The sequence below is a fragment of the Schistocerca serialis genome, chromosome 4 (genome assembly GCF_023864345.2).
Source record: "Schistocerca serialis cubense isolate TAMUIC-IGC-003099 chromosome 4, iqSchSeri2.2, whole genome shotgun sequence".
Taxonomy (NCBI): domain Eukaryota; kingdom Metazoa; phylum Arthropoda; class Insecta; order Orthoptera; family Acrididae; genus Schistocerca; species Schistocerca serialis.
In genome coordinates, this window is record NC_064641.1 from 375223559 (window position 1) to 375367737 (window position 144179).

Sequence of the window (144179 nt, forward strand, 5' to 3'; positions counted from 1 at the left end):
GCGAAAGTGAAGAAGAACTATAGGACCTGCTGAATGGAATGAACAGTCTAATGAGTACGGAATATGGACTGAGAGTAAATCTAAGAAAGACGCAAGTAATGGGAAGTAGCAGGAATGAGAACAGCGAAGAACTTAACACCAGGATTGATGATCTCGAAGCACATGAAGTTAATGAATTCTGCTTCTAGGCAGCAAAATAATCCATGAGGGATGGAGCAAGGAGGACATTAAAAGCAGCCTACCACTGAATATAAGGGCATTCCTCACCAAGAGAACTCTACTATTATCAGACATAATCCTTAATCTGTGGAAGAAATTTCTGAGACTGTACTTCTCGAGCACAGATTGTAAGGTAGTAAAACACAGACTGTGGAAAAACCGGAATAGAAGAGAGTCGAAGCATTAGAGATGTGATGCTATAGAAGAAAGTTGAAAACTGGGTGGACTGGTGAGGTAAGAAATAATAAGTTTTCCCACAGAATAGATGAGGAAAGGAACATATGGAAAACACTGAGAAGAAGAACGAACAGGATGATAGGGCATCTTTTAAGACATCAGGGGATAACTTCAATCGTACTAGAGGGAGCGAGGGAGCTGTGAAGCATCAACTGTAGAGGAAGACAGAGATTGAAATACGTCCGACAAATAATTCTGTGCTATCCTCTTCATCTCAGAGGATCTCTAGGCTAATCAGTTAAAGCTCGATGTATTTGTGTCTACGTTTTGTGGAATAGTAGAGGAGAGTGTTGCCACTTGGAAGACTTTTCAGACTTTCGCCTCTAGCCAGCTCTGTAATAGAAGTTCAATATATTTTCTAAACCCGTTGTTAAATGACAGCATTGACTTTCCGTGAGCAGGAGTGTTATTCTTAATTTGCAAGAATAATCCCGGAAAATTTTACCAAATGTGAACAACTCTCCTAAGATACAAATGGTCATGTGCCTGGAAATAAATATTCAATTCAAATTTAAACATGCGACAACCGAGAAAAACTCATAGTCTATGTCTTGTAATACTACTCTACTACAGACCAACAATCCGTAAGTGAATTCAAATTAAGAAAAAGTATTTTCGAAAACCAATCAGAAGTTAAAAACATTCTGAAGTATAATCTATTGACAACTAATACAAATCTCCGTTTTCAAAGGAGGGAAAGCTATTAAGATATTAAAGAAACTTAAATCATTTGCAAATTCAGCTTCTTCGATAGTAGAGGAGCTTTAGTTTCAAAGTACAAGACGGTGGATGATTTAGCCGTCCAGATTTTACGTAACTAGTTAAAATATAACTGACTATTTAACAGTTTCCTCCAAACAGTTTTAATGTATTATGTAACACGTTTAAAAACACTGTAAATAACACTACCTACCGACTAGCAACAACAAGAACTAGAAAAGGCCGGAAAATGCTTATGGTGGTCTCTAGGGTGCGTTCCTTCTTGTCATTCTAAAATCGATCCCAGACTAAAAACACCGACAAAGAAGTATCACGTGTTCCCAGATAAAGTATCCTCCAGGTTCAAAACTCTCTCCTGCGGGTACAATTCTGGACATGGGAGAAATCTTTAGAACTGAACACGCGGGAAGTAAACGTGCACAATACAAATACATCTTTTTTAACGTGGAATGGGACTTCTAATTGCTTTATAATGGGCTGAGAAAATACGAAACCTTTATAGGGCGCACAGATGTTCGCAGAGAACGTGCTGTACTATGTAGTTAAAGCTACTACTTTAACAGGTAGGGAGAGGAACGGCCAGTTGTTAACCAGCGGATACCTTTCATTACGATGGAGAGCATGTTTAACTTCCTATTCTGCATTTACCAGTGCGATACGGCGATCTCGATTTCGTTCAACGAATCAAAGGACAATCCATCAAATACGATGACGCGGAGCTCAGGTCACAACGTTTTTCTGTTACACTGTTATGAAAGACTTCGCTTTATAAATTCTCTGCTGTACTTTTTTAAACAATGTAAATATAGTTAATTCGATCTTTCAATATACACTCCTGGAAATTGAAATAAGAACACCGTGAATTCATTGTCCCAGGAAGGGGAAACTTTATTGACACATTCCTGGGGTCAGATACATCACGTGATCACACTGACAGAACCACAGGCACATAGACACAGGCAACAGAGCATGGACAATGTCGGCACTAGTACAGTGTATATCCACCTTTCGCAGCAATGCAGGCTGCTATTCTCCCATGGAGCCGATCGTAGAGATGCTGGATGTAGTCCTGTGGAACGGCTTGCCATGCCATTTCCACCTGGCGCCTCAGTTGGACCAGCGTTCGTGCTGGACGTGCAGACCGCGTGAGACGACGCTTCATCCAATCCCAAACATGCTCATTGGGGGACAGATCCGGAGATCTTGCTGGCCAGGGTAGTTGACTTACACCTTCTAGAGCACGTTGGGTGGCACGGGATACATGCGGACGTGCATTGTCCTGTTGGAACAGCAAGTTCCCTTGCCGGTCTAGGAATGGTAGAACGATGGGTTCGATGACGGTTTGGATGTACCGTGCACTTTTCAGTGTCCCCTCGACGATCACCAGTGGTGTACGGCCAGTGTAGGAGATCACTCCCCACACCATGATGCCGGGTGTTGGCCCTGTGTGCCTCGGTCGTATGCAGTCCTGATTGTGGCGCTCAGCTGCACGGCGCCAAACACGCATACGACCATCATTGGCACCAAGGCAGAAGCGACTCTCATCGCTGAAGGCGACACGTCTCCATTCGTCCCTCCATTCACGCCTGTCGCGACACCACTGGAGGCGGGCTGCAAGATGTTGGGGCGTGAGCGGAAGACGGCCTAACGGTGTGCGGGACCGTAGCCCAGCTTCATGGAGACGGTTGCGAATGGTCCTCGCCGATACCCCAGGAGCAACAGTGTCCCTAATTTGCTGGGAAGTGGCGGTGCGGTCCCCTACGGCACTGCGTAGGATCCTACGGTCTTGGCGTGCATCCGTGCGTCGATGCGGTCCGGTCTCAGGTCGACGGGCACGTGCACCTTCCGCCGACCACTGGCGACAACATCGATGTACTGTGGAGACCTCACGCCCCACGTGTTGAGCAATTCGGCGGTACGTCCACCCGGCCTCCCGCACGCCCACTATACGCCCTCGCTCAAAGTCCGTCAACTGCACATACGGTTCACGTCCACGCTGTCGCGGCATGCTACCAGTGTTAAAGACTGCGATGGAGCTCCGTATGCCACGGCAAACTGGCTGACACTGACGGCGGCGGTGCACAAATGCTGCGCAGCTAGCGCCATTCGACGGCCAACACCGCGGTTCCTGGTGTGTCCGCTGTGCCGTGCGTGTGATCATTGCTTGTACAGCCCTCTCGCAGTGTCCGGAGCAAGTATGGTGGGTCTGACACACCGGTGTCAATGTGTTCTTTTTTCCATTTCCAGGAGTGTAGATACGTTTATGCTTTTTTGTCTCAAGCAAATTCACTGTAGTCTTGAGAAAAGACGGACCTCCAGCCCCTGAATTAATTTTATGTTCCACGTTTCGTAAGACAGGAATATTGATTTAACAATAATTTATAAATTACGTCGCAGTTGTTTCAGTAATTATCCTAGTCTGAGAGATGAAGAGCGGAACACCGTAGATGTCGTCTATTATACATCTGTTGTCACTGTGTAAATATTTGTATCTCCACCCTAAACGCAGAACCTTTCTACGTTAATTCATTTTTTTGCGGTTTTTCGAGAATGAATTACACTGACCGTAAACTGTTTTAATATAAGTGCTTAGGAACCAACGGAAAGTGTCAATTTGAATAATACCCTTTTGTGGGCTAGGACGCGTCTTTATGAGACCTAAAATAACCATAAAGACGATGCATCGGCGGTCTTTGCAGAGGTCCACTTCAGTACAACTTAACTACTAGTTGCTGTTTAATTAATTTATTCATTTATTTGGCCATCAGCCTTCTGAATTGTTCGATGCGGCGATTTTATGACGTCGAGCGCTTTCCCTAGGTCAACAGTCTTACGTTTGTGTCCTCATTCCATTACTAACACCGTCAGCGTCCGCCCGGTTAGTCGCGCCTTCTAATGCGCTGCTTCCCGAGTGAGAAGGCGTGCCAGTCCCCGGCACGAATCCGCCCAGAGGATTAAATGTCGAAGTCCGGGGTGCCGGCCAGTCTGTTGTTGGTTCTTAAGGCGGTTTTCCATCTGCCTCGGCGAATGCGGGCTGGTTTCCCTTATTTCACCTAAGTTACAATATGTCAGCGATTGCTGCGCTTACGCGTACGCGTACGCCGTAATTACTCTACCACGCAAACGTTTGGGTTGGTTGGTTGTTTTGCGGAAGGAGACAGGACAGCGTGGTCATCGGTCTCATCGGATTAGGGAAGGATGGGGAAGGAAGTCGGCCGTGCCCTTTCAGAGGAACCATCCCGGCATTTGCCTAAACGTTTGGGGTTATACTCGTCTGGTACGAGACGTTCCCTCGGGAGGAGGGGGGGGGGGGCAATCCACTGGGGGCCGAATCGCACAATAACCCCCGGTTTTTAGTGTGGGGTGGCGGGGGGTGGGTGGGTTTAGACTGCTGTTGCCTGTTGTGGGGTTGTAAACCACGGAGGGCTACGGCAGGAACGAAGCCTCTACGTGGTTTCTAGGTCCCCAGTTCAATACACAATACACAACCCCGTCAGGACTCCCTCTTTGTTGCCAGCGGCCGGCCGTGGTGGCCGTGCGGTTCTAGGCGCTGCAGTCCGGAACTGCGGGACTGCTACGGTCGCAGGTTCGAATCCTGCCTCGGGCATGGATGTGTGTGATGTCGTTAGGTTAGTTAAGTTTAAGTAGTTCTAAGTTCTAGGGGACTGATGACCTAAGATGTTAAGTCCCATAGTGCTCAGATCCATTTGAACCATTTTTGTTGTTGCCAGTGCCTATTCTAAAGCCATACATCTCAAAGATATTCGTGAAAAGTACGTTTTCAATAGTTTTCTAAAATATTATTTTCAGCAACTTGGCCGCAAGAGCTGTTAATTTATGTATTCGATAGTCCTCGTACTTTTTTTTTTCCTTGCCGTCTTCTGGACTGCGTGAGTGATATTATCCCGAAAGTGCAATGGTGTATCTGCAGATTCATAGATATAACAAAGAAATTGTAAGAGTTCTTTGGTTGCCATTCCCTTCAATGATTTTCCGAATATCGTGATTTCTGCTTTATTCTGTCGAATTCTAAAAATGAATCCTCTGTGTCTTACAGATCGACTCCAATTTCTTCACGCATCACGTCATTAGACAGTCCCTCCACGTTCATAGAGACCTTCAATATACTTTATCAAGCTATCCGCTCCCCCTATGCGTTTACCAGTGGAATCCCCACTGAACCCTAACTTTTCATTTCACGGAAGGTTGTTTTAACTTTTCTATATCTGAATCAGTATTTTCGACGATCATTTCTTTTTCGGTTTCTTCTCTATTTATTTCGTTCCCAAACCTCTTATATTGCCGGATACCAGCTATTGCTCAAACATTTTTGTATTTCCTTTTTTCGTAGAGCAAATGAAGTACTTCTTCTGTTACTCAACATTTTTTCGCAGTTACCTCCCTTGTCACTACATATATCTGTGGACCTCATTAGAATACAAGTCTATAAAATCTCTGTTAATGGATCCCCATCTGTGATTGCCTTTTTAGAGAACTGAATTACCTATTGTGGTATTTGTGAACGTAGTATCTACAGTCTTAGAAAAATGCAAGCGCACTTAAATATTATTGAATATATATAGGGGTATATTTGCTCCAGGTTACATGCTACAACTCAATGCCTGATTTCAGAATCTCTGTCTCACCACGACGTAATCCAGCTTAAATCTTTCTGTGCCTCCAGGCCTCTTTTCTGATTACAAATCCTCGTACTGATTTGAGCTATGGATTTGCTATAACTAGTTGAAATTTGTTGCAAAGCTCAATTAGTTTTTCTCGTCTCTCAATTCTGCTGCCGAGTCTAAACTCCCTAGCAACTCTGTCTTTTATTACTTCTCCTACTACAGTCATCTCCAGTCACTCATACTATTAGATTTTCATCTTGCTTTAAATACTGAATCACATGTTCAATATCTTCATGCACTTTCTCTATCTGTTCATATTCTGTCCGTGACTATTGCGTGTATAATTGAACTTTTGTTGTTCGCTTTGGTTTGCTGTCGATTCTGATGAGAATAATCCTATCACTGAAGTGTTTACAGTAACCCAATCTTAGCTGTAACCTCCATTTTATAACAAATCCTATTCCAGTTGCAAGACATTCAGCAGCTGTTGACATCATCCTGTTGATTTCTGACTTGAAATCCTTATCATCTTTCCATTTCATGTCACTGACCTTCACTAAATAACTATCAAGCCAATGGGTGTCCCATTTCAGATTTTCTAGCTTCTCCAAGCACATTCAGACTTCTGACATTCCACTTCCAACTCGTAGAATCTTAGTCTTAATTTTGTTGTTCGGTATTTTTTTCATGGTTACCCATCCCTCGGCGATCTATTCAAAGAGATCCCAATGGTGGACAAATCTGGAACTTTTTAACAATGGAGAATGCGCCCTGATACTTTTTCAATAACAAGCAACGTGTCCCGTGGATCTAAATTATATCTTTAATCCAGTGGTTTCCTCCCCACCCCCTCCCCCAACGGCAATTGGGTGCCTCAAACTCTGTCGCCTCCTGCAACCTCTTGGGTAACGCCGTTGCAAGAAGGAGGGTATACTTTTTCAACAGCAAGTCTACGTCTATCATTGCTGAGGATTTTTATTCAAAATTTAAGACCCAAGACGAAGAACGTTTTGATCCTAATCGAAGACTGTAGTGTCAACAAAAAATAAACTAATAATCTGAACATTGCTTAACTGAAGCTATCACCTCATAATTGGCGCCCAACGTAGCACCAGCCAAAATCCAACACTGCACAGCTAATTTAAGTAGTGTTATGCTGCTACAAAGCGTAATTACTTTAGAAATCGGCTGTCACGAGGATTATACAAAATAAATGATATAAAATGTAAATAAAATCGCAATATATAAAACTTGACTTTTGACGTTTGAAAAGTTTTCAAGCTGACCAGAAGCAAACCTGTAAGAAAATCTACAGGGCTCAGAGAAAAAAGTATTCCTTCATCTTAAACTTTTTGTTGTCCTGTCGACCTTAGTAGCATGTAATATTACGGTATGTTTATAATTTTTACTTTTGGACTGTCCAGTTACAAATCAATGACATATAATTTTCACATCATAGGCATTTCACCTTTATTCTATGCAAGGTATCTTCAGTGATGGAATATGTACATATTTTTGTTTAGACTATTTAGTTTACATCTTGGAAAATATATATAAACAGGTCTGGCAGTTTAGTTTCCTGTTATGCAGTAATTATTTGAAGTTCTACGTACAGCTATGTAGAATGTTGTTCTACATGTTATACTTTGTCCAATTTTTAGCGCTGTTCTTCTTCTAATGATAGCCATTTGAAATTTTGTTTTTCGAACTTCACAGCACTAGGAAACTTGTAAGTAGAATTTCAAATTATTACTGCAACATTGAAAAGAAAACTTCCAGAACTGTTTATAATGTATATAGAAGTCGTCCCAGGAGTAAATTAAATAGTATAAACAAAAATACGTACCTTTTACAGGCCACTGAAGATGACTTTCAAAGAATACAGGCCAAAGGTGTACAGCACAAAAACTGTGTTTCGTTCAGTTGTAATCAGACGGTCAGAAAGTAAAAATTATCGACATACCGAAATGACTTATTAGTTAATTTCACCTAAAACACTAGTGTCTTGCAGAGGCATTATAGGGAGAAAAAATAGTTACAGTATGTTCCGTGCTCCTTTCTGTGGTGTGTGTACTATAAGACCTTCAGTACACACACCATCAGATTATTTGACTTGTCGCTCTAACGAAGTAGGCATGTGTCACCAATATGTCTCTTGGTCTTATCGTGGCGTGTTTATCTTCTGCCATTAGGTCAGACGATAGAAATGCCACTTGCACGCTTAGAGTAGCAGATTGATGGTGACCAACTTTAAACAGAACTTGATTAATTTTTACACACATTTATTAAAATAATAACAAGCATAAAAATTACTTAACTTGGTTCTGGATGCTATTTACAATTGACAATCTGAAGTTCCTTTGGTATTGGTACGTTAATCTTATTCTCACATATATTTCTGATACTTGACAAAAGTGTCTATACATTTATCTTCATGGCTATGTACAGGAATATCGTAACCTTATTAGGCGCAGACTGAAACTTGACTATAGACTGGTACAGACAAATGTAGAACTCGTACAGACTGGTACAGACTAATGCAAACTGGTACTGACTGGTGCAGACAAATGCAGACTCACTAATCGGAGGTCTGTACACTCGTTACAATCCCTCGCGTGTTCATGTATCACTGCACAAGTGTGATGCACGAGTGTGATCCGCGAGGAGGAAAGGTTCTACATTAGCAGCGATCTCATTGGCTGTGTACATATTAATACGTGGAAGCAGAATTTGGTCCGTCTCTATGGCAGCGCCATCTCGTAGTGTGGAGACAGACGAGTGCTGCGGCTGCACTGTTGTGCTTAGCGGGGCGCTCTTTAGTGGGAAAGTTGTGTACACACTGACTACGTGGAACTATGTACACAACACTTAACAAGCCCATATTGGCAAAGTAAAATCACTGTGAATGAACGTGTACTGAGTTATAATGACAGTTGCAACGATTTAGATTGCACAGTCCATGGCTGATAGTATTAAGAGTTATTCGCATTATTTTTATTTACTTAGATCAGTCCATCAACTGATGCTTTAAAGCACGTAACTTTCCTAAAATGAATGGGATGCAATTTATTGGTATGTGCTGACTCTCATTTACGTAATCTGTCCCCTCTCAAGACTGTTATTTCAGCCGACTGTTATGGACGTGATTTGTACTCGTTATGTTAGTTATCTAGGGTACTTGTTAGGAGTAAAGATTGACAAAATACTATATCTCATATAACTTCTCAGGCATCTATCTGTATAGCATATGATACTACTTCATTCAGAAACGTTGGTGAATTGTTTTTGTTACATTCATTTATTAGGAAACTGCTCTATCTGAATTTGATATTCTCTAGAATTTTGTGTGTTTTCATTATGGCTGCACGGCAAGAGTATGCTGTCAACAGAGCAGCTAACAGAATCTGCTCATCATTATCCTGTAAATGCTCTTGTGAAATTAGAAATAATGTCAAAGGACTCAACATGACATGACATGGAAGTGTCTGGAGCAGACTGCATTGTCCTTCCGCGTTGTTTAACGTCAGTTTGCTAGAAAACCGGCGACGCCCCTTCGCTGTTGAGTGTCATGCCGGTACAAGGCGGCTAGCGCTTGGTGATTGATGGCTGGGACTGACCGGTTTGTGTCACTATCAACTATGTTTGCTCAGAAAATTAACTGTTCGTCGTCATTACTAAGTCACATGAACAGAAGCGTTGATGTGATCCATCTTTGCATCAAAGGTTAACATCTTTTGCCACACGCTTCACTATCCATATAGTTCCGTCAAATACGTTACACTGATGTAGGTGTAGAGATATTATATCTTATGGATCTGATTCAGTCCTAGTTCATTCTAACTTGCCGTCTCTTCTAACAATAAACGTTAAACTAACTAATTAACTAATACAATGAAACAATATAAGGCAATGTCTTAAAAAAATTTATTATCAAGTGAGAAAAATTAGTTTTTCCTTATCATTCGGAACGATAGATACCGTGAACACAGTTCAGATTTTGAAAGCTGCTGTGCAACAGATTAAATAAGCAAAATACCACACTGCCATAAAATTCTTAGCCCTACAGACTTGCCATTACTGCTTCTACAGAACGAAGCGCGCATCGCAAATATTCCACGGTAAAAATATACAACAGCTACGTAGCAGTAGGTAAATGAGTGTTCTGTATAATAATACACGAAAATATTTGTATTTAGGCCAAATTTACTCTATTTTCAAAATCACACGAAGAATTTCTTCACCTTTCAGTTCACATATAAAATTGTTTTGCTATGCCTTCTCTAGACCAAAAAAAAAAAAAAAAAAAAAAGGGTTTTAACACTATGGGGCTTAATTGCTGAGGTCATCAGTCCCCTAGAACATAGAACTACTTAAGCGTAACTAACCTAAGGATATCACACACATCCATGCCCGAGGCAGGATTCGAACCTGCGACCGTAGCGATCGCGCGGTTCCAGACTGTAGCACCTAGATCCGCTCGGCCACCCAGGCCGGCTTCTCTAGACACATGACGCACAAAAGTATCATTCATGTATTCAGTTTTAAAAATAACGTAGACACATGAGTCATGACTTGTGCTGTGGGGAGCATACTCAAGAACAATCAGCAAACACATTCACGAAAGTGTTGGAGCATTCTTTTAACGAAAACTCCAGCAACTTACGCACAACAAATTATGTCGAGTTTAGAAAGTAGGAGAATGGTTCTGGCTGAATTGAAGCCGTGAGGACGGATCGCGATTAGAATCTGGAGTTTTCCAATCAGTAAGTTGCATTGTTTATGTTTTTGAATTGCATCATTTGTCCCCTGAACTACACTCATTTTCACTGAAAACAGGTCACCTTCAACGACTAGAGATAGGACGTTCATATTCACAGGAGATGTACATTAGTATGTTCTATAGAAATGATTAGAACTTGGAACATGTAGGGCAGCGGGTTCAAAGTCAACATCGATATCGCGGTCTAACAACATCCACCTGTAAAATAGGTCTGCTTGTCTTTTTTTTTTTAATAAACCGAAGGTAATGGATCAGTGTGAGCAGACGTCCAGAGTGCCTCGCAGGCGTAGGCGCGAAGGGTACTGTCGAATCAGTGAGTTTGGAAGAGGGAGCGTTATTGGCATGAGAGAATATGATGCATTCATCCGGAAATTGCCGCTCGTGTAGGACGAAGTGTTTCGGAAGAGCAACGGGTGTGTGCAGAATGGTTCACGGAAGGCCGTAGAACACGACGAAACGAGTCACGTCGCACCACCCAGACGACCACCTCCGAGAAGATCGACATTCATCCAAATAGCATTGCACGACATATCTGCGTCCTCCTCGCCTCTGCCGGAACAGTGGAACACATCGTACACTATCCGAGATGACAGTCTGTCACCGTTTATTGCGGTATGGGTTACTTCTCCGCTTACCTCTGACGAAAATGCAGAAACATGCTAGATGGAATTGGTGTCTGGAATGGCACCACTGGGGACAAGAAATGGCATCATATAGTTTTTCGAACGAATCCATGTTCTGTTTATTTGAAAGTGTTGGTCGCATTTTAGCTCGTTGCAGACAGGTGGAGTGGCATCACAGTGACTACATCCGCGCAAGAGGTACAGCGTACACGCCTTATGGTGTGAGACGCCACTGGATACAATCATAAATCACAGTTGGTGCGTGTCCAAGGCACTGTGAATAGTGAATGACATCACACGACCCGTAGCCTTACCCGTTCTGCACAACACCTCAGACGCCACTTTCCAACAAGATAATACACGAGCACATCTTGCTGTACGTGCACGTGCTTTTTAGGTGTCACAGGATATCAGCTTTTTTCCTTGGGCTACCAGATCAACAGGCTCGTCGCCAACCTAAAATGTGTGGGATATGATGAAAAGACGAGCGCAGCGCTACGAGCCTGTGCCAACCACCGCAGATGAACTTTGGAGCCAAATGAATGCAGCATGGATGGGTGTACTGCAGAATGCCTTTCGCGCCTTATACGGGTCGATGTCATGAAGCATGGAACAAGTGGTTAGGGCCCAGGGCGGACTCTTGTGTCTGCTAGGCAGCGGGACACATGCTGAACCGAGGTGACTGAAACGCTAATCTTTTCTGCAAAGCTTACTACCACACAGGTCCTGTGAATATGAACGTCCTATCTCTAATCGTTCAAGGTGTTATGTTTTTTCTGAACATTATATTACTTTGGCTATCTCATAATGCTTAATACACGCACAGTGGCAACTGGAAGCAGAAGCAACTTTAGAATCAATATTATCGACATGTATGGTATCTAATGATACCTCACATTCATTTCTGTGCGGTATTATGCCTATGACAATTACAAAAGTTGTTCGTAAGTTATTTATATAGCATGTTCCTTAATTTAGCGCATATATGAGCATTTTTAGACGTTTTAAGGAAAAGTAAATCTTTCAGAGCTGTAATGTAGCCGTATTTCATTAGACATATAAATATTTTTATGAATCACATTTATCACTGAAGACGGTATTTCTTAAAATAATTTACGTAAAGCGCCATGAAAAGACATCATGGCTGTTCGGGTATGTAACTTGGTTTTTACCTCAGTCGGTAAAAATGAAACCCTTCTAGGGACACTTAATTGTCCATTCGTCCGTGCATCTGCCTGTCTGTCTGCAAACCCTGTTCTCTCAAAAACTGGTAGACATATCAAATTGAAATTTTTATTTATTTATTTATTTACACCGCAAGTTCCATAGGACAAGATTTAGGAGCAAATCGCAGAGGTCATGGAACGTGTCAGTACATGAAATTACGACATAAGAGTAATAACAGATAAAAGTAAAATGTTTATGCACCCGAGGGAAGTCAATCCTTAAGTTTAAGTAAACGTAATCAACAATACAACAAGAATCAGCTTAATTTTTCAAGGAACTCCTCGACAGAATAGAAGGTGTGACCCACGAGGAAACTCATCATTTTCGATTTAAAAGCGTGTGGATTACTGCTCAGATGTTTGAATTCGAGTAGTAGCTTACTAAAAATGGCTGCAGCAGTATACTGCACACCTTTCTGAAAAAGCGTTAAGGAATTTCGATACAAATGTAGGTTTGATTTCTGCAGAGTATTAACTGAGTGAAATATGCTTCTTCTTGTGAATAAGATGTTAACAAGAAATGATAGTAAGGAATATGCCAACTGGGAGGGCAGTGTCAAAATACCCAGACTCTTGAACACGGCTCGACAAGAGGTTCGTGAACTTAGATCTCTTATAGCCCGAACCACCCGTTTCTGAGCCAAATTTTCCTTTTAGAATGGGAAGAGTTACCTCAAAATATAATACCATACGGCATAATCGAATGAAAATCAGCAAAGTAGACTAATTTTCTTATCGAAAGATCACTCACTTCAGATACAATTCGAATAGTAAAAATGGCAGCATTAAGTCTTCGAACAAGAGCCTGAACGTGGGCTTTCCACGACAGTTTACTATCTATCTGAACACCTAAAAATTTGAACTGCTAAGTTTGTCTAATAACATGCCTATTCTCTGAAATTAAAACGTTAGTTTTTGTTGAATTGTATGTTAAAAACTGTAAAAACTGAGTCGTACTGTGATTTAGCGTTAATTTATTTTCTACAAGCCATGAACTTAGGCCATGTACTGCACTGTTTGAATCTGAGGGAATGTTGCACACAACATCCTTTACTACCAAGCTAGTGTCATCAGCAAACAGAAATATTTTAGAGTTAGCCGTAATACTAGCGGGCATATCATTTATATATATATAAGGAACAGGAGTGGCCCCAACACTCATCCCTGGGGCACCCCTCACTTGACGGTACCCAACTCAGACCCCACATCACAGCCATTGACAACATTGTGAACAATGACCTTTTGCTGCCTGTTGCTAAGGTAAGAGATGAACCAATTGTGAGCTGCGCCCCTTATTCCGTAATGGTCCAACTATGGAGCAGTATTTTGTGATCAACACAATCAAATGCCTTAGGTAAAAAAAATATGCCAAGCACTCTAAACACCATTTTAGCCCATCCAGTACCTCACATAGAAAAGAGAATATAGCATTTTCAGTTGCTAAACGACTTCTAAAGCCGAACTGTACATTTGATAGCAAATCGTGTGATATAAAATGATCAATTATCCTTACATACACAGCCTTTTAAATAACTTTTGCAAACACGGATGGCATATAAATAGGTCTAAAATTATCTACATTATCCCTTTCTCCCTTTTTATAAAGTGGCTTTACTACTGAGTACTTTAATCGCTCAGGAAACTGACCATTCCTAAAGGAAAAATTACATGTGAGGCTAAATACAGGGCTAACATGTGCAGCACAGTACTTTAATATTCTTCTGGACACTCCATCATAACTATGAGAGTCCTTAGTCTTCACTGATTTAATTATTAACTCAATCTCCCTCACGTCTGCATCACAGAGGAGTATTTCAGACATCAATCTCGGAAAGGCATTTGCCAAGAAAGTTATATGATTTCCTGTAGAAACAAAATTTTTATTCAATTCACCGGCAATGCTCAGAAAATGATTGTTAAATACTGTACATATATCTGACTTGCAGGAACAGAAATATTTTTACTGTGAACTGACTTTATACTGTCGACCTTGTGCTGCTGACCAGACACTTCCTTCACAACTGAACATATTTAATTTTATCCTGTGCATTAGCTATTCTATTTGCATACCACATACTCTTTGCCCTCCTAATAACATTTTTCTCTGTCCGGACTTTCCCGTTTTCCCTCGGGCACTACACCCACTACGTAGTCCAGTGTGGCAACCATCCCGATCACAGTGATTTCCGCCAATATAAGGTGAACGTGCATTGCGAAAGGCATAAGATTCTACGCTATCACGCTTTATTTGCGAATATGTTGCCCCTTGTCTTTAATCATCAGGCTATTGAATAGTTTTCGTTTTTTTCTTGTTTCAGAGCCTTCTCTTATTGCGTTTTTCCTATAGAAAAAAATTGTTTTCTTATGAATCCCAGTACTGTGAAATTTCTATCTATCAGATTTCAATTTCTTAAAAAAAATTCCAGTGTCATATGAGCGACCAGAACAGTGACAGCCCCCTCCACCTCCCCTCCACCGACAGGGGAATAGGCGTTGTGGCCAAGCCTCGGAATTCGACTCCCGCAGACCTTGTCTCCACCCAGGTTGAAGCTGACTCTGTGTGTTCTTTCCTACTAGTGCAAGCATATTCTTTTTCATACAACGAAGTTCGATAGAACATGTGTCTGCGAAGGTCGGAAGATCGCGTGTCTGCGGAAGACAAAGACTGCGAGTAAAATGAGGACCAAAGAAGCAGTAAAGAGTCTGGCTAGAAACCGGAACGTAGCAGAATCGAATCCCGGCTGGGTCACTTTTCTTCACTCCGTCTTTCAACCTAGCATTCACCTCTTAATGACATGGGGATTTTGCAGAAACTAAATGTGCCTCGATTCCATATTACACTGTATTTCCCCTTTTCGTGGTTGGATAACTAATAAGGGATGTGCAAGTCGCCCAAATGACATCCAGCTGATTGCAATCGTTTTGGAACAACTACACAGTGAAGAAAAAAATATGCAAATCCAGAATCTGTGGTTTACAGTTCTGTACGTGTAGAGTAAAACGCAGCATAGCTCGCAACTTTGCATCGCTTATATGAGGAAAGTTTTACAGCAGCGCAACATATGACTCAACTTTCAGCTTTCTGCTTTCCTTGAGTCTAGCATCCTTGCGTCTAACATACATGCCAATACGATTCTGTGCATGGTGGGGCAGAAGACATTCAAGTTATACGGAAGACTGGTAAACGAATCTGCACTGACGAGGAGGAGATTTAGGCCTTTTAAATATCACAAAAACACGAGTACGGTCTTCTTGAATGGGATTCAGAAATCTCTTTCGGATGAATACACAACATTTCGAAATATTTCTACAAGTGGTTAATGGATGTATTCCTAAATATCACGACAATTTCAGACTGTCAATTTCTGCTTCTCTCACATTAGCAGTCATAATTCACACTCTCAATTCAGTGCAAATTCTTTCAACACCTGGCGGCGAATCACTGAATTTTGAAGGGTACTAGTAAATGTCGCCAATAATGAAAAGATTACAGCCTCAACATGTGACGTGAGACTTATAATTTGAACTAATCAAATATTTTAAGCAGTAGTTCCCATGGAATAGTTTGAGAATTATGGCATAGCGAAATAACATGTGGATCCAAAACATACTGCGAGCCAAAAAGAACGACCCACCAAGAAGGAAATCGCTAGATGTGGTATACATGTGAAGACAAACAAATGATTACAACAGCAAAAAATGGTTCACATGGCTCTGAGCACTATGGGACTTAACGTCTGAGGTCATCAGTCCCCTTGAACTTAGAACTACTTAAACCTAACTAACCTAAGGACATCACACACATCCATGCCCGAGGAAAATTCCAGACTGAAGCGCCTCCGGCCACTCCGGCCGACAGATGATTACAATTCCTGGAAAATTGTATGATTTATTCAGGAGGAAAGGCTTCACTAATTGAGCAAGTCAGTAACACGTTGGTTCACATCTGGCCGTTATGCAAGCAGTTATTCGACTTGACGGGAAGACAAGGTGTAGGACTGTAGATACTTTCGCTGGGTGCAGGCGGGCATTACATTGATGAAATGTAATCCCAGGAATCCTTGCCATTAAGGGCTACAAAATGAGGCGTACAGTATCGTCGACGTACCGCTGTGCAGTAAGAGTGCCCCGGACGACAACCGAAGGGGTCCTGCTCTGAAACGAAGAGGCACTACAGGCCATCACTCCTGGTTGTCGCGGTACACTCGGGTTGGTACCTCAAGGCTGTCTGGGACGTCTGCAGACACGTCTCGGCTAGTCATTGGGACTCATTTCGAACTGGGACAGTTCTACTCCAGTCAATGGGATTCCAGGCCGAATGCGCCCGATACCATTGTAAACGGGCTTATTGATTAGAGAGGGCGCCGTGACCTCAGACCCCTTTCTGTGAGCCACCTAGTAATGTCCCTTGTGCCAATTAAGCATCAGTTGTACGTCATATCGATGATAATGATGAATCTGCTGATCTGAGCGCCTGTCTGACGATTGTTCGGACCTCCCTTTCTGCCGTCTCTCTAGGTCTCCCGCTCCCTTCTCCACTCTGTGCTCGGCCATGGTTCCCCCATTCATGCCAATATCGTTGAATAGTGGCATCGCTCCTATTCGTATGCCGAACGATTACGAACGATTAGCCGATTGCTCTAATTGGCTTCTTTGAGCCCGACTACACGTCTTCTCTCATATCCTGACAAGTGGGTGTATCGTTCGTAAGCCTGTCTGCGAGACATAGTAACTGTCCATCTGAGTACATGGAAAGCAATTCGCAAAGACTTTGTGCCCTGATATCGACATGTCCCCTGGTTACCATCCTTGTCAGCTGAGGGTAAAATCGAGCTGCAGCGACACACATTCATCCATTGGCCGCCAAAGTTTACTATTTTGCATTTATCGTCGAGGTCTGTATCAATACCATTTTGTGAGCAGTTTGCATAGCTCCTTCGTGGTATGTCGTTCCATTTTTTTTTTTTTTTTTTTTTGTCTTAGAGTGTATGTGGTGTAAATTTTTTGTGCTTCGAGTAAAACATTTTCAGAAAAATTATTTCAGCAAGTTTGCTTCGTTTAATACAGTACGTTATTTCAGCAGCGCAAGGGATAACTCAGGTCTCAGTTTTCTGCTTTTGCTGAATCGAACCTAAATGTGGACGCAATTCTTTGCGTGGCACTGCGGAGAAGTCTGCTATAAAGATTCCAAGATTCTACGGCAGAGAATTGCGGCAATGAGTCTCCAGGAAGTAGCACAGTGCGTAGTAAGCATCACAAGAGGAAGGGGTGTGCTGTGACGAGAGCTATACATGTACATCATGCGTGTTTTTGTATTTTTCTCTTTGATTTACGCAGCATCAGTCAGCACCCGGCACATACTGAATTACTCACATACTCACGGACATCTATGATTCGCATACAGTATTTACGTTGATTGTGAACCAGTTACTTACGCAACTAAGTGATCCTGTCAATGTCTTTGGGACGTCATTTCAAAACCAGTTCTATGTGGAACACATAACATACGCATCCGTACAAGTTTTCTGCTGTGCGTTGCTTACATCGCGAAAGTTGTATAAAAGTGATGACATTCACTTACTTAACGTTGTTCTCTGAATTTTATTCGCCACGCCAGTCATGTCGTCTGGCCACAGTTACTTAATACAACCCGTGCGAAGGCCTTCCTAGTTAGTAATAAAATAAAGAAAAACTTCTGCGAATACTCTGAAGCGAGGGGCGCAACACCTTGAAGTGGTAAGCATTGGTTCATTTCAGTTAGGTCGAAGTTATATATAGCGGGAATAAATGAAATGCGGCAGCAGGAAGAATAGGAATGCTGGTAAGCTACTAAGAACAGACTGATGAAGCAACTGTCGTTGCCAATATACACAAAGGGGACAATATTACAAATTTATTTACCGGCTAATTCCAGAGATCTCCCAGAACTTGAAAAATATGACGAGATACAATAAATTATTAAGATACAAAAGGAGACGAAAACTGATTGTAGACTGAAACTCGGCTGTAGGAAAAGCATGGGAAAGAAGAGGGAAAAGTAGTATGAGAACATGGACTGGGAGAGAGGAAAGAAAGGATGGCCGCCTAGTAGAATTTTGTAAAGAGCACAACATAATGATTACTTACGCCTGGATTAAGAATCATAAAAGACTGTGTACGTGGAAAACAGTGAGACACACCGAGGCGTTTTAGATAGATCACGTAATTGTTTTCTTCTGGGTGGGCACCGCATTCTCAATAAATTTGAAGGAAGGCATTTTTTCCACCACGCTGCATTTCTAATTGCTTTATCGTGCACTACCCGTTTCGGGCATGTCCCACTGACAAGGACATTCACATCTGTTGCTGTAGATGCACATGAGAACGGACCGTGCCTGAAACTGGGGGGTACACAACAAAGCAAATGCAGCCTGGTGGAGCAAATTCCTCGTTCTGATTACGTAACGGTAAAACTATGCTTTCGAAATCAGATATTAAATATAAAATGCATTTCGAGTGTAGATGTAGACTTTGATCGTAACTTATAGCTTATGAAATGCATATTAAACCAGAAGAAATTGTAAAAAGGTAAGAAATTAAGTAGATACGATCTGAACAAATTGAGAGAACCAAAGGTTGCTGAAAATGCAAAAAACAGCATTAACCAATGATAGACTGAAATGAGGTAAAGGAATACATCAGAAGACGAATAGACAGTTCTGAGAGATGAAACAGTGAAGGCAGCAGTGGATTAAAAAGACAAAATGAAAAGACCTAGTAGAAATCCGTCGATAACACAAGAGGCAGTGAACTAAATTGACGTAAACAGGAAGTATATAAGATACAGAAAATGAAGCAGAAAAAATGAAACACAGCTGTCTGAAAAATGGTTGGTTCAAATGGCTCTGAGCCCTATGGGACTTAACATCTGAGGTCATCAGCCCCCTAGAACTTAGAACTACTTAAACCTAACTAACCTAAGGACACACAAACACATCCATGCCCAAGGCAGGATTCGAACCTGCGACCATAGCGGTCGCGCGGTTCCGGACTGAAGCGCGAAGAACCGCTCGGCCACACTGGCCGGCCCTGAAAAATGGGATTGGCAGGAAGTGTAAAAGGCAAAGCAGAGACGACAAAAATCTTTTTATGCTTAGACCGCATTTAATTATCTCATGTAAATGCGGTCATGCATTAAAATATTTTTGTAAAGTTTTCTCTAAATTTTAATAATTTCAACAAGAATGTTATAATTCGTATTCCAATGAACACACCGAGCGAGATGGCGCAGTGATCGGTGCGCTTGACTCGGGAGGACGACGGTTCAAATCTCCGTCCGACCATCCAGATTTAGGTTTTCCGTGATCTCCCTAAATCGCTTGAGGCAGTACTGGGACGGCTCCTAAGAAAAGGACACTGGGAATTTTCTTCTCCTTCCTTCCAAAATCTGAGCAAGTGCTTCGTCTCTACAGACCTCGATGTCGAGGGTACATTAAACTCTAGTCTTCCTTCCTTTCCAAAGAGGGCACGAGCAGACAAATGTGAATATTACATAAGCCTTAGTATAATAATTAATGTTTGCAAAATAGTGTCTCGAGTTACTTGCAGAAGGATGAAAAACTAGTAGAGACTAAATTCGGGGAAGATTAGTTTGGGTTCCAATGAAATGTAGAAGAACACGAGGCAGTGTTGTCCCTAAGAATCATCTTCGAAGGTAGACTGCGGAAATGCAAACCAACATTTGTACAGTTTGTAGATTTAGAGAAAGCTTTCGCCAATATCGACTGGAATGTACTCTTTCAAATTCTGAAAGCAGCAGGGCCAAAATACAGATGGCGTAAATTTATCTACGGCTTGTACGAAACTGGACTGCAGATATAAGATTCGAAGAACATGAAAGGGAAGCTGTAGATGATAAATGAGTTCGACAGTGTTGTAGCCTACCAATCAGTACAATGAGCAAGCAGTAAAGGAAATAAAAGACAATTTTGGAAAGGGGATTGCAGGCCAGGGAGAAGCAATAAAAACGTTTAGGTTTTCCGATGACATCTAATTTTGTAACAGATGGCCAAGAACTTGGAAGAGACGTTGAATGGATTGGATTACGTCCCGAAAATAGCTTATAAGATGAACAACAACAAAAATAAAGAGAGGGTAATGGAATGCAGTACAAATAAATCAGGTGATATTGAGGGAATTAGATTACGATACGAGATACTAAAAGTAGCCGATGAGTTTTGGTATTTTGGGCATCGAGTAGCTGACGATGACCGTGATCCACAAGACGAAAATAGCAGTCAGTAAATAGCAAGTAAAAGGGTTTTATGAAAATTTCGGTTGTAAATTTAAATTTTAGGAAGTCTTTTCTCAAAGAATTTGCCTGGATTGTTTGCGGAAGTAAAACCTGACGATAAACAATTCCGAGAAGAAGAGAATAGAAGGTTCTGAAATGTGGAATTACAAAATAATGCCTAATGCAGAAAACTGTGTCCCTATAAAACATTATGCAGTAAAAACATTCGCATGAAGCTATTTGCTATTGAAAACAAAAGGTTCATTTAGTATTGCACTATTGTTATATCTGGTATCAAAGATGTTTAGATTTGTAAATGTCGAACCCTTCCACTTTTGATTCATTGATAGAGATCAACTGAGAGACACTGACAGATAGTGGGATCATACGGACTATCTCTAATAATTAGTATGAACATGCAAAAATTAATATATTGACACTTAAAATTAAAAATTACGAAAAGCAATTAAGCATAACGTTGACGTGGAAAGACAATGATGTGCTCTTTACATGAGCTGTGGTTGGTTGGTTGGTTGTTTCGGGGAAGGAGACCAGACAGCGAGGTCATCGGTCTCATCGGATTAGGGAAGGACGGGGAAGGAAGTCGGCCGTGCCCTTTGAAAGGAACCATCCCGGCATTTGCCTGGAGCGATTTAGGGAAATCACGGAAAACCTAAATCAGGATGGCCGGACGCGGGATTGAACCGTCGTCCTCCCGAATGCGAATATGAACTGTGTTTTATGACGTAAACAACCTGTGAAGCTACGAAGATCTTACTATCGATTGCATCTGCTCCATTACTCTAGTGTGTAGTGTGCATTACGATTTTACAGAATGAATTCTGTGCTGCAGACGTACGTAGCTTCAGCGCAAGCATCTGAAAAAATCATACTGAATTTTTTGTAACACACAATCGACGTAATAGGGATTATGGTAAAAATATAATTGCCAAAATGTCTCCGAATACTTATTGTTACGCTGAGTACCAATGGGGTCTCTAGTGAACCCACTAGAATCTATTTTTTATTAAGGATAATTTTGATAAGTTTCAAATATTTCACATTCCTCGTATTTTTCCACGTTGTAAAACCGGAAGATAGCGAATGATATGAAAATTCAAAACGAATTTTAATCATTTATTTCAGTAAAAAGTACAAACTATTGTGGTGAAACTACAAGTAATTGTGATCATATTCCAAAGTGACAATTATGAGGCGTCGCATTTCAGCTAAGAAATTGTCGAATGGATTTTGCGCACAGATAATACACAGTTTGAATGCTTATCAGTGCATTTTCTATCCACAGACCTTTCACAAAATAGACACCGTGCTCTTTTTGCGTCTCTGGTGTTGACAAAAGTACTAGGGAACTAAAATCGACTAGTTTTCTATGAATAAGTTACTTTAATCTGTCTGATGAACTCCCAGTTCTTGTGATTAATTCTTTCTGCCCAGGTTGGTGTAAAATGCAGCCATAATATAAATTCATTCTGTGTACTAATATCAACCATGTTGTACAATAATATCACTGATGTTTAGCCTCTACATTGCAGACCTGCCGGAAACACAATCAAGAAAGTTCTGGTATTCTGACGATTGGGCCCTCGCTACAAGATGTAGCACAATGGAAGCATCTGAGGACATCCTAACGAAAGACCTGAAAACAATGGGTGAATATTTCCGTAACTGGAGACTTTAACCAAATACTTCCGAAACAGACGTTAGTTGCTTCCATCTCAACAACAAACTCGCTGGAAAGAAACGCAACATTCGATTTTAAAACACCATTCTCAGGCACAATAAAACTACGAAGTACTTGGGCATGATGCTGGACAGAACACTTTCCTTTAAAGAGCACCTAACAAAGACTGCCGAAAAATTAAAGACAGGAAAGAACATTATTCAAAAGCTCTGTGGTACTACCTGGGGAGCAACGGTCTCCACTGTCCGCACCTCTGCTTTAGCAGTTGTATTCTCGGCTGCTGTACTCCGATTTGGCTAAACAGCCCACATGTAAAAAAGGTGGATGTCCAGGTGCATAGCACACTAAAGATGATTTCTGGAGTAATTAAACCCACTCCAACGCAATGGCTCCCAATATTAAGCCACATCACGCCGCCACACCTGCGACGTGCTGACGCCCTTGTACGTCAATATAAAAACATCGTGGGAAATCGAAGCCTGCCAATCCACCAAGACTTTGAGGCTGCAAACACTAATAGGCTTCCATCTAGGAACCCGAGAACAAGAACAGCAAGGACCTGTGTACAAGACGGTTTCAGTATCACAAATGCGTGGTCTGAAAAATGGGACGCATGGCAAAATCATAACATGAAACTTCCTGGCAGATTAAAAAGGGGCGTGAGTCGTGCTTCGGTAGCTCAGTTGGTAGAGCACTTGCCCGCGGAAGGCAAAGGTCCCGAGTTCGAGTCTCGGTCGGGCACACAGTTTTAATCCGCCAGGAAGTTTCATATCAGCGCACACTCCGCTGCAGAGTGAAAATCTCATTCTGGAAAATCATAACATGCCTTGCATTACACAAAAGCCACCTGGTTTTGACCCACTACGCAAAACGTGGTCCATTCTAAATAGGATTCGAACTCGTCATAGCACATGTGCTTACTCCCTGTATAAATGGGGTAAAATACCATCCCCCGCAGTGTGACTGCGGAGAAAATCTGACAATCAGCCACATTGTTGAAGAGTTTGATGTTTGTTTGTAATCCTTAAACTTTGTTATATTAGTGGTGTTTGTTTGCAATTATTAACGTTTGTTATATTAGTGATTTGTTTGTTTCTTTCTTATGTGTCTGTATTGCCAGACGATAAGTAAATAAATAAATCAATGGCCAACTTCTGCTCGTCCTGTTTGTAGTGTGCTTTATAACCAGCCTGTCCACAGTATCTACTCCTGAGTGTTTTATTACATCCAGAATCATTATTACGATACTGTGTTTAAGAAACACGATGCGATCTTCCTTCGGACATCCATGCATGTCCAAAGGAACAGACGCTGTAATGACTATAACCATTATGAAATACATGAAATGTGTTTGCAGTTACGAGTACGTGCAACCATCAGCTATATGAGGGAATGACGAAAGTGAAAATTTGTGGCAGATTGTAACTCGAACCGGGAGTTCCCACTTTACACAAGTGGTCGCCTTAAACGTTTTAGCTATCCGTGCACAACTCGGGCAGTGAGTCGGGCACGGATAGCCAAAGCGGTTAAGGTTGCGCTCGCATGAAGCGGGAACTCCCGGTTTGAGTCCCCATCAAGCACAAATTATCAGTGTCGTCATTCCCTTATACAGCTGACGGTTGTTCGTATTTGCAACTGCGAATACATTTCATGTGCAGAATCGTTATTGACTTGGATTCTTCACGATTTTCCACTTCCTTCCTTGACGGCATAGTAGGCTATTAAACAAAGTTACAACTATGCCCACTCTTAGATGGCTCGAAACCCAAACATCGATGAATATTGGACTTGACATTAGTCCTGAGTGAAAGCATCCGGTAGTTCTTCATTTTTTGTAATTGTTCCTAAAGGTGTGAGATTTTAAATGTGCTTTTGGCAACCTATGGGTTGGTGAAAAAATTATCAGTTGTCACTTTTCTGACACCTTGTTCTAAGCCTTTCACCACGTCTACAGCAACTCTCTTGCCTTGACCTTCGCGTGATTCGGCCAGTGTAAGCCTGCAGATTGAGAACGTAAATTATTATTGCGGTGTAACATATACACATCAACCAATATTTTCCAGGTTTTGAAGGAATGTATTGCCGAAATGGTCATGTACCACGAAATATAGCAATTTGTTCGTCAGTTGCTATGTTGCTGTGAGGAACATAAATGTTCTGAAATGCCTTTTCCCATATTTCAGATATTTCTCTGGTGGGAGCCAGCTTGTCACGAACACGGCTGCGACGTCTCACGTCGACGTCGTCATACTGGATGCGTCTTGGAATGTGGGTAAAACGATTTCTAACCATTGCTTCACTAAAAATGGATGTACCATGCTCTTTATGCCACAGATGTGTAATTGCTTCATTACAGGCCTTGTCAGCACCTGGTAGGATGAGTGAACGGATAGAGCACTTCAGTGCAGCGGTATATTTTGGTTTCCTGCTACTACTGTAAGCAATAATTCCTCTTCCTTAGTCCACTGTAGCGTTTCATTAATCATATTTTCCCCAAGGAACATTTGAAAAGCGGATTCTATAGAGTTCATGTTTTTTACTGCGAATTTTGTCTCCCTAGCTTTACTAGCATTATATTGGATCTTTCCTCTCTTCCACATGTTCTTCTCAAATGGCGTTTGTGCCCATTTCTTATTAGTTTTTTGACATATACCAAACAGATAAGAAACATATATCGTGGCAACAGACGCTAATGCACATACACTGATGAGCCAAAACACAACGAACGCCTGCTTAATAGCTTGTTTGTCCCTCTTTGGAAGAAATATATCACTGTTTCTGTGTATAAGGGATCCGAAAGTTTGTTGGTAACTTTGTGGAGGTATGTGGCATTAGATGTCTCTCATAGGTCATGTAATTCTCGTAAATAACGGACCGCTGACTTGAGTACGCTGTGATGGTGGCCCATAGCGACCCATATCAGTCCCATAGGGTTTGCATCACGCAAATTTGGTCGCCGAGGAATCAACAGATATTATAGTGAATTCACTGTAATGCTCCTCAAACTACAGTGGCACGCTTCTGGCTCCGAGACATGGGCAATTATACTGCTGAAAGACGACATAGCTGTCGTGGAAGGCATGAATCATGAAGGGATGCAGGTGGTTCGCTGCAGTCAGTGTGTCTTCGGTTAATACCACACATCCCATACAAGGGCAGGAGACTGTCTCCCACAGCTTAATACTGCCCCACCAGCCTGCGTCCATGGTGCGCTGCACGTTTGGAGCCGCTTTCACCTCGATGACGGCGTTTGTGGAGGCGACCGTCGACATAGTGTAATAAAAATGTACTGACACGTTTCCATTGATTGACGGTCGAATCCCGATAGTCCCGTGCCCTCTGCAATCGTAGTTGATGTTGGGTCAGCATGAGAACACGTGGGGGTGGCCTGCTGCTGATTGCCAAGTTCAACAATGTACGATGAACGGTGTTCTCCGAAACAAGTGCGTGCACTAAAACACGCGGGTTGTCATTTTTCGGCAGAGATGCCACAGTTCACCATGTATCCTACCTTACAGACCAGGCAAGCCTCCCAAACCCACATTCTATGAATTCTTGTGGACGTCCAAGCATTTAGCTCCTAATGGTAATATCTGTGTCCTTTTATCTCTTTCCGTAGATGCTCACGACAGATGATGATGATGAGGTCCCATATTCCTAGGAGCGTAGGGGACGATGCGGGAGACCTGCACCACTGTACTAGGCAAGGTCCTAGTGGAGGTGGTTTGCCATTGCCTTCCTCCGACCTTAATGGGTATGAATGATGACGATGATGAAGAGGACACAACACCCAGTCATCTCGAGGCACGAAAAATCCCTGACCCCGCTGGGAATCGAACCCAAGACCTCGTGCGTGGGAAGCGAGAACGATACCACAAGGCCACGAGCTGCGGACTCACGACAGAAGCATGTAACATTCGACCAGCCCGTTTTCGAGATACTCGTTCATAATAATATTAATCTTTCCTTCGTCAAAGTCGCTTACCTCAATGGACTCCCCACTTGTAGCCCATATCTTCGCTTACATACTTTTACCTGCCAGCTAATGCGCTACTTCCTGGACTTGGGTAGGCGCACAGGCACTAGAACGAATCCGCTCAGCGGAATAACGACGAGGGCCGGTGTTCGGCCAGCCTGGATTTGGTTTTAGGCGGCTTTCCACATCCCACTAAGTGAATACTGGGCTGGTCCCCACGTCCAGCGTCAGTTACACGACTCGCAGACATTTGGAACACATTCGCACTATTTAGTGATTTACACTAGACGCAAACAGCTGGGTTACACTCTGTCCTTGGGGGGGGGGGGGGGGTGAGGGGGGGGGGGAAGGGGGCGGGGGGGGGAGGAAGGGCATCCGGCCACCTCTTCAGATTAACCTCGCCAAATCCGATTGTAACCACGCCGATCTTGCGAAAACTGCGGGACGAAGGCGTAAACAAAATAAGAAGAAGAATCTTCACTTACAGATGTATGTAAGTGCCCACAGTGCCACCAGGCGACATCCAGCGTTGCAGTGGTGGGCAGTGGTCGTAATGTTCTCGCTGGTTTGTTTATGTAGTAACTTATAAAACAATAAGTACTTATCTATGAAAATCAGAAGCGTGTGTCACTCCCCCTACGGGCTGGACGTAAGCATGGCCCGAATATTCTGTCAAGCTTTCGTCTGATTCAGGAATACTGTTCTGTTTTCTAAAACGTCTAATTCTCCATCACTGCATGAGACATCAGAGTCTATATCGCTGGTATCAGTATTTGATTCTCTGGAGAGAGAATTATCCTGCAATACTAGTTCGAGAACTTCCTTTGCAGGAAGGTGACGAGCCTTTTACAGCTAAATGGAACCGATACAGATCTGGTCTACAAAGGCACGTAACGATTGCATATGGGAGTCCTGTCAGCAATCTCACCATGCAACAGTATTTCTAAGAATGAAAAAAAGTAGGTGCAGCAACAATTGTAGATAGTAAAACAACGTTAATGTGTAAAAAAACCGCAAGAGAGAAGTGCGGTCTTATATGAACCCAGTAGTATTTAGTGGTTCTATCATAATTTTCTGCAAAACTAAATATATTATAAAAGTTTCTTTAATACATTGAGAAACAAGTACATATTCCAATAAAAATTCCGACTGTTTCATGGTTTTGAGGAATGTAGACAAGGTATACTTTAGAGAAAACTATGTTCTTGGGTCACGGTATTAACAGTTTTAAGTCTCTGTTCTTTATGTCACTATTCGTGACGCATTTTGTGATAGTAAGTGGTGTCCATCACAAGGCAGCTGATAAAAGTGTATTAAAATAATAAAACTAAAACAAAGATATCCATTCGAAATGTGATAAGAAACTAATTAATTCTTATAGATGTCGCTCTTAAAGTGCCGTAGTTAGTAAGGATGGCTCCCCTACGACAATACCAGGGTGTTAATGAGCCCCAGGATTCACGAAATTTGCATTGCTGATACGACTGGCATTTTAACGAGGCTCTGCGGCTTCCCTCCCTCCCTCCCTCCCTCCCTCCCTCCCTCACCGGCTGGCTTGCATACAGAGCAGCTGAAGCGCTCGTCCCACCAGTCAGGCTCAACACCACCTGTGACTGCACAATTGTCACTCCAGATCCCAGCAACAGATGTGAAACCTTCACACGCAACTGGCATTCCATTCGTCCAACATTTATACCAAAGCAAGATAAATAATGGAAGTCTTTAACTTTCTTCCAGCAACAGAGCACTATGACTGGGCTATCAAACTCTCTGCATGGAAAGTTCTAATACCTGACGTCTAGGAATGGTGTTGGGGTATAAACCTACTATTCGTTGTGAAGAAAATTGAGTCTCTGAGGCGCTGAAGGAACAGTTTGTACGGGGATAATTCTAAAGCAAGAGGACTTAGTTTCTTCAGGCATTTTTATCAAATATAACGAAAGAAAACTTACTTTACCTCACATACCTCATATTTTGATATCTCAGCTATTTTTTTACCTATTCGCGCCTCAGATTTAAATATTCGTCGTAGCGCAGCACAAGCTTTCTTATGCATTCTGCATATTCATTTGTTTTGTACAAGTCACTAACGTCATCTTCCAGTTGACTGTCACTTCCATAGTTTTCTCTCCCCAAAAATTCTTCAGTTTCAGGAAAAAGAAAGAGTAATGTGGATGTTCAGAAACTACCCATTTAATTATTCGTCAACGCTGCAGAATGCTGGCGACCGTTACCGTGCAAAAGCACAATATCACTAGACTATAACCCATAAGATTTATTCCGAACGGTGTGGCGTAGACTGTGAAGGATAGTAGGCCATTGCATCTCCTCTAGTCATCAAATCGTTGAACAGGATGCCATTTCGGACTCAAAACCTAGCCATAACCTGTTTGGTGCTCGGAATTTGTTTGGCTGTTTTACTTTTTGTTTTTCCGTTCTGTTGGTGATCGTTCCATTGAGAGTCTCTGTTTCAGGACTTTTACCCGAAAGTCTAGGCCCTTCAGTCTGGAACCGCGCGACCGCCACGGTTGCAGGTTCGAATCCTGCCTCGGGCATGGATGTGTGTGATGTCCTTAGTTTAGTGAGGCTTAAGTAGTTCTAAGTTCTATGGGACTTTTGACCTCAGATGTTAAGTCCCATAGTGCTCAGAGCCATTTGAACCATTTTTGATAGTCGGGTCTCCTCATCAGCAACAATGTGGTTGGGAAACTTCTCACCACCCTGGTCTACCGAATAGTCAGTGCAACACACACTCCTTTTTTTCTTTTTTCTTTTTGTAGTGTTCATTTAGCGAAATTCGTGGAACCTACCTGGCACACATTCTTCTATGGCGCAAATTAGACACAAAACTGATCGTGAAATTTCAGGAAAACGTAAGCTCAACCCAGTAATAGTAAAACGTCTGTCCTCTTGAAATTTTCCTCGATAGGCATGATCGTTCTTCATCACTAATATTCGTTCGTCCGCCATTAAATATGATGCAACATTGTAGACGCGGAGCTTTATTCTTACAACTACATCTACTTCTATACTCTGCAAGCCACCTTTCTGTATACGGCGTAGGATACTTTATGTATGACTATGACATCCCCCTTTTCCAGTGCCAGTCATGAATGGTTCACGTGAAGGACGATTGGTAAGCCTCCATATGGGCTCTGAGTTCTACAGTTTTACCACCACGCTCTCTTCTCGATATGTAAGTAAAAGGAAGCAATCTTATACAGTAACTGGTAGAACAGGGGTTTCGTAAGCTAGCCTTTCCAAGAATTCTTCCGTCGAATCACAATCTGGTATCTGCCTTACGTGCAATCATTTTTATGTGGATCTTCCATCTTGCTACGCAGAGTCCTAGATTTTTTCCTGGGTGTAACTCGTTCCAGCGATTCTTTACAGTCGTGAAGTCATACAGTAATAGGACTTTCTCACCACTGATGCGAAATGCGTTACATTTGTATATGTCGAGGCTCAACTGCCAACTTCTGCATAAAACGTCGGTCCTTTGCGGGTCTTCGTGCATTACGACATAATTCTCTAGCGTTGCGACTTCTCTGTATGCAACAGCATCTTCAGCGAAAAGTCTCATGGAACCTCTGACGTTATCAGTAGGTCATATATATATATATATATATATATATATATATATATATATATATATATATATATATTCCCCAAGAACCATGGACCTTGCCACGCGTGGTTCCTAACGAGGGGCAGCAGCCTTTTCAGTACTTGCAGGGGCAACAGTCTGGATGACTGACTGATCTGGCCTTGTAAAACTAACCAAAATGGCCTTGCTGTGGTGGTACTGAGAACGGCTGAAAGCAAGGGGAAAGCCATAATTTTTCCCGAGGGCATGCAACTTTACTGTGTGGTTAAATGATGATGGCGTCCTCTTGGGTAAAATATTCCGGAGGTAAAATAGTCCCCCATTCGGATATCCGGGCGGGGACTACTCAGGAGCATGTTGTTATCAGGAGAAAGAAAACTGGTGTTCTATAGATCGGAGCGTGGAATGTCAGATCCCTTAATCAGGCAGGTAGGTTACAAAATTTTAAAATGGAAATGGATAGGTTAGATATAGTGGGAACTAGTGAAGTTCGGTGGCAGGAGGAACAAGACTTCCGGTCAGGTGATAATAGGGTTATAAATACAAAATCAAATAGGGGTAATGCAGGAATTGGTTTAATAATAAATAGGAAAATCGGAATGCGGGTAAGCTACTACAAAGAGCATAGTGAACGCATTATTGTGGCCAAGATAGATGTGAAGCCCACACCTACCACAGTAATACAAGTTTATATGCCAACTAGCTCCGCAGCTGACGAAACGATTGATGAAATGTATAATGAGATAAAAGAAATTATCCAGATAGTGAAGGGAGACAAAAATTTAATAGTCATGGGTGACTGGAACTCGATAGTAGGAAAAGGAAGAGAAAGAAACGTCGTAGGTGAATACGGAATGGGAGTAAGGGATGAAAGAGGAAGCCGCCTGGTAGAATTTTGCACAGAGCATAACTTAATCATAGCTAACACTTGGTTCAAGAATCATCAAATAAGGTTGTATACATGGAAGAAGCCTGGAGATACTGGATGGTCTCAGATAGATTATATAATGGTAAGACAGAGATTCAGGAACCAGGTGCAGATGTGAACTCTGACCACAATCTGTTGGTTATGAACTGTAGATTATAACTGAAGAAACTGCAAAAGGTGGAAATTTGAGGAGATGGGACGGTTTATGACATTTCCAGGGGCAGATGTGGACTCTGACCACAATCTATTGGTTATGAACTGTAGATTAAAACAAAAGAAACTGCAAAAAGGTAGGAATTTGAGGAGACGGGACGGGACCTGGATAAAAAGAAAGAACCAGAGGATGTAGAGAGTTTCAGGGAGAGCATTAGGGAACGACTGACAAGAATGGGGGAAAGAAATACAGTAGAAGAAGAATGGTTAGCGTTGAGAGATGAAAAAGTGAAGATATCAGAGGATCAAGAAGGTAAAAAGACGAGGGCTAAGAGAAATCCTTCGGTAACAGAATATATATTGAATGTAATTGATGAAAGGGGAAATATAAAAATGCAGTAAATGAAGCAGGCAAAAAGGAATACAAACGTCTCAAAAATGAGATCGACAGGAAGTGCAAAATGGCTAATTAGGGATGGCTAGAGGAGAAATGCTAAGATTTAGAGGCGCATACCACTAGGGGTACGATAGATACCGTCTACAGGAAAATTAAAGAGACCTTTGGAGAAAAGAGAACCACTACAAGAATATCAAGAGCTCAGAAGGAAACCCAGTTCTAAGTAAAGAAGGGAAAGCAGAATGGTGGAAGGAGTATATAGAGGGTATATATAAGGGCGACGTTCTTTTGGACAATATTATAAAGAGAATGTAGATGAAGATGAAATAGAAGATATGATACTGCGTGAAGAGTTTGACAGAGCACTGAAAGACCTAAGTCGGAACAAGGCCCCGGGAGTAGACAACATTCGATTAGAACTACTGACAGGCTTGGGAGAGCCATGCCTAATAAAACTCTACCATCTAGTGAGCAAGATGTATGAGACAGGCGAAATACCCTCAAACGTCAAGAAGAATGTAATAATTCCAATCCCAAGGAAAGCAGGTGTTGACAGATGTGAAAATTACCGAACTATCCGTTTAATAAACCACGGCTGCAAAATACTAACACTAATTCTTTACAGACAAATGGAAAAACTGGTAGAAGCCGACCTCGGGGAAGATCAGTTTGGATTCCGTAGAAATGTTGGAACACTTGAGGCAATACTGACTCTACGACTTATCTCAGAAAATAGATTAAGGAATGGCAAACCTACATTTCTAGCATTTGTAGACTTAGAGAAAGCTTTTGACAATGTTGACTGGAATACTCTCTTTCAAATTATGAAGGTGACAGGGGTCAAATACAAGCAGCGAAAAGCTATTTACAATTTGTACAGAAACCAGATGTCAATTATAAGAGTCGAGGGGCATGAAAGAGAAGCGGTGGTCGGGAAGGGAGTAAGACAGAGTTGTAGCCTATCCCCGATGTTATTCAGTCTGTATATTGAGGAAGCAACAAAGGAAGCAAAAGAAAAATCCAGAGGAAGAATTAAAATCCATGGAGAAGAAATAAAACCTTGGAGGTTCGCCTATGACACTGTAATTCTGTCAGAGACAGCAAAGACCTAGAAGAGCAGCTGAACGGAATGGACGGTGTTTTGAAAGGAGGATATAAGATGAACAGCAACAAACGCAAAACGAGGATAATGGAATGTAGTCGAATTAAATCGGGTGATGCGGCGGGTATTAGATTAGGAAATGAGACGCTTAAAGTAGTAAATGAGTTTTTCTATTTGGGGAGCAAAATAACTGACGATAGTCGAAGTAGGGAGGATATAAAATGTAGACTGGCAATGGGTAGGAAAGCGTTTCTGAAGAAGATAATTTTTTTAACATCGAGTATAGATTTAAGTGTCAGGAAGTCGTTTCTGAAAGTATTTGTATGGAGTGTAGCCATGTATGGAAGTGAAACGTGGACGATAAATAGTTCAAACAAGAAGAGAATAAAAGCTTTCGAAATGTGGTGCTACAGAAGACTGCTGAAGAATAGATGGGTGGATCACATAAATAATGAGGAGGATTGAATAGAATTGGAGAGAAGAGAAATCTGTGGCACAACTTCACTGGAAGAAGGGATCGGTTGGTAGGGCATATTCTGAGGCATCAAGGGATCACCAATTTAGTACCAAGAGATGAATACACTAAACAGATTCAGAGGTGTTTAATATTTATGTCATTGTCTAGAATATTGGCACCAGAGCATATGTCAACCACTGTTTTCTTTAACTCTTCATCTTTTTAACAATATTACTTTTGTCGTGTTCTTCTTTTTATTGCTTTTTATATCTGGAACGCCTTTTGTACTTTATAAGCTTATTACAGACCTTGATTATCGTAACCCCATTTTATTTTCGCTGCTTCAGTTAATTATTGAAAACTAGTGTATGCCGACATTAGCGACATCTGGTCAACTTGCAACACAAACATCTTGTGGCTACTGTATGGCAGCTTGTTTTAAACAGTAGTTCTACTGACAACATGACTCGTGCATGTGATGTGGTTTACATGTATTTGACGAAGCTGGTGCTGATTCTGCATTTAACATTTGACGACACCACTATGGCTGCAGTACATTCGGACTTTGTTTTTATGAAACTGGTATGCCTCTTCATATTTAAAGCGCACAAATGTAAATATTGTCAGTACTACTTTTCAATACGCTCTATGTATTGTTCTTAAGCTGTATACAGTTTGAGAGTCTATTTATATTTTTCCCATTTTTGCTGCAGATCTGATGATGGTCATCAAAGACCGAAACCGATAATCTGTTAAACAAAAAAAGATTGTGACCATAGACGTAAATTAAAGAAACTGATTCAGAGGGATGTAGGTTGCATTAGGTACTGGGAGATGAAGAAGCTTGCACAGGATAGAGTAGCATGGAGAGGTGCATCAGACCCGTCTCTGGACTGAAGACCACAACAACAACTATTTTTACGTCTGAAGATGCCTCTCCGTTCAATGAGACATGCTGTGTTTTGTTTGCTGTTTGAAAATCTCTCTCCTTTCAGAATAACATTCTGTGTTCTGTTTGCTACAAATTCTTCAATTCAAACACACAACTGCTCTGATGTCCCAAACTGATATTCCAAACGGCCTCGTATACACTGAAGCGCCAAAGAAACTGGTATTGGCATATGTATTCAAATACAGAGCTACATAAACAGGCATAATATGGCACTGCGTTCTTCAACGCCTACAGAAGACAAAAAGTGTCTGGTGCAGTTGTTAAATCGGTTACTGCAGCTACAATGGAAGTTTATCAAGATTTGAGTGAGTCTAAACACGGTGCTGTAAACGGGCCACGAGCGATCGGAGACAGCATCACTTAGGTAGTGATGAAGTGGGGATTTTCCTGGACGACCATTTCACGAGTATACCGTGAATATCAGGAATCCCGCAAAACATCAAATCTCGGACATCGCTGCGGCCGGAAAAATATCCTGCAAGAACGGGACCAACGAGGACTGAAGAGAATCGTTCAGCGTGACAGAAGTGCAACCCTTCAGCAAATTGCTGCAGATTTCAATGCTGGGCCATCAACGAGTGACAGCGTATAAACCATTTAACGAAACATCATCTAATCGGGCTTTCGAAGCCGAAGCTTCACTCGTGTAACCTCGATGACTGCGCGACACAAAGCTTTACGCATCGCCTGAGGCCGTCAACGCCGCCATTGGACTGTTGATGACTGGAAACATGTTGCCTGCTCGAACGAGTCTCGTTTCAAATTGTAGCGACTTGATGGATGTGTATGGGTATGCGGACAATCTCATGAATCCATGGGTCCTGCTTATCAGCAGGGGACTGTTCAAGCTGGTGGACGTACGATGTTGTGGAGCGTGGGCAGTTGGAGTGATATAAGACTCCTGATACGTCTAGTTACGACTCCGACAGATGACACGCACGTAAGCATCCTGTCTGATCATCTGCATCAATTCGTGACGATTTTGCACTCCTTCGGACTTGGGCAATTCTAGTAGGACAATGCGACACTCCATACATACAGAATTGCTACGAGTGGCTCCAGGAACACTCTTCTGCGTTTGAACACTTCCGGCGGCCACCAGGCTTCCCAGACATGAACATTATTGATCATGTCTGGGATACCTTGCAGCGTGCTGTTCACAAGAAATCTCCCCCCCCTCCCCCCCCTGACTCTTACGGATTTTGGGCAGCCGTGCAGGATTCATGGTGTCAGTTCTCTGCAGCACTACTTCAGACATTAGTCGAGTCTATGCCAAGTCGTGTTACGGCACTTTTGCGTGCTCACGGGGGCCCTACACGACATTAGGGAGTGGTACGAGTTTCCATGGCTCTTCAGTAATTCTTTAGGTGGCAATGTGGAACGCTTTCAGGAACGTGGCATTAACCTGGATGCCAGCATTTACCTCTTTCGTGGTCTTTCGGGCCAAGAAATGAAGTCGGTTACGCAACGTCGTTGGTTCCGTAACTCACATTGTTTTTTCAGATATTTTAGATCTTCTGAAATTTCGTGATTCGCTAGCGGAAGTTAATTTTCTTAAACGTTAATAGTAAAACTTATTGGCAGTTGCTGTCTTGCTCATTGAACATTTTATTAACGTCTCCTTGCAGAAAGTTTTGTAAATTAATGTAATAAATTTTGTGGAGAAGGGCTGCTACCCTTAAGTGTAATAGTAAATGCGTTTGGAAGCGCTAATTAAAGTTGATGTTATTACATTGAGGTATTGAGATTTTAGTAAATTCAGCAACCAGCATCCTTTTGTAAAACTCATATTAATAAATTCGTTTAGAATGATATTTTTTTGTGAAACTTGTTGGTTGTTTAAATAAAGTGGTTTGTTTAAATTTGAATAAACCTGTTCTGATTCAGCACGTTAACACTGAACACAAGCCCACTACCGCTTTCAAAGGCATTACTAATAATCTAAACTTTACGTTATTCATTCTTTTCATCCAGGTATGCATTACTGAAAATAAGTCTCATTCTTTATCAAGAATAGTTGAATTAATATGATGCAGGAGGCATATTTAAGTCTTTCTTGGCTTTTACAAACTTGCAGACATAGATCCCTCCTGCTTCGCTGGAGACGGGGCCTCGGAACAATCGACAGTGAGAGGCAGGTGAAATTTCTGCCCCTCCGAACAGCTCCCGCGGGCGTGCTCCTTCGACGTAGCGAGCAGCAATCCGTCTCTCCGTAGAGGAAAGTGGTAGGAGTAGTCCTTCCGCTTCGGCTGTTGTTAGTGAAAAGACAAAAGTCAAAGTCTCACCCGGCACAGGAAATCCACGACACTCTTCGGTCCAAGAATAACTCATTTGGTGCAGTTAAACAAACACAGTTAAATAAACACGTCACAATGTCCCCGTTTCATATCTGCCTTTTCCGTATCTCGATACATGCAGGGCGTTATAAAAAGGTAAGGACACAATTTGAGCTACGTTCCTCAGGCGTAGAAGAAGAAAATGTTTTGCATGGACACCTTCTGGAAAAGTTTTATTTCTGTGTTAGTGCTCATTTTCCACAACTATTCGCAGTACATTACACAAGTGAAATATCGACGAACATAACGGAAGAGCACACCACTTGAAACTCTCCCGCAAGTGAAATGCCGAAAATGCTGCTATTTACCATCGATACGAGGATCAACACACCGTAGCTCTGAAACGCGGATGCACTACCGAGGAAGGTAGTTCAGTGGCTAGCACGCTGGACTGGAGCACAGATGGATGACAGCCCAATTCCTCATCAAGCACTCCAGATGTAAGCCTTTCGTGAATTGCTTGAAACGCTCCACGCAGATATCAGGATACTGCCTTTGAAACGGCACGGCCGATTTCCTTTCCCGCTCGTGCAACAATGTGAGCATGTGCTCGTCTCTAACGACCTCGATATTCGTGGGAGGCTAACAGTTAATCCCAATGCGCGCATGTATCCCTGTAGTACTGTGTGTGTTTTGGCAGCTTTGCACAGTGCAGACAGACGTTATATGAATCTTGTACCGGTGGTCAGAAAAGTAAGAAATTTCAGATGCCCTGCAATTAAAATGTTTGTTTAGTTAGGACAGGAGAACGTAGAGGCCAGAAAACTGATCCAGCACCTCTTCCTGTACGTGTGTCAGGTAATCTGTTATTGATAAGAAAACAGAATACAAGGGATGTTATTTAACATCCACACTAGTATCCAAATGTTAAGGATAATCACGTAAACAAGACATATTGAACAAGCTACAGTTTAATCATAACACATCTGGCACACAACAGGCCCGAAACATAATGTTAGGAAACTTCTGGTAGCTAGGATACACATTTGTAAGGAAATAAAACATCTGGGAAATCTCTTCCACAACAAAAGAATTTGTTAATAGGTGATATGTTTTCCGTAACAGCCACACGCACTACACAGTGACACGGCATGATCTCTACGAGACGTTTCAAGAGCTCTCTCGGCAGTGGATGCCATTGCTCAGCAAGAGCGTTAAGGATTCTGGAAGTGTCCTTGGTGCAGCCCGACGGGATGCAGTTTGCCTCCATAATGCATCCCGGACATGTTCTATAACATTCAGATCCGGGAACCTCACTGGCCTGTCCAAGCCACGGATATCTTCATCTTCAAGAAATTCATCCACCAGAGCAACTCGATGTGAACGGGAGTTATCATCCTAAGGAGAAATTCTGGACGAACTGAATTTCTGAAAAGACGAACATGTGATAGCAATAACTCATCTGTGAATTTCTAAGCGTTTACAGTATTCCTCGTACCTCCAACGTTGATGTTCGGTTCCATTCAACATGATGCGTCTGCACACCACGACGCCATCACAACTTTCCACGATGTTCCTAGGGTACTATCGGCTATCAAGTTCTCTCCAGAGTATGTGCGATGAGAATCATTCTGCAAACTGAGGAGGGACTCATCTATGAAGAGCGCATTCCTCCAATTGTTCCTGGTAAAATTTTCATCTTGCTGTCTCCTCAAAATGCACGCCCATGTGTGTGCTGCAGTGTATGGGATGTACACGCACGGGCATCTCGCATCTGGCAGTCTTCCATGTGAATGTTGCTAATAAATCTGAAAAAGTTAGCAATAGTATCTGCGGTCTGTATGTGCGCTGTAGTGAGCGGGATGCATACCATCTTCCATGTGAATTTTGTTCAGCCACCTGAAACACGTAAACAATAAAATTTGCTTTCGGTCAGTGCGCTGCAGTGAACGGGATGCATGCCATCTTCGATGTAAGAGTTGTTCATGTCATCTGCTTTCAGTCTGTACGCTACAGTGAGCGAGATGCACACCTGTCTATGCGTTGCAGTAAGCCAGACGCATACCATCTTTAATGTGAATGTTGTTCCTAACGTCTACTTTCCGCTTTCAGTCTGTGTGCTGCAGCTAGTGGGGTGCATGTCATCTTCCGTGAGAATGTTGTTCATTTATCTGAAAAACTTAAACAATAACATCTGCTTTCCGACAGGACGCTACAGTGAGCGGGATGCATGCCATTTTCCATGTCAATGTTGTTCATAACATCTGCTTTCCGTCTGTGCGCTGCAGTGAGCGGGATATTTGCATGCCGTGTATACGCTGCTGCGAGCAGCTATAGTATTTACACCACGAGTACAGAACGCGCTGTGAGAGACGTTGACGTTCTTAGAATTCTAGCGTTACCCTAGGGAGAGTATGTCGTTGATCCAGGACTCACTTTTGTCTTGAGTGACAGAGAGTACCTGAATCAGCATCTTTCGTGGAATAATCGTGCTGTAGCCAGCAGCCATTAAAGCTTGTCCGAGTTGACTAGTTTCACCTGTGAAATTAGTGTCAATGAGCTAATATGTACTCTTCAGACTTATGTAAAGAATTCTTTAGTGAATAGGTATAAAAATACACTCCTGGAAATGGAAAAAAGAACACATTGACACCGGTGTGTCAGACCCACCATACTTGCTCCGACACTGCGAGAGGGCTGTACAAGCAATGATCACACGCACGCCACAGCGGACACACCAGGAACCGCGGTGTTGGCCGTCGAATGGCGCTAGCTGCGCAGCATTTGTGCACCGCCGTCGTCAGTGTCAGCCAGTTTGCCGTGGCATACGGAGCTCCATCGCAGTCTTTAACACTGGTAGCATGCCGCGACAGCGTGGACGTGAACCGTATGTGCAGTTGACGGACTTTGAGCGAGGGCGTATAGTGGGCATGCGGGAGGCCGGGTGGACGTACCGCCGAATTGCTCAACACGTGGGGCGTGAGGTCTCCACAGTACATCGATGTTGTCGCCAGTGGTCGGCGGAAGGTGCACGTGCCCGTCGACCTGGGACCGGACCGCAGCGACGCACGGATGCACGCCAAGACCGTAGGATCCTACGCAGTGCCGTAGGGGACCGCACCGCCACTTCCCAGCAAATTAGGGACACTGTTGCTCCTGGGGTATCGGCGAGGACCATTCGCAACCGTCTCCATGAAGCTGGGCTACGGTCCTGCACATCGTTAGGCCATCTTCCGCTCACGCCCCAACATCGTGCAGCCCGCCTCCAGTGGTGTCGCGACAGGCGTGAATGGAGGGACGGATGGAGACGTGTCGTCTTCAGCGATGAGAGTCGCTTCTGCCTTGGTGCCAATGATGGTCGTATGCGTGTTTGGCGCCGTGCAGGTGAGCGCCACAATCAGGACTGCATACGACCGAGGCACACAGGGCCAACACCCGGCATCATGGTGTGGGGAGCGATCTCCTACACTGGCCGTACATCACTGGTGATCGTCGAGGGGACACTGAATAGTGCACGGTACATCCAAACCGTCATCGAACCCATCGTTCTACCATTCCTAGACCGGCAAGGGAACTTGCTGTTCCAACAGGACAATGCACGTCCGCATGTATCCCGTGCCACCCAACGTGCTCTAGAAGGTGTAAGTCAACTACCCTGGCCAGCAAGATCTCCGGATCTGTCCCCCATTGAGCATGTTTGGGACTGGATGAAGCGTCGTCTCACGCGGTCTGCACGTCCAGCACGAACGCTGGTCCAACTGAGGCGCCAGGTGGAAATGGCATGGCAAGCTGTTCCACAGGACTACATCCAGCATCTCTACGATCGTCTCCATGGGAGAATAGCAGCCTGCATTGCTGCGAAAGGTGGATATACACTGTACTAGTGCCGACATTATGCATGCTCTGTTGCCTGTGTCTATGTGCCTGTGGTTCTGTCACTGTGATCATGTGATGTATCTGACCCCAGGAATGTGTCAATAAAGTTTCCCTTTCCTGGGACAATGAATTCACGGTGTTCTTCTTTCAATTTCCAGGAGTGTATTTTTTTCTATAAACGGTGACAGATACACTAGGTGATAAAGAGTATCCGGACACGTGACTGAAAATGACTTACAAGTTTGTGGCGCCCTCCATCGGCAATGCTGGAATTCAGTATGATGTTGGCCCACCCTTAGCCTTGATGACTGCTTCCACTCTCGCAGGCGTACGTTCACTCTGGTGCTGGAAGGTTGCTTGGGGAATGGCAGACCTTTCTTCACGGAGTGCTGCACTGAGGAGAGGTATCGATGTTGGTCGGTGAGGCCTGGCACGAAGTCGTCGTTCCAAAACATCCCGAAGGTGATTGTAGGATTCAGGTCAGGACTCTGTGCAGGCTAGACCTTTACAGGGATGTTACTGTCGGATAACCACTCCGCCACAGGCTGTGCATTATGAACAGGTGCTCGATCGTGTTGAAAGATGCAATCGCCATCTCCGAATTGCTCTTCAACTGTGGAAGCAAGAAGGTGCTTAAAACATCAATGTAGGCATGTGCTGTGATAGTGCCACGCACAATATCAAGGGGTGCAAGACCCCTTCAAGAAAAACAGGATCACACTACACCACCGCCTCCGAATTTTACTGTTGGCACTAGACACGCTGGCAGATGAAGTTCACCTGGCATTCGCCATACACACCCCCTGCCATCGGATCGCTACATTGTGTAAAGTGACCGTCACACCACACAACGTTTTTCCACTGTTCAGTCCTCCAATGTTTACGCTCCTTACACCAAGCGAGGCGTCGTTTAGCATTTAGCAGCGTGATGTGTGGCTTATGGGCAGCCGCTCAACCATGAAATCCAAGTTTTCTCACCTTCCGCCCAACTGTCATAGTACTTCCAGTGGATCCTGATGCAGTTTGAAATTCCTCTGTGATGGTCTGGATGGCTGTCTGCCTATTACACATTACGACCTTCTTCAACTGTCGGCGGTCTCTGTCAGTCAACAGACGAAGTCGGCCTGTACGCTTTTGTGCTGTACGTGTCCCTTCACGTTTCCATTTCATTATCACATCGGAAACAGTGAACATAGGGATGTTTAGGAGTGTGGAAATCTCGCGTACAAACGTATGACACAAGTGACACCCAATCACCTGACCACGTTAGAAGTCTGTGAGTTCCGCAGGGCGCCCCACTCTGTTCTCTCACGATGTCTAATGACTACTGAGGTCGCTGATACAGAGTTCCTGGCAGTAGGTGGCAGCAGAATGCACCTAATATGAAAAATGTATGTTTTTTTGGGTGTCCGGATACTTTTGATCACATAGTGTGTATTATTGCGCCTATACACTACGCATAGAATTCTTCAGGCGAAGCTCGTTGGATGTTTCAACGGCCGCATCTACAAGCACTGTCATTTATTCCTTGGGATACATTATTATCAGGTTTTCGGACTTTATGTAACCCTACGCTGCCTTAAGGATCATCCAATCTCGTCGCAGGACTGTAATTGCACGTACATAGACTTCCTTGATTCTACGAGGACAAATAAAGCGCCTTTCTAGATTATCCGTAAAGACGAATACTGAATTTATATGGCGTAATCGCTGCTGAAATAAGAGATTTTCTGAACCAGCACGGCAGTTTCTAGCAATTCTTCACATTTGTGAGCTACATAAAAAACAATTCACTAGCAAAGAAATACTTAAGTAATAAATTTAACTCAAAATTAAACTATGTGAAGATAGTAACTGTTCTCGAAAGAATCCTGATGACCATGCAACTTCTCTAAAATAAATGATAATTAATTAATTGAAACCCTCAGCTGTCTCAGCAGGAGATTCCGGGTTCGAGTCCCGGTCGGGGCACACGTTTTCAGCTGTCCCCGTCGAGGTATATCAACAACACCTGTCGGCAGCTGAGGGTTTCAATCAATTATCATCAAAGTTAAACGTTTCGTAATAATAATAGTAATAATAATTGAGAACAATAATTTGTTTTTTTAGTACTTCTACTTTACAGCTCAACTGTTCTGAGCCTCCGATACCCATTTCGTAGAGGAACAGCAGCTGCTGAGAGGCAGCTGCAAGCTCTGCCGCCAAAATTGTCTGCAAGTGTTCTATTCCGTCGGGCTGCTGCGGGCAGAAATTGTAAATTTGTGGTAAGATCATATGGGACCAAACTGCTTAGTTCATCGATCCCTTACACACTACCTAATCTAACTTAGTTTAACTTACGCTTAGGACAACACACACCCATGCCCGAGGAAGGACTCGAACCTCCGACGGGAGAGCCGGGCGGACTGCGACAAGGCGCCTCAGACCGTGCGGCTTGCGGGCATATGTCGGCCCTGCTGTTTGGTGGTTAATCTTGGTCTACGCATTACTGGCCTACGACGTACATCTCCTGTGTCTCAAAATCGCCGCTAAAGCCTGGAAACGACGCTTTGTGGCACAGCCAAGGAAACTGAGATTTTGGTCTGTGTCTGGCCTGCTCCCAGGCTGCCGAGTATTCCCCCCTGCAAAACAGAGTCCAAATGGCTTCCTTAGGGCATTACGTTGTCAACTACACCCAGTAACTACACTCTGCTCACTACGAATGGACAAACAAAAATGATGTTGGGTAAATGCTAAACTTTTCTTTTTCGATTTTCGCAAAGTATAAAACGTCTTCACTCCTTCCGACCTGATCATGTAAGTGTAAAAAAGCTGTGGAATGTTTTCAAAGAGATAGTATCAACATCAATTGAGAGATATATACCACATAAATTAATAAGTGATGGTACTGATCCGCCATGGTACCCAAAACGGATCAGATCGTTGTTGCAGAAGCAACGAAAAGAGCAAGCCAAATTTAAAAGAACGCAAAATCCCCAAGATTGGCAAAGTTTTACAGAAATTGGAAGTATAGCGCGTACTTCAATGCGAGATGCTTTTAATAATTTCCACAACGAAATTCTGTCTCGAAATCTGGCAGAAAACCCAAAGAGACTCTGGTCATACATAAAGCACACCAGTCGCAAGACGCAATCAATACCTTCACTGGGTGATAAAAACGATGAAGTCACTGATGACAGTGCCACTAAAGCAGAGTTATTAAACACGATTTTCCGAAACTCCTTCACCCAAGAAGACCAAGTAAATATTCTTGAATTCCAATCGAGAACAACTGCCAAAATGAGAAACATAGAAGTAGACATCCTCGGTGTAACAAAGCAGCTTAAATCACTTAATAAACGCAAGGCCTTCGGTCCAGACTGTATACCAGTCAGGTTACTCTCAGAGTATGCTGATAAAATAGCTCCATCTTTAGCAGTTATATACAACCACCCGCTCACAGAAAGATCCGTGCCTAAAGACTGGAAAATTTGCTCAAGTCACACCAATACCCAAAAGGGGGAGTAGCAGCAATCCGCTGAATTACAGGCCTATATCACGAACGTCGGTTTGCAGTAGGGTTTTGGAACATATACCGTATTCGAACATTATGAATTACCTGGAAGAAAACGATTTATTGACACACAGTCATCATGGATTCATTAAATATCGTTCTTGTGAAACACAACTACCTCTTTATATTCATGAAGTAATAAGTGCTATCGACAGGGGATGTCAAAGTGATTCCATATTTTTAGATTTCCAAAAGGGTTTTGACACCGTTCCTCACAAGCGTTTTCTAACCAAACTGCGTGCCTACGGAGTATCGCCTCAGTTGTGCGACTGGATTCGTGATTTCCTGTCAGACAGGTCACAGTTTGTAGTAATAGACGGAAAGTCATCGAGTAAAACAGAAGTAGTATCCGGCGTTCCCCAAGGAAGTGTTATAGGCCCTCTATTGTTCCTTATCTATATTAACGACATACGAGACAATCTGAGTAGCTGTCTTAGATTGTTTGCAGCTTATGCTGTCAATTACCTTCTTTTAAACTCATCAGATAACCAAAACGAACTGCAAAATGATTTAGACAAGATATCTGTGTGCTGCGAAAAGTGGCAATTGACTCTTAATAAAGAAAAGTGTGACGTTATTCACGTGAGTACTAAAAGAAGTCAGCTAAATTTCGATTACGTGATAAGTCACACAAATTTGAAAGCTGTAAATTCAGCTAAATACTTAGGGATTACAATTACAAATAACCTAAATTGGAACGATTACATAGATAACACTGCGATTCATTGGCAGAACACTTAGAAGGTGCAACGGGTCTACTAAAGAGACTGCTTACACCACGCTTGTCCGCCCTATTCTGGAGTATTGCTGTTCGGTGTGGGATCCGCATCAGGTGGGACTGACGGATGACATCGAAAAAGTACAAAGAAGGGCAGCTCGTTTTGTATTATCTCGAAATAGGGGAGATAGTGTAACAAAATGGTTCAAATGGCTCTGAGCACTATGGGACTTAACTTCTGAGGTCATCAGTCCCATAGACCTTAGAACTACTTAAACCTATTTAACCTAAGGACATTACACACAGCCATGACCGAGGCAGGATTCGAACCTGCGACCGTAGCGGTCGCGCGGTTCCAGACTGTAGCGCCTAGAACCGCTCGGCCACACCGGCCGGCCAGATAGTGTCACAGACATGATACGTGAATTGGAGTGGCAATCATTAAAACAAAGGCATTTTTAGTTGCGACGAGTTCTTCTCATGAATTTCAATCACCAGTGTTCTCCTCCTCTTGATGACCTCATAAGTTAAGTCCCATAGTGCTCAGAGCCATTTGAACCATTTTTTAATACACTTAGTACATTGAGGGGAAAACTTTTTGCCGTATCGAGTGGCACATTGGTTTCGTCCGCGCCCAGAGTCATGCTTGGTAGCTTTTCGCAATGGCACTACGAGACGGCAAGCTGCCCGCTCACATCATTAACGGCAAGTGACGCTGGGGCCGAAGCGGAAGGAGCTGTGGCCGACTGCAGGAGGTTACTGGAGAGATGTGGAGATCTTTTTCTTTTAGACTGCGAGGAGAAAATTAATGAAATGTTATCAATTTAGTGAAAAAGTTGCTTCAAATTTAAATGGTACTACCATTACTTAATAGTAAACAAACTGAACACATTAATTTGAGGACGATTTTCTTTCTTTGGCATTATTAGGGCAATGAAAACTAGGTCAGACAAAAAGTGTTAATGTTACAAATTACTTTTCCCATAAAATGCTTTTAACTAAAGGTGGAAGGTGACGAACAATAATGAAAACTCTGAACCAATGGCCGATAATTCGCCCCAGATGTCAAATGTGGGTAATGTTACTCGGACTGCAATCTTTACACTGCAATACTTCGCACTAGCGCTCGCAGCAAATAAGAAATCTATTAACGTCACTTTCCCCGAATGTGCTGTCACTCTATGAAATCATCTCAGAATCATTCCCTACCCTCAGTCACATCAGGGAGCATCTCAAATAAAATTCATACTCAGTTCAGTACGTCCACCATCAACGCTCTGCAATCGACGACCACTTGCCACTCTTCCTCGCAGCAGACTCTGTCGTCTACTCCTTATACAATCGCTGGTAACCAAAGAGTAACACGCCTTTCATGTCTTCAGGCATCCAAAGGAGCTCACAATGGGAAACATTAAAACAAAACTGGCATCTCGCTTGATACAAAAAGGTTAGCAAGATTGATTGTGGTCTGTTGAAAATTTTTTGTGCACTGCTTTCATAAATGCCTTCAAAACAACAGAAGGTTAATACTTCGCCATATTACGATGTCATGGTTAATGCTTACAAAAGCGAAGCAAATAAATAACAGGGTAATTGTTTTTGAGTGCCAATAACGGTATGTGGTGGTCCTACACGAACCTGCCAATGCCTCTGAGTGTGCTTTGGCCCATTGAGTGTTTCAGATACTTCTACAGTGACTTCCTATTCTTGCCTTTATTCACGACACAAACACGCGAGAAGTTATCGTTATACACTACTGGCCATTAAAATTTCTACACCACGAAGATGACGTGCTACAGACGCGAAATTTAACCGACATGAAGAAGATGCTGTGATATGCAAATGATTAGCTTTTCAGAGAATTCACACAAGGTTGGTGCCGGTGGCGACACCTACAACGTGCTTACATGAGGAAAGTTTCCAACCGATTTCTCATACACAAACAGCAGTTGACCGGCGTTGCCTAGTGAAATGTTGTTGTGATGCCTCGTGTAAGGAGGTGAAATGCGTACCATCAAGTTTCCGACTTTGATAAAGGTCGGATTGCAACCTGTCGCGATTGCGGTTTATCGTGTCGCGACATTGCTGCTCGCGTTGGTCGAGATCCAATGACTGTTAGCAGAATATGGAATCGGTGGGTTCAGGAGGGTAATACGGAACGCCGTGCTGGATCCCAACGGCCTCGTATCACTAGCAGTCCAGATGACAGGCATCTTATCCGCATGGGTGTAACGGATCGTGCAGCCACGTCTCGATCCCTGGGTCAACAGATGCGGACGTTTGAAAGACAACAAACATCTGCACGAACAGTTCGACGACGTTTGCAGCAGAATGGACTATCAGCTCAAAGACCATGGCTGCGGTTACCCTTGGCGCTGCATCACAGACAGGAGCGCCTGCGATGCTGTACTCAACGACGAACCTGGGTGCACGAATAGCAAAACGTCATTTTTTCGGATGAATCCAGGTTCTGTTTACAGCATCATGATGGTTGCATCCGTGTTTGGCGACATCGCGGTGAACGCACATTGGAAACGTGTATTCGTCATCGCCATACTGGCGTATCACCCGGCGTGATGGTATGGGGTGCCATTGGTTACACGTCTCGGTTACCTCTTGTTCGCATTGACGGCACTTTGTACAGTGGACGTTACATTTCAAATGTGTTACGACCCGTGGCTCTACCTTTCATTCGATCCCTGCGAAACCCTACTTTTCAACAGGATAATGCACGACCGCATGTTGCAGGTCCTGTACGGACCTTTCTGGAAACGGGAAATGTTGCCCTGGCCAGCACATTCTCCAGATCTCTCACAAATTGAAAACGTATGGTCAATGGTGGCCGAGCAACTGGCTCATCGCAATACGCCAGTCACTACTCTTGATAAACTGTGGTATCGTGTTGAAGCTGCATGGGCAGCTGTACCTGAACACGCCATCCAAGCTCTGTTTGACTCAATGCCCAGGCGTATCATGGCCGTTATTACGGCCAGAGGTGGTTGTTCTGGGTACTGATTTCTGAGGATCTATGCACCCAAATTGCGTGATAATGTAATCACATGTCAGTTCTAGTATAATATATTTGTCCAATGAATACCCGTTTATCATCTGCATTTCTTCTTGGTGTAGCAATTTTAATGCCCAGTAGTGTAGTTTGGGCAGTTACAGCCAAATACGGTGGTAAGTTCAGTACTGAAAATCATTTATTATATATCACTTGGTGTAAATTACATTTGATGTGACAAACAAGTTTCACGCGCAAGTTCGAAAATATTATGTAAGATACGCATCAATAGGATTTGTGTACTTGTCTTCTTCTTCTTCTTCTGCCTTTACAAGACTGTCTGGATTTTCGCTTCTTTAACGATGTCCCTCGATTCTGCCCTCTCCTTTACTTTCGTTCTCCATCCTCTGATTCCGAGGGCTCTGATGTTTCCTTCCACGTCATCCATCCATTGCTTACGTGGTCTTCCTTTTCATCTTCTTCCTGTAGGTTTGCTTTGGAATACTTTCTTTGTAGTTCTTGTGTTCTCCATACTTAGGACATGTCCCAGCCAGGCTACTCTTCTGCTTTCAATTAGTCTTACTATATCAACTCCTTGTATGAGATCATCCAACTCATTATTGTCCCTTGCGTTCCAGGTACCATCATTATTTCGGATCCGTAGTGTTCTTCATTCAAATACTCTGAGTTGTTTTTCAGCTGTGCTCGTTAGCGTCCATGCGCCACATCCATACGTAAACACTGGCCTAATCATAATCTTATGCATAATATATAGGAAGGTAGTATCTGTTCCCGAAAGAACAGTTAACATTGATGACCATGCAGCTTCTCTAGAATGAAATGATAATTAATGCGACACTCTAGCTGCAACCAGGCTCTGATATATATATATATATATATATATATATATATATATATATATATATATATATATATATTTATTTATTTTTTTTTTTTTTTTTTTTTTTTTTTTTTTTTTTTTTTTTTTTTTTTTTTTTTGAGGTGTCCGTTCGCTTGCTGGCGGAGGCAGGGCAGGGTGGGCAGGGACCGCAACCCGAGGCTTGGCCACCACGTCTCCACCGTCCCTTTCCTGGGATTGTGGACGAAGATTTGAAACGGATTTAGTTTAGGGTTTTTCTTGTCTATTGATTTTTAGTCTTTCATAGGTGCTAAACACAATATACAGTAGCTGAAGGTGCCATTCAACACATTCAAACGAAAAAAAAAACGGCTCCCAGCGCCGTCTAGATTTAATGAATTCACTAGAAAAAGAAAGAAAAAAGGAAACAGTACTCTGCAACGGCCCTGTTGGCGTGTATCCAGCCGGCTTCTCATTAACTTAAAAACTATGTATAGTCCACTGAATTACATTAGGCTTGAACGTTAGTTTCTGAACGTTGAGCTATCTCCACATTTCAATTCTCATACCCGGAACACCCCAACTAGCCGGAGGGTCCGTGAATGACGAACCCAAGTAACTGGAAAAAACATGTTCTGTATTTCACTTGTTGCCGCAAGATATCGTGTTGCTCTTGCAGTACGTACCAGAAGTCTATGACGTTCTTGTCGTCGGTGAGATACAAATAATACGTTGCATCTCCTTTATCAAGTTTACGGCATTTGTCCTGGTGGTGGGAAAGTATACTTTGTCCAGGAACAGGAGATCACCAGCTTTGATCGCCGTGCGCGCCTTACGCAGTAAAAGGACCAGCATTTTCCTCGTTAGAAGCCAACAGTCGATAGCCCTGAAACAAACCAAACGGTGGTCGTCGGCGTGTCGACCAGATGAATAGAATGCAGTCGTTGACGGTTCTTGGATTTCCCCTTCACCACTACAAACCAAAATCCGCGTACCTTAGTAGGGAGAGAGAGAAGATGGACCGCTCTCCATATTGTCTGCCACTGTATCTCTGGGTACTTCTTTTCGGCCACATTGCGAGATTGTTGCTGAAGGAAGCTTCGATATATGTCTTTCGTTGTAGGCAGCCTGGGCTCCGGCCAACTGTCCTGAACCTAACTGTAATCGACGAAGAAGTCCCGAAGGTGTGCGAGCGGTGCAATGATATGGCCTATATTGACTGGTGGGCAGAGTGATTGGGGAGCCACTTACTTGATCACAGCGCCCATTAAGGTGACGTGCTCGGTTTTCCAATAGCGTTGCATCGTACTAAGAAATAGCGCACGCGCCCTGTTCTTCACGTTTACGAGTCCAGTGCCCCCTGCTCTCGGCGGCAGCGTCAAGGTATCGTAGCGGATTTTGAAGAGGTCAGCACTTACGAAATGTCCGAAGGCGGACTGTAGTCTTGACGTGATCGTGGTGGGCAACGGCAGTATGTGTGCAAGTGACTTATTTTCGGCGCCAAGTAGACGATGACATAATGTGCGTGATGGAACATATCTATGGCGCGCATGCATGTTGACGTACCAATGCGCGAATCTGCCGCAGTAGCCGTCTATAATTATCCGCCGCTGTACGTCGTATGTTTCCATGGAATACCACTCCCAAACACTTGAGTGTGGGGACCTTGGTGATGGGCACTGCTGTCGCTGGTGGCAGTCCTCTGCCACTTCCATATATCGGGTCTTCCGTAGATTGATGACACTACCCGTTACCACTCCATACTGCTGGAGCCATTCCAGCGTCGCCTGGATTTCGTCTTCTGACTTGACCAAAAGAACGACGTTGTCTGCGTATGCGCCGCATTGGAAGGATGCGGTCCGTAGTTGGATACCTTCAAGTCGCCGTCAGCAAATAAGGTGGCTGAAAGGGGGCAACCTTCCGCACTGAGCACTGGATGGTCAAATATTCGGAGCTAACACCCTTCACCAAAACTCTCGAGGTTGCGCCATTAATCAACCTCATGATCGTGTCCACAAACTGGAGGGGGATTCCCATCCTTTCTATGACTCCTCGAAGGAACACATGGTCGACTCAGTCGAAAGCGTGATCGAAATCCACTGCCATGAGGGCTCCTCGTAGTCGACATGCCGACATCAATGCTATAACATCTCTGTATACCCCTAGCGCTGTGTGTATATTGCTCTTCCCACCTAGACACATTTATTCTAAATGTATTTAGTCCTATATCGCCGCTTGAAGGCGAACACGGAGGATAAGTGCCAAGATTTTGTAGTCTCCATTCAATAATGTGAAAGGCCGGTAGTCTTGTGGTCTACGACCACCACTTGGTTTTGGAACGGGCAGCATGATACCCTCTTTGAACTCGGTAGGGACACGTAAGGTAGGCGTTAAGAATTCATTGTACATCTGTACCCACGTCGTTCCCATCAGAGGAGCAAAAGTGCGGTAGAACTCTAGAGGGAGGCCATCCGGTCTAGGGGATTTGTTTAACACACCACACTTTAGGGCAGCGTCCAAATCATCTACGGTGATTCAGCCATAAGGCTGCCCACTTCAGTGGGATGCTCTTCCGCTGGCATTCCGCGAAGCACGTCTGTCAATCCTGCTCTGTCCAGCTGGTCCTCCGCATTGAAACTGCGGTAGTGGTGACCAGAAGCACGTGCAATATCCTTCTGCAACGTAGCCCGCGATCCATCGGCCATTCGACGTCCCGTATAAGTGTACGTCGCCACTGCCTTCTTTCTCTCAGTATATAGTGGAACGACGGCCGTTCGTTGCGTAATCCGTCGAGCATCCTCGCACGTACTTTAACTCCTTCCAAAAAATGATTCAAATGGCTCTGAGCACTATGGGACTTAACATCTATGGTCATCAGTCCCCTAGAACTTAGAACTACTTAAACCTAACTAACCTAAGGACATCACACTACACCCAGCCATCACGAGGCAGAGAAAATCCCTGCCCCCGCCGGGAATCGAACCCGGGAACCCGGGCGTGGGAAGCGAGAACGCTACCGCACGACCACGAGATGCGGGCGTAACTCCTTCCATCTTCACTGCCGTAAGATGCAGCAGTTGTGCTTTGCTACGTTGGACAACCTGCTGACAGTCGGCAGACGGTGGTTGCTTCGTCAACTCACGTAGCGCTGTGAAATAAAATTCAGAAGTCGCCCGTTGCCAGTGTTACTTATCTTGACCATATCGAGTGAACGTTCTGCGTAAAGCCGTTTCGACGCAGCAGAGCCACCATTTAAGCGTTGAATCATACGAACGTTGACGCCGTTCACATTGTCGCCATGTGACATCAACCTAGTTTTCATCCTGCAGGTGGGTAACGTTGAGCTTCCATGGGCCCCTACTGCGCCATGTCTTCCGTCGTAGCAGAGCGATGGTGCAGATGTAAGCCTAGTGGTCTGTAAACGCCGTAGGCCATACCTCGGCGTCAATCGTCGCCTTGCGTAGCCCACGTGACACATACACCCTGTCGAGTCGACTAGCTGAGCGGCTTGTGAAGCACGTATATCCGCGGCTGTCGCCGTGCGTAATTTCCCAGGTGTCATGCAGCGCAAGATCCCAGACCAGCGTCTGTAACGCCGGGCAAGGAACGAAGTGTGGACGTTGGTCCTCGGGCCGCAGAACGAAATTGAAGTCACCGCCGACAATATAATTTTCCTGATATCCTCGAAATAGCGGCGACACTTCCTCTGTGTAAAAGGTTGTGTGTTCGTGTCTCTTGGTCGAACCAAACGGTGCGTAAACATTCACCGAACGTACATCCCCTACAGTCAGGGCAACACCACGGATCGATGGTAAGTATTCCACATCTTCCGCCACTATTCCTTCTCGTAACAGTACGGCTATGCCACCGCTATTGTCTTAACCTGTTAAACGATAGACGTCATAACCGTAAAACTCAACTGGGGCATCGTTTCGTACCTCCTGCAGAAAAACTATGTTGACGTCCGCTGCCAACAGCATATCTTGCAGCATTTGTATCTTTACTGAGGTGCTAATACCATTGATGTTAACTGTGCCAATAAGGTAGACGTGAGCATCTTATCGGTTGTGCACTGCTGGGAGTTTACGCGTCTACTGATCGGCCGTCGACGGAGCGTTCTTCCTGGACCGGGACCACACGACAAGGCCTCATTGGCCGCCATGGGCAAGGTTCCCTCCCGAATCGTTGTCGGTGGGAGCCAACGACTGAACGTCGTCCTCCTACATCTCATCAGTTTGTTCCATTTCTTGTGCTCAATCTCCTAAAGCACTGGTGAGGACACCCGCTCTCGACAGGCGTTCGACTGCAGGTGGGATCTCATCCTGTTGCATATCTGTATCCGTCACGTCTCGTTGTTGTGGCGGCTTCTCCACGGTTTGTAGCACCGGCGCTGTGGATCTGATGTCGTCCTGGCCTGGCGGTGGAAACGAATCTTGATCATTCCCAGTGTCTTGTTCGTCGCCTCGGCTGTGTTGCTCATCTTCTGTGGACAGCCGTCTCTTCTTTTGTTTCTTTGACCGCTGTTTTCGTGGTGGAGCTTCCGCGTCTGCTGAGGGATGCGGTTCAGTGTGATTCTCTTGCGGATCCGCTTCAGTGTCTGATGATGGGTTCGACTGGGGGTCCATGGCCCCGCAGCTGTTGTGGGGGGTCTGGCTGTTGGTGTGAAAAGGCCATTTGCGCCGTCAGTGACGTGAGATCGGGGGCCATACTCGCAGAGTCTACAGGCAACGGCTTGTTATGCACGTCGCCCACGTCGTTACGTAGCGCTTCCACGTACGTAATAGGCAGCGACGTCATCTGCTGTGGCGGTTGCTGAGTGTCGCGAAGTAGCTGTACTATATGTCGCTGAAGACTGTCAGTTCGGACATGGCCCTCCTGCCCGCAGCCAGAGCAGGTTTTCGGTTGAGCATCGTATATAACGATGGTTCGGCAGCCACCTATTGTGACATAAGATGGTATTTGCTTCTGGAGTTCAATTCTTATTTGGCGCACTCCGTTGAGTACGGGATACGTCTCGAAGCTGGTCCATTCCTCCGCAGCATGATTAAGGACCGTACCGTAAGGGCGAAGTGCTGCGATAACCATGTCCGCAGTAACTTCGAACGGAAGTTCGAATACGCGTACCGTTCTCACTCCGAGACCGGCATGATCAACAGAAACCACACCCACGTTCCCGTCGGCGTGGCAAAAGCGGTAACCTTCGGTGGATCGGCGGATAAGTCTGTCGGACGCCGAGTTTTAAGTATACGACGCTGACCACTATTGATAGGTGAATTCCTATCAGCTCCCGTGGATCTAGTTTTACCAATTCATGCATGAAACGTTCGATTTCGTGCTCTTTTGGTCTTGTGTATTGTGCGTCAAATGTGAACTTAATAGTCGCCTTCCGGTAAGAAAGAGCCACCGTTATCTGTAGTAATCAAAACACCGCTATGCGAAGCCTCACGAATGTAAACAAAGCTCGCGTTAAACGGGGCGCGGCCGGTGCGCTAGGCACGTCAGAGCCGCTACAACGCCGAAGGCGGACTGTCCATCTGAGCCACCGAGGGCACAGGGGACAGTGCGCCTGCGGGGACTTATCCCTTGCACGCTCACCGTGAGACCCACATTCCCAACATGTCCACACACTACATTCGTAGTGCGCCTAATAGATGTTTGCCCATCACACTCATTACTCGTGGCAAAATAATCTACCAAGTTCCACGAACGCACGCACATACGCTATCCCCCAACTCGTACGTGACTTCGTAGCTTAATCTGCCACGAGTAATGAGTGAAATGGGCAAACATCTGTTAGGCGCACTACGAATGTAGTGGTGTGGACATGTTGGGAATGGGGGTCTCACAGGGAGCGTGCAAGGGGATAAGTCCCTGCAGGCGCACTATGCTCTGTGCCCTCGGTGGCTCAGATGGTTAGAGCGTCTGCCATGTAAATAGGAGATCCTGGGTTCGAGTCCCAGTCGAGGCACACATTTTCAACACGTCCCCAATGACGCATATCAACGCCTGGTTGCTGTTAGGGAATTGATTTACTTATTATACATAATAATTTTGAGCTGTCGGATTGCCATTCTAGATGTCAATAGCAAAGGGCCACTTAATATGTGGGCTTTCATTTAAGTGGACATTACTAATGTCAGCCCCCAAATACTCAAAGGCCTTTACATGCTGAAAATTAAAACCTGCAGCTGACCATTTCTCCATGTTACTGCACCCTGATCTATAGAATTTCATGTATTTCGTTTTTAATTCGTTAATTTCCAGTCCCCTATGCTGTGCGGCTTATTTCAGTTCCTTAACTACTCTCTACAGTGACATCCTTCATTTACCAGTAACTGCTAAGTCATCAGCGTATGCAGCCAACTGTGTGGTTCTTATATCTATGGCTCCAGATATTTCCAGTTGAGCCACGCTGGCCCCTGCTTATGCGTTGATTTAAACTTTCACTGGTACTCCGCGTTTGGTTTCCCGCGGTTATTGTGGTTATGCCGTGGTTCTTCCTCTTTCTACGTGTGGCAGCAGCGGTGTGTATTGATATTCGCACCTAGTACTGTCTTTGGTCTGGTTCTTATAGTTTCCGGCTAGCCGATGTGCGCCAGTCGGTCGGTTGGTGTGGATCAGCCAGGAAACCTCCTCGCAGGACAGTGGACCGGGCCCGCTGGCGATCTCTACGCAGTGTTGGAGTGTGTGGGAGTTATTCCGATTGCTACGAGGTTCGTGGTTCACCGACCCAGGACATCAGAGTTGAGTGGTGATTTAATTACCGAAGCCAGTCTGTTCACATTGTGCCGTTGGTTTTCATGGTTGGCTGTTGGGGGTATTCCCGTGAGCAACAGCGAGTGTTCGAGTTGACGAAAGTTCAGCCACCATCCGCTGGAGTTTAGCTCTATCTTGGTGATTTGGTGTCCAAGTGCAGTGTGCTCCCTGCCGCCGTTGGATAAGCAGCTGCCTGCAGCAAGTCGTATACTCTTGGCTCACTTATTTGTTACATAGTTTAATTTATAATTTCTTTGCGTGTTTTTGGGTACTTGCATTGCTTAATTCATAAATTTCAGGCGTATTGTAGTATTTGAGAGTTGTAGCATCGCATTTAAGTACCTGAATAGTGTAAAATCGCGTTGTCTCCTTCTGCCGCCGAGCAGTGTGTCAGCAGTGTGCAAGTAGCAGCATTACTGCATTTACTAGGCAATCTTGTACTTTAATAACCGTTTAAATTTGGTGTCGAATTCTTTGTGCTCTCTGTAGATTAGTTCAGATGTTTTTTGCACAACAGTATTTAGCATGGATAGGGACTGCGACTGCTGTGTTCGTATGCGGGCTGAGCTGCCATCCCTTCGCTCCCAGCTTCAGGCAGTGTTGGCTTCAGTCACACGACTTGAGGCTGTTGCCAATGGGCATCACTGTGGGGGTCCGGATGGGGGTTTGTCGGGGACGGCCAGCTAGTCCCACGCATCCCCCGATCGGACAAAGGCTGTGGCTGCCCGGGATACTGCCCACATTGAGGCTGACCCCTCATCCATGGTAGAGTGGGAGGTCGTCTCGAGGTGTGGCAGGGGGCGAAAGACATTCCGGAGCGCTGAACGGAAGATCTCTCCAGCTTCTCTGACAAACCGGTTTCAGGTTCTGTCTCCGACTGATACTGATCTTCGGCCGGACGTGGCTGCATGTCCTGTTCCAGAGGTTGCCCCTCATTCTGCAAGATCTAGGTGGTCGCAGAGGGTGGGCTTACTGGTAGTTGGGAGCTCCGACGTTAGGCGCCTAATGGGGCCCCTTAGGGATATGGCAGCAAGAGAGGGGAAGAAAACCAATATGCACTCCGTGTGCATACCGGGGGGAGTCATTCCAGATGTGGAAAGGGTCCTTCCGGATGCCATGAAGGGTACAGGGTGCACCCATCTGCAGGTGGTCGCTCATGTTGGCACCAATGATGTGTGTCACTATGGATCGGAGGAAATCCTCTCTGGCTTCCGGCGGCTATCTGATTTGGTGAAGACTGCCAGTCTCGCTAGTGGAATGAAAGCAGAGCTCACCACCTGCAGCATCGTCAACAGGGCTGACTGCGGATCTTCTGTACAGAGCCGAGTGGAGGTCTGAATCAGAGGCTGAGACGGTTCTGCGACCATGTGGGCTGCAAATTCCTCGACTTGCGCCATAGGGTGGTCGGGTTTCGGGTTCCGCTGGATAGGTCAGGAGTCCACGACACACAGAAGGCGGCTACTCGGGTAGCAGGGGTTGTGTGGCATGGACTGGGCGGTTTTTTAGGTTAGATGGCCTCAGGCAAGTACAGAAAGGGCAACAGCCTCAAAGGGTGCGGGGCAAACTAAGGACATGCGGGGACCAAGCAGCAATCGGTATTGTAATTGTAAACCGTCGAAGCTGCGTTAGCAAAGTACCGCAACTTCAAGCGCTGATAGAAAGCACCGAAAGTGAAATCGTTATAGGTACGGAAAGCTGGCTGAAGCTAAATTCTGCCAAAATTTATACAAAGGCACAGTCGGTGTTTAGAAAGGATAGATTGCACGCAACCGGTGGTGGCGTGTTTGTCGCTGTTAGTAGTAGTTTATCCTGTAGTGAAGTAGAAGTGGATAGTTCCTGTGAATTATTATGGGTGGAGGTTACACTCAACAACCGAGGTAGGTTAATAATTGGCTCCTTTTACCGACCTCCCGACTCAGCAGCATTAGTGGCACAACAACTGAGAGAAAATTTGGAATACATTTCACATAAATTTTCTCACCATGTTATAGTCTTAGGTGGAGATTTCAATTTACCAGATACAGACTGGGACATTCAGATGTTTAGGACGGTTGGTAGGGACAAAGCACTGAGTGACATTATACTGAGTGCACTATCCAAAAATTACCTCGAGAAATTAAACAGAGAACCGACTCGTGGAGATAACATCTTGGACCTACTAATAACAAACAGACCTGAACTTATCGACTCTGTAAGCGCAGAACAGGGAATCAGTGATCATACGGCCGCTGCAGCATCCCTGAATATAGAAGTAAATAGGAATATTAAAAAGGGAGGAAGTTTTATATGTTTAGCAAGAGTAATAGAAGGCAGATTTCAGACTACCTAACAGATCAAAACGAAAATTTCTGTTCCGACACTGACAATGTTGACTGTTTATGGAAAAAGTTCAAGGCAATCGTAAAATGCGTTTTAGACAGGTACGTGCGGAGTAAAATTGTGAGGGACGGGAAAAACCCACCGTGGTTCAACAACAAAGTTAGGAAACTACTGCAAAAACAAAGAGATCTTCACTGCAAGTTTAAACGCAGCCAAAACCTCTCAGACAAACAGAAGCTAAACGATGTCAAAGTTAGCGTAAGAAAGGCTATGCGTGAAGCGTTCAGTGAATTCGAAAGTAAAATTCTATGTACCGACTTGACAGAAAGTCCTAGGAAGTTCTGGTCTTACGTTAAATCAGTAAGTGGCTCGAAACAGCATATCCAGACACTCTGGGATGATGGTGGCATTGAAACAGAGGATGGCACGCGTAAAGCTGAAATACTAAACACCTTTCTCCAAAGCTGTTTCTCAGAGGAAGACCGCACTGTAGTTCCTTCTCTAAATCCTCGCACAAACGAAAAAAATGGCTGACATCGAAATAAGTGTCCAAGGAATAGAAAAGCTACTGAAATCACTCAACAGGGAAAAGTCCACTGGACATGACAGGATACCAATTCGATTCTACACAGAGTACGCGAAAGAACTTCCCCCCCCCCCCCCCCCCCCTCTAACAGCCGTGTACCGCAAGTCTCTAGAGGAACGGAAGGTTCAAAATGATTGGAAAAGAGCACAGGTAGTACCAGTCTCCAAGAAGGGTCGTCGAACAGACGCGCAAAACTATAGACCTATATCTTTGACATCGATCTGTTGTAGAATTTTAGAACATGTTTTTTCTCGCGTATCATGTCATTTCTGGAAACCCAGAATCTACTCTGTAGGAATCACCATGGATTGCAGAAACAGCGATCGTGTGAGACCCAGCTCGCTTTATTTGTTCATGGGGCCCTGAAAATATACAGACTCCCAGGTAGACGCCATTTTACTTGACTTCCGGAAGGCGTTCGATACAGTTCCGCACTGTTGCCTGATAAACAAAGCAAAAGCCTACGGAATATCAGACAAGCTGGATTGAAGAGTTTTTAGCAGACAGAACACAGCATGTTGTTCTCAATGGAGAGACATCTACAGACGTTAAAGTAACGTCTGTCGTGTCACAGGGGAGTGTTATGGGACCATTGCTTTCCACAATATACATAAATGACCTAGTAGATAGTGTCGGAAGTTCCATGGGGCTTTTCGCGGATGATGCTGTAGTATACAGAGAACTTGCAGCATTAGAAAATTGCAGCGAAATGCAGGAAGATCTACAGCGGATAGGCACTTGGTGCAGGGTTTGGTAACTGATCCTCAACATAGACAAATGTAATGTATTGCGAATACATAGAAGGATCCTTTATTGTATGATTATCTGATAGCGGAACAAACACTAGTAGCAGTTACTTCTGTAAAATATCTTGGAGTATGCGTGCGGAACGATTTGAAGTGGAATGATCATATAAAATTAATTGTTAGTAAGGCGGGTGACAGGTTGAGATTCATTGGGAGAGCCCTTAGAAAATGTAGTCCATCAACAAAGGAGGTGGCTTACAAAACACTCGTTCGACCTATACTTGAGTGTTGCTCATCAGTTTGGGATCGGGACCATTGACAGAGGAGACAAAGAAGATCCACAGAAGAGCGGCGCGTTTCGTCACAGGGTTATTTGGTAAGCGTGATAGTGTTACGGAGATGTTTAGCAAACTCTGTGGCAGATTCTGCAAGAGAGGCGCTCTGCATCGCGGTGTAGCTTGCTCGCCAGGTTTCGAAAGGGTGCGTTTCTGAATGAGGTATCGAATATATTGTTTCCCCCTACTTATACCTCCCGAGGAGATCACGAATGTAAAACTAGAGAGATTCGAGCGCGCATGGAGGCTATCCGGCAGTCGTTCTTCCCGCGAACCATGCGTGACTGGAACAGGAAAGGGAGGTAATGACAGTGGCACGTAAAGTGCCCTCCGCCACACACCGTTGAGTGACTTGCGGAGTATAAATGTAGATGTAGATCGGAATTTTCTGCCTTGTGGCCGTGAGCGTTCCGGTTACCTGCCCTGGCCGCTGACGTAAAATGATACAGTGTCCTTGCCTAACCGTGTTGTCCCTGTCCAACACGTGTGTGTAGGTTTGACAGCTTATGCATACTTGATTGTGGGCGGCTGCGGTTTTTACGTTTTGGCTTTGGAGTTCCTTGTGTAATGGTCGTGTGGAAAGCAAGTCGTCTTGTCGGTGGGTCCGTCTTGGATGGGATGTCGGCGGATCGGATATACACTCCTGGAAATTGAAATAAGAACACCGTGAATTCATTGTCCCAGGAAGGGGAAACTTTATTGACACATTCCTGGGGTCAGATACATCACATGATCACACTGACAGAACCACAGGCACATAGACACAGGCAACAGAGCATGCACAATGTCGGCACTAGTACAGTGTATATCCACCTTTCGCAGCAATGCAGGCTGCTATTCTCCCATGGAGACGATCGTAGAGATGCTGGATGTAGTCCTGTGGAACGGCTTGCCATGCCATTTCCACCTGGCGCCTCAGTTGGACCAGCGTTCGTGCTGGACGTGCAGACCGCGTGAGACGACGCTTCATCCAGTCCCAAACATGCTCAATGGGGGACAGATCCGGAGATCTTGCTAGCCAGGGTAGTTGACTTACACCTTCTTGAGCACGTTGGGTGGCACGGGATACATGCGGACGTGCATTGTCCTGTTGGAACAGCAAGTTCCCTTGCCGGTCTAGGAATGGTAGAACGATGGGTACGATGACAGTTTAGATGTACCGTGCACTATTCAGTGTCCCCTCGACGATCACCAGTGGTGTACGGCCAGTGTGGGAGATCGCTCCCCACACCATGATGCCGGGTGTTGGCCCTGTGTGCCTCGGTCGTATGCAGTCCTGATTGTGGCGCTCACCTGCACGGCGCCAAACACGCATACGACCATCATTGGCACCAAGGCAGAAGCGACTCTCATCGCTGAAGACGACACGTCTCCATTCGTCCCTCCATTCACGCCTGTCGCGACACCACTGGAGGCGGGCTGCACGATGTTGGGGCGTGAGCGGAAGACGGCCTAACGGTGTGCGGGACCGTAGCCCAGCTTCATGGAGACGGTTGCGAATGGTCTTCGCCGATACCCCAGGAGCAACAGCGTCGCTAATTTGCTGGGAAGTGGCGGTGCGGTCCCCTACGGCACTGCGTAGGATCCTACGATCTTGGCGTGCATCCGTGCGTCGCTGCGGTCCGGTCCCAGGTCGACGGGCACGTGCACCTTCCGCCGACCACTGGCGACAACATCGATGTACTGTGGAGACCTCACGCCCCACGTGTTGAGCAATTCGGCGGTACGTCCACCCGGCCTCCCGCATGCCCACTATATGCCCTCGCTCAAAGTCCGTCAACTGCACATACGGTTCACGTCCACGCTGTCGCGGCATGCTACCAGTGTTAAAGACTGCGATGGAGCTCCGTATGCCACGGCAAACTGGCTGACACTGACGGCGGCGGTGCACAAATGCTGCGCAGCTAGCGCCATTCGACGGCCAACACCGCGGTTCCTGGTGTGTCCGCTGTGCCGTGCGTGTGATCATTGCTTGTACAGCCCTCTCGCAGTGTCCGGAGCAAGTATGGTGGGTCTGACACACCGGTGTCAATGTGTTCTTTTTTCCATTTCCAGGAGTGTAGTTGGGCCGACTACCTGTCTCCCCTAGGCGAACATTAATATTTCAAGTGCAGACCGACCCCCGGAAACTTCTGAGCGCCGCTGGTTGTACTACCTTTCTTATTGGTGTTTGATTGTGTATTTTAGTGGCTCACAGCCCACGGTTTGAATTTGGATGCTTTTCGATCGGTTTTAAATAATGGGCCGTCAGCTGCTATAAAATTCAAACTTCCTTACCTGTCAAGTCTTTCATTGTTTGGGCATTCAGCCTCATTTAAAACTTTGTTTTTTTTTTTGGGGTAAAGCTTTGGGCCTTCTGCCTTTTGAAAATTCATTGCAGTTGTGTTTTTCTATCATGGGATTTCAGCCGCCTCAAAATTAAAATTCCTTACTCGTTAAATTTGAGATTGTTTGGCACATCCGCCTCATTTAAAATATTTTGGATAAAGCTTGAAACACGTATGTTGTGTGGCGGCGATGGCGAGGCATTGCAGAGTCTCTGACCAGAGAGCTATTTGTTGTTCCTAGTCTGCGCTTGACCGCGCGAGAGTGGCGAGCAGTAGTCTGTCGGTAGTAGCAGCCCAGTGCAGTTGTCTGTTGCACTCTGTCGGTAGCAGTAGTCGAGTTCAGTTGCGAATGGCAGTCTGTTAGCACTTGTAGTCGAGTACGGTCGCGAGCGGGACGCAGTCGCAGGCGTCGACATGGGTCTCTGGTCAAGATGCTGAATGAGGTATATTGTTAATTAAGGTAACGCAAGCTGCATTGTGCACATCAGATAATGTAAAGTTTATTTATTGTAATTAATTTTCAACAAGTGCCCCAATAATAATTTTGATTTCAAACCACATTTTAATAAAAGAACCATTTAAATGAACGAACGATCTCGTTCCATTTCCTTTAAAGAAAAGTTTCAGTCAAATTTCAAAAAAATAAAAAAAAATTAATACTTGCAATGCATTTCCTCCAACCGCGGCCAACAATAAGAGCAGAACTTTGACATGCAGTTATACTGAGGTAAGAAATTAATTCTGATTTTTGCACAGGGCCAAAGACTGATATTTCGGTCTAATTGAGTTTACATTGTGACTGAAGTTTCATTAGCATTAAATTGTCTCTCATTATTTTTGTGGGAGCTTGCACGTTGAGTCAGATTGCGAGTCAAACATTTAATTGTCATAGTCAGTACATTTCATGCAGGGAGGTTACGCTAGGCTCCCACCCATTTATTATTTCTGTCTTTCGAAATTTCGGTGGGGAGGTTACACTTGGCGACACCCCGTCCAGGATCGTACTTCGTTGAGAATCTTTTGAAAAGTAGTCAGATTCTGCTCTTATTTGCATAAATATAATTAAGAATTGGCGCAACGCTTTTACTAATTTTGTGAATTTCTTTCCACAGATCATCGGCAATTCGTTGCTCTGTTGTATTTGTGTGTTGTTTTTGCATTGTGCTTATTTATTTTGTGAATAATTTTGACTATTGTAAAAATGCCGCGAAAGACTGTGAATAGTGTATCGCGAGGTATTATGAACGAAATTACCGACTTAAACAACGGGACCGATAGTAATTGTGACACGCAGTGTAATGATGACAATCCTGCGTTCACCGACAATCAGTGTGTTCCAACCTCTAATGATGATTATTTTGTTAATGATGAACAAACGAACTCGGTTATGTCCTCTGTTGGATTGACGACAATCGATGACGCGGGGCGTTCTGTTGTAATGAGCGATGCCCAGCTTAACACACCGGTTTGGAAAATTCAAGTAACGTACAGACAGATTTGTCTCATGAAAATGAACAGGATACACAAAGTATGACGGATTTATTTAATTCTGAAATAGTGAGTGACAGTGTACGTCCGACTGATAATCCTTTTTGTAAATTGCAGAATGACCAAATGATCACACAAAGCGCGACAATTCCAGGTACACCACTAAACAGCACAGATAATAGAGTAGGTAATGTTACTGAGGATCCAATCATGGCATTGTTGCTACGAATTAATGAACGTATTGAAAAACTAGATAACGATTCCAAACAAAATAAGGAAGAGTCCAAACAACAGAGTGAAAATCTCAAACAACACTTAAATGAAAAATTAGACGACAATTCCAGACAGCTTAATGAAAAATTAGACAACAATTCCAGACAGCTTAATGAAAAATTAGACGACAATTCCAGACAGCTTAGTGAACAAATTAGAGCCGTTGCCGCGCAGTGTCATGACACCAAGGAACAGTTACGCGAGGAAATTGAGGCTTGTTCAAAGAAAAGTAGCGAAGAAATTAGGTCTGTTGCGCAAGAATTAAGGGAATTGCAAACAGCCGCAACAGAAACACTTAGAGCGGAAATTAGTACAGTCGCCAAACAATGCTCTGAAAAGGCTACACAATTACGCGACAAGTTTAAAACAATGACAGCAGAACTTTCGTGCACAATGGATGAAAAGATAGACGCGAAATTCGAGCAACTGAACTCTCAAATTAACGAACGTCTTAGTGTTCACATACAAAACAGTGATACGCGTTTCCGTAAATTTATTCAGGATCAAAATAAAGTAAAACGTCAGGTAATGGAAACAATCACTGCACAGAGACAGGAAGACAAACGTAAAATGTTTGCGAAGGCAAAAACATATGTAGACAACAATATTGCTACAGTATCGGACAAAATTAATACCATCGAACAGTTGAACACTGAATTACGTGATGAGATTTCTGACCTTAAAACAAAAACAGATACATACACAACAGATTTTCAAACAGTGACCGACAGACTCGAACAATTAGAACTAACACTGGATTCCGATGTCGTCAAAGCTGATGTTAAAAAACTGAACGAAACTACATGTAAGTTGCAAAAACAGATTAATGCCACTGACACTAAAACCGATGATCAGACAAAAATACTGACTGAAAAGTATGATGAATCGGCCAGTCGTATTGATGTTATTGAAAGTACTAATGACAATAAATCAGACGATACTGCACCGGTTTCATTTAACCAAACACCTGAATTTCAAAATTTACAGCAGACGATTAATGAGATCGATTCGTCTAATAACACCTTACATAGAAAATTGACAAGTTTACAGCAAGAAGTAACAGAGATGAAAAATATTTCAGTTAATAACACATCACAGCAGACGCCACTTTTCGAACATTTGCCAGGCTCACGGAGCGCGTATAATTTGGGTAATCTACAGAGAGTACGGGACTTTGATTCCGAACAACCACAGTTCAACAGATTCTCTTACAATCCTGAACCTGTTCCATCACACAGAGACGATAATTTTGATTACAAACATTTTCTGTCAGTGAGAAAGTTTAAAGTGTTTAAAAACGACAGAACACAGATTCACCCGCTAGACTGGATACAACAATTTAGCTTTGCTTTTCCACCGACTTGGCCTGTAACGCATAAACTTGAATTTATTTGCAGTTTTTTGGAAGGCGAACCGGCAACTCGTATGAGACCGATCGCGAGACAATGCTATTCAGTAGAAGAGTTTCATAATGCTTTTCTGTCAGCGTATTGGTCGAAGACGACACAGCGCGGAATTAAAGATCAACTAATTAGCTTACCGAATTATGAGAACACCAATTTTCCCAGTGTGAAGCAATTTTTTGAGCACATGGTCCAACAAAACCAATACCTAAGTGAACCATATAGTGAATCTGCACTCATTCAATTACGTATCTCTAAATTACCGCGGTCATTAAGAGTGTCACTTTTAACAGGTCAGCAAAAAGAAAATATTTCGGTATTCAGGGATCTGTTGCAGCTTTTAGAAGTCCAGCAATCAGATTATTCTTTCGTAAACAAAAACTTCACATATAACAACCAAGGCCAACAAACGTACAGCAATTACGATCAGCCACGTAATTTCAATAGTAAAAGTAACAGACGCCTTAGGAACGATAACTACCAGAACTTTAATAACAGACAAAATTCTAATTATCAATATCGTCAAAATTTTCAGCAACAGGAACCACACTTTAGTAACAATAGAGGTGTTTCACAACAACAACATCAAAACCAGCCGGTTAGCATACCTAACCAACAATGTAATGCACAAGGTCAACCAGGCTTTAATGTTCCGCCGCGTGCACGTATAGTCCCAGATCCAACAAATAGTAACGCACGGCAGCAAGGAAACAACTACGTACAGAGAAGACAGTATTTCAATTCCTATCGCAATGCACCGTATAGGAATGACTATCACGACAGACGTAAAAACGATGAGCACAATTATCAGCGTACATATAATAACAGTCGGTCTTACCAACAGCAAAATCATGTGCAAGAACATATTCTCATGAATGAACCCGACAGTAGGTACCATCCAGAACGTAATACGTCTGGAAAAAGTAATAGAACAGTTCAAATAGTAGAAATGCCACAACATCCAGCTGAAAATAGTAACACATCAGATAGAATCTGACTAGATACTGTACAAGTCGCATCTTCCCGTAACACAAGCACTACCTTTGACACGCAAAATGTAGTTCGCGAAAATGTAATTACTTTTGATGATATCAGAGATACTCTTTTGCAGGAAAGACCATTTGTTCAGAAAACTATTTCACATCCTGTCATCGAAATTAAAGTAGGTTCATCGAAATTTTCAGCAGTAATAGATTCCGGATCACCTATATCAGTAATAAATGAAGAAACTTTTAAAGAGTGTAACAAAGAGAATACCTATCCGACATTACCATTAGGCAAAACAAAAGTGAAAGGAGCAGTATCGAGTAAGGGAGTAGACGTTAAATTACAGGCGCATTTATCATTTTGTATTGGAGGTCATACTTTCCACTCAATTTTTTGGATTGTTCCTTTATTGACAACAGATGTTATTTTAGGTACGAATTTTCTGGTACAACACGACGCAGTTATTGATTTTCTAAATTCCTATTTAACGCTAAAGGATGAAAATGTGCAATTGGCTTTAGAGTTTCAGCATTCATTGTCTGCGGAAGAACAATCAATTAATCGCACAGAGGTCATTTCCGTATCTCGTAACATAGACTGTAATCCCACATTGTTCATGGATACGTACGTACATAACTATAATACTCCAGACGAAGCTACGACATAATGCAAATGATTCACGTCACATTAATGACATTATTATTAATGAAACAGATCGACCACAGGCACTAGAGGAACTTCTACAGAAATTTCACGGTACTGCTATTTATTCCACTTTAGATCTGAAATCGGGATTTTGGCAAATTCAACTTCATCCGAATTGCAGAAAGTACACAGCATTTCTCTGTTTTGGCGACTGTTATCAATTTTGCAAATTACCATTTGGATTAACTATTTCTTCTGCAGCTTTCATTCGCGGTTTGAACACAATACTCCCGACAGAACTTAAGGACAGAATTACGAAGTACGTAGATGACATTCTTATTGCAGAAGCTAACTGGTCTGAACACAATCTGATTCTAGAACGAGTGTTGCAAACTTTCCATGCACAAGGACTCACAGTTAACCTCAGTAAATCGCACTTTGGTAAGACTTCTATAAAATTTCTTGGACACATAATTTCAGCAGAAGGCATTGCGCCTCATCCGGAAAAACTTCAAGCTCTACGTGACATTACTGTTCCTACAACGAAAAAACAATTACGCGGTTTTTTGGGCTTAATTAATTTTTTTCGTAAATTTATTCATCACTCCGCTTTAGACACGCCTAGATTATGCCAATTAACAGGTAAAAACAGTATTTGGTCTTGGGATAAGCAAGCACACTCTGGGTTCATGAACCTGAAATATGCTCTGTTGAATGCTCCACTTTTATCGCACCCAGATATTACCAGAAATTTTTCCATTGCCACCGACAGTTCTAACACCGCTTTAGGCGTACATATTTTCCAGGAAATTGAAGAAGATGGTTCAACAGAAATTAAAAACATCGCATTTGCAAGCCGCATTCTGTCACCTGCTGAACGAAATTATTCCGTTACAGAATTGGAAACATTATGTGTTGTATGGGCTTTCACGAGATTTCGGCACTTTCTTTATGGGAGACACACTACAGTTTACATAGATCACAGAGCGATACAATTTTTACATTCAGCTAAATTTACTCACGACAGGTTAAGTAGATGGAAACTGTATTTACAGGAATTTAATTTTACGATTTTTCACATTCCCGGCACACAAAATGTTATAGCAGACGCACTATCGCGTTCTCTCAGCAACAATCAGCAAGAAGTAGCAACTAACTTCTGCAAAGCAAATTTCAGTGTCATGTACATTCAGAAAGTTGCATTTGAAAATTTTATTTCGTCGTCATTACAGGACATAGCACAAGAGCAAAAGAAAGACAACGTGTAGAAAGAAATTAAACACCTTTGGCAAGATAGGAATAATGTTACGATTAGAAACCATTACACTGTACGCAATGACATTCTGTTTCGCCGCTCTCATCCTGACAGCAACAACTGGTTATTATGCATTCCTGACGAACTGGTTAACAAATTAATCTGGTACACTCATTTAAGTTACGCACATTACGGAGCAAGAAGATGTTTTCTTATACTGAGACAGAACTGTTATTTTACCAACATGGAAAAACGTATACGACGAGTTTTAGCGTCTTGTAAAATTTGCCAGAAAGCTAAGTCAGACACCACTTCACATAATCCTCCTTTATATCCCATTGTACCTGTTAAATTAAAACATATGGCCGCTGTAGACATTTTTGGTCCGATCCCGAGAACTAATAGAGGTTTTTGCTACATATTTGTCGCTGTTGAGCTCACTTCAAAATTTGTTACTTTCACTCCGTTACGCAAAGCTACAGCTAAAACTGTTTCGAAAGCATTTGTAAAACGTTTTCTATTTCATGTAGGGCATGTGATGAAAGTAATTTCTGACAATGGATCACAATTTCGTTCTGCTACATGGACACGTATGTTACGAGCTAGAAAAATTTCTCCGATCTATATATCCGTGTACCATGCTTCTTCGAACCCCTGTGAAAGATTAATGAAAGAAATTGGTAAGCTGTGTAGAATATACTGCCACAAAAGACATATTGATTGGGACACACACATATTCTCATTCCAAGATGTAATTAATTCGATTCCAAATGAGTCCACTATGCTATGTCCGTCTGTTATACTGAAAAATGTTGAACCACCAAACAAAATTAAAGAATTAGTAAACTTCCCTAACTGTCGTCGACTAAGACACCACGAAATAATTGACATTGCGCTGAACAACATCAAACGTGCCGCAGAGCGCCGGAGAAGACAGCAAAAACAGGTTTGTACACGCCGAGACTTTCACGTGGGACAGAAGATATTAGTACGAACACACTATTTATCCAATAAAATAAAAGGTAGGTGCAGTAAATTTGAACCTCTATACGCAGGGCCATATCGGATTCGCAGCATCCCTCACCCCAATGTTGTACACGTCGAAACTTTGAGAACCAGAAAATCGAAAGGCAATCACCATATCTCAAACATTAAACCGTTTATTGAATGAAACCACTTTATGATGTAACATGCTATGATGCCATTTACTAATCTTTATGACCACTTATGCAATTATATTCACATGACTAATTACTGATGATTATCGTATTTTTTTCTTGGCAAGTGCCCGGCAAGGTAAGGTTAGTAGGTCGCTTTTCTTGTCGTTACATATCAGACCATGCATATTTTCCAGATGAATTTACACATCTTATGAGCACTTATGCAATTATAATTACATAGTTAACTACTGATGATTATCGTATTTTTCTTGGCAAGTGCCCGGAGGTAAGGTTAGCAGGTCGCTTTTCTTGTCGTTATATATCAGAGTGTGCACATTTTTTTCCAGAGACACTTACGTATTTTATGACTAATTATGCAATGTTATTTAATGACATGTTAATTTCATTACATTTTTTTCTCCATTAAAGTCTTTAATTATCGCCTCTATTAACTACACTACATACAAGCTGAACACAACGAACATCACATTTTTTTCTTTCTTATATATATACGATTATTTCATGTTTTGTTCGTATGCATTTTGAAATGGTGAAGACATAGCAAACACCAGTCGACTTTGACATTTTTTGCCTTATGACATCTCAAGATCGTGACTGTTTTACATTTTTTGCTGCTGCATTGTGATATTCTGTGTACATTTTTGCATTTGAACACTGTCAATGTCTTTGACATACTACATTTTCTGTCATGTTATGCTGTATGCTTAATTATGTTACCTTAAACCAGTCATTATTTAGTGCGTATATGATGTAAATGCACGATATTAATCTCTGTTCATCATTTTCAGAAAGAAATAACGTATAAAGGAAATAAATTACACAGAAATGGGAACTTCACCTACGGAATGATCGAAAGAAGATGCAATAACTTTATGAGGAAGAGTAAATGGATCAGGATTAACAAGCATTAACAAGAATATACTATACACATCGTAGAATAGCAGTCTTAACTAATTTTTTCTTTCAGAATACAAGGTGATTGATGCAAGCTGTCAGACAGAACTACACATCTTAGTTTTAAGTGATGAAATATGCTAGAGATAAGGAATAGTTGTGTAATGAATAATGAAGTGATTTTTGCAGATGATAATGAATGCTGATGAAGAGTAATGATGAAGGATATGCTACTATGAATAATGAAGTTTTTCTTTACAGGTGGTGATGATAATGGAGCTATGATGATATGGATAATCAAGTTTTCTTTGCAGATGAGGATAATGTTGAAGTTATATTTATGCTATGTAATTATTTAAGTATTTGTTGCAGTTCGTTTTGACAGCAGGTGTTATAGTGCATAGTATAATGACTGAAGGTTTTGGAAAGGACAGCTATGGAACACATTTTTTATACACATTTCACTACCTGTTAATTCGAAGTTCACTACTTTTCAGCATAGTATGCGTTTCTTCTTTCAGCTCAATAATCCATTTTGTATTTTTTCCAGGAGAAGCCTTTCATGATAGTTACTAAACTTGTTACTTATTAAGCCTATACTAGTACTTGCTTTTTTTTTTTACCCACTTGTGTCACAACCTTGCTACAGCTGACTCATGACGAATGACGTTACACATTTTTCATTTACAGGAACAACCTAGAAGCGATTTTTTTTCTTTTTTTCTTCTTGCTTTCCCTTATAATTACCCAAGGCAATGCATTGCTAACTATCTAGCACAGAAACAAAAAAAATGTATTACCAGTCCCAAATAATGTTACTAGTTTAAGAGAATTCTGAATAATACTGATCAGCTCTGAATAGTATGTCACTTCAGTAATGACTTCTTAATGATAAAAAAAATATATATATATAAAACAATGCTTTGTACCTGGCTAATAACTGCCACTGTTTATTGTAATGAGACTACTTATAACGCCCATGATTATTAATGCTATGACTGTAATTAACTGATTTTTAATAATGACTTCTTAATGATCTGAATAATACTGAATGACGAACAATGTTTTATACTATTCAATACTTGCTGGCCACTGAGTGCCAATAATTAATGTCACTAAATGAATTATGTTATTAATTATGCCATTAATTAGTTCCTGTTTTCAATGATGATTTTTCATGTTCTATAACTGGCCACTGAGTGCCAATAATTAATGTCACTAAATGAATTATGTTATTAATTATGCCATTAATTAGCTCCTGTTTGCAATGATGATTTTTCATGTTCTATAACTGGCCACTGAGTGCCAATAATTAATGTCACTAAATGAATTATGTTATTAATTATGCCATTAATTAGCTCCTGTTTTCAATGATGATTTTTCATGTTCTATAACTGGCCACTGAGTGCCAATAATTAATGTCACTAAATGAATTATGTTATTAATTATGCCGTTAATTAGCTCCTGTTTTCAATGATGACTTTTCATGTTCTATAACTGGCCACTGAGTGCCAATAATTAATGTCACTAGATGAATTATGTTATTAATTATGCCATTAATTAGCTCCTGTTTTCAATGATGATTTTTCATGTTCTATAACAGGCCACTGAGTGCCAATAATTAATGTCACTAAATGAATTATGTTATTAATTATGCCGTTAATTGGCTCCTGTTTTCAATGATGATTTTTCATGTTCTATAACTGGCCACTGAGTGCCAATAATTAATGTCACTAAATGAATTATGTTATTAATTATGCCATTAATTAGCTCCTGTTTTCAATGATGATTTTTCATGTTCTATAACTGGCCACTGAGTGCCAATAATTAATGTCACTAAATGAATTATGTTATTAATTATGCCATTAATTAGCTCCTGTTTTCAATGATGACTTTTCATGTTTTGGTACCTGGCCAATGAGTGCCAATAATTTGTATAACTCAATGTACACTCCTGGAAATGGAAAAAAGAACACATTGACACCGGTGTGTCAGACCCACCATACTTGCTCCGGACACTGCGAGAGGGCTGTACAAGCAATGATCACACGCACGGCACAGCAGACACACCAGGAACCACGGTGTTGGCCGTCGAATGGCGCTAGCTGCGCAGCATTTGTGCACCGCCGCCGTCAGTGTCAGCCAGTTTGCCGTGGCATACGGAGCTCCATCGCAGTCTTTAACACTGGTAGCATGCCGCGACAGCGTGGACGTGAACCGTATGTGCAATTGACGGACTTTGAGCGAGGGCGTATAGTGGGCATGCGGGAGGCCGGGTGGACGTACCGCCGAATTGCTCAACACGTGGGGCGTGAGGTCTCCACAGTACATCGATGTTGTTGCCAGTGGTCGGCGGAAGGTGCACGTGCCCGTCGACCAGGGACCGGACTGCAGCGACACACGGATGCACGCCAAGACCGTAGGATCCTACGCAGTGCCGTAGGGGACCGCACCGCCACTTCCCAGCAAATTAGGGACACTTTTGCTCCTGGGGTATCGGCGAGGACCATTTGCAACCGTCTCCATGAAGCTGGGCTACGGTCCCGCACACCGTTAGGCCGTCTTCCGCTCACGCCATAACATCGTGCAGCCCGCCTCCAGTGGTGTCGCGACAGTCGTGAATGGAGGGACGAATGGAGACGTGTCGTCTTCAGCGATGAGAGTCGCTTCTGCCTTGGTGCCAATGATGGTCGTATGCATGTTTGGCGCCGTGCAGGTAAGCGCCACAATCAGGACTGCATACGACCGAGGCACACAGGGCCAGCACCCGCCATCATGGTGTGGGGAGCGATCTCCTACACTGGCCGTACACCACTGGTGATCGTCGAGGGGACACTGAATAGTGCACGGTACATCCAAACCGTCATCGAACCCATCGTTCTACCATTCCTAGACCGGCAAGGGAACTTGCTGTTCCAACAGGACAATGCACGTCCGCATGTATCCCGTGCCACCCAACGTGCTCTAGAAGGTGTAAGTCAACTACCCTGGCCAGCAAGATCTCCGGATCTGTCCCCCATTGAGCATGTTTGGGACTGGATGAAGCGTCGTCTCACGCGGTCTGCACGTCCGGCACGAACGCTGGTCCAACTGAGGCGCCAGGTGGAAATGGCATGGCAAGCCGTTCCACAGGACTACATCTAGCAATTCTACGGTCGTCTCCATGGGAGAATAGCAGCCTGCATTGCTGCGAAAGGTGGATATACACTGTACTAGTGCCGACATTGTGCATGCTCTATTGCCAGTGTCTATGTACCTGTGGTTCTGTCAGTGTGATCATGTGATGTATCTGACCCCAGAAATGAGTCAATAAAGTTTCCCCTTCCTGGGACAATGAATTCACGGTGTTCTTATTTCAATTTCCAGGAGTGTATTATGTTAATGCTAGGCCAATAATTGACTCTTTTTTTTTTCAATGAAGACTTCTGATGAACATTATTCTGTCATACTAAATATGCTTTGTAACTGGCCAAAGACTGCCGCTGTTTATTGTAATACGATTACCCATGATGCCAATAATTTAATTTTATGAACATTATTCTGTAATACTAAATACATGGTACAGAAATGTTCAATAACTAGGCTATGAATGCCGCAAACTACTAATGCAATTCCTAATGAAGACTAGTATGTGACGTAATGTTCTCCACCTTCTGACCTCACTACCCTGAATTACTGCAATATCCATTTGTCCTGTATATCCTCCTGATCATGGAGCACTATATTTGGTTTTTGCACTAATTCTACGTTGGTGGGCCTTGTAAAAGCGTGGTGTTGACACGATATGCTGTCCACCACCGTGAGCGATGAAGACGTTATTATGGTCCCACTGTTTGGTGTACCTGATGTACTGCCAAAATGATAACATGGAAGATTACTACGACATTTCAGTGTCTTGGTTACGCTGATAAATACTAATGGAAAAAGAACTTCAAATTGTGCCACTTGGTGTTGTACTTCTGTGGAAAGATATGGACTTTCAGAGCAGCTATGTGCAATCTAAAGTGCTACAACCATGATGCAATCCTTCCCTTTCCTATCCTAATTCTTGTAACATAGTAAAAAAACATTTTTTTTGCTAACATGATTTGTATTCATGACCTATACATTTTTTTGATTTGATGATATGTTCTAAACTACAGTACATGTGCACATGTCATGTGTTAATATGCTTTCTATTGAACTTCAGTGCCTGTGCACTTTTCTCATTTTTCAATATGATTTGTACTCATTCTGTATACATTTTGTGATTTCCTGATATGTTCAATACTTCCGTGCGCATTCACTTATGTCATTTGTTACTTATTGTATATACATTTCCTCATTTGCTGATATGTTCTGAACTGCAGTGCATGTGCACTCAGGTCACTTGTCAACATGATTTTTTGCCATTCTGTTTATTTGTTCTGAAAATGCTAAAGAGTTATTCAGTGTGTGTGCACTTTTGTTATCTATCAAATAATTTGTATATACATTTTTCTGATTTGCTAATATGTTTTGGACTCACATTTTGTCATTGTCTAATGTTTTGTACTCGGTGCATGTGCACCACATTCAATTCATGTACTATATCCGTATATATGCTGTAACTGTAAAGTTAATTTGTTAAAAAAAAAATTTCTTGCGATGGCAAGTCCAAATGACTCACCATCGCTGCCAAATTTTTGCCCCCCCAGTGGAGGGTTATGAAACACGTATGTTGTGTGGTGGCGATGGCGAGGCATTGCAGAGTCTCTGACCAGAGAGCTATTTGTCGTTCCTAGTCTGCGCTTGACCGCGCGAGAGTGGCGAGCAGTAGTCTGTCGGTAGTAGCAGCCCAGTGCAGTTGTCTGTTGCACTCTGTCGGTAGCAGTAGTCGAGTTCAGTTGCGAATGGCAGTCTGTTAGCACTTGTAGTCGAGTACGGTCGCGAGCGGGACGCAGTCGCAGGCGTCGACATGGGTCTCTGGTCAAGATGCTGAATGAGGTATATTGTTAATTAAGGTAACGCAAGCTGCATTGTGCACATCAGATAATGTAAAGTTTATTTATTGTAATTAATTTTCAACAAGTGCCCCAATAATAATTTTGATTTCAAACCACATTTTAATAAAAGAACCATTTAAATGAACGAACGATCTCGTTCCATTTCCTTTAAAGAAAAGTTTCAGTCAAATTTCAAAAAAATAAAAAAAAATTAATACTTGCAATGCATTTCCTCCAACCGCGGCCAACAATAAGAGCAGAACTTTGACATGCAGTTATACTGAGATAAGAAATTAATTCTGATTTTTGCACAGGGCCAAAGACTGATATTTCGGTCTAATTGAGTTTACATTGTGACTGAAGTTTCATTAGCATTAAATTGTCTCTCATTATTTTTGTGGGAGCTTGCACGTTGAGTCAGATTGCGAGTCAAACATTTAATTGTCATAGTCAGTACATTTCATGCAGGGAGGTTACGCTAGGCTCCCACCCATTTATTATTTCTGTCTTTCGAAATTTCGGTGGGGAGGTTACACTTGGCGACACCCAGTCCAGGATCGTATTTCGTTGAGAATCTTTTGAAAAGTAGTCAGATTCTGCTCTTATTTGCATAAATATAATTAAGAATTGGCGCAACGCTTTTACTAATTTTGTGAATTTCTTTCCACAGATCATCGGTAATTCGTTGCTCTGTTGTATTTGTGTGTTGTTTTTGCATTGTGCTTATTTATTTTGTGAATAATTTTGACTATTGTAAAAATGCCGCGAAAGACTGTGAATAGTGTATCGCGAGGTATTATGAACGAAATTACCGACTTAAACAACGGGACCGATAGTAATTGTGACACGCAGTGTAATGATGACAATCCTGCGTTCACCGACAATCAGTGTGTTCCAACCTCTAATGATGATTATTTTGTTAATGATGAACAAACGAACTCGGTTATGTCCTCTGTTGGATTGACGACAATCGATGACGCGGGGCGTTCTGTTGTAATGAGCGATGCCCAGCTTAACACACCGGTTTGGAAAATTCAAGTAACGTACAGACAGATTTGTCTCATGAAAATGAACAGGATACACAAAGTATGACGGATTTATTTAATTCCGAAATAGTGAGTGACAGTGTACGTCCGACTGATAATCCTTTTTGTAAATTGCAGAATGACCAAATGATCACACAAAGCGCGACAATTCCAGGTACACCACTAAACAGCACAGATAATAGAGTAGGTAATGTTACTGAGGATCCAATCATGGCATTGTTGCTACGAATTAATGAACGTATTGAAAAACTAGATAACGATTCCAAACAAAATAAGGAAGAGTCCAAACAACAGAGTGAAAATCTCAAACAACACTTAAATGAAAAATTAGACGACAATTCCAGACAGCTTAATGAAAAATTAGACAACAATTCCAGACAGCTTAATGAAAAATTAGACGACAATTCCAGACAGCTTAGTGAACAAATTAGAGCCGGTGCCGCGCAGTGTCATGACACCAAGGAACAGTTACGCGAGGAAATTGAGGCTTGTTCAAAGAAAAGTAGCGAAGAAATTAGGTCTGTTGCGCAAGAATTAAGGGAATTGCAAACAGCCGCAACAGAAACACTTAGAGCGGAAATTAGTACAGTCGCTAAACAATGCTCTGAAAAGGCTACACAATTACGCGACAAGTTTAAAACAATGACAGCAGAACTTTCGTGCACAATGGATGAAAAGATAGACGCGAAATTCGAGCAACAGAACTCTCAAATTAACGAACGTCTTAGTGTTCACATACAAAACAGTGATACGCGTTTCCGTAAATTTATTCAGGATCAAAATAAAGTAAAACGTCAGGTAATGGAAACAATCACTGCACAGAGACAGGAAGACAAACGTAAAATGTTTGCGAAGGCAAAAACATATGTAGACAACAATATTGCTACAGTATCGGACAAAATTAATACCATCGAACAGTTGAACACTGAATTACGTGATGAGATTTCTGACCTTAAAACAAAAACAGATACATACACAACAGATTTTCAAACAGTGACCGACAGACTCGAACAATTTGAACTAACACTGGATTCCGATGTCGTCAAAGCTGATGTTAAAAAACTGAACGAAACTACACGTAAGTTGCAAAAACAGATTAATGCCACTGACACTAAAACCGATGATCAGACAAAAATACTGACTGAAAAATATGATGAATCGGCCAGTCGTATTGATGTTATTGAAAGTACTAATGACAATAAATCAGACGATACTGCACTGGTTTCATTTAACCAAACACCTGAATTTCAAAATTTACAGCAGACGATTAATGAGATCGATTCGTCTAATAACACCTTACATAGAAAATTGACAAGTTTACAGCAAGAAGTAACAGAGATGAAAAATATTTCAGTTAATAACACATCACAGCAGACGCCACTTTTCGAACATTTGCCAGGCTCACGGAGCGCGTATAATTTGGGTAATCTACAGAGAGTACGGGACTTTGATTCCGAACAACCACAGTTCAACAGATTCTCTTACAATCCTGAATCTGTTCCATCACACAGAGACGATAATTTTGATTACAAACATTTTCTGTCAGTGAGAAAGTTTAAAGTGTTTAAAAACGACAGAACACAGATCCACCCGCTAGACTGGATACAACAATTTAGCTTTGCTTTTCCACCGACTTGGCCTGTAACGCATAAACTTGAATTTATTTGCAGTTTTTTGGAAGGCGAACCGGCAACTCGTATGAGACCGATCGCGAGACAATGCTATTCAGTAGAAGAGTTTCATAATGCTTTTCTGTCAGCGTATTGGTCGAAGACGACACAGCGCGGAATTAAAGATCAACTAATTAGCTTACCGAATTATGAGAACACCAATTTTCCCAGTGTGAAGCAATTTTTTGAGCACATGGTCCAACAAAACCAATACCTAAGTGAACCATATAGTGAATCTGCACTCATTCAATTATGTATCTCTAAATTACCGCGGTCATTAAGAGTGTCACTTTTAACAGGTCAGCAAAAAGAAAATATTTCGGTATTCAGGGATCTGTTGCAGCTTTTAGAAGTCCAGCAATCAGATTATTCTTTCGTAAACAAAAACTTCACATATAACAACCAAGGCCAACAAACGTACAGCAATTACGATCAGCCACGTAATTTCAATAGTAAAAGTAACAGACGCCTTAGGAACGATAACTACCAGAACTTTAATAACAGACAAAATTCTAATTATCAATATCGTCAAAATTTTCAGCAACAGGAACCACACTTTAGTAACAATAGAGGTGTTTCACAACAACAACATCAAAACCAGCCGGTTAGCATACCTAACCAACAATGTAATGCACAAGGTCAACCAGGCTTTAATGTTCCGCCGCGTGCACGTATAGTCCCAGATCCAACAAATAGTAACGCACGGCAGCAAGGAAACAACTACGTACAGAGAAGACAGTATTTCAATTCTTATCGCAATGCACCGTATAGGAATGACTATCACGACAGACGTAAAAACGATGAGCACAATTATCAGCGTACATATAATAACAGTCGGTCTTACCAACAGCAAAATCATGTGCAAGAACATATTCTCATGAATGAACCCGACAGTAGGTACCATCCAGAACGTAATACGTCTGGAAAAAGTAATAGAACAGTTCAAATAGTAGAAATGCCACAACATCCAGCTGAAAATAGTAACACATCAGATAGAATCTGACTAGATACTGTACAAGTCGCATCTCCCCGTAACACAAGCACTACCTTTGACACGCAAAATGTAGTTCGCGAAAATGTAATTACTTTTGATGATATCAGAGATACTCTTTTGCAGGAAAGACCATTTGTTCAGAAAACTATTTCACATCCTGTCATCGAAATTAAAGTAGGTTCATCGAAATTTTCAGCAGTAATTGATTCCGAATCACCTATATCAGTAATAAATGAAGAAACTTTTAAAGAGTGTAACAAAGAGAATACCTATCCGACATTACCATTAGGCAAAACAAAAGTGAAAGGAGCAGTATCGAGTAAAGGAGTAGACGTTAAATTACAGGCGCATTTATCATTTTGTATTGGAGGTCATACTTTCCACTCAATTTTTTGGATTGTTCCTTTATTGACAGCAGATGTTATTTTAGGTACGAATTTTCTGGTACAACACGACGCAGTTATTGATTTTCTAAATTCCTATTTAACGCTAAAGGATGAAAATGTGCAATTGGCTTTAGAGTTTCAGCATTCATTGTCTGCGGAAGAACAATCAATTAATCGCACAGAGGTCATTTCCGTATCTCGTAACATAGACTGTAATCCCACATTGTTCACGGATACGTACGTACATAACTATAATACTCCAGACGAAGCTACGACATAATGCAAATGATTCACGTCACATTAATGACATTATTATTAATGAAACAGATCGACCACAGACACTAGAGGAACTTCTACAGAAATTTCGCGGTACTGCTATTTATTCCACTTTAGATCTGAAATCGGGATTTTGGCAAATTCAACTTCATCCGAATTGCACAAAGTACACAGCATTTCTCTGTTTTGGCGACTGTTATCAATTTTGCAAATTACCATTTGGATTAACTATTTCTTCTGCAGCTTTCATTCGCGGTTTGAACACAATACTCCCGACCAGGCGCGGCTCGTGGTTTCTATACTGGGGAAGGCTGCGGCATTTATCAATCGGAGCCAATATAGACTTCTGGTTACGTTACAGATTAGTCTGACATAAACAACTAAGAATTCAGGGGGAGGGGGGTGGGCAGATCACTCTCTACCCATAATTTTACGTACTGTGTCTTCTATAATCAGGTATTTATTAAATATCATTAGAGGCTAACTTCGAGTTAAAATCTGTGGTTAGTGTTTTTATACGTCATCATTACATTTTCTGACACTTTGCAGCAAATCATATGAAAAGACGCGTTTCGGAGAGATCTTTAATGCGATGAATGTTAATTTTGCGGCTGCTTAATATTTAAGGTGTTTTCAGTTCTAAATTTAAGGCGTTTATTGTAGTTTACCTTCAAAGTTCGAAGTTAAATGTTTTTCGCTGGAATTATGTTTTTTCACCTTTGCGTGAAAATTCTTTAAGTCAGTGATACCAGTTTCAGTCCAGGCACTGTCAGTACTATTTGTACGAAGACAGGTGAAACAGAAAAATGCATTTTTCACTTCACAACCACACAACCACTCGGCTGCATCGTACATTGCTCTATTAAAACTGCGGTTGTATCCTTGCCTAGATTTGCACTGTTTCTGTTCTTGATTGATCGTTAGATCGGGTCTGGGTGCACAAAGTTCTTTCACTTGCATCCTATGGCCGTGTTCCAAGTTTTTACCTATTGAATTGCACACTGAATTCATATTGCGCTGGTTTCACAAGCAAGTAAAACTCACTAAAATCTTGCAAAATACACTCCGAAAAAGAAACTTGCTAATATCACACGATATCAACAAAAGCAGTCAGCATCAGCAAGCAAGGAAAGTAAAGTCACGGGACAAATTTCGCGCGCTTTGTCCTCTAATCAGTTATGAAACTCTCGCTAGATGGCAGTACTGTTGTTACGGTTAGAGAGCCTGTAGTTACGGTAGTCTAGTGCACTCTGGCGGGATATTTGCAAACTTATTCTAGATGTGGATAAAATAGCCAATGGTAGAAACAAAACAACAATGTAAAACATTATCAAAACAATAATACTAAACGTCGATTAATGACGCATCGAAGCGTAGTATGGATGTGCAGAGACAGAGATTGGATAGCGAAGTTTCGGCCACTCTGCATTCCTTTATTACATAGATAGTGGAACGTGAAAAACGTGTGGTGGTTGGTATGACACCCTTAGGCTGCAAGCTCTGAGCCTTCGGGTCGCCCATAAAGAGCGGTACTATGTAGAAGCCACGCCCCCAAACCGCTACTACATGCAGCTTATGGACGTTCCAAGGCGCAGCCTAAACGCTACTAACCGTTCCGAAAACATCTATCGATACAAACAGTTCCAAAAACGTTGACCGTAGTTATTTTAATCGGAATGGGAAATGTGCGAAATTCTTCCTGATAATTTAAATTTTGTAATTTGTTCTTGCGAAATTTACTTTAACATATATTTTGGGGCGGCTCCGCCTCAGAGCCTTTAATTACGAGCCGCGCCTGCTCCCGACAGAACTTAAGGACAGAATTACGAAGTACGTAGATGACATTCTTATTGCAGAAGCTAACTGGTCTGAACACAATCTGATTCTTTCCATGCACAAGGACTCACAGTTAACCTCAGTAAATCGCACTTTGGCAAGACTTCTATAAAATTTCTTGGACACATAATTTCAGCAGAAGGCATTGCGCCTCATCCGGAAAAACTTCAAGCTCTACGTGACATTACTGTTCCTACAACGAAAAAACAATTACGCGGTTTTTTGGGCTTAATTAATTTTTTTCGTAAATTTATTCATCACTCCGCTTTAGACACGCCTAGATTATGCCAATTAACAGGTAAAAACAGTATTTGGTCTTGGGATAAGCAAGCACACTCTGGGTTCATGAACCTGAAATATGCTCTGTTGAATGCTCCACTTTTATCGCACCCAGATATTACCAGAAATTTTTCCATTGCCACCGACAGTTCTAACACCGCTTTAGGCGTACATATTTTCCAGGAAATTGAAGAAGATGGTTCAACAGTAATTAAAAACATCGCATTTGCAAGCCGCATTCTGTCACCTGCTGAACGAAATTATTCCGTTACAGAATTGGAAACATTATGTGTTGTATGGGCTTTCACGAGATTTCGGCACTTTCTTTATGGGAGACACACTACAGTTTACATAGATCACAGAGCGACACAATTTTTACTTTCAGCTAAATTTACTCACGACAGGTTAAGTAGATGGAAACTGTATTTACAGGAATTTAATTTTACGATTTTTCACATTCCCGGCACACAAAATGTTATAGCAGACGCACTATCGCGTTCTCTCAGCAACAATCAGCAAGAAGTAGCAACTAACTTCTGCAAAGCAAATTTCAGTGTCATGTACATTCAGAAAGTTGCATTTGAAAATTTTATTTCGTCGTCATTACAGGACATAGCACAAGAGCAAAAGAAAGACAACGTGTAGAAAGAAATTAAACACCTTTGGCAAGATAGGAATAATGTTACGATTAGAAACCATTACACTGTACGCAATGACATTCTGTTTCGCCGCTCTCATCCTGACAGCAACAACTGGTTATTATGCATTCCTGACGAACTGGTTAACAAATTAATCTGGTACACTCATTTAAGTTACGCACATTACGGAGCAAGAAGATGTTTTCTTATACTGAGACAGAACTGTTATTTTACCAACATGGAAAAACGTATACGACGAGTTTTAGCGTCTTGTAAAATTTGCCAGAAAGCTAAGTCAGACACCACTTCACATAATCCTCCTTTATATCCCATTGTACCTGTTAAATTAAAACATATGGCCGCTGTAGACATTTTTGGTCCGATCCCGAGAACTAATAGAGGTTTTTGCTACATATTTGTCGCTGTTGAGCTCACTTCAAAATTTGTTACTTTCACTCCGTTACGCAAAGCTACAGCTAAAACTGTTTCGAAAGCATTTGTAAAACGTTTTCTATTTCATGTAGGGCATGTGATGAAAGTAATTTCTGACAATGGATCACAATTTCGTTCTGCTACATGGACACGTATGTTACGAGCTAGAAAAATTTCTCCGATCTATATATCCGTGTACCATGCTTCTTCGAACCCCTGTGAAAGATTAATGAAAGAAATTGGTAAGCTGTGTAGAATATACTGCCACAAAAGACATATTGATTGGGACACACACATATTCTCATTCCAAGATGTAATTAATTCTATTCCATATGAGTCCACTATGCTATGTCCGTCTGTTATACTGAAAAATGTTGAACCACCAAACAAAATTAAAGAATTAGTAAACTTCCCTAACTGTCGTCGACTAAGACACCACGAAATAATTGACATTGCGCTGAACAACATCAAACGTGCCGCAGAGCGCCGGAGAAGACAGCAAAAACAGGTTTGTACACGCCGAGACTTTCACGTGGGACAGAAGATATTAGTACGAACACACTATTTATCCAATAAAATAAAAGGTAGGTGCAGTAAATTTGAACTTCTATACGCAGGGCCATATCGGATTCGCAGCATCCCTCACCCCAATGTTGTACACGTCGAAACTTTGAGAACCAGAAAATCGAAAGGCAATCACCATATCTCAAACATTAAACCGTTTATTGAATGAAACCACTTTATGATGTAACATGCTATGATGCCATTTACTAATCTTTATGACCACTTATGCAATTATATTCACATGACTAATTACTGATGATTATCGTATTTTTTTCTTGGCAAGTGCCCGGCAAGGTAAGGTTAGTAGGTCGCTTTTCTTGTCGCTACATATCAGACCGTGCATATTTTCCAGATGAATTTACACATCTTATGAGCACTTATGCAATTATAATTACATAGTTAACTACTGATGATTATCGTATTTTTCTTGGCAAGTGCCCGGAGGTAAGGTTAGCAGGTCGCTTTTCTTGTCGTTATATATCAGAGTGTGCACATTTTTTTCCAGAGACACTTAGGTATTTTATGACTAATTATGCAATGTTATCTAATGACATGTTAATTTCATTACATTTTTTTCTCCATTAAAGGCTTTAATTATCGCCTCTATTAACTACACTACATACAAGCTGAACACAACGAACATCACATTTTTTTCTTTCTTATATATATACGATTATTTCATGTTTTGTTCGTATGCATTATGAAATGGTGAAGACATAGCAAACACCAGTCGACTTTGACATTTTTTGCCTTATGACATCTCAAGATCGTGACTGTTTTACATTTTTTGCTGCTGCATTGTGATATTCTGTGTACATTTTTGCATTTGAACACTGTCAATGTCTTTGACATACTACATTTTCTGTCATGTTATGCTGTATGCTTAATTATGTTACCTTAAACCAGTCATTATTTAGTGCGTATATGATGTAAATGCACGATATTAATCTCTGTTCATCATTTTCAGAAAGAAATAACGTATAAAGGAAATAAATTACACAGAAATGGGAACTTCACCTACGGAATGATCGAAAGAAGATGCAATAACTTTATGAGGAAGAGTAAATGGATCAGGATTAACAAGCATTAACAAGAATATACTATACACATCGTAGAATAGCAGTCTTAACTAATTTTTTCTTTCAGAATACAAGGTGATTGATGCAAGCTGTCAGACAGAACTACACATCTTAGTTTTAAGTGATGAAATATGCTAGAGATAAGGAATAGTTGTGTAATGAATAATGAAGTGATTTTTGCAGATGATAATGAATGCTGATGAAGAGTAATGATGAAGGATATGCTACTATGAATAATGAAGTTTTTCTTTACAGGTGGTGATGATAATGGAGCTATGATGATATGGATAATCAAGTTTTCTTTGCAGATGAGGATAATGTTGAAGTTATATTTATGCTATGTAATTATTTAAGTATTTGTTGCAGTTCGTTTTGACAGCAGGTGTTATAGTGCATAGTATAATGACTGAAGGTTTTGGAAAGGACAGCTATGGAACACATTTTTTATACACATTTCACTACCTGTTAATTCGAAGTTCACTACTTTTCAGCATAGTATGCGTTTCTTCTTTCAGCTCAATAATCCATTTTGTATTTTTTCCAGGAGAAGCCTTTCATGATAGTTACTAAACTTGTTACTTATTAAGCCTATACTAGTACTTGCTTTTTTTTTTTACCCACTTGTGTCACAACCTTGCTACAGCTGACTCATGACGAATGACGTTACACATTTTTCATTTACAGGAACAACCTAGAAGCGATTTTTTTTCTTTTTTTCTTCTTGCTTTCCCTTATAATTACCCAAGGCAATGCATTGCTAACTATCTAGCACAGAAACAAAAAAAATGTATTACCAGTCCCAAATAATGTTACTAGTTTAAGAGAATTCTGAATAATACTGATCAGCTCTGAATAGTATGTCACTTCAGTAATGACTTCTTAATGATAAAAAAATATATATATATAAAACAATGCTTTGTACCTGGCTAATAACTGCCACTGTTTATTGTAATGAGACTACTTATAATGCCCATGATTATTAATGCTATGACTGTAATTAACTGTATTTTAATAATGACTTCTTAATGATCTGAATAATACTGAATGATGAACAATGTTTTATACTATTCAATACTTGCTGGCCACTGAGTGCCAATAATTAATGTCACTAAATGAATTATGTTATTAATTATGCCATTAATTAGTTCCTGTTTTCAATGATGATTTTTCATGTTCTATAACTGGCCACTGAGTGCCAATAATTAATGTCACTAAATGAATTATGTTATTAATTATGCCATTAATTAGCTCCTGTTTGCAATGATGATTTTTCATGTTCTATAACTGGCCACTGAGTGCCAATAATTAATGTCACTAAATGAATTATGTTATTAATTATGCCATTAATTAGCTCCTGTTTTCAATGATGATTTTTCATGTTCTATAACTGGCCACTGAGTGCCAATAATTAATGTCACTAAATGAATTATGTTATTAATTATGCCGTTAATTAGCTCCTGTTTTCAATGATGATTTTTCATGTTCTATAACTGGCCACTGAGTGCCAATAATTAATGTCACTAGATGAATTATGTTATTAATTATGCCATTAATTAGCTCCTGTTTTCAATGATGATTTTTCATGTTCTATAACTGGCCACTGAGTGCCAATAATTAATGTCACTAAATGAATTATGTTATTAATTATGCCGTTAATTGGCTCCTGTTTTCAATGATGATTTTTCATGTTCTATAACTGGCCACTGAGTGCCAATAATTAATGTCACTAAATGAATTATGTTATTAATTATGCCATTAATTAGCTCCTGTTTTCAATGATGATTTTTCATGTTCTATAACTGGCCACTGAGTGCCAATAATTAATGTCACTAAATGAATTATGTTATTAATTATGCCATTAATTAGCTCCTGTTTTCAATGATGACTTTTCATGTTTTGGTACCTGGCCAATGAGTGCCAATAATTTGTATAACTCAATGTATTATGTTAATGCTAGGCCAATAATTGACTCTTTTTTTTTTCAATGAAGACTTCTGATGAACATTATTCTGTCATACTAAATATGCTTTGTAACTGGCCAAAGACTGCCGCTGTTTATTGTAATACGATTACCCATGATGCCAATAATTTAATTTTATGAACATTATTCTGTAATACTAAATACATGGTACAGAAATGTTCAATAACTAGGCTATGAATGCCGCAAACTACTAATGTAATTCCTAATGAAGACTAGTATGTGACGTAATGTTCTCCACCTTCTGACCTCACTACCCTGAATTACTGCAATATCCATTTGTCCTGTATATCCTCCTGATCATGGAGCACTATATTTGGTTTTTGCACTAATTCTACGTTGGTGGGCCTTGTAAAAGCGTGGTGTTGACACGATATGCTGTCCACCACCGTGAGCGATGAAGACGTTATTATGGTCCCACTGTTTGGTGTACCTGATGTACTGCCAAAATGATAACATGGAAGATTACTACGACATTTCAGTGTCTTGGTTACGCTGATAAATACTAATGGAAAAAGAACTTCAAATTGTGCCACTTGGTGTTGTACTTCTGTGGAAAGATATGGACTTTCAGAGCAGCTATGTGCAATCTAAAGTGCTACAACCATGATGCAATCCTTCCCTTTCCTATCCTAATTCTTGTAACATAGTAAAAAAACATTTTTTTTGCTAACATGATTTGTATTCATGACCTATACATTTTTTTGATTTGATGATATGTTCTAAACTACAGTACATGTGCACATGTCATGTGTTAATATGCTTTCTATTGAACTTCAGTGCCTGTGCACTTTTCTCATTTTTCAATATGATTTGTACTCATTCTGTATACATTTTGTGATTTCCTGATATGTTCAATACTTCCGTGCGCATTCACTTATGTCATTTGTTACTTATTGTATATACATTTCCTCATTTGCTGATATGTTCTGAACTGCAGTGCATGTGCACTCAGGTCACTTGTCAACATGATTTTTTGCCATTCTGTTTATTTGTTCTGAAAATGCTAAAGAGTTATTCAGTGTGTGTGCACTTTTGTTATCTATCAAATAATTTGTATATACATTTTTCTGATTTGCTAATATGTTTTGGACTCACATTTTGTCATTGTCTAATGTTTTGTACTCGGTGCATGTGCACCACATTCAATTCATGTACTATATCTGTATATATGCTGTAACTGTAAAGTTAATTAGTTAAAAAAAAAAATTTCTTGCGATGGCAAGTCCAAATGACTCACCATCGCTGCCAAATTTTTGCCCCCCCAGTGGAGGGTTATGAAACACGTATGTTGTGTGGTGGCGATGGCGAGGTATTGCAGAGTCTCTGACCAGAGAGCTATTTGTCGTTCCTAGTCTGCGCTTGACCGCGCGAGAGTGGCGAGCAGTAGTCTGTCGGTAGTAGCAGCCCAATGCAGTTGTCTGTTGCACTCTGTCGGTAGCAGTAGTCGAGTTCAGTTGCGAATGGCAGTCTGTTAGCACTAGTAGTCGAGTACGGTCGCGAGCGGGACGCAGTCGCAGGCGTCGACATGGGTCTCTGGTCAAGATGCTGAATGAGGTATATTGTTAATTACGGTAACCAAGCTGCATTGTGCACATCAGATAATGTAAAGTTTATTTATTGTAATTAATTTTCAACAAGTGCCCCAATAATAATTTTGATTTCAAAGCAAATTTTAATAAAAGAACCATTTAATTGAACGAACGATCTCGTTCCACTTCATTTAAAGAAAAGTTTCAGTTGAATTTCAAAAAACAAAAAAAAATTAATACTTGCAATGCATTTCCTCCAAGCCGCGGCCAACAATAAGAGCAGAACTTTGACATGCAGTTATACTGAGGTAAGAAATTAATTCTGATTTTTGCACAGGGCCAAAGACTGATATTTCGGTCTAATTGAGTTTACATTGTGACTGAAGTTTCATTAGCATTAAATTGTCTCTCATTATTTTTGTGGGAGCTTGCACGTTGAGTCAGATTGCGAGTCAAACATTTAATTGTCATAAGCAGTACATTTCATGCAGGGAGGTTACGCTAGGCTCCCACCCATTTATTATTTCTGTCTTTCGAAATTTCGGTGGGGAGGTTACAAGCTTTGGGCCTTCTGCCTTTTGAAAATTTATTGTAGTTTTGTTTTTCAATCATGGGCCTTCAGTCGTCATAAAATTTAAATTCCTTCCTTGTCAAACCTTACATTGTTTGGGGCTTTCAGCCTCATTTAAAAAATAAAAAATATTTAAGTATAAAGCCTTGGGCTTTCTGTCTTGTAAAAATTTATTGTTGTGTTTTGAACCATGGGCCTTCAGCCGTTTTAAAAGTAAGAGTCCTTATTGTTAAGTCTGAGATTATTTCGGGTTTCAGCCTCCTTTTCTAAAATTGTATAAGGATGAAGCTTAGGGCCATCTGCATTTGAAATTTTATTGTAGTTGGGTTTTTAAATCACGGGCCTTCAGCCGTTTTAAAATTAAAATTCCTTACTTATCAAGTCTTACATTGTTTGGGCCTTCAGCCTCATCTGAAATATTATTTAAGGATAACACCTTAAGCTTTCTGCCCTTTGAAAATTTATTGTAGTTTTGTTTTAAATCATGTGAGTTCAACCGTTTTAAAAATTAAAGACGTTGTGCCCTTTAGCCATAAGATTGCGTGACATATTCAGTCGATAGTTGAGCTCGGAAATTTGTGCTGTAATGTTTGGGCAATTAAATAAAGTTATATGTGTTCGAGTGTAAATCAGAGATGCTCATTTTTGGCCTCTTTCCGCAATTCCAAATATTTGTTCTGTACTGCGGATTTAACCAGGCGTTTCAGCAGTTTTCGTACAATTACTTCTAAGGTCTAAATCTACATTTACATCCATACTCCGCAAGCCACCTGATGGTGCGTGGCGGAGGGTACCTTGAGTACCTCGATCTATTTTCCCTTCTATTCCAGTCTCGTATTGTTCGTGGAAAGATAGATTGTCTGTATGCCTCTGTGTGGGCTCTAATCTCTCTGATTTTATCCTCATGGTCTCTTCGCGAGATACACGTAGGAGGGAGTAATATACTGCTTGATTCCTCGGTGAAGGTATGTTCTCGAAACTTCAACAAAAGCCCATACCGAGCTACTGAGAGTCTCTCATGCAGAGTCTTCCACTGGAGTATATCTATCATCTCCGTAACGCTTTCGCGATTACTAAATGATCCTGTAACGAAGCGCGCTGCTCTCCGTTAGATCTTCTCTCTCCCTTCTATCAACCCTAACTGGTACGGATCCCAGACCGGTGAGCAGTATTCAAGCAGTGGGTGAACAAGTGCACTGTAACCTACTTCCTTTGTTTTCGGACTGCATTTCCATAGGGTTCTTCCAATGAATCTCAGTCTGGCATCTGCTTTACCGACGATTAATTTTATGTGGTCATTCCATTTTAAATCACTCCTAATGCCTACGACGATTAATGTTATATGGTCATTCCATTTTAAATCACTCCTAATGCCTACTCTCAGGTAATTTAAGGAATTAACTGCTTCCAGTTGCTGACCTGCTATATTGTAGCTAAATGATAAAGGCTCTTTCTTTCTATGTATTAGCAGCACATACACTTGTCTACATTGAGATTCAATTGCCATTCCTTGCGCCATGCGTCAATTCGTTGCGGATCCTCCTGCATTTCAGTACAAATTTCCATTGTTACAACTTCTCGATATATTGCAGCACCACCCGCAAAAACCCTTAGTGAACTTCCGATGTTATCCACAAGGTCATCTATATATATTGTGAATAGCAACGGTCCTACGACACTCCCCTGTGGCACACCTGAAATCACTTTTGCTTGGGAAGACTCTCCATTGAGAATGACATGCTGTGTTCTGTTATATAGGAACTCTTCAATCCAATCACACAATTGGTCTGATAGTCCATATGCTCTTACTTTCTTCATCAAACGTCTGTAGGGAACTGTATCAAACGCCTTGCGGAAGTCAAGAAACACGACATCTACCTGGGAACCCATGTCTATGGCCCTCTGAGTCTCGTGGACGAATAGCGCGAGCTGGGTTTCACACGATCGTCTTTTACGAAACCCATGCTGATTTCTACAGAGTAGGTTTCTAGTCTCCAGAAAAGTCATTATACTCGAACGTAATACGTATTCCAAATTTCTACAACCGATCGACGTTAGAAATATAGATCCATAGTTCTGCACATCTGTTCGACGTCCCTTCTTGAAGACGGGGATGACCTGTGCCCTTTTCCAATCTTTTGGAACGCTACGCTCTTCTAGAGAGCTACGGAACACCGCTGCAAGAAGGGGGTCAAGTCCCTTCGCTTACTCTGTGTAAGATCGAACTGTTATCCCATCAGGTCCATGCGGTATTTCCTGTTTTGAGCGATTTTAATTGTTTTTCTGTCCCTCTGTCATCTGTTTCGATATCTACCACTTTGTCATCTGTGCGACAATCTACACAAGGAACTACAGTGCAGTCTTCCTCTGTGAAACAGCTTTTGAAAAAGACATTTAGTATTTCGGACTTTAGTCTGTCATCCTCCATTTCATTACAATTTTGGTCAAAGAGTGTCTGTACATTTTGTTTTGATCCACCTATCGCTTTTACATAAGACCAAAATTTCTTAGAATTTTCTGCCAAGTCAGTACATAGAACTTTACTTTCGAATTCGTTGAACGCCACTCGCATAGCTCTCCTCACACTACATTTCGCTTCTTGTAATTTTTTTTTATCTGCAAGGCTTTGGCTATGTTTATGTTTGCTGTGAAATTCCCTTTGCTTCCGTAGCAATTTTCTAACTCAGTTGTTGTACCACGGTGCCTCTTTTCCATCTCTTACGATCTTGCTTGGCACATACTCATCTAATGCGTACTGTACGATGGTTTTGAACTTTGTCCACTGATCCTCAACAATAACTGTACTTCAGGTAAAACTTTTGTGCTGAGCCGTCAAGTACTCTGAAATCTGCTTTTTGCCACTTTTGCTAAACAGAAAAATCTTCCAACATTTTTTAATATTTCTATTTACGGCTGAAATCATCGATGCAGTAACCGCTTTATGATGGCTGATTCCCTGTCCTGCGTTAACTGTTTCAAATAGTTCGGGTCTGATAGTCACCTGAAAACCTAATATGTTATCGCTACGAGTCGGTTTTATGTTTAAGTGCTCAAGGTAGTTTTCAGTTAATGCACTTAAAAAAAAATTCACTGGATTCTTTGTCCCTCACACCCGTTATAAACGCTTGAGTCTCCCAGTCTATATCTGGTAAATTAAAATCTCCACCCAGAACTATAACATGGTCGGGAAATCTACTCGAAATATTTTCCAAATTTCCCTTCAGGTTCTCTGCCACAACAGCTGACAGACACCCCTTTAGAGACATCCAATTACCATGTTTGAGCCAGTTTTAACCGTGACCTTCACCCAAATTATTTCACATTTTTTTGTCTCCGTCAATTTCCTTCGATACTATTGCACTTTTTATCGCTATAAACACGCACCAGCCGGCCGGGGTGGCCGAGCGGTTCTAGGCGCTTCAGTTTGGAACCGCGCTACCGCTACGGTCGCAGGTATGCCTCGGGCATGGATATGTGTGATGTCCTTAGGTTAGTTAGGTTTAAGTAATTCTAAGTTCAAGGGGACTGATGACCTCCGATGTTAAGTCCCATAGTGCTCAGAGCCGTTTTAAAACATGCCCCCGCCCCCCCCCCCCCCCCCCTCCCTTTTCACGGTCCAACCTGTCTCTGCGGTATACATTCCAATCTGAGTTTAGAATTTCATTACTGTTACATCTGGTTTCAGCCAACTTTCTGTCCCTAGTACTAGGTGGGCATTGTGACCGCTTATTAATGAGAGTAGTTCTGGGACCTTTCTATAGACGGTCCTGCAGTTTACTATTACCACATTAATATTTTTATTCTCTGTTGCGTTTTGCCTACTGCTAACTTGCCGCGTCTCAGGAGGCGTCTTGTCGGGCCTAGGGAGGGATTTCTCTAACCTAAAAACTCACATGTGCGCTCCACACGTACTCCGCTACCCTTGTAGCCATTCCTGTGTGTAGTGCACGCCTGACCTATTCAGGGGGACCCAACATTTCTCCACCCGATAGTGGAGGTCGAAAAATTTGCACCCCAGATCACCGCAGAATCGTCTGAGCCTCTGGTTTAAGCCTTCCAATCGGCACCAAACCAGAGGACCGCGGTCGGTTCTGGGAACGACACTACAAATAGTTAGCTCAGATTCCATCCCGAGAGCGAGGCTTCCCGCCTTCATCAACTCCGCCAACCGCCTGTATGAACTGAGGACGACCTCTGAACCCAGACGGCAGGAGTCATTGGTGCCGACATGAGCAACAATTTGCAGTCGGGTGCACCCAGTGCTCTCTGTCGCCGTTGGCAGGGCCTCCTCCACATCTCGGATGAGACCCCCCTGACAAGCAGACAGAGTGAACACTGGCCTTCTTCCCCGACCTTTCAGTTATTTCCCTAAGGGGCTCCATCACCCGCCTAACATTGGAGCTCCCAATCACTAATAAACCCCTCCCCCCGTGTGCCTACTCGGCCTTACTAAAGGACCGGCCACATGTCCACTCACAGACAGAGCGGGCGATGCCACACGGCCAGCCTCCACATTGGCACTCCGCCTCGTGCGCGAACTCCGCTGAACCCGCCACTCCCCTTGGGGAGAGAGTGGTCCAGCGAAGATGTTTCGACAGCAGGGACCATGGATGACGCACGTAACACCTGGAGTGTACCAAGCGACGCACCAGACTCCCCTCTGCCGCTACACTCCGAGGCAGCAGCCTGAAGACGGCTGACCGTGGCCATCAGGACTTTCAGCAGTTCGCGTACAGTGGCCAGCTCCTTCTGCGTCCGTACACAGCAGTCACACATCCTATCCATCCTAAGAAATCAACAATTTACTGTAGAGAGTTAATCAACTTTTAACTAGACTGCTAGTTCACTAAAGGCGGCTGATAGCTGACTAAAGTATGGTTTCTAGACACTTCTTGTTGGAAACAATGAAAAGAAGCACTACCTGTCTCTGGTCTGTATTCAAAACGAACACGAAATCTATGGAACACTATTACTAGTACTCGAAGATTAAAGCTTCCTAAAAGCAAAAACACACGGAAAAAGAAGTGACAAGTAAGAAAAACGCAGTTAATATTTAAATGTATGTAGCTTGATGCACAGCAGATGTGAAGCAGTTGGCAGTTACGACGACGCTGACACTACTGGCACTACGGCGAAGGTCAAATTGAAAAGCATTGTGGAAAGAGCATTGCGTCTTCTGACTTCTTTATCGATATCGAAACAGTCGGTTAATTTTCCGTGCACTCTCACCTTTGACTTGGAATCTGTCAAGTTTGCCCTAATGACCGAAATATATTTTGATGGTATGCTGAAGAAGTTTTATATCTTCTAACATATCTAACCTGTTTAGACTATGGAAGGCCCGCTTGACGTCCACACTGATATTGTTCAGTTCTATATTATGTTCATAAACTTTCTTCTGTATTTGTCTCAGTACAAATATTTGGTCCACAGTTGATGTATCAGACCTTAGGCCACGCTGATAATCACCCAACATATTTTCCACGAATGCGACTACTCTGTTGCATAGTGTAAATGCTCTTTCATTGGTGATGGCATAAATTCGTGAAAGGGCCAAGCCCCGGGTTCAGCACCACTTGTGGTTCACAACATTTAGACTTATTTCGTGGAAACATATAAAATTTTCCATTACAATTGAATGAAGTGAAAAGCCAGTTAACAACCAATAATCACAGTGTCAGAAGGGCCTAAAAATTTGCTTTGAAATTTATGCCTTTTGCTTTTTTTCTTAATAGAACAAGATCAACATCAATAGTTACAGAAAGCTAGAAGCCTTTGAATTTACCTTGAATTTCTCTCTTAAAAAATTCACAACTAGGGCAAAATCAATAATCACCAAGCGCCATAAGGCTTAGAAATAGTCTTGGAATTTTTAAGTATTACAACAAGGTCAAGATCAATACAGAGCCCCAGAAGCCTTAGAAAAGTTCTCTTCAAAAAGAAATTAAAAAAGATCTGTGGTGAACGAAACTTGAAATAGTGTTAAATTTGATGAAACTTAGTAACTGTCTGAAGGCTCGTAACTTCCTGTTTGCACGATTTTGTTGCTTGATTCCAGGTGAAGAAGGCAGGCAAGGGAAAATTTAACGGGCAACGGAAAATTAAGATCCCCAGGACAGAGAGACGCAGCAAGCATAAGAACGTAAGTGACCGACGACCCCCAACCGCAATTCGGCACGGGACAGCTGCCTCAGTGAGGTCCTAGTACCGGCCTGCGCTCAGAACCGCGCCCGCTTCCTCTCCCGTCACGTCGGCCGGCTGCTCAGGCACACCGGAGTAATTTTTTGGTCGGTCGAATAACCAGGAGCTGGGTCAGCATACAACATGGCCAACTAGTCCAGATTGCAAAACTGACAACCTGATACTAATGTTATATCAGCTTAGACAGTAACCACGTAAAGAACTAGAATAACTCACCACTTAAACCTTCTACAAGTCTGTTTCCTTTACAAAAATGGAAAACAATTAAGATTATAACACTTAAGCCCAAGAAATAATCAAAGATAACTACAATAAAACGTATTTGTCCTCAGGATTCTGAAATTACACACACACACACACACACACACACATATATATATATATATATATATATATATATATATATATATATATATATATATATACAGGGTGAGTCACCTAACATTACCGCTGGATATAGTTCGTAAACCACTTAAAATACTGACGAATCGATTCCATAGACCGAACGTGAGGAGAGGGGCTAGCGTAATTGGTTAATACAAACCATAAAAAAATGCACGGAAATATGTTTTTAAACACAAACCTACGTTTTTTTAAATGGAACCCCCCGTTAGTTTTGTTAGCACATCTGAACTCATAAACAAATACGTAATCAGTGCCGTTTGTTGCATTGTGAAATGTTTATTACATCCGGAGATATTGTAACCTAAAGTTGACGCTTGAGTACCACTCCTCCGCTGTTCGATCGTGTGTAACGGAGAGCACCGAATTACGTAGGGATCCAAACGGAACGGTGATGGACCTAAGGTACAGAAGAGACTGGAACAGCACATTACGTCCACATGCTAACACCTTTCTATTGGCCTTTTTCACTGACGCACATGTACATTACCATGAGGGGTGAGGTACACGTACACACGTGGTTTCCGTTTTCAATTTCGGAGTGGAATAGAGTGTGTCCCGACATGTCAGGCCAATAGATGTTCAATGTGGTGGCCATCATTTGCTGCACACAATTGCAATCTCTGGCGTAATGAATGTCGTACACGCCGCAGTACATCTGGTGTAATGTCGCCGCAGGCTGCCACAATACGTTGTTCCATATCCTCTAGGGTTGTAGGCACATCACGGTACACATTCTCCTTTAACGCACCCCACAGAAGGAAGTCCAGAGGTGTAAGATCAGGAGAACGGGCTGGCCAATTTATGCGTCCTCCACGTCCTATGAAACGCCCGTCGAACATCCTGTCAAGGGTCAGCCTAGTGCTAATTGCGGAATGTGCAGGTGCACCATCATGCTGATGCCACATACAGGATGTCGACGCGTTTCCAGTGGGACATTTTCGAGCAACGTTGGCAGATCATTCTGTAGAAACGCGATGTATGTTGCAGCTGTTTGGGCCCCTGCAATGATGTGAGGACCAATGAGGGGGTCGCCAATGATTCCGCACCATACATTTACAGTCCACAGTCGCTGTCGCTCTACCTGTCTGAGCCAGCGAGGATTGTCCACGGACCAGTAATGCATGTTCCGTAGATTCACTGCCCCGTGGTTTGTGAAACCCGCTTCATCGGTAAACAGGTAGAAATGCAACGCATTCTCTGTTAATGCCCATTGACATAATTGCACTCGATGATTAAAGTCATCACCATGTAATTGCTGATGTAGGGACACATGAAACGAGTGAAAGCGGTGACGATGCAGTATGCGCATGACACTACTTTGACTCAGTCCACCGGCTCTCGCAATGTCCCGTGTACTCATGTGTGGGTTCATGCCAACAGCAGCTAACACACCAACTGCACCCGCTTCTTCTGTGACGGGCCTGTTACGGACCCGCTTGCGTGCTACGACCATACCTGGTGCATACAGTTGGCGGTAGATGTTTTGCAATGTGCGGCACATTGGATGCTCTCTGTCGGGGTACCGTTCTGCATGCACCCTGCAGGCTTCAGCTGCATTTCGTCGACAATATCAGCAAGCGCTACATGCGGACACTGCGACAGCTAGACCAAACCACAACAGTGCACTACAGCCACACTCGTAAACACGGTTGTCATCGTAAACATGTCCCTGCAGATGCTGCTCGCCGACCGTGGCCCGTGTTTGTTACAACACGCAACTGAACGTCGGAGGTTTCAAGCGTCAACTTTAGGTTACAATATCTGCGGATGTAATTAACATTTTACAATGCAACAAACGGCACTGATTACGTATTTGTTTATATGTCCAGCTGTGCTAACAAAGCTAACGTGGTTCCTTTTAAAAAACGTAGGTTTGTGCTAAAAAACATACTTCCGTGCTTTTTTGTATGGTTTGTATTAAACAATTACAATAGCCCCTCTCCTCACGTTAGGTCTGTGGAATCGGTTCGTCAGTATTTGATGTGGTTTACGAAATACATCCAGCGGTAACGTTAGGTGACTCACCCTATATATATATATATATATATATATATATATATATATATATATATATATATATATATATATATATATACTTCCTGTTTAAGAAGGGTCGCTTGTAAATTCCTACTGCAGGACACTTGATGTTTTACACAGGGTGGTCCATTGATCGTGACCGGGCCAAATATCTCACGAAATAAGAGTCAAACGAAAAAACTACAAAGAACGAAACTTGTCTAGCTTGAAGGAGGAAACCAGATGGCGCTATGGTTGGCGCACTAGATGGCGCTGCCATAGGTCGAACGGATATCAACTGCGTTTTTTTAAAAATAGGAACCCCCATTTTTATTACATATTCGTGTAGTACCTAAAGAAATATGAATGTTTTAGTTGGACCAATTTTTCGCTTTGTGATAGATGCCGCTGTAATAGTCACAAACATATGACTCACAATTTTAGACGAATACTTGGTAAGAGGTAGGATTTTTAAATTAAAATACAGAACGTAGCTATGTTTGAACATTTTATTTCGGTTATACCATCTACATCTACATCTACATTTATACTCCGCAAGCCACCCAACGGTGTGTGGCGGAGGGCACTTTACGTGCCACTGTCATTACCTCCCTTTCCTGTTCCAGTCGCGTATGGTTCGCGGGAAGAACGACTGTCTGAAAGCCTCCGTGCGCGCTCTAATCTCTCTAATTTTACATTCGTGATCTCCTCGGGAGGTATCAGTAGGGGGAAGCAATATATTCGATACACCCAGAAAAGCACCCTCTCGAAACCTGGCGAGCAAGCTACACCGCGATGCAGAGCGCCTCTCTTGCAGAGTCTGCCACTTTGTTAAACATCTCCGTAACGTTATCACGGTTACCAAATAACCCTGTGACGAAATGCGCCACTCTTCTTTGCATCTTCTCTATCTCCTCCGTCAACCCGATCTGGTATGGATCCCACACTGATGAGCAATACTCAAGTATAGGTCGAACGAGTGTTTTGTAAGCCACCTCCTTTGTTGATGGACTACATTTTCTAAGGGCTCTCCCAATGAATCTCAACTTGGTACCCGCCATACCAACAATTAATTTTATATGATCATTCCACTTCAAATTGTTCCGCACGCATACTCCCAGATATTTTACAGAAGTAACTCCTACCAGTGTTTGTTCCGCTATCATACAATCATACAATAAAGGATCCTTCTTTCTATGTATTCGCAATACATTACGTTTGTCTATGTTAAGGGTCAGTTGCCACTCCCTGCACCAAGTGCCTATCCTCTGCAGATCTTCCTGCATTTCGCTACAATTTTCTAATGCTGCAACTTCTCTGTATACTACAGCATCATCCGCGAAAAGCCCGATGGAACTTCCGACACTATCTAATAGGTCATTTATATATATTGTGAAAAGCAATGGTCCCATAACACTCCCCAGTGGCCACTTTAGCGTCTGTAGACGTCTCTCCATTGATAACAACATGCTGTGTTCTGTTTGCTAAAAGCTCTTCAATCCAGCCACACAGCTGGTCTGATATTCCGTAGGCTCTTACTTTGTTTATCAGGCGACAGTGCGGAACTGTATCGAACGCCTTCCGGGAGTCAAGAAAAATAGCATCTACCTGGGAGCCTGTATCTAATATTTTCCGGGTCTCATGAACAAATAAAACGAGCTGGGTCTCACACGATCGCTGTTTCTGCAATCCATGTTGATTCCTACAGAGTTTATTCTGGGTTTCCAGAAATGACATGATACGCGAGCAAAAACATGTTCTAAAATTCTACAACAGATCGATGTCAAAGATATAGGTCTATAGTTTTGCGCGTCTGTTCGACGACCTTTCTTGAAGACTGGGACTATCTGTGCTCTTTTCTAATCATTTGGAACCTTCCGTTCCTCTAGAGACTTGCGGTACACGGGTGTTAGAGGGCGGGGGGGGGGGGCGTGTTCTATCGCGTACTCTGTGTAGAATCGAATTGGTATCCTGTCATGTCCAGTGGACTTTCCCCTGTTGAGTGATTTCATTTGCTTTTCTATTCCTTGGACACTTATTTCGATGTCAGCCATTTTTTTCGTTTGTGCGAGAATTTAGAGAAGGAACTGCAGTGCGGTCTTCCTCTGTGAAACAGCTTTGGAAAAATGTGTTTAGTATTTCAGCTTTACGCGTGTCATCCTCTGTTTCAATGCCATCATCATCCCGGAGTGTCTGGATATGCTGTTTCGAGCCACTTACTGATTTTACGTAAGACCAGAACTTCCTAGGATTTTCTGTCAAGTCGGTACATAGAAATTTGCTTTTGAATTCACTGAACGCTTCACGCATAGCCCTCCTTACGCTCACTTTGACATCGTTTAGCTTCTGTTTGTCTGAGAGGTTTTGGCTGTGTTTTAACTTGCAGTGTAGATCTCTTTGCTTTCGCAGTAGTTTCCTAACTTTGTTGTTGAACCACGGTGGGTTTTTCCCGTCCCTCACAGTTTTACTCGGCACGTACCTGTCTAAAACGCATTTTACGATTACCTTGAACTTTCTCGATAAACACTCAACATTGTCAGTGTCGGAACAGATATTTTCGTTTTGATCTGTTAGGTAGTCTGAAATCTGCCTTCTATTACTCTTGCTAAACAGATAAACCTTCCTCCCTTTTTTTATATTCATTTTAACTTCCATATTCAGGGATGCTGCAACGGCCTATTGATCACTGATTCCCTGTTCTGCACATACAGAGTCGAAAAGTTAGGGTCTGTTTGTTAGTAGTAGGTCCAAGATGTTATCTCCACGAGTCGGTTCTCTGTTTAATTGCTCGAGGTAATTTTCGGATAGTGCTCTCAGTATAATGTCACTCGATGCTCTGTCCCTACCACCCGCCCTAAAGATCTGAGTGTCCCAGTCTATATCTGGTAAATTGAAATCTCCACCTAAGACTATAACATGCTGAGAAAATTTATGTGAAATTTATTCCAAATTTTCTCTCAGTTGTTGTGCCACTAATGCTGCTGAGTCGGGAGGTCGGTAAAAGGAGCCAATTATTAACCTACCTCGGTTGTTGAGTGTAACCTCCACCCATAATAATTCACAGGAACTATCCACTTCTACTTCACTAGAGGATAAACTACTACTAACAGCGTCGAACACTCCACCACCGGTCGCATGCAATCTATCCTTTCTAAACATCGTCTGTACCTTTGTAAAAATTTCGGCAGAATTTATCCCTGGCTTCAGCCAGCTTTCTGTACCTATAACGATTTCAGCTTCGGTGCTTTCTATCAGCGCTTGAAGTTCTGGTACTTTACCAACGCAGCTTCGACAGTTTACAATTACAATACCGATTGCTGCTTGTACATGTGATACATGTACCTTTGTAAACTTATCATTTCTGAGAACGCATGCTGTTACAGCGTGATTACCTGCAAATACCACATTAATGCAATAAATGCTCAAAATGATGTCCGTCAACCTCAGTGCATTTGGCAATACGTGTAACGACATTCCTCTCAACAGCGAGTAGATCGCATTCCGTAATGTTCGCACACGCATTGACAATGCGCTGACGCATGTTGTCAGACGTTGTCGGTGGATCACGATAGCAAATATCCTTCAACTTCCCCAACAGAAATAAATCCGGGGATGTCAGATCCGGTGAACGTGCGGGCCATGGTATGTTGCTTCGACGACCTATACACCTGTCATGAAATATGCTACTCAATACCGCTTCAACCGCACGCGAGCTATGTGCCGGACATCCATCATGTTGGAAGTACACCGCCATTCTGTCATGCATCTAGGAGTCACATCGGTAGAACATTACGTAGGAAATAAGCATACATTGCACCATTTAGATTGCCATCGATAAAATGGGGGACAATTATCCTTCCTGAATGAGATTTTCACTCTGCATCGGAGTGTGCGCTGATATGAAACTTCCTGGCAGTTTAAAACTGTGTGCCCGACCGAGACTCGAACTCGGGACCTTTGCCTTCGCGGGCAAGTGCTCTACCATCTGAGCTACCGAAGCAAAGGTCCCGTGTTCGAGTCTCGGTCGGGCACACAGTTTTAATCTGCCAGGAAGTTTCATATCAGCGCACACTCCGGTGCAGAGTGAAAATCTCATTCTGGAAACATCCCCCAGGCTGTGGCTAAGCCATGTCTGCGCAATATCCTTTCTTTCAGGAGTGCTAGTTCTGCAAGGTTCGCAGGAGAGCTTCTGTAAAGTTTGGAAGGTAGGAGACGAGGTACTGGCAGAAGTAAAGCTGTGGGTACCGGGCGTGAGTCGTGCTTCGGTAGCTCAGATGGTAGGCACTTGCCCGCGAAAGGCAAAGGTCCCGAGTTCGAGTCTCGGTCGGGCACACAGTTTTAATCTGCCAGGATGTTTCAACTATCCTTCCTACTATAATGCCACAACATAAGTTAACTCGCGAAGTTCGCTGAAGTTCCGCTTGTCGCAGCCATCTTGGACTTTCCGTTGCCCAAGAGTGCATATTATGCCGGTTTACGTTACCGCTGTTGGTGAATGACGCTTCGTCGCTAAATAGAACGCCTGTAGAAAATCTGTCATCGTCCCGTAATTTCTCTTGATCCCAGTGGCAGACCTGTACACGACGTTCAAAGTCGTCCCCATGCAATTCCTGGTGCGTAGAAATATGGTACGGGTGCAATAGATGTTGATGTAGCATTCTGAACACCGACGGTTCTGAGATTCCGAATTCTCGCGCAATTTGTTTGTTAATGATGTGCGGATTAGCCGCGACAGCAGCTGAAACACCTACTTGGGCATCATCGTTTGTTGCAGGTCGTGGTTGACGTTTCACATGTCGCTGAACACTTCCTGGCCGGCCGCGGTGGTCTAGCGGTTCTGGCGCTGCAGTCCGGAACCGCGGGACTGCTACGGTCGCAGGTTCGAATCCTGCCTCGGGCATGGGTGTGTATGATGTCCTTAGGTTAGTTAGGTTTAAGTAGTTCTAAGTTCTAGGGGACTTATGACCTAAGATGTTGAGTCCCATAGTGCTCAGAGCCATTTGAACCATTTGAACACTTCCTGTTTCCTTAAATAACGTAACTATCCGGCGAACGGTCCGGACACTTCGATGATGTCCTGGATACCGAGCAACATACACAGCACACGCCCTTTGGGCATTTTGATCACAATAGCCTTACATCAACATGATATCGACGTTTTGCGCAATTGGTAAACGGTACATTTTAACACGGGTAATGTATCGCTAAGCAAATGCCGTCCGCACTGGCGGAATGTTACGTGATACCACATACTTACACACGAATATGTAATAAAAAATGAGGGGTTCCTATTTAAAAAAACGCAGTTGATATACGTTTGACCTATGGCGGCGCCATCTAGCGAGGCAACCATTGCGCCAACTGGTTTCCCCCTTCAAGCTAGACGATTTTCGTTCTTTGTAGTTATTTCGTTTGACTCTTATTTCGTGAGATATTTGGCCCGGTCACTATCAATGGACCACCCTGTACATATATATACATACTGACAAACATTTAAACAAGAGGATAATATTTAAGCACAAGATTGACCAAGAAAATTACAACACGTTTCCTCCACAAATCCACTACTCAGGCAGTGATAGGTCTGGTTGCTCAAATTTCACTATAAACAAATATGGCACCTTACGAATATAGGGCGTTAATCAATAGTCCACAGTGTCCGCTACATGATAGCCGCCTCCCTGTGCGGCTAGGGCAGACATCCCACTGGATGTCCAATGAAATTCTAAAACACAATTTTAAAAAAGGGTTTAACAAGTCGATGCAATAATTGTCATGTCAGTAGCACTCCTATTAGTTTTATTAGTTGGACCCATTCACAGATCCACCTAAAAACAATGCAACAAGCAACTCGAAGAATACTAAAACCAGCAACAGGGAGGAATTGCAAGTAATGAGGTCATATATCATCCAGAACCGCCAAAAGCCCAAGCACACGTTGTCCCCTAAGACGACGGACCGACCAACCAACGGTCGTTCCCACTGAAATCACAGGCAAGAGAAAAGGTTGCAAGTGAATCGCCAACTGACATCTTGTTATCAAGAAGTCACTTCGACCGGCGGTAACACAATGGGCGGCGACGGCAACACACTTTCGATGGAAAACCAACACCCATCAGCCTGTCGTGGAACGGAGCCTTTGATCACTTCCCACACAATCGACCAACCGTCGTCACGACGATTCCAGCTCGGAGCCCAAACTTCCTCCCAGTGCTGTCCAAACCAGACTCGCATGCCGCAAAAATACGGCTCACCGGCCGAGGCGCTGCGGCAGCGCCACCGGACCACCAGAGGAGATGCCAAGCAGAGAAAGTCGCCCGGAAGACAAATCGATACGAGCCGACACGGCACGTATAAGATTCCTTATAAAACCTTATGTGCCACATTCAACAGAGTGCAACAGTAGGCTCTTTTATTTTTGGTTCTACTGTAAGGTATATCCGTTGCTCCCCATCGATTCGATCATCCTCCAACATTTCTTTGAAATATTCTCTCCATCTTTTCATCACTTTTCCCTTTTCTGTCAGCAGGCGTCACTCTTCATCCTTTCAGCCAATTATTGTTGGTCGATACCCTTGTGTTTCTTCTTTTAACTTCTTGTCAAACTGTCTACTCTCATTTGTATTATAATGCTCGTTCTTGTCTTCTGTCTCTGTTTCTAAGGCTTCTCTTTTCCTTTTTTCTGCCAACCTGTGCCGCATCTATCTGTAATATTAGTATGTGTATCGACAGCTTAAAAAAAACTTACATTCGATAATCTAACCACGCAGGTTCAAAAAACCCATCTGCGTAAAAAGTTTCTTAGGTCGTCGCTGAGCAGCGACCACCTGATATTTCAAAGAATACCTTACGCGCCACGGCGCGGAATACGAATTGTTCATCATTTGTATCGATAGAGATATTTTGTGTTTCTTATTTTTTGACAGCTGAAGAATTGTAATCCTCTTCTGTTAACACAGTCGTGATATTTTTTAAAGACGGTGGAAGCGTATATGACGTGGTCCGCAATCACTAATTAGTTATTATAAAATATTACTATTGTGCAGTGCTATTTAAGAATTTATGTGTGCAGCTAAGATGGAATGTCGAATATCTTAAAGGACTTTATTTAAAGAAACAGCCAGCAAGGTATAAAATTGAAATGTACGGATCCTATCGTTAGAAATACTGACTAAGGTAATTAAATTGGTTATTGTGCTCTCAAATGCTGTAGTGCCTACGTATTACTTAAAGTATTTCTATACTATCCATCTCCTATTAATGGCAACAGAAATCACGTGTTTTTATACTTTTCATACAGCTACCAGGGACCGACTGCATGTCGGCAAACGTCATAGTTAAGGCAGAAGACGCATTGCTATTTACCTAGTTTGTGATTTAATTCCAACTTCTTTTAATGTGTGGTGTAGTATAGCAAAGAAAATTTCCAGCTCTGTCTGGTCCCTTAGGTTTCTCTGTTCGTAGTTGCTATGTCTCATATACGGTCGTGATCGAACATGATCACAACACAAATACATTAAGTGGCAATGTGAACTCTGTTCTTAATCTTGAGAACGCTACGCCTTCTACAAACGATTTCAGGGGTAATATAGATAAACTATAACTTACAGTACTTAAGTTTTTTGAAAAGTCCTTTCTCTTCCCGCCAAGAAGTGGTGCAAAACTCACAACAGATTTCTGAATCTCCGCAAGAGAATAATAATCTGATCAATATATTAAAAAAAACCACCACATATCCTCTTTCCATTACACAAGACATTTTAGTCTCACTTCTTTCTTCTGTTGCACCACCCATTTACATTCATCGTCACACGACTCCTCATTTCTAGGTCTTCTGGATTCTCGTATTACGTCATTTGCCACAGTTAAGATATTAATCTTAATACATTCCCATTCCCGATCTACATCATTACTGTGCTCCACAGGCTGTAGTTTCTCTTTCAACTTACTCTGATAGTCAACAGCTGTATCTCTGTCATCCAGTTTGTCTAGATTCCATTTCAAAATTCCCCTAGATTTCCCTTTATAGGCCATGGCGTCCATTGCCTCATTTTTGCAGCTACAAGGTAGTGGTCCAAGTCTGAGTTTGCTCTCCAAAAAGGGCGTACATTTTCAAGGTCGCTTGCCTATCTTTGGTTATCAACATATGGCCAGTTTGATTTGTATCACTCATTCCAGAAATTTTCCAGGACCATTCGTGAATATTTTTTCTTGGGAAGCATGGGCTTACTGCTTTATGGTCACTGGCAGCCTCAAACTGGGCAACTCTTAGCCCGTTAGTAGTTTTTTCCTCATGCAATGTTTCGTTACCAAACAGGGCGTGGAAAGAATGTTCTTTTCCAAGCTTTGCATTATAATCCCCCGGGACTATTCTTAAACCATGTGCAGGTATCCTTTCACGGACTTCATGCAACTGATCGTAGAAGCTATCCACCAGATCCTCATTTGATCCCTCTGTTGGAACGCATATGTTTACAAAAGTCGTACTGCGGAATCTCTCTTTTATTCTGAGGGTACATAATCTCTCATTATATGGCATAATATGTCATAAAAGCAAGGATAGATTTGCACATATATTTTTCTACAATGAACAAAACGACATAATCTCCTTGTCTTTAATCTCTCCACGAGTAATATAATATAAAACTTTGCTTCCGAAGCTCTCGTTTACTCTTCCATCTGACCTCTTGGAGGACAACCAGTTACAGTCTACAGTTCAACATTTCTTCGGCTACGCTTTTCATTGCCCCTAGTTGTAACAGCGTACGTATACTCTATGTTGCAAACATTCATATCCTCGTCCCTTAGCTTATTTCGTCTTCGGGACGGCAGTCCGGTTTTCTCTGTTAAGTTCTTTGCAACAATAATTTTTTTCCAACGCTGTGGTGTCGGTCCATCGTTCTAGCACCTATTCCTCGCATTACCATTTCTCCCCTAATCCTGTTTCCTCCTGAGTTAGGGTACCCAGTCTTCCACAACGTTGCTCAGATTCTCTGGGTTTGCCAACCTAGGGGTGAGAGATGGGATTGAGAAGGAGAGGCTATCTGACTTTATCCTGTCTGTAGTCATGTTCTATACATCACTACCCCATTTGAACCCCTTGTGTTCCTTTATGGGCACATGTAATAGATGAAATCAGGTGAAATGAAACCAAATATATTTGTTGATTTGTACCACAGGAATACTTTGTGGCCAACTGTGTTCATTATTTACTTCAACGTCTTACTAATTTCCAGTAATTCATAGGAGAATCTGACACAAAATTGTTTGGAACGATTACATTTCACTTTTATTGCCATGTGGAAATCAAAGCGAACTGCTAAAACTCTATGGTTTTATTTTATTAGCGATGGATCCCAAAAGTTTTATACTCTACAAAATGCAAGTAGCAATTTCAGACCTGGCGTACCATCTGCGAAGAGGGAATATGACAGTTTGAAAATACCTTATCATAAACGAAATGCCGGCCGCTGCGGCCGAGCGGTTCTAGGAGCTTCAGCTTCAGTCCGCAACCGCGCTGCTGCTACGGTCGCAGGTTCGAATCCTGCCTCGGGCATGGATGTGTGTGATGTCCTTAGGTTAGTTAGGTTTAAGCAGTTCTAAGTCTAGGGGACTGATGACCTCAGATGTTAAGTCCCATAGTGCTTAGAAACATTTGAATTTGAATAAACGAAATGATCTAATAATATTCAAATCTAGAATAGCAGAGGCACTTTGCTAGCAGGGAAAAGACATGACAATTAAAACGAGAGATCGGCCTTCCGCCAGTATAGAGGCAGAGGTACTATGCTAGAAGAGCCAGGGTCCAGCAAAATCGATTCCGATTAGTCTACCCAAATGATGCAGCAGGTCATTGGACTCAGGTTGCAGATGCAAGGGAAGGATGTAAAAGACCTAACTGAGGAGTATTCGCGTGTAGTAAGGGTAACGTTCATCTGTGTCTACACAACAGAATAAAATGCTTCCGGGAATTTCATGAATTATGTTGTAATGTAACGGATATAAGTGCAGATAATTCTATTGGTGACTGAGGACGGTTGACTGAACATCACCACATCACTATTTATGTCATTTGCAGACTAACAATTATAGCGATTACAAGTTCCACTTAGCGAGTTAGAGCAGTAGTTAGCACACTGAACTCACATTCGGGAGTCCGTCGGTTCAAACCTGCGTCCGGCCATCCTGTTTTCGGTTTTCCGCGGTTTTCCTAAATTGCTTCAGGCAAATGCCGGGATGGTTTCTTTGAAAGGACAGGGCCGATTTCCTTCTCTGGCATTCCCTAATCCGGGCGTCTGCACTGTCTCCATTGACCTAGTTGTTGACGGGCCGTTGAACACTAATCTCCTCCTTACAAGTTGCATGTTTTGGAGTCGGGAAATACCTCCAAGTACACTCATGTTCAGAAAAGACAGAACACCTAGAACGACTAGGGACAGGACGATAAACTTGTTCACGCGCGATGGCATCGATACGTATAAAGCGCGAATGGCATCTTGTAGTATAGCCATCCATGCTGCAATGACCTGGTTCCAAAATTCATCTGTGGTGGTTGGCATTGGATCACAGCGCTGCACCCGTCTTTTCACCATATCCCATACTTTTTCGATTGGTGACAAGTCTGGTGATATGGTGAGCCAGGCCAAAAGGCTGACATCCTTTCACACCTGTAAGGCAAGCGCTCACGCAGCAACATGTGGCCGCGAATTTCCTTGCTGAAAAGTGGTGTCTGGGTGGACGGAAAGGGTATGGCCACTGTTCGCACGATGTTATTCACGTAGGTCACACTGGCCACAGTCCCCTGGACACGCACGAACTGTGGTTTGTGGTTGCATCTAATAGCACACCACACCATACGGCCTTCAGCTGGCGCCGTATGCCTTGTGCGAATGCAGTCACTGTGATGCCGCTCCCCCAGATTACGGCGAACCGCAATGCGGCCATCAGTCAAACAAACAGAACACAGATTCGTTCGAAAACACTATCTGATGCCATTCCTGCGCTCTGTGACATCGTTACATAAACCATTGTCGTCCAGCATGTTCCTACTCATTCGTCAAAGGTAGGCGGAGAAGTGAGCGACGCGCATGCCGTAATAAACGGACACTGGCTGTCACCCCTGATAGTGTGCGATGTGTTACACTGTTGCGCCAGAGCCGAGGAGAATGTAGACCAGTCCTATAGTGCCATTCGTATGAGGTTTCGATCTTCTCACGGGTGGTCTGGGTGGTGCGATCAGACCTATCTTGTCATGTTCTGCGCCTTCCGTAAACCATTCTGTACACACCCGTTGCACAGCCAAAACACTTCGTCCCACACGAGCAGCAATTTCCCGGGTGCATTCATCACATTCTCACGGGCCAATAATGCGCCTTCTTTCTAACTCACTGATTGCACTATACGGTTAGAGTATCCGTCTGCGAGGCACCCTGGACGTGTGCTCAAGTCACACTGATCCATTACTTTCGGTTTACAGCGACAACGAAAGCCGCAGGTACATTTTACCGTTAGGTGGTGTTGAAAAACGATATCTATGTTGACCTTGACATGTTTCAAATGCTAATCATCTCTGCAGAACATACTAATGTATATGTCTTGTGAATATGTACGTCCTGTCTCTGGTCGCTCAAGGTGTTCTGTTTTTTTCTGAATACGAGTGTACTTGTGGCAAGAGCAAGCCATTAATCCTTACTTTCTCCGGGGTAGATAGTCAGAAGCTGAAATGTGGACACGTGGACGAAAATCAGGTAGTCTGTACTGCCATGCGCACTTCACTTAGCAGCCCAGGTACAGCCATACAGAAAACGGCAGACCGTAATGTCTGTGACTTGTTTATAGGAGGATGTTCGACGTATAGAAAAATCAACCTGCACATTGATGTGTGTACATAGTAAGGTACTACATATAAAAATATCTGCACTTATATCCATTACAACTTGAATATAATTATTTAAAATGTATGCATTAATTTATTTTCTTCATTTTTTAATCATATAATTTTTATCAATATATTATCAAAGCGTTAAACAAAAATCTTTTGCTAAATGAACTGTTGTAAGTGTTAGATTTTGGAAATATCTGTAGTTACATATATGCAACATACCCAGATGTACCTGACAGATATAAAGTATCTTTGATTTCATTTTAGGTACTCTATACTACTTAATTATTGGCTACAAAATTGTTTTACTTTTTATTTTTTCATTTAAGTAGAAATTTATGCAACTATAAGGCGTTAAGCATTGGGAGACTGATTGTACCCACAGAGTGAACATAAGTGAATGTAACTGAAGATAAATCTTACTGTATTCAGCTGCCATTTACAGACGTTGATATCACAGCAAAAAAGTACAACTATTCGGTACGTTTGTAAGACTCTCTCTTGCTGTTTCCCTTTGTAGATTTATTTCCCTGCTTCAGAATGGAGATGCAGTCCTTTTCCAGTATTATGTAAATATTGAACTCCATAAAGGCTCACAACAAATGACTATCTGTCACCTGATTATGCATGGAACGGAGATCTCTCTGCTGATTACGGAGCTAGAGTTCAGCGTGTACGTGTGATGTAGCAAGGTAAGAAATATAATTTCCATAATGATGATTGAAATGTTTTATCCTTACCTGGTGCACAATCGTTTCTAATCAGTTCTCGATGAAATCCTAGGTCTTAGGCCTTTTTCAGGCTACCTTGATTTAAATCTGCTCTCTAATTTTATTGAAACCTGCCTACATATTGCTAGTCAATCAGCAATCAGGCCGTTGCGCTCGCATGTTCAAGTGGCTCACCAGACACTATTCTTTCAGTTGTTCTAATACTGTAGATAAAAGCGCACGTAACAGTTCAGCCTCTAGCTTGGGTTCGATCCTTACTACCAGCCCATGTCCAGTTTTTGCATCGCCCTCTTATTCGGTTTTCGCCCAAAGGCCGACACCCTCTCTGGCGGGCCGCTCGAATTTGCGAGGATCAACTGCCCGATAGGCTAACTTTAAAGCTAATTAGCTCGGAAACGGTGCAACGTATCAAATTCTTTTCTTAACAGTTATTTATAATTATTTATAAACCCATCCTACCCTGCAATATCGTTACAACCTTTTCAGACTGCTTCTGACCACTCTATATACAAGCTGAAGAGCCAAAGAAACTGGTACACCTGCCTAATATCGTGTAGGACCTGTGGTGTCACCGCCAGACCCCACACTTGCTAGGTGGTAGCCTTTAAATCGGCCGCGGTCCGTTAGTATACGTCGGACCCACGTGTCGCTACTGTCAGTGATTGCAGACCGAGCGCCGCCACACGGCAGGTCTAGAGAGACTTCCTAGCACTCGCCCCAGTTGTACAACCGACTTTTCTAGCGATGGTTCACAGACAAAATAGGCTCTCATTTGCCGAGACGATAGTTAGCATAGCCTTCAGCTACGTCATTTGCTACGACCTAGCTAGGCGCCATTACCAGCTACTATTGATACTGAATCATGTACCGTCAAGATCGACGTTCACCATTAATGGATTAAAGTTAAGTATTCCACCAGCTACGTCCGTTTTTTCTAAATTCTAATTTCCTTGTCCTGTTCCAGACCTCACGCCAGCCTGCGTGAGCTAAAACGCGTGCCTTTCGGCTTCCTCTAATAATCACGGTGTTGGCTCTCCTGCCAACCCACAACAGGACCTCCGGACCACGCAGGAGTGCCGCAATACAGCTTAGCATGGACTCGACTAATGTCTGAAGTAGTGCTGGAGGGAACTGACACCATGAATCCTGCATGGCTGTTCATAAATCCGTAACGGTACAAGAGGGTGAAGATCTCTTCTGAACAGCACGTTGAAAGGCATTCCAAAAATGGTCAATAATGTTCTTGTCTGGGGTGTTTAGTGGCCAGCGGAACTCAAGTCTAACTCATAAAAGTGTTCCTGGAGCCACTGTGTAGTAGTTCTGGACATTTGGGGTGCCGCATTACCCCGCTGGAATTGCCCAAGTCCGTTGGAATGCCCAATGGACACGAGTGGATCCAGGCGATCAGACAGGATGCTTTCGTACGTTTCACCTATCAGATTCTTAATGTATCAGGGGTCTCATATCACTCCAACTGCACGAGTCCCACACCGTTAACAAAGCCTCCACCAGCTTGAACAGTCCCCTGCTGACATGCAGGGTCCATGGACTCATGCGGTTGTCTCCACAGCCGTACACGTCCATCTGTTCAGTAACACTTGAAACGAGACTCGTCCGATCAGGCAGCATGTTTCCATCATAAACAGACCAATGGTGGTACTGACTCCCTGGTGAGGCGTAAAGCTTCGTGTCGTTCACTCATCAAGGGTACACGAGTGGGCCTTCGGCTTCAAAATCCCATATCAATAATGTCTCGTTGAATGGTTCGCACGCTGACACTTGTTGATGGGCCAGCATTGATATCTGCAGCAGTTTGCGGAAGGGTTGCACTTCTGTCACGTTGAACGATCCTCTTCAGTCCTCGTTGGTCCAGTGCTTGCAGGATCTTTTTCCGGCCGCAACGATGTCGGAGATTTGACGTTTTTCCGGATTTCTGATTTTCACGGTACACTCGTGAATGGTCGTAGGGGAGAATCCCCACTTCATCGCTTCCTTGGAAAATACTATGTCCCATTTCTCGTGCGTCGACTATAACAGCGCGTTCAAACTCCCATCTTGATAATCTACCATTGTAGCAGCAGTAACCGATCTAACAACTACACCAGACATTTGTCTTACACAGTTGTTGCCGGCCGCAGCGCCTTATTTGGCCTGTTTACGTATCTCTGTATTTGAATACGCATGCCTCTACCAGCTCCTTTGGCGCTTCAGTATACAGTATATCTATAAATACAGACCGGAAAAAAATTTACTGAGGGTGTAGTATGGACATTGCACACCAAGAACTTTGCCACTAAACGGATGAGGAAACAGCGTACATCGAGAAGTTTATGCAGTACAACGCGCCTTCATTAGTATCACTCACGCACCCAAGACCAGAACGCCTTCAGTATCCCACAGCTCAGGCATGTTATTTCCATCTGGTGTACCCCTATTGTTCATATGGCGCATTGTCTATTGTGACACAATAGCACATTACTATAATTTGTTTCCATGTCCGCCACTTGATGTGCACCTACAAATGGAGGCCTACTGTTCAACACAGATGATGACAGATACGGTCTCCTGCTACAGGAAAACAACGTACAGTCATGTAACCTGTATGCTGCCTAAAATCCACTACGTTGTACACTATTTGCAAAGACGTTTAGTACCTTGATCACGTCGACCACGTGTTGCTAAGTCTAGTGCAGAGATATTGACAGTAGTGGTAGCAGAGGTTTATGAGCAACGAACGCGCTTGCAGGAACTTTTTTCCTTCGCTTGTTACGTGGTACATCCTCTGTATTTATTGGAATTTTTTTCCAGACACTGGTCCATTGATAGTGACCGGGCCAAATAACTTACGAAATAAGAATCAAACGAAAAAACTACAAAGAACGAAAATCGTCTAGCTTGAAGAGGGAAACCAGATGGCGCTATGGTTGGCCCGCTAGATGGCGTTGCCATTGATCAAACAGATACAACTGCGTTTTTTCTAAATAGGAACCCCCATTTTTATTACATATTCGTGTAGTATGTAAACAAATATGAATGTTTTAGTTGGACCACTTTTTTCGCTTTGTGATAGAGGGCACTGTAATAGTCACAAACATATAATAACGTGGTATCACGTAACATCTACATCTACATGATTACTCTGCAATTCACATTTAAGTGCTTGGCAGCCGGTTCATCGAACCACAATCATACTATCTCCCTACCATTCCAATCCCGAACAGCACGAGGGAAAAACGAACACCTAAACCTTTCTGTTCGAGCTCTGATTTCTCTTATTTTATTTTGATGATCATTCCTACCTATGGAGGTTGTGCTCAACAAAATATTTTCGCATTCGGAAGAGAAAGTTGGTGACTGAAATTTCGTAAATAGATCTCGCCGCAACGAAAAACGTCTTTGCTGTAATGACTTTCATCCCAACTCGCGTATCATATCTGCCACACTCTCTCCCCTACTACGTGATAATACAAAACGAGCTGCCTTTTTTGCACCCTTTCGATGTCCTTCGTCAATCCCACCTGGTAAGGATCCCACACCGCGCAGCAATAGTCTAACAGTGCGGACAGTATTTGCTTCATGAAATATTACCGTGTTAAAGTGGACCGTTTACCAACCGCGGAAAACGTCGATATCATGTTGATGTTTGGCTATTGTGATCAAAATGCCCAACGGGCGTGTGCTGTGTATGTTGCTCGGTATCCTGGACATCATCGAAGTGTGCGGACCGTTCGCCGGATAGTTACGTTATTTAAGGAAACAGGAAGTGTTCAGCGACATTTGAAACGTCAACCACGACCTGCAACAAATGATGATGCCCAAGTAGGTGTTTTAGCTGCTGTCGCGGCTAATCCGCACATCATTAACAGACAAATTGCGCGAGAATTGGGAATTTCAAAAACGTCGGTGTTGAGAATGCTACATCAACATCGATTGCACCCGTACCATATTTCTAAGCACCAGGAATTGCATGGCGACGACTTTGAACGTGGTGTACAGTTCTGCCACTGGGCACAAGAGAAATTATGGGACGATGACAGATTTTTTGCACGCATTCTATTTAGCGACGAAGCGTCATTCACCAACACTGGTAACGTAAACTGGCATAATATGCACTTTTGGGCAACGGAAAATCCACTATGGCTGCGACAAGTGGAACATCAACGACCTTGGCGGGTTAATGTATGGTGCGGCATTATGGGAGGAAGGATAATTGGTCCCAATTTTATCGATGGGTATCTAAATGGTGCAATTCTCGTGCAATTTGTCTGCAACTGATGTGCGGATTAGCCGCGACAGCAGCTAAAACGTCCACTTGGGCATCATAATTTGTTGCAGGTCGTGGTTGACGTTTCACATGTGGCTGAACACTTCCTGTTTCCTTAAACAACGTAACTATCCGGCGAACGGTCCGGACACTTGGATGATGTCGTCCAGGATACCGAGCAGCACACATAGGACGCGTCCGTTGGGCATTTTGATCACAATAGCCATATATCAACACGATATCGACCTTTTCCACAATTGGTAAACTGTCCATTTTAACAAGTAGTGTATCACGAAGCAAATACTGTGCGCACTGGCGGAATGTAACGTGATACCATGAACTTATACGTTTGCGACTATTACAGTGGCATCTATCACAAAGCGAAAAAAGTGGTCCAAGTAAAACATTCATATTTCTTTGCGCACTACACGAATATGTAATAAAAAATGGGGGTCCCTATTTTAAAAAATGCAGTTGAAATGTGTTCGACCTATGGCAGCGCCATCTAGTGGGCCAACCATAGCGCTATCTGGTTCGACCTTCAGGCTAGACGAGTTTCGTTCTATGTAGTTTTTTCTTTTGATGCTCATTTTGTGAGATTTTGGCCCAGTCACTATCAATGGACCACCCTGTGTATATATATGAGGGTTGTCCAGAAAGTAAGTTCCGATCGGTCGCGAAATGGGCACCACAATGAAAACCCGCTGAAGCTTTGCACAGATGTGTTGATTAGTGTCTCTAGTGTGGCCGTCGATCGCATCAACACGCCCTTTTCAGTTGTGAGCGCGCTGTGAGAGAGTAAAGGTCCCTAGAGCAACGATGCCTCCCGCCAAGTAAGAGGGCCCGCTGATAGGCTTCGCCTTAATGAATGCAGCCTACCTAACACAACTGCCACGCACTTCCCTTGTCATGGCAATTCTGCAGAGGCAGTGAAGATGCTCCAGCATCGTTTTCGATGGGAAGTGTTCGATCAGCCACAACACAGCCCTAATAGGTTCGTCCTGAGTATCATCTCTGGATGCGAAGACAACACTTGGGTGCAGGCTACGCGCTATAGAGCAGCGTAGAGAGTTATCGGAAAGCACAGGCGGCTGCCTTCTATGACGGTGGTGTTGGGAATTTGGTATAACGCTCCGACAAATGTCTAAGTCGGACCGGCGACTATGTAGAGAAGTATCTGGAAAGTGTAGCTAGCTCTTGCAAATACAATGTTTCTGATTTGCACTGTGGTTTCCATTTAGCGACCGATCGGAACTTACTTTCTGGACAACCCTCGTATATATATATATATATATATATATATATATATATATATATATATATTGCTAGACGGGCTTCTATAACACACACACACACACACACACACACACACATATATATATATATATATATATATGTGTGTGTGTGTGTGTGTGTGTGTGTGTGTGTGTGTGTGTGTGTGTGTGTGTGTTATAGAAGCCCGTCTAGCAATATGACGCGTTTGGGGAATACTTATAACACAATAATATGGGTGCGAGGTTAAACTTTTTCTGATGTATATGTTATAACTGGCTTTGTGTGGGACGATTAGTTAAAACCCAAAATAGTGCTTTTACCATCGTTCCTTAATTATTTGGAAGAGAAAATCTATATGAGTCATTGATCATTGTCAGTTTTCAAAAACTCCACTTCTAAACGAACTGTGAAGAAATTAATGTAAAATTAAATGACTCTTGTGTAATATGGTAATGTATCTAAATACATGAAAGCGACTAGCATGTGAGATAAGCGGAACGTGTGAGTGCAAATGTATATCTTAGTTACGAGAAACAGTTGAGGTTAATGATCTCGTCACGTTGTAACTCGAATTAAGTCCAAATCCAAAAGCAGTGTCGTCAATTGAATCAAACACCTGGTACTGAAAGCACATTTATTTTGAACATCAGCGTATAGCCAGAGCAGAACAGAACTCCTGGATGGAGAGTGCAGATAGTTACACAGATATCGACTAAACAAGAACATACAATCGTTACAAACATAAGAAATTGTGAGAACCACCCATAACTCGTAAATATAAAATAAAAAGTAATTACCAATGGGTTTGAAGTGAAATCCCGGTGTTTACCACCAGCAATGCTAACCTCTGCACAACATTCAATGTAGCACAGCTCGCCACATTGCGACCTCTCAAGAACAAAAACGACTCGCTGTTTCGGAGGTTCTCAGTGGAGCCGACTACAGCACCCTGGATCTAGAACTGTCAGTGGTCCGCTGTACGGCGACAACGGCAGATCTTACTGTTCTGGTCGTGTTGCCTCTTCTTCACTACCACTACCATCGAAGACAGCCCCTGTCATCGAAGCTTCAAGATCGTCGAAAAGGTCTCCAGTTTCTATGATCGAGAAGACCTCGTCCTCGATTTGCGTCTCGTGACCGTAGTAGGGCTTCCATAGGGGGACAAGGACGACGTCTCTACGCTTTTGTCTTCTTGATGAACGATTATAACTCTCGACGAAGAATACGAAATGACCTAAAGTAGCGCCATATTTTCAGATATTGCCCCTGTCCACACAGGCGTAAAAATTCATAACAAGTCTCCCGGTCTGTATCTCAGTGGCCGAAGCTTGGTGCTACAGTGCTCTCGGTCTTTCTCCTGGGCGTTCAGGGATCGTACCCAATGCAGCTGCCTTGCTCCTTCGATCCTGAGTATCGTCCGGTTGAAAGGGTAACAGTGTATCCATTATCGCTTAGACATTGCAGTCGTGGAGCGGTAAGGAAGGTATGATGCGTGCACTGTCTTGCTTCGCATGATCTCGAATATCTCTAATTTTACCTTCATGGTCTCTTCGCGAGATATACGTAGGAGAAAGTAAAATATTGGCTGACTCAGCTAGGAAAGCGTGCTCTCGGAAACTTAACAGAAACCACAACCTGATGCAGAACGCCTCTCTTGCGACGTGTGCCGTTGGAGTTGGCTAAGCAGCCCCGTGAAGTTTTCGCGCTTACTAAATGAACCTGTAACGAAACGTGCTACTTTTCTTTGGAGCCGGCTGCTATGGCCGAGCGGTTCCAGGCACTTCAGTCCAGAACCGCGCGACTGCTACGGTCGCACGTTCGAATCCTGCCGCGGGCATGGATGTGTGTGATGTCCTTAGGTTAGTTAGGTTTAAGTAGTTCTAAGTTGTAAGGGACTGATGATCTCAGATGTTAAGTCCCATAGTGTTCAGAGCCATTTTTATTTCGATCTTCTCCATTTCCTCTGCCTCCGATCTGGTACGGATCCCAGACTGACGAGCAGTAATCAAGTATTAATGGAAAGAGGGTTTTATAAGCGATCTCCTTTGTGAGTGCGCTACATATTTTTCTGAGCATTCTTGCAATGGATCTCAGTTTGACAGCTGCATTACTTACTAGTTTACACTTGGAATCGCTTCGCACGCATGCTCTTAGATGTTTTATAGATTTGACTATTTCCACTGGTTGCTCTACAATCATGTAATCATACAGTAATGGGTCTTTTTGTGGGTCTTCCTGGATTTCGCTACAACTTCCTAGCATTGCGATTTCCGTGCATACAGCAGCGTCACCCGCAAAAAGCGCCAATTAACTTCCGATGTTAACTACATAGTCGTTTGTATACATTGTGAAAATTAGTGGTCTAAGAACGCTACCGAAATTACTTTCGCTTCTCAAGATTTCTCTCTGTTTAGAATGACGTGTTGCATTCTGTTTGGTAGAAATTATTGAGTCCAAACACACAGCCGGTCTGATATTCCACAAGATCGTATTTTGTTCATTAGATGACAGTGCGGTACTGTATATATCGCCATTCTGGAGTCAAGGAACACAACATCGACCTGGGTTCAGGCATTTGGCGCCTTCTGGGTCTCGTGGACGAACAGAGCTAGCTGGGTTTTACACGATCGTTCTTATCTGTACCCATGTTCTTCTGATGCGTGTTATAATCGGGCTCTTCCTCCGTTGGTTAGGTGTTGGATTGTCGCTTGATGACTGCGGCGTAATTTCCGAGTTGATCGAATCCATTCTTCCCGGTGCATTCGACTGGTGGTGGCGGAGGTTGGTGCTAAAGATCGTGGAACCTCTTCAACATTCTGAATTACCTTCTGTTGCATGTGGCCGACATTTATGGATGCTGTCGCTTGCCTAGCGCGTCCGAGACTTCCGACAGCCATAAAATGCTGTATCTCTTTCCACACAACCTGGCGTATGAGAGATAGGCGAGGTCATCGTGATTTTCCACAATTGCGTAGAGACAACATTCTGGAGTCGGTACAGCCTGTTTCATCTGATTCTTTTTCTGTTGTATGTCCTCGATGCGCTGGCAGCAATTGATGAATTCCTCTATTGTTGGGACATCCTCTATTAGATGAAACTGGTAGATGTCTTCAGTGACTTCTTGCATCAAATGTGAGATTTTGTCAGTTTCTCACGTATTAGAGTTCACAATGTGGCATCTAGCTAAAACATTTTTTGTCTAGGACTGCGTCGTCTCCTCGTGACGTTACGCTCTGTTTTTCAATTTTTTCTCTGCTGAGCAGAATTGTTGCCGATTGTCGTCAAGCGTATCCTTACGTTCGCCCTGGAATTTATCCCAGCTACTCAGTTAATGTTCGTTGTTCTCGAACCACTACTGGACTGTGCCGTCTAAGTAAAAATACACATTTGGTAAACACACCATTTCTTCCCACGTGTTGCATTCGGCGACTCGGTCGAAGCGTTTCAACCATTACGCGGATCCTCACTACTGTCGCTGGAAAACACTGATGAATGCCCGATGTGCAGCTGACTCACTGATATTTTGGATTCCATTGGTCTCCTATATGTACAGAACTTGGCACGATATAATGTTAGTATTCCGGTTCCTGTCTGTGGAATCGGCAGCTTCTACGATGCCTAATTGAAGCTACAATGGTGTGGATGTTTTGGAATATCGTGCACCTTCATCAAAAATATCACGTCGTAACCAGAATCAAATCTCAATCCGAAAGAGAGTCGTCAGTGAAGTGTAACGCTTAGCACTGAAAGTATGTTTACTACGAGCACCAACGTACAGCCAGAACAGAACTGAACTCCTGGAAGGTAAGTGCAAATATTTATGTAAACAGACGGACGCTGTGGCCGAGCGGTTCTATGCGTTTCCGTCCAGAACCGCGCTGCTGCTACGGTCGCAGGTTCGAATCCTGCATCGGGCGTGGATGTGTGTGATTGCTTAGGTTAGTTGGGTTTAAGTAGTTTTAAGTCCATGGGACTGATGACCTCAGATGTTAAGTCCCACAGTTTCCAGAATGAGATTTTCACTCTGCAGCGGAGTGTGTGCTGATATCGAACTTCCTGGCAGATTAAAACTGTGAACCGGACCGAGACTCGAATTTGGGACCTTTGCCTTTCGCGGGCAAGTGCTCTACGATCTGAGTTACCTAAGCACGACTCACGCTCCGTCCGCACTGCTTTATTTCCGTCAGTACCTTGTCTCCTACGTTCCAAACCTCACAGAAGCTCTCCTGCAAGCCGGGGTATCTGCCCCGGGCGGTAATTTCAGGAGGCGCCAAATTCCTATTCTTGGAGAAAAAAAACCTTGTTTCACAGAGCGCCTAGCATCAAGCCAACGATGTTATCGATTGTTCATATGATTTTGAAACTCATTCCTGCTGTTTTTGAAGATTTTTGAACACTTTCTTAGTTGATTTGTGAACGAATCATATGTTGATTTCTGAACGTGTGCATAGTGTACGTGATGTCTTTGCCAGGAGAATCCTCGTCGCATCTAGAAATAAAAAACTTTCCCCCGCACAAAAGTGGGCGGGGCTATTTAAGCTGATCCGAAGAACCCCGAAAGAGTGAAAACTAATCGCTGTTCTTATAATATAATTGCGTAGGCTTCCGCGGCCAGAGTCAGTCGACATAAAAGTTTTCTAGGTATGGTACCGCGTCTAATGACAATTAGACAGAGAAGAAGGCAGCTGCAATCGTGGCCGAAACGTTGGTTTTTCTCCAGCAGCAGTAGTTTTTCCATTATGACGCGGTACCATACCCAGAAAACTTTTATGTCGACTAATCGCTGATCGTTCACATAGTTTATTTGGTGTGCGAATGATAAGGGTTGTTATAATTACTGTCGAAATATACAAATTCAGGCTACCAGAGTGGAAATAAACGACTAGCAGGAATAACAAGTAAGAAAGATTACATATTATCTTCCCGGTGTATCCACAATAATGAAATTTTGACAGAAAATTTTTGTCAGATCGCTAGACTACTAAGGTCAGTTGCACAGTCCCCGGTTAGAAGCTGCTTAAAGTAACGGGTAACCGGAGAATAACCGCGGGATTACTAAACCGGTGATTCTGGCAGGGGTAGTGAATTTAACAGGAGAATAAGTTTTGACAATGGCAGGAATAGTTACAGAATTAGTGATGACATGATTGTTTGTTAGAACGAGAAGAGAGAAGAAATGGGGACATGACACAAATTATATGGAAGAATACGACTTTCCAAATTTATATCAAATTTTGTACTACTGCTAGTTTTCGATCTAATGCTTGAGAGGTTGGATCATATGAATGAAATGTGAAACTATTCCGTAGCATAAAACTTTTTGCTTTTAGTACGGTTAATAGGCATTTGATATTGGTTCGACGTGAGTTATATTCTGTCGCGTTATTTATCTAAATGAAGTAGATAAAAATGACAAATTGTGCCAAAATAGTCTCTCTGTTACAATTGCTCCAATATTAGAAAGGCCTAGTTCGTGTTACCTAACAGACAGTGACAAAATAACGTAATCACATCGAGAAACCACACCAGTCTTGGGTACTATTCGTATTAACAGCTTTTTCAGTATCAGACAGCAAGATCAGGGAGAAAGAAATTGTGGGACCTAACGACTGAAGAAATGTGTCCTGTATTTCTTGTCTCTTGTCTTTCTGGTTTTATGTTTCCTATATTTAATTTTACGTCACACAAAAAAGAAAGTTATTAGCTAATAGACAATAAAGACTGCAAATTTTTTGAAGAATTCTTATTCTCCCAGTCAAAAGTGATCCCATCCAATATTCATAATGAGATATTTTAATTTTCACTGTTCTGAATGTATGTTTGGTGACTTCCACTACAAAGCACACATGTTTAAATTCCACAGAGGGAAATGCAGTGCCGTGCCACAGGAGAGTGCTCTGTGAAGAAGCGTGGCACTGCAGTTTGGCACACTTACCTTGGCTTACATTTCCTCTAACGTATACGTTTTATATATCAAACTGTTCAGAACTGCGCCACAAAATAAACATATTTTTGAAAGATCGATTTTTAAATTTCTGACGTTGTCTCTCAAACGCTAAAGGGGGTGGTGCCGGATGCCCTGGTTCGGAAATATCGTAGTATGTGTATTAGATCTTTCGCAAGAAATAGATACCAGATTGGAGGCCTTCTGTCATGGCCCAGTATGATTTAAACAATCAGCCCACCTACCTGGGTAGGGTACAGGTATTCTGCCCCTTCACTCAGCGATGGTAGCTACTGGTTTAGCCGACAAAAGCAGCATTGACGAAAATTCGGCTAAATACCTACCACGCTAAGGCCATATATCTCCAGCCCACGGTCAGTAGCTGAAAGATAGTTAAAGTACCGAGCGTTCTGGTTTCTTGCATGAGTCGTTTGAGGAAAATGTCAGAAATTGCCTTTAATTGGTTTATTGTAATTAAAACAAGGAAAATGGCTACCAAGTTCTTATTTAATTTACTGGCGTCAGTCACGCAATGTTACCGACTGTCTTTCTAACAAGTTCACACCCAAAAGAAGCCAGAAGATAAGCCCGACCCCATATTTTAAACGTCCTAAACAGTCACTGACCCACGACTACTTGCGAGTTAACGCAGTCAGTCACTCAGTAGGCTTCCTGTAAAGAAGTGCTCCCCGTAATGTCTCGTAATCTGCCCGAAACACGCCACGCGGAGTTTATGTTCGACATGAAATGCCCACGCGCAAATACTACCTAAAATAAACTGCTCACAAAGCTCAAACTTTCACAAAATACTCTACACTGTATTCTTTTCTCGTCAACGACACGAGAACCGATCAAACGTGCGAACGTACAAATTTGATCAGCGCGATTTAACACAGGTCTTTACCGGGAGACGGCTACCGAGCGATTATATCGACCCATAGATCTGAGCCACAAAGCCTTACTCAAATGGGCGGGAAATGCTGAATTCCTAGTGGCAAGTTTGTTAAACAGCCAATCAGATCATCTAGAGCACTTCTACACTCGCAATTTTCTAATGACAGCCAAACGCATTACCACAAGTAATATAGGTTAGAAATTTTGTATTTCTGAAAATAAATAAAATCTAATGAAAACAGAACACGATTACATTTCACAAAACAAATTACTAATAAACTTTATACTAAACGCCCCTTCTGGCTGCCTTTTACAAAATCAAGTTCACTCGGACGTACGCCACAGATTCTTCTATCGCGCAACAACTTTCTCACGCATACAGTTTACATAGTTTTAATAAAAGATCACAGCCTTACTTTACATACGTCCTCCATTCACTCCCTTAGTTTCCCCAAAACACTCACAGAACCAAAACACAATGAAGTATTTTTAATTACCTCATGAAACAGTAGTAATGAAACTAAAGAAAATTCCAGAAAGTTAGATTATGTGAATCTACCCCCTCCGCTGTAGTTTCGATTGATACTGTAAATGAATACATTACAGTCCCTTACTCGGTTTCACAGTGCCAGTACGGTTATTACGTATTTTAGGTAAAAATTTATATCTTCGAAAAAACTGAAATTAATGATTCGAAATTTTTGCAGTATGGTTGTGTTATCCGTAGAATTCGACACACTACGTATGAAAGAGATCGATTAATATTGAATAGTTCTTCTTAAGATTCACAGAGGGTATGTGTAACGTATTGGACGCAACTTAAGTACACCGCCCGCCCAGTCAAGTAGCCAGCGTCAGCCGTGACAGCGTGGGAACCAAATCTGCTCTCCTCCAGGCTCCGCGGCAAGCTGCGCTTTCAATGCAAGGCGAAAACTCGTAATAATTTGCTGCGTTACACCGTATCTCGCAGTTCGCACTGACTGCCTGCGACATAATATCACCTTAAGCGTTAAATCTTTTCCTCTCAGTTTTCCAGGAGTACAATTTGAAACAACAGCAGCATCAACGACGGACCAACGTAGGTACTCAGTGGTGACAAACCAGGTTAATATCGCAAATAAAGCATCCGCAAATTTTTGTGCTTCTACAGTACTTACAAAGAATGCAATTAATAAAACTGCAGTTCCTGGGGCTCGAACCTGGAGGAATGAGGAATGCGATATGCAAAAATAACGTGAGACACATATGGAACATAAACGAAATTACAGAATTTACCAAAAATAAAAAAAATTATCGCCGAGGTTCACATGTTACTGTGTGAAGCTGAATCCGAACTGGGTTGGCTAGATGGGGGGGGCGGGGGTGGGGGGGGTGGGGGGGGGAGGAAGGGTTATCTTACAAGAAGTCAGCTGCTTCCACCATCTTTAAGTTTCAACTGTGTTTCCACACAGGAAAAACGGAATTTACAACGTCACTGTCGAACTTTTCCACATGTTCAACGCAACAGATACATCGGGGTAGGAACGGACGACAGTTAGTGATCTTACGTCACTGTCAGACCTGCGCCGATGAGCCAAGACTTATGAGCACTGCCCACCGCAACGTTGGATGCCACCTGGTGGCAATGAGATGAGCTACTTTGACAAAGGGCAGATCATTATTACGCAGAGCCTGTGAACAAGTATCTCGAAATCGGCGAAGCTGGTCGAATTTTCACGTGTTACTGTCGTGAGCATCTGTGGAAAGAGGTAGAAGGACAGTGAAATCACAACTATGCACTAAACGGTTGGGCGTCCACGGCTCTCCACAGAATGTGGGGTTTAGAGGTTTGACTGCTGTGCAAAGTAGGGTAGATTGCGATCTGTGATATCTCTGCCGAAAGAGCTCAATGCTGGTTCACGCAAAAGTGTTTTGGAGCACAACGTTCACCGTACTTGTTGAACATGGAGCATCGTAGTAGACAACCCTTGCTTGTTCACATGTTAACCCAACGACATCGTCAATTATGACTGCAGTGGAAACGGGACCTTCGAGACTCGACAGTCGATCAATGGAAACATGTCGGCTCTTTGGCTAAATCACATTTTTAAGAGGCTCACTCCAAAAGAAATGCACACCATTTTTTTTAAATCCGTCTTTTATTCTACATGTTTGAAAGTTTTATAGTGTGTAGATACATTCTTTAGGAACAATATTTTCATTTCTCCACATAATTTCCATCCCTCTCAACTGCCTTACGCCATCTTGGAACCAGCGCCTGTATACCCACACGGTAAAATTCTGGACCAACCTGTTGAAGCCACTGTTTGGCAGTGCGAACAAGGGCGTCATCATGTTCAAACCATGTTCCACGAAGGGAGTCTTTCAGTTTCCCTAAGAGATGATAGTCAGTGTTGTCACATTGCATCACAATTTATGGTGGTTCCATTTGGCATGATGTCCACAAGCAAGAGCCCTTCGGAATCTAAAAACACCGCAGCCATAACTTTTCCAGCAGGAGGTGTGGTTCTGAATTTTTTTCTTGGGTGAATTTACATTGTGCCACAACATTGCTTGCCTCTTCGTCTGTGGTGAAAAATGATGGAGCCATGTTTCATCACCTGTCACAGTTTTTCCAAGAAATTCATCTCCACCATTCTTGTACTGTTCCAAAAGTTCGCTGCATACCGGTTTTCTTGTTTCTTTGTGAGCCACTGTCAACATCCTGGGAACCCACCTGGCACAAACCTTTTTTAACACCAACACTTTCAGTATTCTGCACTTCCTTCCCCTATCCCAATGTAGCGTGACAATTCATTCACTGTGATGACTGTGATGCGTCTGTCAGCAGTCACCAATTCTTTAACCCTGAGCCCATTGTCTGGAGTGCGTGCAGTACGAGGCCTGCCGCTGCAAGGACAATCCTCAATATTGCCGTGCCCGCTTTCATCACGTAACTTGCTTGTCCACCAACCAACTGTACTGCGGTCGACAGCAACATCTCCATACACCTTTTTCAACCGCTTGTGGATGTTTCCCACTGTCTCGTTTTCATAGCACGGGAATTCTATGACAGCTCGTTGCTTCTGACGAACGTCAAGTGTAGTAGCCATCTTGAAGACAGGCTGTGACGGCGCCACTCACGGGAACAGGTTGAACTAAGTTTGAAAACAAGCGGGAAGGATGTATCTACACATTGTAAAACTTTCACACATGCAGAATGAAAACTGTTTTTTTTTACGAAAATAGTGTGCATTTCTTCTGGAGTGACCCTCGCATTACACTAGGTCGGTGGTCGTCTCCACGAATGCCATTATTCAGGAGAACAGCTGCTCGAAAAGTGCAGCGCGCCGCGGACGCAGGCTAGTGGGAGCAATATTATGCTATAAGAGATGTTCTCCTGCGCTTGCGTGGGTCCTGTGGTAGTAATCAAAGACGCGCTGACAGCTTCGAACCACCTGCATCCCTTCATGCTCGATATCTTCCCCGACGGCGAGGTCATCTTTCAGCAGTATAGCTGTCCGTATCTCGGAGTCAGTACCATGCTGACTTGAGGAGCATGTTATCGAACTCACGTTGACATCCCAGCGACCAAATTCGTCTGTGGAGCCCATCTGCGTCGCTATCTTTCGCTGTCACCGCGTACGCAAATCAGAGGCCCGTTATTTATGCGAATTACTTGACCTAGGCCATTGCCTACACCAAGTGCCACTTCGCGCGGAGATATTATTTGGGAAAAACAGGTGGTTTCAGTTCTTGGAATGTAAATTTAAAGGAAAGATCATACAATTAAATGTTTGTTTCGCGTTTAGATGTACTTGGAACCCCTAGGATAGCTGTAGAATGTCATACGGGGTCAGCATAAAAAATATGAAAGCTTAAGAATGGACTTGAAACCTCCGATAACGGTTTGTGTGTACTAAACGCGTGAAGCAGTCTCGTGGTTGGTCTCATGGTTCGTATCTTGGTTCGTATCTTTCATCAAGCTTTAACTCGTCTCTAAAGCTGCTCAGTGAAACAATTTAGAAACTCCAGGAATGTAGGTGAGCAGTATATGTTATATGGCTGTATCCTATAAGAAAGGGTTAAAATCAAACTTTCGAGTCATGAAGGTTAGATATCTATAGATTGCCGTTGTGCCAAACTGACTGAGAGGCGGCGTCGGTGTTGGAGACAGATGATAGTCCAGTCGCTCGTCGAATCAAATAATTGAGCTTGTCGCGCGGATGAGCTTAAACTAGACGCTAGTTTGAAGATCGAGAGCAGGATGTGCAAGATGTGCTACATCAGCATATTGGGCCGCATCCAGGTAGCAGGTGCCCTTTTCTGAGGCCGTGCAGTTGTAATGTTTTTAAGTCCCCTGTAACAAGAGAGTCACCGTCATCAGAGACGCGTGAAAGTGGACAAAAAAACAATGTCACAGTGAAAGGACAGGCCATAGTGCGCAAGTCACCCGCCAGATCAATACTGGTAGACAACAAACAGCATGCATCCGCTATATCCAGAACCACTGAAGAACTATGGATTACAGTTTCCACAGCCTCGCAGCTATACAGGGTGAGTCAGGAGGAAGTGTATATGCTTTGAGAGGTGATAGTGTTAGTGACTGTGAACAAACAACTTCAAATGGACAAATCTCTGAGAATGTATGTTTGGAACACAGCATTGTATGACAGTGAAACATAGACTGTGGGAAAACCGAAACAGAAGAGAATCGAAGCATTTGAGATGTGGTGCTACAGACGAATGCCAAAATTCAGGTTGACTGATAAGGTAAGGAATGAGAAGATTCTGCTCAGAATCGGAGAGGAAAGGAATATATGGAAAACACTGACAAGGAGAAGAAACAGAATGATAGGATATCTGTTAAGACATCAAGAAGTGACTTGCATGTTACTAGATGGAACTGCAGATTCTAAAGGGAGAGAGAGATTGGGACACATCCAGCAAATAGTTGAGGACGTACGGTTCAAGTGCTATTCTGAGATGAAGATGGTGTCACAGAACAGGAATTCGTGACAGGACGCATCAAACCTGTCAGAACACTGACCGCTCAAAACAATAAAAATAAATAAATGGAATGGACTAACGCTCTATTCCGAATGGTTTTCCAAGAGAGTACACATTCAATGTACATTCTTATTTATTTTCTGAATTATTCAGTACATTTTCATTGTGTACAACCCAACACAGTAGTCTGGAAGAATTCGAGATATCCAATTTGATATAGGACACTCGTAGTCTACCAAGTAGGAAACTATCTCAAACTGGCCTACAAAAGCTACCAACGTTATAGCGCGTACGCGTCTCTCGAGATTTTCAGTATTCTCGAGATCTCTTCGCGAGTGTTGTTAGCCCCAGAGAAAAAATGAATAAAATCTTTTTTTGTAAGCAGTTTAATGCAGTTTAATTTTGCACCGTAAAACGTATTCTCTGGAGGGTGCAGTTTTCGAGTTATCCAAGGAAAACGTAAAAAAGTGATATTAGATGCTGTTACGGAAATAATTCGGAATAGGGCGTATGTCCATATGAAGTTTTTGTTTAGAAGCACTAACATTCTCGACCATCGAAGAACGTACCTTTCGTTCTGGCTCACCCTGCATGACTGAACATCACACGACACATGGCAAGGAGTTTGACATGGACGCATTAATACCACCATTAGACTGGGTTGATAAGTTGCTGCACACGATGGTACGTGCTGCGAATTTTTATCATATCGAAATAAAGATGAGATGCCAGATTGCATTGTGACTCGGTATGCTAATTGTTCTGGGGTGGCATAAATCAGAAAGGCTACAGCGGAAGTGAAATGATCATATTTAGTTTGAAGTTGAGATAAGACTTAAACAAAACTCCCCGCTGAAGCTGATACAGCATGTTCTTACCTTATTTTTTCGGTTATGATGAAACCAGGGGCAAAAAGCGTAGCAAGAGAGCGATACGTTGGGTAATGGTCGAGAGAGTTAAAATGCACCACATTGCGATGAAATATGTCGCAGTGCACAACAAGAATAGTCAGACTTTGTATAACAAGCAATTTAGACTGAAGGTTCTAAGAGAAAGACTGAAAATATGCATATTATAATATGTCAGCGAACTTTCGATTCCCAGATGAATTAAAATTCTGAAACTTGTAATAAGCTTGTACAGACAGTTAGTGAAATATAAGGTACATATTAAGTTGGTGCATAACTTCCGCCGGCCGAAGTGGCCGCGCGGTTCTGGCGCTGCAGTCTGGAACCGCGAGACCGCTACGGTCGCAGGTTCGGATCCTGCCTCGGGCATGGATGTGTGTGTTGTCCTTAGGTTAGTTAGGTTTAACTAGTTCTAAGTTCTAGGGGACTAATGACCTCAGCAGTTGAGTCCCATAGTGCTCAGAGCCATCTGAACCATTTTTTGCATAACTTCCAAGCGATTTTGTTTTGCATGTTGGCATCAACTGCCATCGGTTTATTTACCAATTCTCATTTTTTATTTGTAGTTCATCGTAGCTCTTCTAGTTTGCATATTGTCATTTTGTCATTTGGAGATTGTAAGTGAAGCTGTGGACGCCAGAAAATGGAGTGTCTAGTAGCGAAATCGAAACATTTCCGACGTGTTCGTCTTTTTAAGTTCAGTAGAGGGGTAATAGCAGCGGAGTCAGACAGAAACATTTGCCCCGTGTACTTGCATAGTGCCATTGGGCAGAGCCGACGAGAAAATGGTTTTCTCGTTTTAAGGTGGATCGTTTTGACATTAATCACTCTCCACATCCAGAGAGACCTTAGGGGTTTGATGAAGATCGTTTAAACGCATCAATCCACAATGACCACGTCAGTGTACTGGAGAACTGGCAAATGACCTGTTATCATTCCTTCATCGTGATCCATTTGCATGCAGTGGGGAGGGTTCGAAAATCGTGTGTGTGGGTACTGCATGCTCTAAGCCAAAATCAAAAAAATCAGCGGTTGACCAAACGTGCTTCTCTATTGCTCGTAATCAATTTACTTGTGAAAAACACCGATCATTGCTATCCTACATCGTTACTGGTGACGATAAATGTAATCTTTATGCTAACATACGGAAAAGAAAGAAAAAATTGAACCCCAACAATGCATCAGTTCCCCGTACAAAGACTTGTGTGCATTCACTAAAGACAATGTTTTGCGTCTGGTGGAATGGCGACGGTGTGGTGTACTACGAATTGCTTCCAAAAGGTGTAGCCATCACTGCTGGCTTTTATCGTCAGCAATTGAGATGTCTTCCAGACGCAAGCCAAGAACAAAGACCAGGAACTCTGCATATTTGATACTACTCTACGAAAATGCCCGCCCGCCTTCTGCAAGACTGAAAAAAAAACAACACTATACAGGAGTTGGGTTGGGTAGTCATTCCGCAACCACCTTATCCACCGCCACTTGCGCCCTCAGATTCTTACCTTTTTCGCTCTCTATGGAACAACCTTCAACGAACTTCCTTTCCAGTTGAAAACGCGCGCCGAAGATAACGTAAAATGTCCTTCGCCTTAAAACCACGTGATTTCTGCAGTAGTGTAGGAGCCCCGGTGGTCCCAGTCGCCTACAGTGGACTGGAAGCCGAGCAGTGACCTCTCCATATGTCAGGAAGCTACGAAATGACTGTGGACGCGTCAGAAACGCCAAAGAAATATTATTAATTCGTGACACCTTTATTCCTGCCGAGTACAATGTGGCCCACGTAACACAGGCTGGATGAGCTTGGTGATATAAACGACCTTCCCCAAGTCCTCGCTGACTCGGAGCGATGGCACCAGCTCCGGGCCGCACCAGTCTTGCTAGTGCAGCGCCGCGTGCCGTGACGTAGCGGTGGAATGCCCTTACTTCGGCTGCGTGTGGCTGGCGGCGCCTGGCTGGTAGGCCGGCTCGGCGGCAGACAGCAGGCCGCTGCGCGTAGGAGGCTCCGGGTTGGAGTCCTGGCGCTGTCAGCACGAGAGGCGTTCTCGTAGTGCGGAGTGTACTCTATCCCACCCCGTCTTCTTCCCTGCTCCTCCTGGTGTCTCGTCCGCAGTGGTCGATCGGAACAGGCTGCAATCCCCCCAGCGACGTCGTCTCACCCGGTTGTGATGGCGGATGCACAGGGCCTAGGCCCCGCACGATCTCGATGACGTCTCACTGATGTGGTCAGCATTGGCGGCGAGCGAGTCCGCCGCGATGTCTGCTAATCCTGGGTTGATGATTGACAGCGGCAGCAGAGAGGACCAGAGCTGGTACTGTTCCCTCATGTCTGCTGCTGGATGGGCCGCCCTTACTGCAACATCTCCTTAATAAAGATTGACATGTCAATCACTGAGCTGAGCGCTACGCAGCGACCCAGTACACATCTAACTGCAAGTCTAACTGCGAGTGCCTTGTTGCTATCAAACCTGGCGTACTTAAAGGAAGCACGAGCGATGTCCTGACATCATGCTCATTTGTAATGAACGCATTCGTTCCACTTATACTGCTGATTTATCTGTAGTACTATCCCCTTGGGTGTTCTTGTGACAGAGTTATGTGTTGTTATCGCAGACTTTTGCAAAGTTATGAAACGCAGTACAGCTGACTCTATATCTCTGTCTTAAACTCTACGAAAGTCTCTGTCTAACACAAACCCGCGTGCTAAGCAATTCTCTGTCGCCTGTTGTGTGTAACCAGACCACTGCCCCTGCGTGATGACACATTCCGATACATGTGCAATCCTCTTACCTACATATACATCTACATGTACATCTACATGACTACTCTGTAGTTCACATTTAAGTGCTTGGCAGAGGGTTCGTCGAACCACAATCATACTAGCTCTCTACCATTCCACTCCCGAACAGCGCGCGGGAAAAACGAACACCTAAACCTTTCTGTTCGAGCTCTGATTTCTCTTATTTTATTTTGATGATCATTCTTACCTATGTAGGTTGCGTTCAACAAAATATTTTTGCATTCGGAAGAGAAAGTAGGTGACTGAAATTTCGTAAATAGATCTCGCCGCGATGAAAAACGTCTTTGCTGTAATGACTTCCATCCCAAATCGCGTATCATATCTGCCACACTCTCTCCCCTACTACGTGATAATACAAAACGAGCTGCCCTTTTTTGCACCCTTTCGATGTCCTCCATCAATCCCACCTGGTAAGGATCCCACACCGCGCAGCAATATTCTAACAGAGGACGAACGAGTGTAGTGTAAGCTGTCTCTTTCGTGGACTTGTTGCATCTTCTAAGTGTCCTGCCAATGAAACGCAACCTTTGGCTCGCCTTCCCCACAATATTATCTATGTGGTCTTTCCAACTGAAGTTGTTCGTAATTTTAACACCCAGGTACTTAGTTGAATTGACAGCCTTGAGAATTGTGCTATTTATCGAGTAATCGAATTCCAACGGATTTCTTTTGGAACTCATGTGGATCACCTCACACTTTTCGTTATTTAGCGTCAACTGCCACCTGCCACACCATACAGCAATCTTTTCTAAATCGCTTTGCAACTGATACTGGTCTTCGGATGACCTTACTAGACGGTAAATTACATCATCATCTGCGAACAACCTAAGAGAACTGCTCAGATTGTCACCCAGATCATTTATATAGATCAGGAACAGCAGAGATCCCAGGACGCTTCCCTGGGGAACACCTGATATCACTTCAGTTTTACTCGATGATTTGCCGTCTGTTACTACGAACTGCGATCTTCCTGACAGGAAATCACGAATCCAGTCGCACAACTGAGACGATACCCCATAGGCCCGCAGCTTGATTAGAAGTCGCTTTTGAGGAACGGTGTCAAAAGCTTTCCGGAAATCTAAAAATACGGAATCAACATGAGATCCCCTGTCGATAGCGGCGATTACTTCGTGCGAATAAAGAGCTAGCTGCGTTGCACAAGAACGATGTTTTCTGAAACCATGCTGATTACGTATCAATAGATCGTTCCCTTCGAGGTGATTCATAATGTTTGAATACAGTACATGCTCCAAAACCCTACTGCAAACCGACGTCAATGATATAGGCCTGTAGTTAGATGGATTACTCCTACTACCCTTCTTAAACACTGGTGCGACCTGCGCAGTTTTCCAATCTGCAGGTACAGATCTATCGGTGAGCGAGCGATTGTATATGGGTGCTAAGTAGGGAGCTATTGTATCAGCGTAATCTGAAAGGAACCTAATCGGTATACAATCTGGACCTGAAAACTTGCCCGCATCAAGCGATTTGAGTTGCTTCGCAACCCCTAAGGTATCTACTTCTAAGAAACTCATGATAGCAGCTGTTCGTGTTTCAAATTCTGTAATATCCCATTCATCTTCCCTGGTGAAGGAATTTCGGAAAACTGCGTTCAATAACTCCGCTTTAGTCGTCGGTAACAGTACCATCGGCACTGCGCAGCGAAGGTGTTGACTGCGTCTTGCCGCTTGTGTACTTTACATACGAGCAGAATTTCTTCGGATTTTCTACCAAATTTCGAGACAATGTTTCGTTGTGGAACCTATCAAAGGCATCTCGCATTGAAGTCCGTGCCAAATTTCGCGCGTCTGTAAATTTTAGTCTATCTTCGGGATTTCGCGTTCTTCTGAACTTCGCATGCTTTTTCCGTTGCCTCTGCAACAGAGTTCGGACCTGTTTTGTGTACCACGGGGGATCAGTTCCATCTCTTACCAATTTATGAGGTATGAATCTCTCAATTGCTGTTGCTACTATATCTTTGAATTTGAGGCACATCTCGTCTATATTTGCATAGTCAGTTCGGAAGGAATGGAGATTGTCTCTTAGGAAGGCTTCTAGTGACACTTTATCCGCTTTTTTAAATAAAATTATTTTGCGTTTGTTTCTGGTGGATTTGGAAGAAACGGTATTGAGCCTAGCTACAACGACCTTGTGATCACTAATCCCTGTATCAGTCATGATGCTCTCTATCAGCTCTGGATTGTTTGTGGCTAAGAGGTCAAGTGTGTTTTCGCAACCATTTACAATTCGCGTGGGTTCGTGGACTAACTGCTCGAAATAATTTTCGGAGAAAGCATTTAGGACAATCTCGGAAGACGTTTTCTGCCTACCACCGGTTTTGAACAAGTATTTTTGCCAACATATCAAGGGACGGTTGAAGTCCCCACCAACTATAACCGTATGAGTGGGGTATTTATTTGTTAGGAGACTCAAATTTTCTCTTACCTGTTTCGCAACTATATCATCGGAGTCTGGGGGTCGGTAGAAGGAGCCAATTATTAACTTAGTTCGGCTGTTAAGTATAACCTCCACCCATACCAATTCGCACGGAGTATCTACTTCGACTTCACTACAAGATAAACCACTACTGACAGACACAAACACTCCACCACCAATTCTGCCTACTCTATCTTTCCTGAACACCGTCTGAGACTTCGTAAAAATTTCTGCAGAACTTATTTCAGGCTTTAGCCAGCTTTCTGTACCTATAACGATTTCAGCTTCTGTGCTTTCTATTAGCGCTTGAAGCTCAGGGACTTTCCCAGCACAACTACAACAATTTACAACTACAATTCCGACTGTTCCTTGATCCAAGCACGTCCTGTATTTGCCATGCACCCTTTGAGATTGCAGCCCACCCCGTACTTTCCCGAGGCCTTCTAACCTAAAAAATCGCCCAGTCCACGCCACACAGCCTCCGCTACCCGTGTAGCCGCCAGCTGAGTGTAGTGAACTCCTGACCTATTCAGCGGAACCCGAAACCCCACCACCCTATGGCGCAAGTCAAGGAATCTGCAGCCAACACGGTCGCAAAACCGTCTGAGCCTCTGATTCAGACCCTCCACCCGGCTCTGCACCAAAGGTCCACAGTCGGTTCTGTCAACGATGCTGCAGATGGTGAGCTCTGCCTTCATCTCGTAAGCAAGACCGGCAGCCTTCACCAAATCAGATAGCCGCTGGAATCCAAAGAGAATTTCCTCAGATCCAAAGCGACACACGTGATTAGTGCCGACATGTGCCACCACCTGCAGCTGGCTGCACCATGTGCTCTTCATGGCATCCGGAAGACCCTTTCCACATCAGGAATGACTCCACCCGGAATGCACACGGAGTGCACACTGGATTTCTTCCCCTCCTTAGCCGTCATATCCATAAGGGGCCCCATTACGCGCCTAACATTGGAGCTCCCAACTACCAATAAGCCCACCCTCTGTGATTGCCCGGACCTTGAAGACTGAGAATCATCCTCTGAAACAGGGCAGGCAGCTGCATCTGGCTCAGCCAGAGACAGTGCCTGAAACCTGTTTTTCAGACGCACCGGGGAGGCTTTCTGATGAGCCTCCGGGGACGTCTTTCGCTGCCTGCCACGCCTTGGAACGACCTCCCAATCAACCACAGGCGAGCGCTCAGCCCCACTGCGGGCAGCAACCGGGGCAATCACAGTGGCAGGCCGATCTGGGGACAGACGGGACGAGGTTGACATCCCCCTGATACCCAAGTCCGGCTCCCCACAGTGGTGCCCATTGGTAACAGCCTCAAGCTGCGCGACCGAAGTAAGCGCCGCTCGCAGCTGTGAGCGAAGGGATGCCAACTCAGCTCTCATCCGAACACAGCAATCACAGTCCCTGTCCATTCTAATCGATGTTGAACAACAGCTACTGAAAAACGAGTCAGTGCCTAGATAACGCAAGGGAAATACGCAAAGAACGTATTAAGTAACCTGTACAAATGTCTAACGACTGCGCTACAATCTGCCTGAATTTACGATTACAGTAACTAAAACTCGAAATTACACCTCCTATACGAAACTCACACGCAATTTAGGTAAGAATCTACAAAATAAACACTAAAGCGCGATGCTACAACTCTCAAATACTATAACACGCCCGAAATTTGTGAATTAAACAGTGCAAGTACCCAAAAACACGAAAAGAAATTAAGAATTAAACTATGGAACAAATAAGTAAGCTAGGGGTATACGACTTGCTGCTGCAGCTGCTTATCCAACGACGGCAGGGAGCACACCTCTTGTCTAATCTACTGCCTCTGGCTCTCGGCATACGCAACGAAACTTTGACAATATTCCACTTTTCCAACTCTTTACTATTCCGCGACACTACAGTAGCAAAGTCGAAAAATTACGGTAGCATTGGCAGCTGTTCTAAATAGTGAAGGAGAATATATTATTGATGACTACGTCTTTATTATGTGCATCAGTTGCGCTTTTATACTTGAGGACAAATGCTGCAAACTTATGCACCAACCCAGTATTCAATACTTGTAAATCATTTTATGTAATTGTAAGATGTTATTAATAGTTAACTTAAAGCTACAAACAACGCAATCTCACGTGCATCTAGACATAATGAACAATGTGAAGTCAAGTAGAACTCTAAGCAATTTCTTTCGTCTCATACAAAAGGACAACGAAATTAATCCATCGTCTGTAGGACATCGAGTTCAGGGATATCACATCTCTCTGCATGCTACTTAATCAAACGAAAAAATTTAATATTTATAATCCCAGATACTGTACACTGCTGTGGTTTTCAGTCCGAATACTGGTTTGATGCAGCTGTCCATGTTGGTCTATCCTGCGTAATCCGTTTCATCTTTGCGTATCTCCTTAAACCCATATCAGTTTGGATCTGATTTTTCGAGCGTTGATCTCCAGCTACAACTGTTATGCTCTCAATTTTCTCCACTGCCAAACTGACAATTTGCAGTTGCCACAAGATGTTCCTAGCAACCGACCCCCTCTTTCAGTCACGTTATGTCATATACCTCTTTTTTTCCTGAATTCGGTTTAGTACCTCTTCTTTACTTATGTAATGAAATGGAACAACTACAGCCGTCCTTTCAATGTTATCCATTATATAGCTACCAGTTTCGGTGATTCAGTACACCACCTTCAGGCCTGTATGCATAAACAGTAATGATAGCTTCTTCAACTTACCAACCACGCAGTACAGAGACAGACTAAAAACAGAATAAGAAACAAGGAAATACTCCAATGGTTCTGAGCACTAGGGGACATAACATCTGAGGTCATCAGTCCCCTAGAGCTTAGAACTACTTAAACCTAACTAACCTAAGGACATCACACATCCATACCCGAGGCAGGATTCGAACCTGCGACTGTAGCGGTCGCGCGGTTCCAGACTGAAGCGCCTAGAACCGCTCGGCTACTGTGGCCGGCAAGGACAGTACTATACAAGAGAATTTACAGTAAACATTTGATGAAATCAACATATACATCCATTGTCATATGCCTAAAATAGAGTTATAAGTAGTATACCATAACGAATTTTAACTCTATACATTGTACAAATTTAACATCCATCAATAAAATTTTTAATTCAATATTCTTTGATTTTTATTGGTCCATTGGATAATACATTAAGCTGTGCAATCCTGAGATAACGTAATAAGCAACAAAAATAATTGTTGATAATGGCAGACGTATGATATAAACTACAACTTCGGGAATAAGTAAACCAATGTATTTCGCATCTACATTCAAGTAGTCCTTGCACAAGGACAACGTCAACAATATCTTAGTGACAATATACGTAAAGCTAGAGAAATGATAGAATACATATATTTATATTTCACATCGAAGTTATAACATGCTAAGCTAAAAACCAAATATGGAAATATTTTTGTCAATTGTATAAAACGAATGTCTGGGAACGAGTTAGGAGAACAAAGGTAGAGAACCATCTATGTTATACCATACACAGAATATACACAACTGGAGATAATATTCAGGGTGAACAACATATACACATTAATATTCAGCGTGAACAACATCTACACATTTGTGAGAAAGTAGCTCTTTCAGAAGGACAGCTTCAATAAAATCTAAGTGTCAGTATATGAGCTGTCAAAATAACAATATAGATACATCTATATGTTATGTCAAAGTATAAAATCCTGAGGTGCAAACCACAGAGGGATACACTTGAGTCACCTACATAAAAAAATTTTCAAGACGTGTTAAAACACCAAGTATTAGAAACCACCGATATGATAACATTTGCAGAATATATGAAAACTCCCCCACAGGAAACTATTCAGGCTGAACAAATTCATGTGTTAATGTACCCATATGTTATGTACTGCTATAAAAGAAATATCACATGAGGACACCTATCTAACTCATGTAGATGTCAGATACTATTAACATACATCCACTTAACACAGAGTATCTGTAATATCAAGGGTGAAAAACATCATATGTATCACTTACTGTACTGAAGAATTAGCTTCTGATGAAAATCGTACTATACCTAACAATGTTTAAGTAATCCACTAATTCTATCCAGACAAAGCAATCAACAATCAAAACACAATATCACAAAAATGTTATGACCTATACTTACACACTGTTTCGAATATGGTTAAATACGGCCAGGATTTATCAATGTAATAATTATGTCATAAAGCAAATAATGAAATATGTATTTAGCCAACACATACTACTGGATAATGTTACAAAAAGTATAATGATGTTTGATAACAGCCTACATCAACCTCTGTACATCTTGTATAAACAGGTAAACAACCAGTCAGTAATATGATATAATGTTAGCAGATTTCACTGGCATTAAGGCTGCATGGCTAATTATGGGATAGACTAAAAAATGTTTCAGTGGCTACCCGATACTAAGTACACCCACTAGAAGGCACACCCAGGCCACCTGTATCAAACCATACCTAAAAACAGTGGTACTAATCTGCAAGGATGCAGTACAACATAAAGGATACCACAAAAGTATTAATCCATCAAATAACAGAAAAACATTTGAACAGTAAACCACATGAAAAGTTAACCATATGTAATGGAGACAAATAAACTACCGTACTCTCCCCAAGTAGCACCTATGTAATTACTACTGAGTTCAGTCTAGTCAAAGTGGACAACAAACAAAATTTGTAGGGATATATAAAAATTAAAATTATATAAATATTATCCATCCGTATATCCTTAATCGAAAATGGTACTCTATGGTCTGGAGATGTGAAAGAAGTATTTGTCGCAAAAAAAAAAAAAAAAAAAAAAAAAAAAACTCGGTTTCGAGAGTTCCGGAACTTGTACAGAAAATTGGAATAGTGATCAACATAAACATCATTTCCACCCTTTTTACTGCATGTAGTACCACTATATAGTGAGACCTTCAGAGGTGGTGGTCCAGACTGCTGTACACACCAGTACCCGTGATACCCAGTAGCACGTCCTCTTGCATTGATGCATACCTGCATTCGTCGTGGCATACTATCCACAAGTTCATCAAGGCACTGTTGGTCCAGATTGCCCTCCTCAACGGCGATTTGGCGTAGATCCCTCAGAGTGGTTGGTGGGTTACGTCATCCATAAACCCCCTTTCCAATCTATCCCAGGCATGTTCAAAGGGGTTCATGCGTGGAGAACATGCTGGTTGAACAGTAAACCACATGAAAAGTTAACCGTATGTAATGGAGACAAATAAACTACCGCGAATTGTCTTCCATGAAAACGAATGCCTCGCCAATATGCTGCCAATATGGTTGCATTATCAGTCGGAGGATGGCATTTGCGTATCGTACAGCCGTTACGGCCCTTTCCATGACCACCATCGGCGTACGTCGGCCCCACATAATGCCACCCCAAAACAGCAGGGAACCTCCACCTTGCTGCACTAGCTGGATAGTGTGTCTCTGGCGTACAGCCTGACCGGGTTGCCTCCAAACACGTCTCTGACGATTGTCTGGTTGAAGGCATATGCGACACTCATAGGTGAAGAGAAGGTGATGCCAATCTTGAGCGGTCCATTCGGCATGTTGTTGAGCCCATCTGTACCTCGCTGCGTGGTGTTATGGTTGCAAAGATGAACCTCGCCATGGACGTCGGGAGCAAAGTTACGCATCAGGCAGCTTACTGCGCACAATTTGAGACGTAAAACGGCGTCCTGTGGCTGCACGAACAGCATTATTCAACATGGTGGCGTTGCTGTCAGGATTCCTCCGAGCCATAATAGGTAGGTAGCGGTCACCCAGTGTAGTAGTAGCCCTTCGGCGGCGTGAGCGAGGCATGTCATCGACAGTTCCTGTCTCTCTGTATCTCCTTCATGTCCCCATAAGATCGCTTTGGTTCACTCCGAGCCGGCCGAAGTGGCCGTGCGGTTAAAGGCGCTGCAGTCTGGAACCGCAAGACCGCTACGGTCGCAGGTTCGAATCCTGCCTCGGGCATGGATGTTTGTGATGTCCTTAGGTTAGTTAGGTTTAACTAGTTCTAAGTTCTAGGGGACTAATGACCTCAGCAGTTGAGTCCCATAGTGCTCAGAGCCATTTGAACCATTTTTTTTCACTCCAAGACGCCTGGACACTTCCCTTGTTGAGAGCCCTTCCTGGCACAAAGTAACAATTGGGACACGATAGATCAGCGGTATTGACCGCCTGGGCATGGTTGAACTACAGACAACACGAGCCGTGTACCTCCTTCCTAGTGGAATGACTGGAACTGATCGGCTGTCGGGCACCATCCGTCTAATAGGTGCTGCTCATGCATGGTTGTTTGTATCTTTGGGCGGGTTTAGTGACATCTCTGAAAGGGACTGTGTCTGTGATACAAAATCCACAGCCAACGTCTGTCTTCAGGAGTTCTGGAAACAGGGTGATGCAGAACTTATATATATATATATATATATATATATATATATATATATATATATATATATATGGAACCTACATACACGAATGAGCAGTGCCACAAGTGGTGTAACAGTGTAAGACAACCTCTTCTACCTTTTACCACTTCTAGTAGAGAACTACATAGACACTCTGTAATAATTGTAACCACTAGAAGGCGCATTCTGAAGAAATATGTTATATCGTACAAAAATGAGTGGTACTAGAGTGCGAGTATGTTATGCACCATAAAAGACAACTCAGCAGTATCAATTCATGAAGTACCAGATAGGTTTTTTGACTAGCAAACCACTCAAAAAGTCTTTCGCGTGTGTTTAAACATATGTGACCACAAAAAAGAAAAGAACATTTGAAATTTCATGTACACAGGAATAAATGACTGTAAACCTCTAAACAACTTAATCTTTTAAACTATATCATGACCAGAAGCCATTACTTTCATGAAACCAAAATCTCAAATGAAACGTACTGGCCACAAAAATTGTCTAAAAGATAAACCTTGTAATTAATTAACCAGTGAGAAGACCTCAGAATATGCCAGTAAGTAAATCATTTGTAAATCCAATGTGTCTGTTTAATGCAAGGCTATGAACGCATGACAGCAATCCATAAGTTGACTCTAAATACACTATTACAACAAAATCACTGGCAGTGCCACATGTTATGTCCAGCGGAACCTAAGTGAGGGTAACTGCAAAACCTTTCAAGATGGAGGACGGGTGACGGGTGCAATACTACTAAATCCGTCACATACGACTAAACGCATGTCAATGAGAGGGAGACATATAAACAATATCTTCTGATAATCTTGGACTAACACTCGCATTTCTACCATCAAGCGTGTAGCGAGAGGCCAATAACAGCAACGTACACGTCAGCATATATCATTACATGAAAAAACCTCCAAAGTACGCTAAAAACCATTTGTCATATATGAAACCGAGCGTGATGCTGTGACATTCAAAAAGGAAACGTGACCTGTTGCCTTTAAGTAAAGTGGAAGTGTGGGAAAGAAGAATGGAAAAAAGAGGATTACAGTAACCGCACTGTCATAAGACAGAGTGTAATAGACACATAACCACCCACAATCACAAATGACGTACCTCTAATATGAGAACAAGGCAGAAAATCCAACAAATACGACACTTTACCAAGAAAGCTTACGTCAATACAGGAAAACCCTCCCCACAGTTACAGGGAATGAGCCGTACACCAACATGCTAAACGCGCGCAAAAACACCCAGAACACGAGGAACTCACCTTAACCAACAGGGTTCGATCCAGTCGTATACATGATTCCAACATCTATGAACTGGTTTCCGTAGACTTCATTCAAAAGACATAAAAACAATGAAAACCAGAAGGTGCAAGTCAAATAACCACCATTAAGTGAATGCCACGACCATCAGCTACCATATGACTGGAGAACCATTCAAAATATAACGTTCAAAGATATGAGTTAGCGAAAACACAAAGAAGTTAGAAATCAAACGTAAAAGTGTAACTGTATATCACTGTCAATGTCAGTAATTGAAAACAATAACGTGTACAAGGAATACCGTACCTGAAATGTGTTAGATAAAGGTATCATCATACTTGTACTACTTATCCAATCCATCCGTCTAATCTCCCGTATTCATCTGTTGCGCTACATTCAAAACATTCTATCCCATTTTTGCCTGTACACTTTATCGCCCACGTTTCATCTCCGAACATGTCCACATTCCAGACAAATGTTGTTGTTGTTGTTGTTGTTGTTGTTGTTGTGGTCTTCAGTCCTGAGACTGGTTTGATGCAGCTCTCCATGTTACTCTATCCTGTGCAAGCTTCTTCATCGTCCAGTAACTACTGCAACTTACATCCTTCTGAATCTGCTTAGTGTATTCATCTCTTGGTCTCCCTTTACGATTTTTACCCTCCACGCTGCCCTCCAGTACTAAATGGGTGATCCCTTAATGCCTCAGAACATGTCCTACCAACCGATCCCTTCTTCTAGTCAAGTTGTCCCAGAAACTTCTCTTCTCCCCAATCCTATTCAGTACCGCCTCATTAGTTAGGTTCCAGACAAATATCTTTATAAAATAGTTCTTAAACTTATATTGGATGTTGAAACATTTCTGTTTGTCAGAAACAGTGTTGTTGCTGTAGCTAGTCTGCACTTTGTATCATCTTTGCTCTGACCATACTCCATCACACTGCTGCCCAAATAGCAATACTCATCTACTACTTTTAGTGTTAGTGTTAATTTGATGCTCTCAGCGTGGCTTCACTGAACTGGACTACACTCCGTTACTTTTGTTTCCTTTTCTTGATGTTCATCTTATAACCTAATTTCAGGACACTATCCATTCCATTCGGAGGTTCCAGCTCCTCTTGTCTCTGAGAGGGTTGCAGTGTGATAGGTAAACTTTAAAAGTATTAGCTGGCTTAAGTTTTATTCGTTTTCTAAACATCTCCATCGTTTCCATGACTGCTAATTCAGTGGTTAACACATCCTTCTACTTTTAAGACTGCAGTCTGCTTTTTATAAAGACTGTAGATAAACTGTGTTTCATCCCTGCTACCTTCATAATTTCAGAGAGTGCATACCAGTGAAAATTGTTGAAGCTTTCTTTATGTGTACAACTATATGCGTAGGTTTGCTTAACTTCAGTCTACGATAGGTCGAAAACTAACAGGAAGCGACAAATGCCGCTCGTAAACAGGTTATCGCTCAGATAATATTTGGAGGCACACAGTTCGTCCCACTTCCGTTAAGACTGCTTGTGTGAAATTCCAAACTGCAGTGCTATCTTGAGGCGAGTTACAGCATTACAATCCTTAAAGTTTCAAAAGCAGCTATCTAGAAAGTTAAAGATGCTCCAGACATCTTGACGACGAATGTAACAGTACGTGTTTAACACGCGTCGGTCAAATGGCAATGGAGTCGTGAGGCACGTCACGTTTGTTAAGTCCTCCAATGTTTGTGGGCGAGAATTCGTCGAACTGGATCCGAATACCGAGACAGGCTCCTGGTTGCTCCCCTATGTCGACACCCCAGCCCACAAAGCGAAGACTGTGCATGAGTTTGTGGCCAGCAAATGGATCACACTCCTGGATCGCTCACAGTATTGGCAGGATTTGACGCCAACTGATTTCTGGTTGTTCCCCAAATTGAAGCTGCCAATGAAAGGACACCGCAATGACACAGTTAAGGACACAAGATAACTGTAATGCAGTACTAAATGCAACTGCAGAAAGGGACTACATTGATTGTTTCAAAATACCATTAAAACGATCTCAGCTGTGTTTTTATTCAGGGGGAGACTATTTTGAATAAACACAGTGCATCTGTGAACATAATCCATGATATTTATTTTTCATGATCTAGTCCTAACGGATCTGAGAGAGACTGTTTATTCTCTTGTGGACAATGTTTAAAGAGTGTAAAACTCGGCTCCTAGGTTCCTATACGTCTGCCATGGTGTTTCACCGGCCAACAACACAGACTCTAATGTGTGGTCATGTCAGTACGTTCCTTTGCCACGCTCTGTCACGCCACGCAGGAGATCTGCTTTTCGTGAAGACAATGCACCACCCTGTAACTTCCGAATTGTCACACAATGCTTTGAGAACATGCATATACTTCTGTGTTCTTGTCTCTTCCCCATGTCACTGGACCATAATCCTGTTGAACACTACTGGGACGCCATTAAGCACGTTGTACTGCCTTCGACTCAACTTTGAACGCACTCCACGAACTATACGGCAAGAAAAAAGGAATAAAAGTGAGATAGCGTTAATACTTTCGTCCTTCTTTACGTCCTCTGCATTACTGCAGATGACGTGTCACTGAGCACATTTGTACTGTGCATGCAGTACACATGAGGTGCCTAGTTGCTTCCACTGCCCTGTGTGGAATGCATAAGCTCTTGTACACTTCACTAACCTGCTGTCTTCATGATGATGATGTCCCCAGCGCAGAAAACAGCATGCAGGTCGTGAATTAAGCCGGAAATATTACAACTACGGGCAGCGTTTAATTGATATGGATATTGAGATTTATTCCCGAAATTCAGGTTAACTGCCATGGTTACAAATGTACTACCTAAAGCGACACATGAAAATTTGTGCCAGACAGGGACTCGACCCCACATTTCTCGCTTACCACGAGCAGTCGCCTTACAACTTAGGCTATCCGAGCATACTACCCAGACAGGCCAAAACATCCATATGTCAGACATCTACATGTTTCTTCTAGTAGATCATTAGTTTATTTACAAACACTCACAGATCTCGTGATTCCCTTGCTGGTTTTATAGGAAATTATAGATTATCGTTGTCATTTTCATCGCTGGCCCCTCTTCGCCTTATAGATGATTATATTTGATGACGAACTACAGTTTCAAACACTGAAATTCATTCCTGAAATTCAAATTAACTGTTGTAGGTACAGTGATTGTAAAACCCGCTCAGGAGTCACGAGATGTGCGAGAGTGGGTAAACTGGTTAATGATCTATGAGAAGAACTAGATGGGTGTGCGATATATCGAAGGTTGAGACAGTCCAGCGAGTGTGTTCGAATAACCTAAGTGGTAAGCTGACCTTTCGCGATAAGCGTAAAACTGGATTCGAGTGTCGGTCTGGTGCACATTTTTATATATTGGTTTAGATAGTACTTCTCTACCTGTTATACTTAAATTAAATTTCACGGCTGGCAGGGTTGTTAGCGAAATCCATAAAGGGGGATACTAGTACTCATGGATGTACCTCTTTTTTAGACTAATATCAGTGTACAATGAGAAGTTCAGGCAGGCAGGTGCTAAAGAGGTCCAAAACTCACAAAAATTCTCACAATAGGAAAGTAAATAATAATGTTACCATATTTAACCAAAATATTTGTGGATTAAAGAAAAAGTAGATTCTCACAAAAGTAAAGTAAAAAATAATGTTACCATTTTTCACCAAAATATTCCTGGATTGAAGAATAAAGTAGATGAGCTCCTGGTTTGTTTAGATGACATTGAATCTGATAATGTAATAGATATACTATGCCTGTCTGAGCATCACATTGTGTCTGATATGGAAAAGGTAAATATCAGTGGTTATAAACTAGCTGCACATATGAGTAGAGAGAATAAGGTGGGAGGAGGAGTTGCCATATATGTCAAAAGTTATCACTGTGTAGAAAGCTTGGATACAAAAAAGTTTTGTCTAGAGCAACATATAGAAGCATGTGCCTGTCAACTTAAACTGAAGGAGGACTCCTTTATAATTGTAACA

At 42.7% G+C, this 144179-nt stretch overlaps 1 non-coding gene across 1 annotated transcript; it reads left to right on the forward strand.

The window, feature by feature from the left end:
- Positions 1 to 23071: 23071 nt before the first annotated feature.
- On the forward strand, positions 23072 to 23146 carry Trnap-cgg (transfer RNA proline (anticodon CGG)). Its single transcript has one exon. It is a non-coding gene; the product is annotated as a tRNA-Pro (tRNA).
- The last annotated feature ends 121033 nt before the right edge of the window (positions 23147 to 144179 follow it).